Source organism: Dipteris shenzhenensis, chromosome 20 (assembly GCF_047967505.1).
Source record: "Dipteris shenzhenensis isolate YYH24624 ecotype China chromosome 20, Dip_SZ_1.0, whole genome shotgun sequence".
NCBI classification, from domain to species: Eukaryota; Viridiplantae; Streptophyta; class Polypodiopsida; order Gleicheniales; family Dipteridaceae; genus Dipteris; species Dipteris shenzhenensis.
Genome location: NC_141615.1, coordinates 38486237 through 38630415, shown reverse-complemented (window position 1 = coordinate 38630415; position 144179 = coordinate 38486237). Strand labels below are relative to the sequence as shown.

The 144179-nt window shown below is 43.5% G+C and overlaps 2 protein-coding genes and 2 pseudogenes across 6 annotated transcripts; 2 read left to right on the top strand and 2 right to left on the bottom strand.

The window, feature by feature from the left end:
* Positions 1–22184: 22184 nt before the first annotated feature.
* Positions 22185–26824, top strand: LOC147889633 (pentatricopeptide repeat-containing protein At2g03880, mitochondrial-like). 2 transcript variants are annotated; one of them, XM_087391936.1, is made up of 4 exons: positions 22185–22465; positions 22555–22679; positions 22770–25691; positions 25833–26824. In XM_087391936.1, the coding sequence occupies exons 1-3, from the start codon at positions 22207–22209 to the stop codon at positions 25353–25355; spliced, it is 2970 nt and encodes a 989-aa protein (XP_087248062.1). In that variant the 5' UTR covers positions 22185–22206; the 3' UTR covers positions 25356–25691; positions 25833–26824. The 2 variants fall into 2 exon arrangements, with proteins under 2 accessions (XP_087248062.1, XP_087248063.1); XM_087391937.1 differs by having other exon boundaries at positions 25798–26824.
* A 28236-nt stretch (positions 26825–55060) lies between these two features.
* On the top strand, positions 55061–128007 carry LOC147889630 (uncharacterized). Of its 4 annotated transcripts, XM_087391827.1 has the most exons (12): positions 55061–55177; positions 55304–55411; positions 73844–73942; positions 74061–74148; positions 85556–85599; positions 85784–85891; positions 86005–86085; positions 90391–90463; positions 114254–114396; positions 114505–114535; positions 114668–114870; positions 127516–128007. In XM_087391827.1, exons 1-12 carry the CDS (start codon positions 55094–55096, stop codon positions 127573–127575), a joined length of 1122 nt encoding a protein of 373 aa, XP_087247953.1. In that variant the 5' UTR covers positions 55061–55093; the 3' UTR covers positions 127576–128007. The 4 variants fall into 4 exon arrangements, with proteins under 4 accessions (XP_087247953.1, XP_087247954.1, XP_087247955.1 ...); XM_087391828.1 differs by lacking the exon at positions 73844–73942; XM_087391829.1 differs by lacking the exon at positions 127516–128007 and having other exon boundaries at positions 114476–114535; positions 114668–114860.
* On the bottom strand, positions 94730–95623 carry LOC147889632 (uncharacterized; annotated as a pseudogene).
* On the bottom strand, positions 95625–96904 carry LOC147889631 (uncharacterized; annotated as a pseudogene).
* Positions 128008–144179: the final 16172 nt, after the last annotated feature.

Below are 144179 nucleotides of genomic sequence, written 5' to 3'. Positions count from 1 at the left end.
TATTTAGGTGATGATGAAGCATTGAAGGTTGTTGGAAAGGGTAAGATGTGAAGGGGTGTTGATAAAATTATAGAAGGGAAACCAAGGGTTGCTGAAGGAGGTAAGGCATGTTTCTGATTTAAAAAGAAACTTAATTTTAGTTGGACAATTGGATGATGAAGGTTTCACAACCACATTTGCAGGAAATTTGTGGAAGGTCACAAAAGGGTCAATCGTAATAGCATAAGGACCCAAGGTAGGTATGTTGTATTTATGTAAGGGTATGCTTACTCCTCTATAGCTTTAGCTTCTACAAGAGCAACATAGGCTTGCACACATGAGTGAGAAGGGGATGTAGATTCTTCACTCAAGAAAGCTATTGCGAGGTTTGAAGTAGGTTGATTTGGATTTTTGTGAGAGCTGTGTTTATGGAAAACAGAAGAGACTCAGATTTCTCAGAGTTGGGAAAGAAAAGAAGAGAGAAAATCTAGAGCTTGTGCATGTATGGGGTCTTGCTAATGTATCATCTCTTGGTGGTTATGTTACTTTTATTGATGATGCAACTAGAAAAACTTGGGTTTATTGCATTCAAAGAAAATATGATGTCTTTGAAACTTCTAAGGAATGGAAAGCTTTGGCTAGGAATGAGACAAGAAAGAAGTTGAAGGCTCTTAGATATGATAATGAAGGTGAATATTGCAACAAAGGGTTTGATAGTTACTATTCATACAATGGAATTTGTAGAGAGAAGACAACTCCAAGAACGCCACAAGAAAATCCTATGTTAGAGAGGATGAACAAAACAATCATGGAGCGTGCAAGGAGCATGAGACTACACGCAGGGCTGCCCTTACAACTTTGGGCTGAAGCAGTGAATAAAGCTGTTTACTTGATAAATTGATCACCTTCAAGCTCCTTAGATGGTGGCATTCTAGAAGAGGCATGGACATGTAAAAAGGCTAACTATTCTTTTCTAAAGGTTTTCGGTTGTGAAGCATTTGTCCATGTTGATAAGGAATTGAGAACAAAGCTTGAGGCAAAATCAAAGAAGTGCATCTATTTACATATGGTTGAGAGGGAATCAAGGCGGCAGTACTGACTTGTATGGTAATGAGCGATTAGAGGTAGTGGCATTTAAGATTCCCAGCCACGTCTGTGGTGGCAACTAAGACCCACCAGGTTGGTAGTTAACTACAAGCCACCGCAGTGGCCCACAATTACTCAGCTTCCAGTTACCACGACCGGGCCCGCATGCATGATTACTACGAGTGCAGTAAATTACCAGTCACACTGGGCTTGCATGCTCAGGAGAGTACTAGAGTGCATGGTAATGAGGTATTAGAGGTGATTAGGCTTCATGATTTACTTTTGTGGGAATTACTACCCAGTGGTGGTGGCTGCCATCAACCACATCTGTCGTGGCTACAATTCTACCAGGCTAGCAATTAAAATTACTAGCCACCGCTCACCCACCACCGGGCTTAAGCATGCATGATCACTACGAGTGTAGTAAAAATTAGCAGTCACCGAGCTCACGTGCTCAGTAGACTACTAGAGTGCATGGTAATGAGTGATTACAACCAAGTCTGTCATGGCTACGATTCCACTAGGCTGGCAGTTAAAATTGCTAGCCACCGCTCACCCACCACCGGGCTTAATCATGCATGATCACTATAAGTGCAGTAAAAATTACCAATCACCGGGCTCACATGCTCAGTAGAGAACTAGAGTGCATGGTAATGAGTGATTAGAGCTTCATGATCTAGCTTTGTGAGAATTACTGCTCAGTGGTGGTGGCTCTTATCTGCCACATCTGTCGTGGCTAAGATTCCACCGGGCTAGCAGTTAATTACTAGCCATCGGAGTGGCCTGCTCACCTAGCACATGGCATCTACTTCATGATTACCAGCCCATCTGGGGTGGTGCCTAAGATTCCATCGCGAAGGGCCTACAATTAATATGGATGGAACCCCGGGCTCCAGCCCCCACGGTGACTCAAACTTTATAATATGTATAAGATCCGTGGCATTTGGCATTTTACTACGTTGCTCTCATTTGCCCCTACTCTGCTGCCCCTGCTCCGCTACTTTGCTCCACACCACTCCTCTAGCTCTTTTCCGCCCCTCTCTCACCCCTACTCTACTTTGCTCCATGCTCCCTCCTCCAACTCTCATCACTCATCTGCTCCCCTGCTCACCCACTCATCTTCACCATGCCTACTACCATCCCCCCTCGATGCTTGTTATCTGCCTTCTCATATAAGGTGATTGTGTTGCACTCACTTGGAGTAGAAATGCTAGCACTAGTGGATACCCTTTGTTCCCACAGTTGATTCCCCACATATCTGCATGTCACCACCTTGGATGACATGCTCATAGAGGGCCTGGCTGTGCTGTATGGATGTCAATGAAGGCCTTAGTATTTTCAAAGCAGAGTACTCTCAACTTGTTGGGGGGTCCGTAATCTGAGTCCTGGCAATGTTCATGGTGGTCTTCGGCCTCTTCATCATATCCTCCTTTGGCTCCCTAAAACTTTTTAATGCAACAAGCTAGACTGGCGAAAAACTGAGTTGTACAAATTCCCTCTTGCTTAGACGAGGCTCTTAGCAATGGCTAGATGTAATCTTTTGGCCTCTAAGGATATTAATTATCTTTTGGCTCACTTGATGTAATGTTTTAATCTATCTAAATCTAGCTGATAGGGAAACGCACCATTTAAGATAGAAAGAATTATCACAATACGAGTAGGCCGCAACTTGGATGAAAACTTCACAAGGTGAACCAAACATGATCGTAGGCCACTCCAGCTTCTCAAATACAATTATGTTTGCTCACCCAGGATGCATGGGGGTTTAAATGTTCTCAATATTCAGCACTACTGTTAAATTTTATATTTGACTGGTTATGGCCGCTAGCTATAATCTTTTGGCCTTTAAGGCTCTCAGCAATTGCCGAGTTTTTATAAATGTAAGATCCTCTGTTCAATTTTTGCTCGGTGTAGGCTATTAATTTTTATATAATAAATTATTGGACGTAGATGTACATTGTAATCTCTTTTGCTCAATTTTTGCTCGATAAATTGTACTTTTGTCCTCATTTATATTTATTGTAACAAGGACTAAAATACCAAGAAAGAACGACTACAATTTTCTTGGTTTATGACCAAAATAGCGCTAAAATAACTCCAACGACCCATCGTTGTGGTTGCATGGAGATACATCTAGAAAAATACAATTAAACTTTCAGAAAATGCAATTGACAATATAGCCCTTCAAGGGTCCCCTCTAGGGGCAAGGGCCATATCGACATGCATTATACAATATCCAGGATGCCATTGGACAAAAATGGCATGTTGATATCCCCTAAAGGGGACCTCTCAAGGGCCATATCGTCAATTGCATTTTTGTTGGTTGCATAATGAAATACATTTTCCTTGATACACAAATATATAACTCCAAGAACCAGCGCGGTGGCTGTCATAGATATCCTTCTATTTACCAACGCGTTGGTCATCATAGACCTCTTGTAATATGTAAAAATAGGTAATGGAGCTATAACTCCAAGAGCTAGCGCAGTGGTCTCTCTAAGACCCTTGAATTCTGGGCGATGATAGGTGGTCAGGCTAGAGATTGCACTGAGGCGATGCTCATAATGATAGATTGTCTCATTATTATGCCAAAAACTAGCACAGTGGTCTCTCCAAGCCAACCTATGATTTGCATGGGCTGCGGGCAAAGATGTGACAAAAGGCTGCATGATGATAGGTGGTCAGGCTAGAGACTGCATTGCGGCGGTGTTTAGAATGATAGATTGCATCTAATTATTACGCCAAGAACTAGCGCGGTGGTCTCTCCAAGCAGGATAAGTGGTCAAGCGGCTTAGGACAGAGACTGCGTTGCGCGAAGCAGTGCAGAGATGCAGTGTGTTGAGCTATGCAGTGTTCAAAAAAATAGATTGTGTCTCATTATTATGCCAGTGCACCTTCATGATGTCGGGAAAATTTTCAACGAGAGCACGGGTCCGTGCAAATTTCAAATATTCACCTAGAACACATCGCTTCATGGCTTGAAAATGGCCTCAACAATAGTTCCATGATTGGCTACACCCAACCAAACATTGACCCAATAATGCATGTGGATTCGGTGTATTATCTACTTTGTAGTTGACATTCTTCTGACCTTCTAATGGTTTCATCTCTATGAACCATTCCTGATGCTTTGTCATATGAGATGATGCACCACTGTGGATGTACCAAGGATCTTGATCTGCTTGGTCGAATGATAGCTAAAATCCTCTTTTAAATTGCAATTAGTGTCTAGATACACGTCTAGATACACTGTATTAGTCTTCTGCATTTCCTCATTTGTAAGGAACATATTCCCAGGTTCATTTGCATAATGAGTATGACTAGAATGTCCACCACAATGATTTCCTCTTCCACAGAAATTCCCTCGACTATTGTTGGATTGACCGCCTTGGTCATACTGCTTCTTGTGGAAATCTCTTTCATAGTGTCCAAACTTACGACAGTAGTTGCACTGAATGTTTGACACGTTGGTGGATGCCCTCATCGTTGGAATCTTTCTTGGTTGGAATGATTTCCTCTTTGCTGATTCTAATGTTGCTGATGCTGATTTGTTGCTGATGATGACCACTTCATTGGAATGATATACCGCTACCTCTACCTTTGCCTCTACTTCTATCTAAAGCTATGAATGCTTGATCATTGGAGTGACCTTTGCGTGCATGAATGGCCTGAGTTTTGAGTTCTTCACCAAGTAAAACTGACTGAAGTTTTTCCAATGTCAAAATTTGCTATTGGATGGCAATAGTTTGGACTAGATTCTCTCCTAGTCCATCTAAGATGACTTGAACCATTTTTGCTAGATTCTCGTATCCTTCTTCTAGGCCATCCAGGATGAATTGAACCATTTCTGCTAGATTCATGGTCTCTCCTGTTGCTGCGAGTTGATTGTTATAATCTTTAATCTTGAGTATGTAAGCATGACCGGTTTCACTGTTGTTGTTTGCAGAAACTCTGGTTGATCTGGTTTCTTAGTGTGAGAATCCTAGAAGTGTTCTTGGACTTGTAGAGAGCTACAAATGTATCCCATGCTTCTTTTGATGTCTTGATGGTGTTGAGCTGTCCTAGCATGACATCTTGCACATTCTACTTGATCAGATGATATGCATACTTGTCTTTCTTGTCCCATTTTGCCTAGGTTTGGGCAATGGCAAGATCTGCTACAGGTGCAAAAACTATTTGTGTAGCTAGAGATCACACTGTAGATCCCGTTGCTGGTGTTGTGACAACTGGTGGAGTAGAGCTACTGCTGGTTGGATCATCCAATGGTCTAGGTATAGATCCATCAACGTACTCCCATTTGTCCTGAAGTACAAGAATGGTCCCCATTTTTTATTTCCATGTGACGTGATTGGAGTTGTCTAGCTTAGCATATGCCTCCAGATTGAGCTTGCTAGTCGTAGACATGGTGTAAGAAATGAACTCAAACTGTTTGTGAAATCACTGTCTATATCAATTGCAAAACACTGGATGTAGCAAGTGAAATATGAATTGTCAGTGAACATAGAACTACAATATATAATCTAATATGAATTACAAGGCTTGTGGCAAATGATGCCAAAATAGCCAAGAGGCTTTACAAGGCTCAAAATAATGTGTACAAATGCCAGAAAATAGCCTGAGCTTTACAATGGTGGCAATGTGAAGTACAAATGTGCAATAGTATGTAGTCTGCCCACTGATATAATGTGCCAATACCACTGAAGACTGCTCGTCGAAGATGGTAGGGTTTCAGAAGAGTGTGAAACTGCATGTGAGTGTAGGGATTGACTTCGAGTAGGAACTAGTTGGGAATTTTGGGCATAGCTTAGATTAGCAACTTGGAGAAATTTAAATCCTCTCCACTATGGTGATCTAGTCTACTCTGATCTAGATCTAGACCAACCATCGATCAAAGAAAAGAATAGCAAATAATTTCATTTTATTTAGTTCTTTTGATGTGTTGGGTCAGATGCATTGATGTAGAGGCTGATGTGTGTGTAGGAAGTGGATTTGTCTCGATGAGGCTCAAAAGTGAGAGATACTTGCACCAAAATGTGTATGCAATGTGATGAGCATATAGAGCACAAAAAATCAAGCGATTTTTCTTTTTGGAGCACCCTCAAATTCTTCCTAGATCAAGAGATACGACTTGATCTAGGTGGAGGGGCAAAAGGAGTGCAAATGTGATGATGTGGCCACTGTGTTCACATGCAAGGGTGTGCCTGCCAAGGGGTATGCCTCTGGGGCAGTGTGTGATGAGGTGGCATAGGGATTCCCATGCAGTGCCTGACAAGGGGTAACTGGCCATGTGGCAGTGCTGAGGTTGAAGTGTTGATGTGGCAGGTGAGGATAAGGGGTAAGTGGACTACCACATGGCAGTGCTGAGGTGGCAGTGTTGATGTGGTAGGTAACTAGACTGCCACATGGCAGCGCTGATGTGGTAGGTGAGGATAAGGGCGCCACATGTCATAATTTTGACCACATTGATCTATGGTGACCCAACCAAGGTTACCTTGACTCAGGTACCAACCCTATCCACTGTAAGCCATACCTGAGTTAACTTGACCAAAAAATTGGGTGTGGTTTGTGGAGTGCCACGTGTCAAATGCTTTACCACACCTATGTGTGGTTAGATTAAGGATAAGATGAGGATTTCGTCTCGAGACGAGTCGTTGTGGCTCCTCAGTGAGCCGAGGTGGCTGTGTCTCTCAGTGAGCGTAGGCTGGAGGTCGTGCAGTTGTAGAAGGCAGCCCTTGTTGGTATTGGCGTAGTATGGAGTCACTTGAGTCATTCCGTGCTGGTGCTGTCTACTCTGCAAGAGGAGCCGCGTGTGGAGAGGCTACGTTGCACCGGTTGTTGCAAAGCATAAGGGCATTGGGTCATCGTGCATGCAGCTATAGTTGTCGACCGTTACTTCTTGGCTATCTTGCTATGTGCGTTGCATCGATGGAGGCCCATTGCTACCCGAAAGGTGTCTCAGTGTGGCTGGGTGCCATGTGTGGGCAGAAGGTTCTGAAGGCGCTAAGGTAGATGAAGGCGGTGAGGTAGATGGCATCGGAGATGAAAGTGATGTCGTGAGCATTGAATTGACTAGACGGTAGGTTGGAGCTTTACATGCCTATTGAAGTGGTGGCTTGGATTTGAGGTAGTGCTAGGAGCTAAGGCGCTATGAAAGAAAGTTACTATGTGATGCTTCTCTAGTCAACCGTGAGATATGTTTCACAATTTCTCTTGTTGCCACCGAGCACCGTGAGAGTAGAATCAATCTTTCAGTGTGCGTTTCTTCTCAAGATTCGACAGCTAAATCACTCAAGCCGAGAGAGTGCTGCTGCTCTGTTTGCTTTGATGCGCTTACGTTGCTCGTCCGTGAGCATCTCTTGTGTTGCGTAAAGTCGCCCCTAAGATATTGTTATGGGTAGAAGGTGGCCTTTGATGCAGATGGTATCGTGGGTAGCTGTCTGCTTGTATGCAGCTGTTTGGGCCACCTTGGTTGGAGTCGCCTCAGTACGAGGCCGTAGAGAGTCGAGCTGCTCGATAGTTGCTTGCAAAAAGGCGGCTATGTTGGTCAGTAAGGAGGTGGAGGTGGCTATAGCACTATATTGCCCTTAAGCTTGTGAAGCTATACTTTTGAGATAATCCACTCATTGAAGAACCTCTCCTTTCCCAATGAATAGAGAATAGCCTCTATCTCTCTCTCTTTCTCAAGATATGAAAACAATCAGAATCTCTCTCACTCAGAATAGATCTTTCTTCCTCAATGGATTTCTTTCGCATGCACTTATCAAAGTCTCTCATAGATCACAAGCCTCTCAAAGCTAAATGAATGGAAATTTGAATGGAAATATTCTTTCAATGGACAAAATTCTCCCTACGGAATTGAATGGAAGGAACTCATGATCACTCAAGAGAACTCTCAAACTCTCGATCACTGTCATTCTCTCAAGGATCATAATGCCTCAGCAGAAGGCAAAGGAGCTCTGATACCATGACAAAATATGAAGAGGAGAGAGGAGAAGAGTAGAGACGAGGAGAGAGGGCACAGGTAGAGAGCACACTACATTTTCAACTACATTTAGTTGAAAAAGTAGAATATATACAAACCCATTTAGGTTTAGGGTTAGGGTTAGGGCATCTAACCCTTTCCTTTATAGCACTCTATATATGCTAGTGCTATGCACATGTATTGAGTGTGGTCTCTCAACACACATTTTTCCCCAAAAATTAGAAAATTTTGAAGTGCCCAAACTACTATGAAACCCTTCCAACCCTTCCCCCAAACCCTTCTTATGCAACCAAATGACTTTCTAACCCCTAAAACTATCTTGCGGCCACCTTTTCCCCCAAAAGTTTGAATTTTTTCAAAAGTGCCAAAAAAGGCTTGAAAGCCTTCCAAACCTTCCCCCAAACCATTCCCATGTATCCAAATCACTTCCCAACCCCTGAATTCTTCTTCTTCTCTTGGTTGATGCTTGTCGCCATCTTCTAAACTCCTCTTGTTTTTGCTGATGCTATTTCTTATGCTTGTTGGGCAGGCTTGTTTGAGGATAAAACCTTTTCCTATTTATGTCACTAGCAGCTTGCTCCCTTGATTAGTGTAGGTTGGAGGACCTATTGGCTCCTAGAGGGTTTTCTAGCTCATGTTCACGAAAGCATCGTCATTGCTCGAGCTTTGGGAGGATGGCAAGTAGCAACATCTTATTTAGAGCATCGCATATACCTTTTAGGAACTGCTATTTTTTCTAATCGTTAAGTTTTGTTGTGAGAGTAGGGATCGAGTTGCTTTGTCACCTCAGTGGTTATCTATAGTGTCGACATAGAGTGGAGCGAGCTATATATTTTTCCTCCCTATGTTGTATTTTGGTTGTATGCAGAGGTTTGGGATTGAGCCTGCTCTCCCCCTCTATTGTAAGACCATCTTTTTTTTAATGGATTAGGTTACGTTCCAATGTAAGTCCTTATTCTCTCCATATTGTCATTATCTTGCCAATAAGAAGTGAAAAAAGTACCTTACACATTGAAGTTTGCATTGTATGTGTATGTGTACAGGTGCTTTACATATGGGTATGTGTATGGGGGTGTGTGTGTTATGTTAATTAGTTTGGAAAATGATTGTTATATTGTATTGTAGCATCTTTACTACAACTTCAAACAAGATTTATAAACCAATAACAAAGTTTGCACGTGAGTGTGTGTGTGTGTGTGTTTTGTAGTACGTGTCTAGGGGTTATGGATGACAAAGTATGGTATGTGTATGTGCTCGAATGATCATGTCAAAATTGGCCTCTCTCGGGCCCTCGATTTTCATGAAGAGGACCCTAGTTGGCGATTTAAAAAAGGTTTTCTTTTGGGAATTGCCTTCCACAAGCTTTAATGATCGTCGATAATCTACTCCTTCATGTGAATACATCTAGTTAGCTCTTGCTTTAAAAAGAGGATAGTTCTAGCCGGGACCGCATCCTTTTGAAGAACAAATAATGCTCAATGATAATCAAATTTCTTTGAGAGGCATCGGTGCTTGATCTAGAATGAATAAAAGTGGCATCAAATAGTTGACCTACTTGCAATAGTAGATACCCTATGAGCCTCCTAGTAGCTCCAATCGTAATGTGGATTATCAGTTAGTTTGGCATGCCACCAAAAAAAAAAAAATTCCATCTATGAGCTCCAATTGTAAGTGGATCAACAACATGCAAGAAAAAGCATGTCCTTCCCACCTATTGCATTCAATCTCTACAAACAACCGCCTATAACTCGTATGTTTGAGTTCTTATGTTATGATGAAAAATGGATTTTTTTAATATGTTACTTTCCAAATTGGTACATAACAGAGAGATGTGAGTTGTACTTTAACTAGATTTGTTTGTATGAACAAAAGTGTCAAAAAGCTGAACTCATCCAATTTTCCAAAACATCATTCGTTTTTCTTAACTCTAGCAAAATGAAGTGTCTAAAATTTGCATGTTCTTCCAAGCACTAGCCCTCTTCCAGTACCAGTGGTAATTATTTCTACAAGTTGCAGGTATTTTTACACCCCTATTCTTTATATGAAGCTGATAGAAGAAAGGAAACTTCATCAGGGGAATTTTGGACTAAAAAAGTGCCTCATAAGGAGCTGATCAAGAAAATGGGTTAAGGACTAACAAGGCCTAATATGGGTCCCATCATCCCGATGTGAGTCCAAAGAAGTACATCTACCTCGGCTTTGGTGGTCCCCAATTGTGCCTCAAAAAGTCCACCTCCCTCTCCCACATGGAGGAGCCCCCACCTACCCCTCTTTACTCACCCAAGTGGTCCTCATTCCAAAAAAGTATCTCATGCACACCTTTTCTCCCGAAATTTTGAAAAGTGCCCAAAGTGCTATGAAACCCTTCCAAACCTTCTTATGCAAACAAATCACTTTCCAACCCCTAAAACTATCTCGTGGCCATCTTTTCCCCCAAAAGTTTGAAATTTTTCAAAAGTGCCAACAAAAAAGGCTTGAAAGCCTTCCAAACCTTCCCTCAAACCATTCCCATGTATCCAAATCACTTCCCAACCCCTAAATCCTTCTTCTTCTCCTAGTTTATTGCTGGTCATCGCCATCTTCTTTTCCTCCTATTTGTTGATGCCATTTCTTATGCTTGCTAGGTAGGCCTCTTTGAGGATAAAACATTTTCCTATTCGTGTCACTAGCAGCTTTCTTCCTTGATTGGCATAGGTTGGAGGACTGATCGGCTCCCTAAGGGCTTTAGCTCATGTTTGAAAAAGCATCGTCATTGCTTGAGCTTTGGGAGGATGGCAAGTAGCAACACCTTATTGTAGAACCCAGCATATAGCTTTTAGGAACTGCTATTTTTTCTAGTCCTTAGGTTTTTGTTGTGCGGGTAGGGATCGAGTTAGTCTCTCACCTCAGTGTTAATCTATAGTGTCAACATAGAGTGGTTTCTTGAGAGATTTGCGAGTGATCTGCATTTTTCCTCCCTCTGTTGTATTTTGGTTATATGCAGAGCTTTGGGATCAAGCCTATTCTCCCCATTTATTGTAAGATAGGTTTTTTTTCAATGGATTTACGTTTCAATGTAATTCCTTCATCTTCTCACCATATTGTCATTTTAGGGGTATGTGTATGGGGGTGTGTGTGTTAAGTGTTAGCCCGGGGGATTCACTATTAGTACAAGGGGGATGTCACCTACATGCATGAACTTCAAGAAAAACCCCTATATATGGTCCATTTAGCATACTAAAACATCCTTATGTAAGTTTATAAGGATACTGCCAAAAGCGCACACACTATCCCCACTTTCCTCAAATTTACGCTCTTTCTCAATTATTTAGATTAGATCATAAGAAAATTTAGATGATATTGATTAGACCATCTTCAAATATTCACCAATGGTGGGTGATGTCCTTTTGTTTCCCTAGCATGGCCTAGAACTCTAGCCATAGATCGGGCTTAGCTTATGCACACTTGATACATGACCGATTGTCAATTGTCAAATGTGTTTATGTTTAGGGGGTAAAAACTTGTATTCCCTACACCCTGCCTCTCCCACCCCAAAGATGTCAAGGCCCCCTAGCTTAAATTCAAGATTGAGAAAAAGTAAAAAAACCCCCCACCCCTAATGTATAAACTTAAGCCTCATCTCAAAAAACCCCCCTATTGTACACTCACATGATATCATAAGTTTCCCTTTGTAAATCCCTCGGGAGTGTTAATTAATTTGGAAAATGGTTGTAAGATTGTATTGTAGTGTCTTTACTACAACTTCAAACAAGATCTATTAACCAACAACAAAGTTTGAATGCGAGTGCGTGTGTTCTGTAGTACATGGGTAGGGGTTGTGGATGACGGGGAGAATTTGTGGTAAAGGCTAAGAAAAAATAAAATAAAAATCAAAGCACTAACCTAATGCTTAATTGATAATTATTTTTTATTTTTAATATTTCTTGGGAAACATCGCATAAAAAGTTTTTAGAAGAATGGTCATGTCATTGTCCCAAAATTTTCAAATTTGGATTATTGTAATATTAATCAATTTTTTTCCTGTTCATGCTATTTGGCACCAAATGGCTTCCTTTTGCTAAATTCTTTTGGGTAAGTGGTTGTCCATGGCCCCAAGTAGCCATTGCATCAAACACATAACAATTGCACTAAGAAGCTATTTTTTTCTAAACTAACCTCCCATGGTGTTGAAAAGGCAATTACCAAATTGTTATTTTGAAAAAAAGTCCATCTTGGTCCTATATGGTGCCAAAAAGGCCATACCCAAAATAATTTTGAAAAGAAAAGGACCCATCTGGCCCATATGCGCACCCGTGCACACATGGTGGCTCTGGGTCATTTCTTTTCAAAATTGTTTTGGGGAAATGGATCTACTTAGACCCAAGAGCCATCCCCATAAAAGAATTTCAAAGAAATGGCCCAGAGGCCCCATGTGTGCACAGGCATCTCAGTCTGGAGGAAGTTGCGACACAACCTCTCCCAGGTTCCCCCTAGCTGTCGAGAGGAGATAGACAGACAGCCCCTGATCTAGAGTAGCCATGTGATAGATGATACAGGTCGTCAGCTTGGAGAGAGATCCCATATCCCTTGGGCGCTCTGGGCGTGTGGGCCCACGCGATCGCTCTGGGTTTAGAGGGACGTCTACAGCCAAATGAGCCCAGTCGAGCTGGCAGCAGTAGTAGGTATGGCACGTGGGATACAGGCTCAGCAAGCAGAGATTGATGCGGGAGATCATAGGGAGCATTGTAGGCTGGCATATCTAGACTTCCAGATGCGTGCAGACCGTAGGAGATCAGACTTCTTCTGCTACCCAGACCCTAGCAGACATTTGGAGCACGATCATTCACATGCTCAAGGGTCAGTGGGATCAAATTCAGGGGGAGTCCTAGGCAGGGAAGGAAAAGAGACGGTGCTTCCTTCATGACTGGGACCACCGGGAGTTGTTCTTCTAGCACTCTGCTCAGAGCCTTCAGTGGCATTACGCCCCCCCACAGTGGCTGTTTGTCCACTCTCCGATGATTATGCCCTGAGAGGCTTGTAATTAGCATTTTGGCTCCTCGGGCTGTATCCATTTTATGATTGCAACCCGCTGGCATTTAGGCCTTCTTACAAGTACTCTCGCTTTATATAACTAGCACTACTTTTTGCGCAAAAAAAAAAAAAAAAATGTGTGCACAGGCACACAATGGGCCAAACGAAAATGCAGTCTTGCGCATATGCTCGACTGTGCACACATGGGGTCTCTGGGCCATTTTATTTCAAAATGTTTTTGGTGGAATGTCTATCCGTGGATCCAAGAGACGTTTCCCCCAAAAACGTTTAGAAAACATTTGGCCCAAAGGCCCTACATCATCGTCTAGCCCATATGCGGCACGCCCGTGCACACATAGGGCCTTCAAGCCATTTTTTCTTGGAGGAATTAAAATCTTTGGACTCAAGAGACGTTCCCCCAAATGTTTTTGAAAAAAATGGCACGGAGGCCCTATGTACGCATAGGTGTGCATGGGCTAGACGACATTGCCGTATGGCCAGTATGCATGCTCGTGCACACAGGGGGCCTCCAGGCCATTTTTTTGCAACTTTTTTTTTTGGTGGAATATTTCTTCTTTGCCACAAGAGACATTCCATTAGAACAAATTTGAAAAAAAATGGCTCAGAGGCCCTATGTGTGCACGAGCTGCATATGGGTCGGATGATAATGTCGTCTGGCCCATATGCACACCCGTGCACTTCAGGGCCTTTTGTTTTTTAAAATGTTTTGGGGGAATGGATCTCCTTGGCCCCAAGTGACGTTCCCCAAAGAAAAGTTTATGGTCTGGAGGCCCTATGTGTGCATGGGCATGCATATGGGCCAAATGCATATTTGGCCCATATGCACGTCCATGCACACAGTGCCTCCATGCCTTTTTTTTTCAAAATGGTTTTGAGAAAATGTCTCTTTGTGGCCCCAAATAGCCAATTCTCAAAAAAAAATTCAAGAAAATAGGCCATGTGGAAAACCAAACCCCCCCCCAACACAGATCTAATAGGCGGATTTTCAAAAAATAGTGCCATTGTAATTTAGCAAGTTTCGTTTTTTTTGCATTGGAAAAAAAGAGCCCTATTTGGAGTCCCGCATATCCTGAATGGTATGGAATTTGGAAAAAATAAATAGCACGACTTTAACCATCTTTTGATTCGCTACAACTTTGGTCATCATCACTTTCTGTCAATCCATCATCTTAGGCCTCAAATCTGCAATTTAGAATTGAGCACAAAAATCCAAGCAGAAAAAAGTGTCTAAAATGCCGATTCTAATCTTTGGGCCATTATTTTCCCATCCAAATGGTCTAATCATGTAAATTACAAAGTATCAAAGTTATAGCCAGCTAAAAAACTAGAACTCTCTCATACATACTTTTCCCAAAATAAATTCTTCCCATACATATTTTCATTTAAAAAATGGTCACTATCAAAATTTTGATAACATATCAAAAGTGTGAATACAAAACATGGAAGCAAAAATACCGTGTAGTGATCTAAGGACTTACTGTAATGGTTATTCAAACAATGTCTACATATTATACTCTTTAAGGTTGATCTACAAATCCAATTCATAGTTTATGTATATCCCATGTGCATTGCTTTCACTTTTTCATGCATGGCTATTTACAAAATATATACATATTATACTCAAGACTGATCTATTTCAAAAAAATGACCAACTTATTTCTTATATCTATTATGTGCTTTTCTAGTTGCTTTTTAGCATATACATTAAAACCAATAAGAACAAATGTCACTCTTAAGCCCTTACAGGCATTTTTGCATTAGTAGTAGTGTCATCTTTATACAAGAATTATCAATATAATATACATAACATAACCCTTGAGCAAACAACATATGTATGCCCCTAAATATCTCATTGTACCTCAATTTATAAGAACATGGGTATGCATGCACTTGTTCTATCCTTATGGTACAATTAATATGCATATGTTGCTTCTTTAGAATGCTCACATTCAAAGTTATTTAAAAAGATAAACACTCAATATATCCATCTAAACATAAGAATATCTAAGAGTAGAACACTTCCAAAGCATTGATACCAAAATATTAATTGGGGTATTTTATCAAAGCATGTATTACCAATGTATAGGGAGGCTACATTCTCCAAGTTGCCAACTTTGATTCTATGTAAAGAAGAAATAAAAGTAATCACCTGTAGGCTGTGATCAATTATGATTATTTTGAAATGTGATTGTCATTATAACTTTTGAATACCTACACACATATTTCATGTACAAGATTTCATCTACAACATCCCATATACAACTTGATACCTAATAAGTTCTCTCATCCATGCATAAATTGGTATATTTTGGCACCATTTGGATTTATTAAACAAATAAATACTCATATCTAATTGAATCAAAAGTAGTACATTTTCAAAGAATGTATCCATTATTTAAATTTTGATAATTGTTATACTTAGTCAAAGGATGCATAGCTAGTATACATTGAAGCTTCTATCTAAAAAACATTTGCTTCTAGATCCAAGAGACGATAGCCCATCTCTCCACGTTCACTATAAGCCAAAAATATGCATTTCCTAGACTTAGGATCTAGCTTTTTTTGAAGCTCTTTGGAACATGTGCATATGAGTCACACCCAAATATACGCAAATGAGAGTAAGAGGGCTTCTTGCCACTCCATGCCTCTTTAAAAATACCACCATCCAAACTCCTTTTAGGTGGTCTATTGATCACATGCACTATAGTCTTCATTGCCTTAGCCCAAAAACCACTAGAAAGACTTGCATTGGAAAGCATACATTGCAACTTTTTCCGAATGGTGCAATTCATCTTTTCTACAACTAGATTTCTCTCTGGAGGGACATGAGATCCCTCTTGATCCCACATGTATCATAGAAATGCTGAAAGTCATGAGAGAGATACTCTCCACCACCAATGTCAGTCTGTAGGCATTTAAGTCTTCTACCTAATTCATTTTCAACCAAAGCCAGCCATTTCTGAAATACTTGGAATGCATCGCTCTTCTGAGCCATAGTATAAGCCCACACTTTCCTAATTGCATCATCAATGAATGTCACATAGTAATCAGTCGCACCCAATGACCATGTAGGCATGAGACCACATACGTCTGAATGCACCAAGCTCTTTCTTTCCCCTTCTTTTATGGGCTGATTTAGTGTGCTTCCCATAGAGACAATGCTCACAATAATCAAAGTTTGAAAAACTCAAAAGTGGAACATAACCCATACGGCATAAGAGTTTCATTCCATTTTGGCTCAATAGGCCCAACAGGTAATGCCACAAAGAAGTTCTTGGTTGCTCAGTTATTACAACAAAAGAATGTAAGGGATACAGAGCCCCACACTTGGCACCCTTGGCCAAAAGCATAGAGTCCTAAATTTTGCAACTCCCAAAACCAAAGATGATCTAAAACCAAAGATGGTTTGAAAACCAGCATCATCTAGCCGACCCATTGAGATGAGAATCTTTATCAGCTTAGGCACATGTTTCACATTTTTCAAAACAAATGCAGACCCATTTGCAAAAGAAAATTTTATGTCACTTGCTCCCACTATGTCACATGCATAGTTATTTCCAAGATGCACACAACCTATCTTTCCAGTGCCACAAGTGGAGAACCATTCTCTATGGGGAGTAACATGGAATGAAGCACCAAAATCCAAAATCCAATCCTGGGAATATGCATCATCTGAAGTGGTAAGCAACTCTACAAGAAGACTAGACATGAAGAGACTAGACATGAACTGGAGTTCACAGGTCATGAAATAGCATTAGTAGTAGCCAGATTCACAAAAGTGGGCTCCTTCCTTACTCAAGGCTTTCATAGAGCTCACAAAATGAGCAATAGAGTCTACAGCCAGGGAATGCCAGCACCCGCAATATGATTCCAAAAGAAATTGGCTCACTCAGGCTTAAAAATTGTCATAGGCTCCAAAAATGACTTTTGTTTCCAAGAAAACCACCTATAGCTTGCCAAAACCACTCACAGACTTTCAAAAACCACTTGTAGGCTTCTACAAGGTTCTAATACCATGTGGGTAGCTCAAACAAGCAACCATAGGCTTGCTCCATGCTCCCACAGAGCTATAGCAGCAGACTCCAAGCTCTAGGCACACACACGAGCTCAGCTAGACCACCCACAACCATTAGATAGACCAACAGGGCTCTGATACCAGTTGAGAGTGCTCTCAACAGAAGAGGGTGAGAGAGAGAAAGAAAGAAAGAAAGAAATTTTATTAAAGGTCCACGGAAGGCCATACATGGCCTATGGGACACAAAATCATCCGAAAGGAAAATACATCATCAACGATGCGCCAACTAGGTGGCCTCATCGTAATACCGCTAAGATGCCAAAAATGGCTACAAAAATCCTAGATACAAAATGAAATGAAATAGAGTACCAAAATTGCCTAGATACAAAATGTAAAATATGGAATATGAGGAACATCGTCTTCCCTAAGGGGTCTGTGATCCAAAGAAATGATGGAAGTCATGGCCATCGACCATGCCTCCTGCCATGAGTGTGAAGATCTGGGCAAGTGTCAAATGGGCTGCTGGCGGTGCCAAGTCTCCATGGAGCAATCTCCTCCGAAAATCTGCCATCATCCTCCGTCGTCTAGAAATAAAGCGACGGGTACGGCCTAATCTTCTATGTCATTGATGTACATATGCGTTTGAGTATTGTACATAATCGAGGTTAAGGCACAATGCCGTTGGAAAACAACAAAACAGAAAAAAGCTCTCCATCTCCTAAAATTCGAGTTTGTTTGTTCTCAAAAATGCATGGAGGGTTCAATATTTCAAGCATACACTATCATTTGCTTGCTTGAAAAGATACTATGCTACCTACTTTTGTAGCTCAGTAGGAGCCATGGATGCAAGGAATGTGCACTAAGGTTCATACACATGCTTTTGGTAGTTGGGAGACCACTTTCTCGGATTTTATCACATGCTCTTTTCAAGAAAACATCCATGGTAGTTCTTTTTCAAAACGATTGGTTACTGATTGGCAGCTCATCATGTATTACCTTCATTGGTCTGGATGTCCACCAGATGTGGGAAATAGTATGGCATTGGAAAGCATACATTGGAGCATACTCTTTCCTGCACCTCTTTCTATGATAGAACTTGGAAAAGCATATTTTCTTGCATGAAAAGGTGTCAAATATGTACAGGATGTCATTCAAGATGATGCTACTTTCATGTCCTTTCCTTCAGCAAATAGCATTATGATTTGGGCACGCACTCTAGGCTTATATGGCATGAGCTCCAAGAATTAATTCAGCCCTTCCGATTCTGCATCTTCAAGAGAAAGATTGATTCGAGGATTGGAAACTTGAAAGACTAGAGACTGCTTGCCAAACCAATCTGATGACGAAATTGATTATTGCGCGAGCTTATCGGCTTCACATTCCCGCACCATGGATCCAAAAACATGCCAATGAGCTTTAGCGGATGAATAAAAATGGTGGAAAAGATGCTTGCATATTACATGGAAGAATGTGCTTCCTCTAAAGCAGATCTCCATGTGGCAGTGTCTGCTCGGCGTTTCGCCATTGAGAACCACACTAGCCTGATGCCGCAGTGCACCTGCACATTGTTTGCATTACTCTTGTCCTAGAGAAACAATTCTACATTGCTTGTGGACTTGTCCAGCCACCACAGATCAACTTGGGGCCCTATCAGCAGCTGGCCTTTGGATTTGCTTCCCTTCAGTTCTGGATATTTGGACAATAACACTTATTTTTAGACATGGAAGAGGATGCCATGATGCAAATAAAGCAAAATCCCAAATGCTAGTGCTTGCAAGAAAGAATCACACCAAATACTAGGTGCACCCAAATATGTCTACCACAATGGAGGGTAATATCACCAAAAAATTTAAAGCTCAAAGCATGAAAAAATGCAACTCACTCATGTGCATATACTATGCATCCATATGAGCAAATCTAGCCCAAAAGAAAATGTCAACTTGTAATGACAAAACAATGGCAAACCCAATCCCAATAAGAGCCAAATGCCTCAAGCATAAACACCGTTCATGGGCATAAGCATCAATAATGTCTCATCCAAGAGAGCATAGCACTATTAGTGCATCAATTATAAGGTGTCAAAGTTGTCCCTCAGCATTAAATAGCATCTATATGCTAAACATCCATTAATAAAGCATCCCATAAGGAAGTCTATGCCTATCAATGCATCCGACAAGGATTGCAATACATCCAAATGGCTTGGAAAGCTTCCTCTACAACCCAATGCAAACCACAAAGGCTCAAACAGCAACCAGAGTGATCTGCATAAGATATGTCCCAATAATCACGGCCCCATGGCAATGACCACTATTGAAAATAGGACCTGAGATGCCTCAAAACATGGATGCCGTTGCATAATCAAACTCAACAGGACAATATGCAAATATCTCTCTTTTGCTGAAACTCCAAAATCCCAATCAATGAATGGGAAATGGGGAGTCAACCCTTGCAATTGAATAGCAAATAAAACCTTAGGAAACTTAAAAACCTTAGCAAATAAAGCCACGTGGCAACTGTGTGGAGCTTGTGAAGAAAACTAAATAGGGGAGAAAACATTGACATAGAGTTCTGGAATTCCTTGAATACTCCACTGAATCGTGCAAAAATTTACAGCTCTCGGTTTTAGCCCATGCTCGAATCACCAAAACAGACGAATTCACAAATGGTGGTCTTAGCGAGCGGCCCCAATAGATGAGTGCTCGGACGTAAAAAGAGATCAAAGAAGATGAAATGCTTGATTCTGTAGCTTATTGCTGCTCTTTCTCCTTCTCTTGGGCTGGTTGGAAGCTGAATGGAGGCTTGGAAGTGCTTTGGTAGTGGAACTTGAACTGGAGTTCACAGGTCACGAAATAGCATTAGTAGTAGCCAAATTCACAAAAGTGGGCTCTTTCCTTTCTCAAGGCTTTCATAGAGCTCACAAAATGAGCAATAGAGTCTACAACCAGGGAATGCCAGCACCTGCAAGATGATTCCAAAAGAAATTGGCTCACTTAGGCTCAAAAATTGTCATAGGCTCCAAAAATGACTTTTGCTTCCAAGAAAACCACCTATAGCTTGCCAAAACCACTCACAGACTTTCAAAAACCACTTGAAGGCTTCTACAAGGTTCCAATACCATGTGGGTAGCTCAAACAAGCAACCACAGGCATGCTCCGTGCTCCCACAGAGCTGTAGTAGCAGACTCCAAGCTCTAGGCACACACACGAGCTCAGCTAGACCACCCACAACCATTAGATAGACCAACAGGGCTCTGATACCAGTTGAGAGTGCTCTCAATAGAAGAGGGTGAGAGAGAGAGAGAGAGAGAGAGAAGCGAACCACACAATTTTTTGGTGGGTGTAGAACACCCTAATCTTCTATGTCATTGATGTACATATGCGTTTGAGTATTGTACATAACCGAGGTTAAGGCACAATGCCGTTGGAAAACAACAAAAGAGAAAAAAGCTCTCCATCTCCTGAAAGTCGAGTTTGTTTGTTCTCAAAAATGCATGGAGGCTTCAATATTTCAAACATACACTATCATTTGCTTGCTTGCTTGCTTGAAAAGATACTATGCTACCTACTTTTGCAGCTCAATAAGAGCCATGGATGCAAGGATGTGCACTAAGGTTCATACACATGCTTTTGGAAATTGGGAGACCACTTTCTCGGATTTTATTACATGCTCTTTTCAAGGAAACATCCATGGTAGTTCTTTTTCAAAACGATTGGTTACTGATTGGCAGCTCATCATGTATTACCTTCATTGGCCTGGACATCCACCAGATGTGGGAAATAGTACGGCATTGGAAAGCATACATTGGAGCATACTCTTTCCTGCACCTCTTTCTGTGATAGAACTTGGAAAAGCATATTTTCTTGCATGAAAAAGTGTCAAATATGTACAGGATGTCATTCAAGATGATGCTACTTTCATGTCCTTTCCTTCAGTAAATAGCATTATGATTTGGGCACACACTCTAGGCTTATATGGCACAAGCTCCGAGAATTAATTCAGCCCTTCCAATTCTGCATCTTTAAGAGAAAGATTGATTGGAGGATTGGAAACTTGAAAGACTAGAGACTGGTTGCCAAACTAGTCCGATGACAAAATTGATTGTTGCGCGAGCTTATCGGCTTCTCATTCCTGCACCATGGATCCAGAAACATGCCAATGAGCTTTAGCGGATGAATAAAAATGGTGGAAAAGGTGCTTGCATATTATATGGAAGAATGTGCTTCCTCTAAAGCAGAAGATCTCCATGTGGCAGTGTTTGCTCGGGGTTTTGCCATTGGGAACCACACTAGCCTGATGCCGCAGTGCACCTGCACATTGTTTGCGTTGCTCTTGTCCTAGAGAAACAATTCTACATTGCTTGTGGACTTGTCCAGCCACCACGGATCAACTTGGGGCCCTATCAGCAGCTGGCCTTTGGATTTGCTTCCCTTCCCATAGCTTCTTCAAGCAGTTCTGGATATTTGGACGATAACACTTATCCCTTGTTGACTACAACCCATTGTTTTTGTGGATTAGATTTAGGGCATAATGCACCATCTAGCATGATAGAAACCATGGCATGTCCTCTCATGCTTCTTTAGGTACTTAGGCATCCTTCAAGCACTCTTTGCATATCTCCCTATATGATGCTTATAGTATAGGTGACATTTCATTTTATCTTTCAGAAGTGTTTTCCCATTTTTTCTAGTTGCCACACTTGGTGGTAGGATTTGTAAATTGCATTAATTAATTGAATAGTGGTTTCACAAAAAAAAGGTGTGTGAGAGATCTCACAAAAAAAAAGGTATGTGTGCACGTATGTGTATGTGTGAGAACACGCATGTATGTATTTTTGTGTGCATGTATACATGTGCCTGTGTGTGTCACATACGAGTATGCATATGTGCATGTGCATGTGTGTGGTAGTCCAAGTCTCAAGAGCATGTGGTAGGCCATGAGCCGTTAAAAGTCAAAGAGTCTAGGAGTGATAGGCGAAGAGTTCAAGGGTGGGAAGGGGGACCTCCAAAGTGCGACGTGGCAAAATGCAGTAGGTGGTTAATAGCTAGAAGAAGAAGAAGAGGGGACTAGGAAGAGAGGGGTCTATCCAACAATGGCAGGAGTGTATTATTTGTGCATGGGAGCCTTTGTGCCTTTAAACCTTGAGTGCCCTGCGATGGCTGCAGCCTCCACCCCAAGTCCCGCTCCCTATGCCATGCCATTGAGCACTACCGCTACTGCACCCGCAAGTGAAGAATGTATTTGGATTGACAGCAAACCAGGCTCGGTACCATCCAGCAGACTCGATTCTTTGCAGATTCCCCTCGCTGCTCTGCGTCAGGAGACTCCTACCATCCCACCTGCTGTCATCTGTGCTCGTGATCCTTCCCAACATAGTACCGACTCTACCCTTTTTTAAACCTCACATTCAGTTGCTTGTTCCTACCAGTACGACTGTTTTAAGCCGTTGAGCTAATGCTTGTAGGTGTTCCGTTCTTCAATGATCATCTCGTTGTGGGGTCGCCATCCAGTGACCAACGAAGTGCGGACCGCTTGTGGCAGAAGTATTTCGAAGATCCTGCCAAATGGTGGGATGACAGAAGTACCAAAGTAAGTGGCGAGCTGCGGGGATTCTCTAAATAATTTGATCGCGTTTGTCAAGCGTTTAGTGCCTCATAATTTGAATGGTTCCACCCTCAGGATAATCAGGATTGTCCAGATTTTAGGCATAAAACGACCAGGGAGGCTCTCTGGATAGGCCATTGGAAGACTCCGGCATGGGTTAAGGAGACACTAGAAAAGAAGGCCGGTTGGCACAGCGCCAGTCAGTCCTTTACAGCAGGGAGAGCTGGAAATAACGATGTCCAGGGATCTTATGCGTGCTCAGGGAAAAGTTTAGATGAGCTTCCATTGTTTAAGACAAACAATTTGATGCATATGTATGTGAAGCGTGGAAGCATGGTGGATGCTCGTCATGTCTTTGACAACATGCCGAAGAGGGACGTGGTGTCGTGGAACATCATGATCATGGGATATGCCAACCAGGAAAAGGGTGCTCTGGCTTTAGATCTGTATGGACAGATGCACCAGAATGGTGTTCAGCCGAGTGATCGAACCTTTGTTGCTGCATTGAAGGCTTGCAATAGCCTGGCAGCATGGGAAGAGGGGAAGGAAGTTGATGCAAAATCTGCAAAAGCAGTTTGCCTGGCAGAAGGTAGAGCTATCCACTCCGAATCGGTGCAGGGTGGCTTTGAGTTAGATGCGTTTGTGGGAAGCACATTAGTGAACATGTACGTGAAATGTGGTATCATGGAGGATGCACGGAGTGTCTTTGAGGAATTACCTCATCGCAATATGGTTATGTGGACAACCATGATTGTGGGATATAGCAAGCAGGAAGAAGGTGCTTTAGCGTTGGATTTATATGCACGTATGCACCAGGATGGTTGTACACCAAATCAGCGCACATTTGTTGGCATATTGAAGGCTTGCAGTTGCCTGGCAGCTTTGGATGAGTGGAAACAAGATGATGGGAAATTTGTGAAAATAAGATGCCTCGAGAAAGGTAGAGCCATTCACTCTCAAGTAGTGAAAATTGGCTTTGACACGGATGTTTTTGTGGGAAACACCTTGGTGGATATGTACACAAAATGTGAGAGCATGGATGATGCTTGGCATGTTTTTGACAAGTTGCCTTATCGTGATGTTGTTTCGTGGACTACAATGATCTTGGGTTATAGCAAGCATGAAGTAGGCGCATTAGCTTTGAATTTGTTTGCACAGATGCAACTCGAAGGTATCACTCCAAATCATCGAACCTTTGTTAGTGCAATCAAGGCTTGCAGTAGCCTGGCAGCACTGGAAGAGGGAAAGCCAGGTGATGGGGGATTTGTGAAAATGGGATGCTTGGAGAAAGGTAGAACCATCCACTCCCAAATAGTAAAGAGCAGATTTGAGTCGGATGTATTTGTGGGGACTGCCTTGGTAGATATGTATGTAAACTGTGGGAGCATGAAGGATGCACGGCGTGCCTTTGATGAGTTGCCATGTCATGATGTGGTTACGTGGGCTACCATGATCTTGGGTTATGCTGAGCAAGAAGAAAACGAGGAGGCCTTTAGACTCTATGCAGAGATGCAAGAGCAAGGTCTGTCACCAGATAGACCTGCCTTTCTCGCGATTCTGAAAGCATGTGGCAACACAGCAGTCTTGGAAACTGGAAAGAAAGTGCATTATCAAATATGCAGGGTTGGACTTGATACTACTACCATTGTGGCAAATAGTCTTATTGACATGTATGCTAAATGTGGGAGTATGGTTGATGCTCAACAGTTATTTGATGAATTGTTTAAAAGGGATGTCGTAACATGGACGTCATTGCTTGCTGGATATTCCCGCCAGGGAGAGAGTGAACGTGTATTTCATTTGTTTGAGAGAATGAAACGAGACGGCATACAGCCAGATGGGGTTGCATTCCTTAGTGTCCTCACTGCATGCAGTCATGTGGGTCTAGTGGAGAAGGGTCAGCACTACTTTCAGGCTATGAACAAACAATATGGCATTGCTCCAACTATCGAGCACTATACTTGCATTGTTGATCTTCTTGGCCGTGCAGGCCATGTAAAGAAGGCAATGGCAATGGTGGAGAATATGTCGTTTCTACCTGATATAGTTGTATGGTTGACCATCTTGGGTGCTTGTCAAAAGTGGAAAAGAGTAGAAGTTGGAAGGCATGCCTTTGAAAACGCCATTAGGTTAGATGAAAAACATCCTGCATCATATACCTTAATGGCAAAAATATATGCAGAGGCTCACATGCCAGAGGAATCTTATAATGTTCAGCTAAGGAGAATAAATGCCCAAGCATGGAAGAAGCCAGGACAAAGTTGGTGGACCGACCTTGATGGAATGGTTCATACATTTGTGGTGGGGGATAGGAGGCATCCCCAAAGCAAAGATATATATGCAAAGCTGAGAGAACTTTCTTTCAAAATGGAGCGCGATGGAAATGCTCCCGATTCGGACATTATATTAAAGGATTTATGTGAAGATGGAATGGAAGATCCACTGTGTGGGCACAGTGAGAGATTGGCTATTGCTTGCGCAATAATCAACACACCCAGGGGGACAACTATACGTGTTGTGAAAAATTTGCGGGTTTGTGATGATTGTCACAAGGCTACTGCTCTGATATCAAAGATAGAACAGCGGTTTATTATCTGTAGAGACGTAAGCCGTTTCCATAATTTCAAGGATGGAAAGTGCTCTTGTGGGGACTTTTGGTGAAGATTCTGCACCTCTAGCAGTGTCCTTCCTCTGCCCTTGTGTGGCAGCAAAGTTTGCTGTGCTGAGGAAAGATTTTGGCTGGGCCATGGCAGATGGTTTTGAAACCTCAATGTTCCTTTGACCATGGCAGAGTGGTATGTGGTAGTATCCAAGTTAGCGATAGTAGCGAGTTTGCTGCCAGTATCTGTTCGGATTTGAATGCTGGTGTCGTACCTATTACTGGAGAGGATATCTCCCAACCTGAGGACACATGTGGGACTCTGAAGTTTCGTGAAATGACTCCTCGCTGATGTTTAAGCTGGTTCAAGGTGGAGCCAGTGTTAGAAAGTAAACCAGGTACGAGTTAGCCTTGCTGTGACCTACTCATTTTTAGCTTTTGTTTTGCTAACAAAAGTAGTTATTTTTCTTGCTGATATTGATTTGTATTTGTCCTCTTGCACAGACTCTCTTTCTCTGACTTTTTCATTATCTATGCAGCTTGCAGTCAATGGGGATGACAGATGTTGGTATTCACCTGCCACTAATTGATCTTGAGGAATGTCCATTGATTCGTGCGGATTCATGCCCCCCACATATCAGTACCTTGAAATGTACCTACCACACAACACAATCAGGGACGATTTGTGGCAGCTCTATATCCAGCATGCTTGGTTGTCCCCAGGCCTGCTTCACGTCACCAAAATGGTGTTGTATAGAGAATGTCCCTTCCATTTCATTGAGAATGGGTTCATCCAGCTACCTGAATACTTATAGATCCATCTTGGACATGGAGTACGAATAGCCATGGAGCCAGCTGCGGACCTCATTTCAGATTCTATATCAAGATTTGGGCAAAAGGTTGGAGCTACATGACATCCTTGCACCTTAGGTGATATTTGTAGAGACAGGAGAGCATCCACTAATGAAATTCCCTCAATACTATGAGATCCAAAGGAGATACCGCTGCCTCTTTGATCAGGGTTTCTGGTTTGAGGGAGTCATGAACCAGTTGGACCAGTAGATGCAATGTCCTTTTTTGTGTCACGCTAGTGCAGCCAACTCTTTGCTAGGATTATAGGCAACAGAGGAGCACAAAGTTCTTATTCATAGGAGAGGAGCTACTTTGTGATCTATCATATACGTGATCCTGGGCCTGACCTCCATAAACGTCAGACCACTCTGAGGATAGATATCGGGCCAGCAAGTATAGATCTCATTCCAAGCAAGCGTCAGGCCGCTTCATGATGCTCCCAGTTGAGACTCCTAGATGATGGCAGATACAGATCTCGGGCATGCTCCAGAGACACCACGCCCACTTAACAGCTTCAATTTCTCCAGCCGATCCTCTGCCGAGGTTACCCATACCATGGCGCCCAATCACCACATGATGAATTGCTTCATGTGTGCACAATTGAGACCATCGGAGCAACCCAAGGATGACAAATGCAGATTGTAGACATGTTTCAACAACATTAGGGCTTCTTTATGTCCTCCACTCCCGTGACTCACTATCTTTAGTAGTGTTTTACAGCTTCTTTTCTGTACATATTGGAGAGATGCATGAGATTTCTCTAGTTCCTCTATAACATGATGTGTCTCAGATTTCGCTCTCCTAGGCCTTCTGGTTTCTTGCAGTTGTTTATAGATGTTTCTCTTTTCTTGCTCACCACCTTATGTGTGAGATAGTGAGAAAGGTCAATCTGACCTTGGGAGGGGCGGATAAGCCAAAACTATGTGACTCGTGATTATGCTATGCAAATCCTTCAACTTTTTCACATTACAGATGCGACTAATGATTATGCTATACAAGTTCTTCAAATTTTTCATTGAGGGAATAGCAATAGGATGGGTGGGAATCCATTCAATTCCAAGTAGCCGAGAGAGGGTTTGTATTGGATGCATTTTTGTGGGTGGCCTTGGTGGTTATGGTTGCAGAATGTGGGAGCATGAAGGACCCATGGTGCTCCTTACTGAGTTGTCATGTTGTGATCTTGGCATCATGCAAGGATCTCGATGGGTACATGAGAGCTATTGTAATGAAGGGGGAAAAAGCTCTATTCTAGAGGCCCTTTAGAGGCCTTATAGAGGGGAAATGTGGAGGGACTATGTAAGTCCCCATCCACCACTCATTGTACATGTTTTGATGTGACATCTAATCCTATCAACTGTCCGTTCTCCTTCTTGCTACCTGCTGCCTACGCCCTCTCTCTCTCTCTATATATATATATATATCTCATTTCTCTCCATCAGTCTTTTTTATCAGGTGCTAATTACAGCAATGTTTTGCTGTCTTCTTTGAGTCCACTTCATTTCCTTGCCTGCACTCAAGCTTCTCTCTCCTGTGACAGTCACCATGGCACCCAAGCCTGCCCCTCGTGATATATTGTATGAGAGTGATGAGGCTGCTGAGCATGAGCAATTTCCTTCCACAGTGGGTACATCCACTGGTGGTACAGAGATCCCTACAACTTAGCCTCTCTCTCCTGCATCTTGAGAGGTGCAGGCATAGTTTTTGGATGCCCTTGCTTCTATACTTCAAGGTGCTTTGCGCTAGATTGGACAAGAGTTCAGTCAGCAGCTTACCACGGCCATGGCTATGCAAGATACGTCTCTTTCCCAGACAGACAACAGATTGGTCAGCAACTCAGATCTGCCATTGCTATGCAGGATAAGGGTAAGTAGCCCGCACATGGGGATCAGTCAGATAGCCATGATGATTTTTCGAACCCACACAGAGGGTTTATGGCCGATGCACGCAGTCCGTATAAGCACTTCTTTTCTGGACCCTTGCATGTATCCCAGCATGGGGATTATCTTGATTTGGGTGATGCCTTTTTTGAGCCGCAAAGCACTTGACGGATGCTAGGCTACGTGTTGGCTCACAATTTTCTGCTTCTACACAGGTCGAGCCGTTTATATTGGGCCGACCTTCAAGTATGCATCTGTTCAGTACTGCACTAGTGAGTATGCTTGGAGAATTTTGGGTTGCAAGGCAGTTGGGAAAGAGGTCAGTCCTCTTCTTAGGCTGTTACTGCGTCATCTTTTCAAAGGGATGCCTTTGGGAGGCAGACTCAGCTAGGGCTGCATGCTTCTATGGCTCAACAGTGAGCACTTTTAGGGAAACGCAGCCTGCGCGTCAGGCGGTTGGGGTTACTATGCAACAAAATGCTGAAAATGGGCAGCAATTACCACGGATGATATGCTTTCAGATGCCTTACGCTCTTACGAGCTTTGCCTGAGGATGTGCGTGATGAGATGCCTTTTTCTCAGTATGTGAGTCTTGAGCGTGAGGATGCCCGATATTGTCATGGGTACAATAAGCAATATGCAGCCAAGGACGTGAGATAAGCTCTCAGTCCATAAGTTTAAAGGGAACACTTGGCGACGTGTGAAGGAGAAGCGTGGCACATGGTGTGGTGAATCAATATGGACAATTGTGAATCCATGGTACCAGGTATAAAGAATATCAGATGTGAATCAATATGGGCAATTGTGAATCTATGGTACCAAGTATAAAGAACACCAGATGTGGACCGAGGAAAACCGGACTCCACTCCACAAGGGCTGGGTGATGTTCTCATGATGTTGAGGGAACTCAGTTGGAGAAGAAAAATGCCTCCTGTAGATGGGGACCTCTTGAATATGGTCAAACTCTCCTGTATCCAATCACAAACCTAGCTCTGAGTAGGCCTCCGCCCAACAATGTGGTGCACTACTAGTGCGGGCCGAATGGCAATCTTTACATGTTGTTTGTATCCAGGGGAGAGAGCGATCTGACACACAGGTGCGAGAATTGCTTGAGAAGAATTTTCTCTCATAGCAGTTCTTTTTTTGCATCCCCAGTAATCCTGGTAAAGAAAAAAGACGGTTCATACCGCATGTGCATTGTCTATAGAGACTTGAATAAGGCCACTATCAAGAATAGGTTTCCAATCCCCAGGATAGATGACCTATTGGATGAGCTCAAGGGTGCTCAATTTTTCACTAAGATTGATTTGAGGTGAGGCTACTATCAAATCAGAATGAAACAAGGAGATGCGCATAAGACAACCTTTCACACAGACAAACATTCATATGAGTCCAAAGTGATGCCTTTTGGATTGACCAATGCACCAGCTACTTTCTAGGCACTCATGAACAAGATTTTGCAGCCCCTTCTTTACAAATGTGTGCCGGTTTTTTTTATGACATCCTTATTTACAGCAAGGCTAAGCAAGAATACATTAGACATGTCAAGCAGGTGCCGGAACTTCTGAGGTTGCATCAGCTTTATGCTAAAGCCAGCAAGTGAACTTTCATGGCAAAAGAGGTTGAGTATATTAGTCATATTGTGAGCAGGGATGGAATTCAGGCGGATCCAGTAAAGGTCACGTGCGGATCTAGTAAAGGTCACGTGCATAAGGCAGTGGCCACAACCACAAAATCCCACCCAACTAAGAGGCTTTTTGGGTCTTGCTTCTTTTTATAGGAGATTTATTGAATATTTTGCTAAGAGGGCAGCCCCTCTTACTGACTTGTTGAAGAAGGGCACCTTCAAGTGGTCAGAAGAAGCACAACTTAGTTTTGAGGACCTCAAAAATGCCTTGAGTAATGCACCTGTACTTGTATGTCCTGATTTCTCATGGCCCTTCATTGTAGAGAAAGATGGAAGTGGCAAAGGCCTAGGGGTTGTTCTGAGACGAGAGCGTGGAGTTATAGCTTTCGAGAGCAACAAATTTGAGGCCAAGGAATTGAACTATCATGTTTATGATAAGGAAACGTTGGCTATCCTACATGCTTTCGGGAAATGGCACCACTACCTTTACGGTGGCAAGATTAAGGTTAAGATGGATCATAGGACACTCAAGTCCTTTCTTATGCAACCCAATTTGTCCATAAAGTAGAAGAGGTGGTTGGCTGCATTTCAGTCCTATGGTTTTAACATAGAGTACAAGAAGGGGAAAGAAAATGTGGTTGTCGATGTCTTGTCTAGAATGTGGTCTTGCAGTTTGTTTGCCATTTCCACCGTCTATCAAGAGTGGATTCATGGGATTCAGGAAGAATATATCTTGAATATCTGCAGAATTCCAGCTCCCATTTTTTTGGAATTACAAGAGTCTTCAAGCCAAGGGCATGCTGAATTTAAGCTGCATAATGCATTGTACTGCAAGGACATAATCAATCTCGTGCTAGATTCAAAGTATAGGCTGCTGATTTTGCATGAAATGCACTCATCTCCTATGACAAGACCTGCGGGTATTACTGAGACATGAAAAGATGTACCCTCGACTTCATACTCCTAGCCTATGTAAGTAACCGTAATTATGCCTAGTTTCACTACATGCCTCCCTACCTCCCTATTCTCTGTGTACTACCTAGTACCTCTTGCAGACTGTGAGCATGCTAGTGGGCCATAAACCCCCTCCCGTGCAGGTTTCTAGAGGCTTGGATAGTAGTTGGACTCCATGGCCCTTGCATGCTGGCACTACACAGTGGAGTCTACTAGCCTGCACACCTCACTTTGACTACTGGTACGATCGCGTGGATGCTGCGGACCTATAGTACTTCACCTCGACTGCTGGGCTTTGTTTTTCACACGAGAGTGCTCAGTGCAGTCTTGAGCACCATTGCACCTTAAAGACACGAACTCAATGGGACCATACTTCAAAAGGTCATACATGCTCCTTTTTTACAACCTTGTTCGTTTTAGATCTCTGGCAGCCTCCAAGTCGGGCTATGAGTAATATTTCTTCCATGCCATGTACTATGACTCTCATAAACGCCTTATGTATTGAACATAGCTTCATCTGGGATGGCATGTGGTGGGATGTGGTTGAATATGTCATTGAATGCTTGCCTTGCCAATAGAATAAGGTGGACAACCAGCTAGCTACCTGCAAGTCTCTTATAGCCATTACCTATTCCAAAAGGTAAATGGACTCACATAGCTATGGTTTTTGTCACAAGGTTACCTTCTACAGAGAGGGGATAGGATAGCATTTATGTGATGGTGGATAGAATGACAAAACAGGCTCACTTCATACCCACTAAGACCCAATATTCAGCATCACAGGTTGCTTGGCAATTTATTGACCATGTTTGTAAGCATCATGGCTTCCCTTAGGAAATTGTCAGGGACAGAGATGCAAAGTTTATGGGTCACTTTTGGCAGGAGTTATTCACAGTCGTGGGCACTCTCCTCACACTTGGAATTGCTTACCACCTTGAGACGGATGGACAGTAGAAAAGGGTGAACAAATGGGTGGAGGAATACTTAAGGCACTCTTGTCATGATACACAAAAGTCCTGGGATAAATGGTTGGCTCTTGCTGAATTTTGTTACAACAGTACCAGACACCTATCGGCATGAGCCCTTTTGAAGCAATGTATGGATGCAAGGTTGGGATGCTGCCTTTTATTTTAGACATGTTTGTGAAAAATCAACAAGCAAGAAGTGACTTGGAAATAATGGATTCCCTTTTGCAATTGGCTAAGAAGATTATGCAAGATGCCCAAGCCAAGCAAAAGAAGTATGTGAATGAACAAAGGAGGTATCTGTCTTTTGAAGAAGGAGATTATGTGCACTTACGTCTCCATAAGAATTGTTATGCCACGCTAAAAGGTAACACCAACACGAAGCTTACTCACAAGTATTATGGTCCTTACAAGATCATCCGCAAAGTTGGAGAGGCGGCATATGAGTTGGATCTACCCAGTACCTCCAAGATCCATAATGTTTTCTATTATCCTTGATGAAGCCGCATGTAGGACAGCTTGTCCAAGTTCTTCTGGAGCTACCACCTATGGATGAGGAAGGTCATACCCTCTATGTCCCAGAGCGCGTCATGGGTTTCACATACCATGTGCTCCGAAACAAGGTCTACATAGAGTATCTCATCAAGTGGCAAGGTCTCCCTAAGGAAGACAACTCATGGAAGCCAGAAAGCATTGTCTAGGACTACCCCTATCTCCTACCAGGTTGAATTAGTAGTTGCTATTTGTTGCACTTTTTCTCGACAGGCAAGATGTAAAATTTTAAGGGCCTTTTAGATGGGAAATGTGGAGGGACTGTGTAAGTCCCCATCCACCACTCATTGTACATGTTTTGATGTGACATCTAATCCTATTCTCCCCCTTCTCCTTCCTATTACCTGCTGCCTATGCCGTCTCTCTCTCTCTCTCTCTCTCTCTCTCTCTCTCTCTTCACCCCCTATCTCTCTCTCTCCTTTTTGCCCTCCTAGTTTTCCTTTTTTCAGATTTGCCCCTACCCCTTCGTTACAGATATCCCTTGCTTAGTATGCCTAGACATGTTTATGTGCTAGCAGGGTGTTCTAGCTAGTATGATGTTAACATCCACAGTGTACAACCGCCAAATGCAAGGTAATCAATGAGTAAAGGTGACCAAGCCGAATGATCTACTTCAACAGGACAAGCTCAAGGGAGTTAGATACCCAAATACACCAAGGTCAATGATTACAAGCAGTGTGCACACGAAAGGTGTATAGCTCAAACTCAAGGAGTTTGATCCCCAAATATCCTAAGCCCGCCCAAAAGTCCAAAGATTCCAGGCAACGTGCATAGGTTGTATGTTCCAGCTGCCCCCGCAAAGAGGACAAAAATCTATTTTTTCATGTAGGAATGCCATTTGTGAGCTTGGGAAGATTTTTTTGGTTGCATTTTGGTGTTTCAAGTTGATAGGAACTTAGTAGGCTTGATTGCTAAGGGGTGTGTGTAGTCTAATCACCTAAAAATACAACAAAACTAAGGATTTTTGTCAAGTTTTGAAGTAGTCTCATGTTCTAGAACTTTCCTTTTCTGAGTTTTTGCATTTTAACTTTCAAAAAGTGTTTGTTTTCAAGTTTTTTTTCATTGAGTAGGTAGATTAGGTAGTGTAGCATCCCCCATCACAAAAAATCATGAACAGAAATTGTAAAATCCTCAGAAATCACCCAATCTCAATCGGTGCAACTGTATCTGACTATCCTATCGAGTCGACGCTGTAGTCGTATTGCACCAACCAAATTCTCTGTCAATCGACGCGTTAGTCGGATCCCATCGGTCAAACGTCGTTGACCCGATGCCGTAACACTTCCCCGTCGACCTAATCCCTAACCACGGTTCACCCCGTCGCTCAGAGTTAATGCTTATCAGAGTTACTTTCGTACCAATCTGACAAGTTGTTGATTGGTGTTGTAGTGGTTTCCCGTCGATCGTTGTTATTTTACTATCCCGCCATCGGCGCAGTGAACCTACCCCTCCGTTTGTAGTTGTAATCGTTTCCCCCCGCCGTCACGTTACTCCATCGCATCGCCCGTCGTCGTGAAATCCCGCCGTTTAATGTTATTCGCGTACTATGTTGTCGTTGCTATCCCGTCCCTCCGATCGCACCAACCACGTGGCAACTATTTTTCCACCGATCGTCGCCATACATCCATCACACTGATCGGTGCTATTTCCTTATACTGTTGATCGTCGCTAAAAGGTTATGTCGTCGCCCGTCGCCAAAATCATACTACACCGCCTGTTGCTATACCCGTAGCCCACCGACCGGTGCTGTAGAGTTACCCCATCAATCAGTGCTACAGAGTTACCCCGTCGATTGGTGCTATACCTCTGGGGTAGCTAAGGAATTCACAGAAAATTCAAGAACCTCAGTTCAGCTTGGGTGTCCCCAGCCAAAGGCACCCCACATGCACCTGAGGTCTAGAAGGATTTTGCCAAAGGGTCCAATGCCAGAGGAAAGCGCTTCGAGCTATGCTCAGCCCACCCTCGGTCCTAGTTGGGAGTCTGACAGCTCGATTCGGAGCCTCCACTCGTTCGTAGGACCCCGTCCAAAAGCTCCATCTAGTTTAGACAAACAAAAGAGTCTTAAAGGAGTGATGCAGGACCCCACGAGTCCAAGGGCATCAGAAGCCCCCTTCACAAGTGTAGCCTCTCCCAACTCTCTTGCACCTTTGGTTGCATCCAGGCTTAGAGGTACGTTCTCTAATATGTTTGGCTGCTTAGGACGAACAGAGTCGGTAAACATGGAGAACCCCTTTGCCGGCATGTCCGCAGGAAGGGAAGGCCAACAACATACAGTTTTTGAGCCACAGACCAGGACAGAAACTACTTTCACCAATCCAGGTTCCTTCGCCTACACTAGACCCCCCAATGGGATAACATGGATGATGAAGATCCATGGATGAGGGACCTCTGTAGACAAGACCTGAGTCGAGGGGATACCAGGAACTTCCAAGGTGGAATGCCTTACAACCCTCTAACTGCCCCGGTTCCACCAGCCTTCATCAACTTTGGGGCACCGTAGTTCCCACCCGACCGTCTGCAGCATGGGACCAATGTTACCATGCCCCAAGACCCCCTACCTCCGGGAGTCCGTTCCTTCCTATCTATACCTATTGCGCCAATGAACGCAGGCATGGGTACTTCTGTCCCAATGCCGACACTAGCAACTACATGGACACCACCACCTGGGCAAGGCCTAAGGCCAGCCCTGCAACTTGTCAAGCCCACAGCAACACCACCTCCGCTAGCTGCTCAAATGGTGTTGACTGACGAGGCTATGCGTATTTTGGTGAACGCCCTAGGAAGGGGGGCAACACCACCACCACCCGCCCTAGTGTTCCCTGCAGAGATGGCAAATCCCTTGAGGAGCCGTCCCATAGCCATTTCCAAGCTAATGACCAAGTTCCTCAGAGAAGGAGACCCGGTCTCTTACGTGGAAAGGTTCGAGCAGATTTGTGAAGCCTTTGGTGCACCAGGTGACCTTGAAATGGCCAATGCATTTGGCCTTAGCTTGGATGGCAAGGCAGGTCAATGGTATAGAGCTCTCACCCCCGCGAGGAAAAGATCAACTGGGAGACATTAAGAAAGGTTTTTATTGTGGGATTCGCTCCCAGCGGCCATAAGTGGAGCCCGATCAGCCAGCTGTATGGGTTGAAACAAAATGACAAAGAATCCCTTAGGGATTACATTGCGAGGATTAAGCACCTCAATGCCCACTGTGAACCCTAAGGCACTAGGCAAGGCCATGAAGAAGCTCACCAAGAAGGGTAAGGTATCCCCGTTGCTCGGTCCCGAGATTCCTCCACAACCTCTAACTCGTTCCAAGAAAGCCGTTCGAGTAGGTGACGGTTCTGATCAGGTGTTCATCCAGGACGGTTCCGATGAGGAGACAGCTACCCTTGCCACCTCCTCTGCGTCCGAATAGTCTTCCATCCAAGGTGACCCTGAGGTACCTCCGATTCCAGAATTAAACACACCAGTGTAGGCTCAGGGGTAGGCTCAGGGCCTGGCACCGGCTCTCACCTATAAAGAGACCTACCCTGACCCGGTCTTAGAAAAGCAATACATAAAGGATGCCCAGGACTTGGTGGGTGAGTGCCAGGATAAGTTCGAGCATCGAATAAAGGCCAGTAGGGAATTAGATACTATCCATCTAGCCCACCTGATGGGGCATCGAGGAGCGAAATCACTCAAGGTCCCAGAAAGAGTGGAGGAAGAAGAACACCTCAGCTTGGAGCAGTCGAAAGCTTCGGATCTGATGCAGAAGATGTTCCAAGAAGACCCAGTGTTGCAGAACCTCCAAGATAAAGGAGACCTGACATGTCCATGGAGGAAGAAGCTTCACTAAAACCCTGCGATAGTGTCGGGTTGGCTGCCTTCCTATCTACAGAAGTGAAAATGCCAATCGCGTCTCTACTAAGAGGAAATCCCATCCTATGGCATGATTTGTCCAATTGGATGAATAGACTATTCCTACCTCCAACCCTATGAGCCCTAAGCCCAACCAATCAAAGCTAGATAAGGGGCAGAACCTACCTAAGATTCCCATCAACAAGTTAGGCCAGTATTTCAAGGGTGATGACACAAATGCCTCAATCCCCATAGTCTACCAGAACCAGAAGGTAGAAGCCATCCTGGATGGGGGAGCAAGAGTGAGCGTTTGCACCAAGGAATGCTGGGAAAAATGGGAAAAACCCGCACTCGAGCAGACCCATTTGGTAAAGTAAAGCTAGCCAATGGAGGAACCAATGAACCTCTTGGAGTAGTGACTGGCTTAAACATTAAGGTTTTTGGATTCACATACCCTGTCAAGTTCATGGTCATGGACTTCACACGACAACCCGGATATGAAGCTATCCTAGGCAGACCCTTCTTATTACAAATGTCCGGACTCATGCATGACTAGCGTAATGATAATATCTACTTCCGGCATGAGGAGAAAACCATGAGAGTGGACCTGCATTCCTACAAGGCCCACCCATTGTCAGTGCCATTGGATGTGTGTTAGCTTAGCCCAGGGAGCATAATTTAGATTACTTGGTATACTTTGCAAGCCATCAACTAAATGAGGCCAAAGTTGACTACACCACCACCGAGAGAGAGGGTCTCACCATGGTCTATGCAGTGAAGAAATTCAGGCACTACTTGTTAGCTAACAAGCTTGTCTTCTTCGTGGACCATCAAGCACTGCTATACTTGGTCAACAAACCTTGTATGATGGGACACATCACTAGGTGGATGCTAATCCTGCTAGAATTCAACTTTATAGTCGATGTACGCAAAGGCAAAACCCACATTCTAGTTAACCACCTATCGAGGATCCCTAACGGCGACGGCGAAGCTCCAACAGGAGTAGAAGATGATCTCCTCGATGCTTCCCTCTTCTTCCTCGATGTCATTCCAGAATAGGCCACCAAAATCGGCCACTACCTAACCAATGGATTACCCCTAAGCCAATACCTTAAGAAGGATAGAGCCTGCAAACTCATTAAGGATGCATCGCCATATCAGCTGTTGATAGCAGCCCAACTCTACCGCATGGGTAAGGATGGCATACTGTGAAGATGCGTATGCGAACACAAATACATCAAGGTGCTTGAAGAAGCCCACTCAGGAATCGCATGGGGTCATTGAGGTTACAGCATGTAAAGTGCTATAAGCTGGTCTTTGGTGACCAATGCTCTTTGGAGATGCAGTCAAATTTGTAAAATGATGTGACCCATGCCAGCGCATTCAAATACCACACAGGGCAGACATGATGCCCTTGACCAGGATCCTGGCTTACCAACCCTTCAAGAACTGGGGCATTGATTTCATTGGTCCCATAAGCCTAGCTGCTAAGGGGACTGGGGCTTGATACATCATCCTAACCACCGACTACTTCACCAAGTGGGTAGAAGGAAGGGCCACAGTAAAGGCTGATGCAAGATCCACCGCCAAGTTCTTATATGAACAAGTCATCAGGCGGTTTGAATGCCCGTTAGAGTTACTCAGCGAGACCAAGGAACTCACTTCCTCAATGAAACCATAGCAATCCTAACAAGTGAGTTTATGATCATTCATAGGAAGTCAACGCCATATTACCTCGGAGCAAATGGCTTGGCCGAAAGCTCCAACAAAACTTGTTGTGTAACATTATCACATGTACGGTAGAAGCCAGTCGTACCGACAGGGCACATATGCTCATAGCAGCGTTATGGGCCTACATGACCTCCTACAAGGTGGCAACACATTGTATCCCCTTCAAAATAGCCTTTGGGGTAGAGGCAGTAATGCCAATGGAGTATGTAGTGCCTAGCCTCCGTCTTGCTGTAAAGGAAAGACTCACGAAAAATGTGCTAGTCGAAAGGCTAGTCGATCTCAAAAAGCTGGAAGAGACAAGGTTGCGAGCAGCCTACGCTCTCCGAGTACAAAAGGCCTGACGTAAACACCAAACGTAAGCTTAAATATCGAGGTATGGGTCCTTACCACGTAGTTAATGGTAACATAGCAGCAGCAGCTCTAGCCACCTCGAGATCGCTTCCCCCACACACATGCACTACTCGGAGGAAGCCGTGTCCAACGCTCACGCCTCATCCACCGCCATGCATTACCAATAGCTCGAGCAACACCGTCCACTCGGGCGACCAAGCCAACAAAGTCACTTGGATCTAAAAGAAGACATTGCAAACCTCGAAGATGACGCAGCACCACAAGAACCTATGTCCTCCCAGGATACAACACCACAAGAACCTGGCTAGCCTCAAGGTACCCAATATGCAATGGTGCCATGGGCAGTCCGACTCAACAAAGCATTGCCACCACCAGTCGAGAGACACCATAGGAACCAAATACAAAGACTTATATAAGAGCCTCGCCTTGGGAATAGACACTCAACGTCGGAGCCCGCAACAACAAAGTCCGACACAAAGGTGTCTCTAGTATCCAAGGTAAAGGACAAGCTAGACATGTACTCTACATGGCTCCTTACTCGCTACATTGTAGTACGACGTCCGCCTCCATCGCATTCATTATAATCATCACATCTAGGTCTAGGGGAGTTAGTATGGTAGGCATCTCACCTGATGCACCAGCAGCACACTAGTCTCTACCAAACACACCGCATGCTCACACACGGTTAGCACTAGGTGACTAGAGTCCGTTCTTGCATTTTTTACAAGTGCTCATGTTCTTGCACGCTGACCTCATTATCATGTTGCACAACACAAGTGCACTCCACTGTGTCCACATTTCTCCCACCCCACTCCTCCTTCCTTCTCTTTTTTCCTATTTTCACACAGTCACTATCCCACCGACCGTTGCTGAAGCGTTCACCACCAACCGTCGCTGAAGCTTTCCCCATCGATCATCGCCGATAGGTTCGTTGTCGACTATCATGATCATGATCCCCGTCGGGTCATCGCCATCCAACATAGCACCGCCCCATTGCCATTTGGGTATTGCGCCAGTCGCAGCCTAAGATACTCCACACTGATCGTTGCCATCAAAGTTCGCCAACGACCATCGCCATCAAATTCAGCACCGACCGTTGCCATACTAGTATCCCGCCAGTCGAGGGGATAGAAATCTATAAAAGTAGGCCTACCTCGTTGGGTCATTGCCATAGCTGTTGCAGCAAAACTCTATTAAAATTTATCTAGAAATCTGACAGTTTCCTGCCCACTTCTTCTCCATCCCACCAGCAAATTGATGTCCTCCTGTTCCTCCTCATCCACTGATTCCCTCGTCATGCAACTTCCACTTCCATCAGCTTCAAACTCACCGAGAAATCTGCCAGCGGTCCCATACAAACCAAATAGGAAGAGACAGAAACAAGGCCCAAGAGAGCAAGGACAATGCCAACTACCACTCCGGTTACCCAGGTGCAACCGGAACCAAGTCACCCACTCAACCAATATGAGGAAAGCTAGTTGCATGAAATAACCGAGGACAAAGAACAAAATGCCATCACCCTCTTTCATACCACATTACTATCTCCACTACATCCCACCCAACAAGCTGCCCTCCTTGGACACACTACCAGAGTACTCATCTGTGTGTTTGTTCCTCTTTTCCTTTTTAGAAACTATGCATTAATTACAATCCATGACCTTTGGTATTCAAGATTAAGTACATTCATCAAACTACCCATGTACTAATAATCCAAGCGTATGGAGACCTCAATCTTCTTCCCTACAAGCGGTTTTTTGAAGAGTGAGGAGTGGGAGAGAGATTTGTTGCATGTTCGTTCAATCAAGTCATGATCAAGTCGGGAGGGGTTTGAAGAGATGCAAATCTATGGTATCACCGACGGGGTGCTTTGAGGACAAGTCAATTAGTAAAGGCTCTGGTGATGCATAGTTAGTTGAGTGCGTGAATAAGGATGAGGCAGTAGAGTAGGTCTGGAGATCAATGTGTCAGAGAGGGTTCAAGCAATGAGGTACTCTTGTATGCCGAGGTGGTGGCGCACAAGTCTTGAGGAGGTTTCTCCCCTTTGTTGGAGGAGGAGCTTAGGATGTTGCTCAAACTGGAGTTGGGATGGCGTACTAGAGAGGCAAAGTGAAAGGGTGGCTTAACAAAGGTAGGGAGCATGCTATGGCCTATGAGATGTCTTTGGATACGATTAAGGAGTTTGAAAATCTGGTTAGAGGGGGACTTTATCTCTATTGTGTAGGTAGAGTGCCTTCACTGGTGGAGCTTTTCCATTTTTTTGCTCTTCAGGCTATTTTTTTGTCATCTTGCTTCTTTGCTAGGTTTATTGGTAGGGTTTTTCCCTTTTGCATTGTGTTTTTAAGGCTATGTGTGATGAGTTGGTTGGAAAGTCCCTAGTGTTTAAGGGTTTGATGGTTCTGGTGGTGCCATGGAGTCCCACCTTTAGTGTGGATGAATTTTGTTCCATGAATGCCCGGTCTGAGTGGAATTCTCAGGACTCCCGATCTAGTTGGGAGATGTTGTGGATAGGATCACTTCTTTGTTGGGCATGGTTTTGCTTTTCCCGTGCTCTCCAAGGAGAGATGTTGGCATACACAAAGCTTGGATTATGTGGGATCGAAGTCAAGAGACCCCTGATTTCATTCAAGTGGCATTTTGTGAAGGGGACATCTTTTGCCAAAGGGTTAGGTGTGGGCCATATTCGGATGCTAGCTACATCAGTAAAAAGACTGGACGCTTCGCTAGAGAATGCACTGAGAGAATGGAGAACACCAAAGTGGCTCGTGGTCCTTCTATTGATCCAGCTCATGATGTTCTGGGTTGGGTGAAAAGCCAATGATCCTTCTACTGATCAGAGGCATCTGAGGAGAAGGGGTGTGCTTATCTTATTCCTAGTTTGGCTCTGTCAATGGAAGATCCATGTTGTGCAGCCTAAGAAAGGCGGGGAACCTTAGGGAGACCCTCTGCATCCAAAATAGACTAAGTTCATTAGTCCTTGGAAGTTTGTCACCAAAAAGGGTAGGGTGGTCAAGATCTATAATGGTCGGCCCTTCTTTGAGGAGAAGACAAATGTTGGGTGTGAAGCCTTTGAGGGCCTGATTCAGCTTAAAGATTCTGCTACTGCGAGATGCGGACAAGAAAGTCATGCAAGGTAAATCCCGGATCCACATAATATAGTTGTTATTTTCCTATTGTTGCAATTGAAAGGGCATGTGAGTGCTAGGCAAATGTTTTGCTTGAATTGAAGGCCACTCACTGAGATCCTATTTCAAGGGAGGAAGAAATGTTGGATGCTTATTTGCATACGAGGGTATTGGAAGAAAAGACCCAAAATGTCATGCCAAAGTCCAAAAAGAAGCAGTCTGTGGTTTCATGTGCTATGGTGAAAAGGATCAAGGAAGTAGCTAGGAACTCTCCAGGGGGTAAAGAAAACCAATTCCATTTAAGGGTTGAAGCCCTCACCAGAAGGGGTTAAAGCCCTCACCAGAAGGGGTTGAAGCCCTCACCAGAAGGGGAGAGAGATAAAAGAAACTTGCACTTGCAAAAGATGTGTATCTTGGAGGAACACAATATCATGCAGCAATGCTAAAAAAATGAAAAGAGGGTGATAGAATGAAAAGAAACTTGCACTTGGTTCCAAAAGCTGTGTATCATGGAGGAATCCCAATATCCTAGCATCAACTCCCATGCAATGCTAAAAAATGAAAAGAGGGTGATACAATGAAATAGGTAAAGGTTAACATCTATCTCCAATGTTCTCTTCCACCCCCATAAATGCCTCCTATGTGCCATATTACGATATCACTCCTATGTGAAGTTACCAAACCCTTACTCCTATGTGCTAACTCCACCAACCACTAACTCTATGCCTAATCATGATCAACACATATCCGTGGTTAGGAGGTGTGGAATTGGAATGACTTCCAGGGTCAGACACGGCTTTGTAGTCGGACCTAAGGCACTATGTGCTAGTGCTTTAGTTTGCCTTGGGGCGCTTCTTTTTTTTATGGTTTGTGGGGCAATTGTTATTTCTAGATGACCATGTTCACTCTATGTCAAGTGATGCAAATAATTGTGCATTGAGTACATAGTGTGGGGGAAAGAGTGAATGAAAAACTCAAAAATTCAATGATGGAGAGAGAGAAAGAGAGAGCGAGCGAGAGAGAGAGAGAGAGAGAGAGAGAGAGAGAGAGAGTTTATTAAAGCCTTCGAAAGATCGATGGGTCTATGAGACTGTGAAAATCCTGGTACAAACGAGCTGTGGTGGTGGAGTTACTAAACGAGCATCCACACCAATGCAAAATGCAAAAAATGCAAAATGGTAATACTAAGTATTAAGTACAACATAGTCATATCGGTGGTCGACTATGTATCAATCATCATCATCAGAACATCACGGTGGATGAGGCAATGGAGGGATGAAATTGGTGATAGAGTGTTATCAGCCACTCATGGGTGTGGCCCATGTCTCCTGGTCATAGCTCTGTGCCTAACAAGGGCTACAATAACCCCTATCGATCGGGCTTTGAATCTAAACAGGGAGGGCATATCCCCAAGTGCAATATGCGTGTCAACCCTCTATCTAAGCTGTCGGGTCACTAGCTCTGGGTCACGGTCATTCGAGGCCTCATCTTGTGGGGATCCATGTGATCTGGGTGAAAAAACTCCATGATAGAGCTTTGAGAGGGATCATCCAAGGAAGAAGTTTGCTTCTGTTTCCATGCTCACCTTCATGGGACGAGAAGGATGGGATACCCATGAGGGAGTCACAATGGAGGAGAACTGAGAGAGGAGATGAGCTTCACATACAAGGAAGGGAAGGGCAGGATAAGAAGTAAGGGAATACAAGAAGAAGGTCGAGAGCGAGGGGGAGTATCTTGAATGTTTGACCTTACATTAATGGCCAATGGAGCAAGGTACTTACCATTAGAGTACATAAAGGGTATCCAAGGGAGGAGAAAGAGCTCATGTACCTTGCTACAGGAGTAGCTTGGTTTATTGCATCACAAATTCAATTCAAAATTGTGTTCATAGCAGCCCCAACCTTGCAAAGGTTGATAATCACAGAGCAGAGGATCTTCCAGTTGTTTGTTGTGTTTTACGATTGCGGTTCTTTGGCCGACAATTTCAGTCACTCAGATGCATCCCAAGGTAAATGAGATTTCCAGATTAACTTGTATGACCGAGTTTGTCAATTTTGACCTCAATCAATTTCATGATCATACTTGCTTAGTGTAAGATGACTCCTCCAAAAATATACATGGCAAGAGTGATGAAGGGAGATGAAGAGAGCAACTTGGTGCTCTGATACCATGTAGAAAATCTAGGAGCACAAGAGGAGGGTGGTGTAAAACATGGTGGATGCTAATAATACAAAAGACGCTCTCAAAGAAACATGGAGAGAGAGACCAAGACTATCCAAATTCTAGATTGGATTTCATTCCACATCCACACGCTTTACCCATGTGTGTTCTTTTAAAAAGAGTAGGATTAGGGTCCTCATCCCCAATCCACAAGTTTGCATCTCATTGGCTTGCTAACACCTGCTCACACATGCACTCTCTTGCTTCCACTAGGAAGTGATTTACAACACCTTGGTGGTGGATTGTGTGGAAGTAGGACCCTATGGATGATCTAAAGGACTTATGTGCTTAAGACAAATAGTTTCAAAAAGGGTTTTCTATGTTTCTCACCCATACAGCAAGACTCACACACATGTGTTTGAAAATGCACCTATGGAAGTCCCAATACCATGGACTTCTTGAGGGATACAAGGCTACTTAAATAAAGGCAACCATAGCTCTTATGTGCTTGTGCCATAGTGTAATCAAATAGGCATCTTGACTATGAAGATGAGTGGTCCAATTCTAGAATTGGTTTTGGTCCTCAACCAATGCTTTGAACTCCTTAAACCAATTGAACACTTCAGATTTTCTTTTCATGAGAAAGAGCCCAAGTGATCCTAGAATAATCATCAATGAATGTGACAAAATATTGATACCTTCTATGGGTTGTGACATTCATTAGTCCACAAACATCACTATGCACAATCTGCAATACCCATTGTGCTCTTACTTAATGTAGACCATCCTTTTCGAATAGTAGGCGATGCAACTTTCCTAGAGCACAAGCTTCACACACCTCTTGAGCGGGCTGCTGTAATTTTGGCAATCCTTCAACCATATTATTATTATGCAAATATGCCAAAGCTCTGTGATGTCATGACCAAACCTAGTATGCCATAAATCACCCGGAGGAGTAGAAGAAATAGCCATAGCATGCTAATTATAGGGATGAGCATCAAGCTTGTAAAGACCTATTTGAGGGGAGAGGTTCTTATCCTTCCAGAGGTGTTACTGGAGGCCAAAGGCTGCTGGCGTGAGAAGCATGAGTGTTGCAATGCTCTAATGCAATGGACCGCATAGAGTGCACCGTGCAGTGGTGTGTGAGTGCCATATGCTATACTATAGTGAACGACGACGTTACAAGTGCACTATGCTAAATGACAATCACCTGAGAACTCCACAACATAATCAGAATAAGAAAATCTCGTTATACACCAGTGAACAATCCCCATATTGGGAAGAGACAAGAAAAATGAGAAAGTGACCAAGATGGCCAAAGTACATATCACTAGACCAGTGTCTCCAGGTCACAAGTCGCAAGTCTATCCCTATAGTAGATAGAGGGTACACACAAGTCTCTCCTTGGTGAGCTTGTAGCTCTAGTCTCTATCTCTCCTCACACTCTCCTTTCTCCCGCTCCAGTGCCGAATGCTGAATGCCCAATGCTCTCTCTCTCCTCCCCTTTCCACCTTAGCCTTCATCCTCATCCCCGCCTTGGAGGGCCCCTTCTTCATTGAGAATCCCCCCCTTCTTCCCATTGGTCATCCTCTTATCTCCTTAGTTGTTGAGGATAGCCATTGAGCCACTAGCTCTCTTGATGGCTATGGCGACTTTCTGACTCCCTGACTCGCCAGCCTCTTCTAGTCAGGATGGTGTAAATTCTCCATGTGCAGGTGATCTGGATCATCACACCATTGAGCCACTGTGTAACTGTAAATACTCTTGACTGCTCCATGTGCTAAGCTCACTCTCCATGTGCGCAGCTCTCGATGTCACCTTGGGCATGATACTCCTGGTTGACATGTGTCGATGCCATGGTTGCCTTGGATAGTACTCCTGGATGAACCCATGTGATCAACTCCTCGTGTCATGTGGTTGACTTGTGTTGACACATGGTCAACACCTATCGTCATGTGGTCAACACCTGTCGACATGTGGTCAACGCCTATCATCATGTGGTCAAGGTTGTTTCTATTGTATTTCTACACAAGGCAATGTACTTCATCACTTTAACACATGACAATTGCAAGAAGACTTTGCTTGCTTCTTGCTTTGCCATGACAACATTGTGGAGCCAAGATTGAAGCTATATCCAATGGTGAATATTCTATCATTTGCACTTCCTACCCAATCGGCATAATTGTATCCATGGAATTGTAAGCTGGATGTTGGCATATTGTACTCCATAATTCCATGTATCGTGAAGGTATCTAAGAACTATCTTTGCAATAGCCCAGTGAGTCTTCTTGAGATTATGCATACATTTATTGAGCACACCAACTTCATATCATATGTCTATCATGGTGATAGTCAACCTGACATTCCATGGGAGTAAGGAGTGGCTTGTTGTCATGTGGATTAAATTGCTTAATTACCCTCTGAGTGTATTGGTCCTATGGTGAAAGTGTAATCCCTATGTCAACCCTATGTGAAACTGTAATCCTTATGTAAGCCCCCCATATTTCTATCCCAAGAAAATCATGGATTTATCCCATGTCCTTCATGTCAAACTCCAAGGTGAGTTGATGCTTAGATCTTGCAACAAGCTGTGCATATGGACCCTAATCAAACATATGAAAACTAGATGCTAAGAAATGATGATATATCCTTTAATTCCATGCACAAGGGGACTCTTCACCAACTAGGAGACTTTGTATTTCATCCTATTGAGAGCTTACCATGGAGACTATGTCATGCAAATCTCCTCATCCAAAAAATGCATGCTTCACATCCATTAAAGTAGGAGGTAAGAGCTATGGATGTCTTAACTATGGTCATCTTTGCAAATGGTGCTTTTAACCGTGACATACTCTTAGGCATATCCCTTCACTACTAACATGCCCTTGTATCTATCAACCTCTCCATCTGAGTTGAGTCTGAATTTGTAGGACCATTTGTATCCTATTGGCTTCTTCTATACAAGAAGATGTGTCAAGGTCTAAGTCTGGTTTTGGAAAAAAAAGTGTACTCCATCCATCACATATTGCCACTTGCAAACTTGCACTACTTCTTGGAAAGAACGTTGGCTCATCAAATTCCATCACTTTGGCCATGAATGCATAGTTTATCTTGTATGTCCACTTTAAAAGTGCCTTTCAGCCATGAGCAGATCTTGTGAGATTGGACGTGGAACTCTTTGGGGTCTTGGTGATGATTGTAGTAGTGGTTGTATCCACTATGTTAAAGACCTTCTTGGTCATTGCAGACTAACTTTTGACAATGCAAGTAAAGAAATCCCTTAGTATTGCTGCTTGCATCATCAACACTCCTGGCTAAGGCATAATAAAAATTATAGTCGGACTATCAAGTATGATGAAGCCTTGTCAATGATAACATCTCTAGACATGATCAGTCTCACTGCTAAATTGGATCATAAAGTCTGTATGACTTTGATTCTCCAACATACCCTACAAAGGTGCACTTGATGAACTTGAAATCAAGTTTATTCCTAAGTGATTGAGAACATGAGCATAAGCAAGAGAGATAAATATTCTCAAGTGGTCAATAGAGGGCTTAGTTCCCGTGAATGCCCTTTGAGTGTCATGTCCTATAATAGAGCAATGGGGTTCCTATTTGTCAAGTAGACAATTGTGTCACATGATTTGGACCAATACTTCTTGGAACGTTCTTCTCATTGGGAATGCATTTGGCTTACTTTGCAATCACACTGTTCTTGCACTTAGAGACTCAATTCTACTATAAAGTTCATTTTGCATGTGAATTGGCATTTGATTCTGAGAGTGCTCTCAACGGCGGAAGCAAGAATGGAAGAAGGAGAGAGAGAGACAGAGAGCCACACAAGTTTTGGTGGGTGCAGAACCACCCTAATCTTCTTTTTCATTCATTTATATATGTGTTTGAGTATTGTACATAACTGGGGTTAAGGCACAGTGACCTTTAACCCCCACAACCTCCCACTTAAAGGACAATGTGCCTTTAAGGGAGAACAACCAGTGAGCATACTATCCAATGCCCATCAATACATGACAATACTCAAACTAGGTAGACTCTTCGTCAGCATATCTACAGGGTTATCATCTGTATGAACCTTGACAAGCTCTATGCGCTTGTCTTCAAGTACCTCCCTGATGAAATGGTACTTGACCTCAATGTGTTTGGTCTTTGCATGAAAGACCGGATTCCGTGCTAGCTGAATAGCACGCATGGAATCACTATGCAATGTCGGTACACCTGTATGAATCCCCAAATCTCCCACTAGCCGATCAAGCCATATAGCCTCCTTGCAACCCTCTGTGGCCGCAACATACTCAGCCTCTGTGGTAGACAAAGCAATGCACTTCTATGCGCGAGACATCCACGACACTGCACCACCTGCAAAGGTGAACACATAACCAGAAGTGGATCTCCTACTATCCACATGCCCTGCATAGTCTGAATCTATGTACCCAAGTACACGCATGTCTCCTTTACCAAAGCAGATGCACATCTCCTTGGTACCCTTCATGTACCTCATGATGCACTTAACTGCCTCCCAATGCCTCTTTCCTGGATTAGCCATATACCGGCTAACAACTCCCACTGCAAATGCAATGTCTGGTCTAGTAGCTATCATAGCATACATAAGACTCCCAACTGCTGATGCATAAGGAACCTTGGCCATCATGGCCCTCTCCTCATCTGATTTGGGACTATCTGTATGACTCAGTTTCACATATGGAGGCAATGGAGTACTCACTGCCTTCCCCCCCTCCATATTGAAACGCTGCAATACTTTTGTAACATACTCTTTTTGTGAAAGCCAAAGGAGTTTCCTACTCCGATCACGCGTGATGCACATACCAAGAATATGACCTGCAAGTCCCAAATCCTTCATATCAAAGGCCTCATGCAACTTGGCCTTTAAAGCATCTAGCTCATAAGTATTCTTGCTAGCCAATAGCATATCATCCACATATAGTGCCAAGATTATCAGGCTATTATCCTTAGCCCTTTTAGTGTAGAGGCAGTGATCAATTTCACTCCTTCTAAAACCCTGGGACCGAATGAAAGCATCAAACTTCTGATACCATTCTCTAGGTGCTTGCTTAAGACCATAGAGACTCTTCTTCAGCTTGCAAACTAAATGCTCTTTGCCCTTTTCTTCAAAGCCTTCCGGCTGAACCATGTAAATTTCCTCATGCAAATCCCCATGCAAGAAAGCTGTCTTGACATCCATCTGCATAAGCTCCATATCCTCTGATGCCACTAGTCCAAGCATGCATCTAAGTGTGGTCATCTTCACAACTGGAGAGAATATCTCATCAAAGTCCACACCCTTCTCTTGCTTGAACCCTTTAGCAACCAAACGGTCCTTGTACCTAGGCACATCATCACCTGTGACCTTCATTTTGTAGACCCATTTACATGGCAATGCTTTCTTTCCATGTGGCAAAGAAACCAAGTCCCAAGTCTTATTCTTCATAAGTGAACTCATCTCTGATTGCATAGCATACTCCCACTTGCGTTGATCCTCACGCATCATAGTCTCTCTATAGCAAGAAGGCTCCCCGCAATCAGTGAGCATCCCATAGTCTACCCCTGGAACAAACCTATCAGGCGGTCTAGACACTCTAGATGATCTTCTCAAGGGCATTTCAGCTTGCTGTCCCACTTGCATATCAGCCACATTTGGCTCATCATTTCCACCAATAGATGATCCATCATCTACCCTTGATTGTATACCTGTGGGAGTACTTGGTGGCACCATTTCTTGCACATTTGGTGCATGGACAGCTTGCTGTCTATCAACATATGCAGGTGGATTCACATCCTAGAAAGTGATTCTCCTCATTTCCACATCCCTCATGGGTGCCTTATGCATCTTCTTCTCATTGAAGACCACATCATGGCTGCGTATGATCTTCTTTGCTTCTGGATCCCAGAGACGATAGCCCATCTCTCCACTTTCACCATAACCTAGAAAGATGCATTTCCTAGACTTAGGATCTAGCTTCTTTCGAAGCTCTTTTGGCACATGTGCATATGCCTCACACCCAAATATACGCAAATGAGAGTAAGAGGGCTTCTTGCCACTCCATGCCTCTTCAGGAATACCACCATCCAAACTCTTACTAGGTGATCTATTGATCACATGCACTGCAGTCTTCATTGCCTCAGCCCAAAAACCACCAGAAAGACTTGCATTGGAAAGCATGCATTGCAACCTTTCTTGAATGGTACGGTTCATCTTTTCTGCAACTGGATTTTGCTCTGGAGTACGAGGGGATGTGAGCTCCCTCTTAATCCCACGTGTATCACAGAAATGCTGAAAGTCATGCGAGAGATACTCTCCACCATTGTCAGTCCGTAGGCATTTAAGCATTCTACCTAACTGATTCTCAACCAAGGCCAGCCATTTCTGAAATACCTGGAACACATCACTCTTCTGAGCTATAGTATAAGCCCACACTTTCCTAGTTGCATCATCAATGAATGTCACATAGTATTCAGCCCCGCCTAATGACCGTGTAGGCATGGGACCGCATACATCTGAATGCACCAAATCAAGCATTTCAAACTCTTTCTTTCCCCTTCTTTTATGAGCTGATTTAGTCTGCTTCCCATAGAGACAGTGCTCACAAAATTCAAAATCAGAGAAACTCAAATGCGGTACATAACCCAAACGGCATAAGAGTTTCATTCCATTCTAGCTCATGTGCCCCAACCTGCAATGCCACAAAGAAGTGCTTGGCTGCTCGGTTATTGCAACAACATGATCAAATACCCCTGATACATGTAAGGGATACAAAGTCCCACACTTGGCACCCCTGGCCAAAAGCATAGAGCCCTTCTGAATTTTCCAACTTTGAAAGCCAAAAGTGGTGTGAAAACCAGCATCATCTAGCTGACCCACTGAAATAAGACTCTTGGTCAGCTTAGGCACATGTCTCACATGTTTCAAAACAAATGCAGGCCCATTTGCAAAAGAAAATTTTATGTCACCTACTCCCACTATGTCACATGCATAGTCATTTCCAAGATGCACACAACCTGTCTTTCCACTGTCATAAGTGGAGAACCATTCCCTATGGGGAGTAACATGGAATGAAGCACCAGAATCCAAAATCCAATCCTGGGAATATGCATCATCTGAAGTGGTAAGCAACTCTGCAGATAAACTAGACATGAAGAGAATGTCATTGTCACCATCATGTGTGACTACATTGATCTCCTCGATCTTCACTTTTCCTTTGTCCTCCCTTGGACTCTCTTCCTTTTGATTTACACCCCAATTTGCATTCTTTTTCTTATCCTTTTGCTCTCTTTTCAGCTTGTAGCAATCCTTTTTCATATGGCCCTTCTTGCCACAATGGTAACACTCAATGTTCCGTGCCCTAGATTTGCTACGAGACTTCCCTCTTTCTTGGGACTTCCCCCTGAACTGTGATCTACCGCTTTGCACATTTAAGGCTGCATCCTGCTTGTTGCTGTCCATAGACTTCCGTTTAATTTCCTCGGCCAACAAGCTACCCACAACATCATCAAATTTCAGTACTCCACCAGGTGCAGAGTTACTGACAGCTGTACGGAAGGTATCCCACTCAACGGAAGCAAGAATGGAAGAAGGAGAGAGAGAGACAGAGAGCCACACAAGTTTTGGTGGGTGCAGAACCACCCTAATCTTCTTTTTCATTCATTTATATATGTGTTTGAGTATATTTCCAATGTTGCAAGTACACAATGAAGACGAAAGTCAAACTTGTTGGCCTTAAATACATGCCACCTTTTGAAGGGAGGGCGAACCCTTGTACTCTCTTGTACCTCTTTCATTCTCATATTACAAACACTTGGCCCATACAGCTCCAAGGCAAATAGCATATGCTAATCTTCACACCCTCTACTACATCTTCGCTTGTTATTACAACATATGAACTGTTAACCGTTGCGGCGGTTAACAGTATCCATCCCCCAGAAGCTCTTCTTTTGACCCCAAAAAGCAAAAATGAATTGCTTTCTTTTTAGAGTATGTTGAGTTTCTAGCTAGCTTAGTTGTTTATTTTTGCTTGTTGGCTCAAGGCTCGAGGTCTTCTTTAACTTGTTGCAGTCCAAATTTAGGATTAAAGCTTCATCTTTGCAAAGTTTGATTCGTGACAAGAACAAGGCTTCCAAGTGTTGAAGTTGGTCGTTGCTTTCATTATTTTTTATTTTCGTATTTTTTAAATTTCTTCTCACATATATTGTAGACACCGTGGAGTCGTCTAATCTACTTGTGTCTACTTCAATAGGTGCTCTGGCAGCCCGTTTGGAGGAGTTTGTGACTATGGAGCCAGTGTCATGCATTAAATTAGTAATATTCTATAGATTTTAGATAATATTCAGCATACTTTACATTTGCAATCGTCGGTCCCATAGTCGTCAATCTCGTTACCTTAGTTGTCAGGTAGGTCGTGTGTCGATCACACCAGCAGGTGGGAAGGAAACTTTGGTGCCACCTACAATGTCCAATGTTGTCTGTCCAACCTCTTTAGGAGTTTGCAGATTCTTGATTTTGCATCTATCCCTAAAGGATTTGAAACCTCCCACTTTTAATGGGGAGGGGAAAATGATAAATAAGATGTGATCAGCACATAACACTGCTAAGATTGGGATGGGCTTGATTACCTAAAGCTATCAGGTCCATCTCATAGGACCCTTGTTGGGTCGGCAAAGACTTATCAACTTGGTTTGGGTAAGGGTTCAAAACCCTTACTTTTCATCCATTTGGTAGTTTTCTCATAACTGCCTTTTCTAAGGTTTCAACTTAAAAGATGATTGAACCTTTCCTAATTTTTCTCCAAGTCCATCCACAAAGCATTGTGTAGAGTATTTCTTTGTGAGCATTTCTAGGTGAAAGATTTATAAGCTCTATGTATTGTCCTAAAATAATACCAAAGTGAAGATCTTGTTTCCTTTTTATGTGTGGTTGATCGTTTCTTGAGAAACTCAAAGTGGTGATTGCTATGGCTCCCACCTTGAAAGTAGTGGATTTGAATATGCCATTTGTGCTTGGGATAGATTCTACTAGTTATCATGCTATAGGTGCTATCTTACTTCAAGGCAATCGTGTGTAACTTTTGAGAAACTGGATAAATGGCAGCATAAATACTTAGAATATGAGAGAGAGTTGTATGCAATAGGACATGCATTAAAAAAGTGGCAGCATTGTTCATATGGTGCCTGCACTGAGATAGTCTTTGATTTGGAGAGTACCAAATGGTTATTGTCCTAAAAAGAGTTGAAAGGTCATAAAGCTTTCTGCGTTGAGTTGCTCTAGGAGTGTAACTTTGAACTCAGGTATCGCAAAGGCCATTACAACATGTTGCCGATCATTGAGTCGCTAGAGGAAAGGGCTTGTGGTATGGGACACATGTCTAGACTTTGAGGCTAGTTGGCTCTTTGCGGTAGTCTAGACATCTAGCTCGCAAGTGGCTCGATGTACTAAGCCTACAGCTGGGAAGTGAGCTACTAACTCAAACTCTTATGGGTGCATCCAATGGATTGATTTGACACTTGTTCCAAGTTGTTTGGGGCTTACCAAACCTAGTTAGGGCCTGTTTCATTTGATTAATGAGTTGAGTTTTACGCGATTAAAGAGTGGTTTCTTAGAATCACTAAAAGGTAAGTGGGAAGTTGATTCACATTATTCTGGGTGTGGCATGCAGTTAAAAAGAGGAAACCCTCATCCTCAAACTCTCTTACAGAGGAGGTTATTGGCCCTAACCATGAGATGGACATGCCCATAGATTTTGGTACTCTCATAATTTGCTAACGAGCGATGAGAAGATTTGGTGGAAGATTTTTTCCATCGAAGATGGTTACTTGCTCTACAAGGGTAGAGAATGTGTACCAGTGGGCTTGACACATGGTGCCAAATTGTTTATGAGTGTCATGATAGTCCGCGACCTATTAGAGAGTGCATATAGTAATTCAAAGCATTCTGCTACAGGGTATATTCCGTTTATGCTGATGTACGGTCTCCAACCTTGAGCCCCCCATGGCCATTGGTCTTGAGAACGATAAACTATAAAAAGTTAAGGATTTTCTTCAAGATCTCAGCGAGATGTTAAAGATAGCCAAAGATAATGTTAGACGGCCCCAGGAATGTGCTAGACATTATGTTGACAAGAATCATTGTTAGGTGACCTTCGAAGAAGGGAAAAAAGTTTATTTAAGGGTTCCTAACTAGTCCAAATCCTTAAAGGCTAGCATAGTTCCTAAACTATCGTTGAGGTATTGGGGTCCATTTGTAATACTTGAAAAAGTTATGGGTAGTGATGATAACATCGTTGACTTATAAGTATTAGTCGACCATATCGAGGCAAGACATGCATGAGGAGGGTTTACTTGGGAGAAGTTTAATACACTTATGTTATGCTTTCCCAAATTTGTTTTCGAGGATGAAAACTCTCTTTAAGGGAGGGATAATGTTATGATGATGGTAATTCTAGGAATGCGGTGAGAGCAAGATCGATAATGGACATGGGATGTTCGTATGTAGAGCCTTCGGTAGTGAAGGTGTGTCCATTAGTTAGGGGTCTGTGGGAGTCACCATGATAGTTCAGCTGGCTTGAGATCACATGGTGACACACATGTGGGGTTATATATAAATGATTGGTAGAAGCTATGTATGGCTAGACCGCCTGGATTAGAGTGTGGTGGCTGAGATTAGTGTGGAGTGCCTATATGGTGGCGTGGCGTGGCTAGGTGGCTACTACTGGCATGCTCTCTCCTATCGGTGTCCTTACATTGGATGCGCAACTATTACCACTATGACTATAGGTCCTTGTTTGTTCACCTTGCAAGGGGTCTATGAAAAGCACACGATTTGTCCATGACAAGGGTCAATCTTTGTATTCCCCTATTTGTACTCAAGTCGATGATGTTGGGAAATAGGATACTCCTTTATGTGTTGTTGCTTAATCGGAATTAAAGAAAAGTCTCTTGGGTGGGTGCTTGCCCACCTGAGCTGATTGCCCGCATTAGATTCCCTTGAGAAGCCCGTTCCTACTTGTGAGCGTAGGCCACAAGTGGATGTTTCCCTTGTAGTTAGTTGGTGGGGGGGGGAGAAGAGTTCACACCGTGTGCCCGGACATGGAGGAAGAAAATGGAGAGGAGGATGGATGTCTAGAGAGGTGGTTCACACCACTAGGTGCAATTGGTAGAGTTTCAACACCCAATCAATGCATTTCCCGCCCTTCTCTTTTCTTTGGCCAAGGAGTTGGGTAGCCTATTGCAGCTGGACATTACTTCTTTTCCTCCACGTTTGGGCTTGCTGTCTTAGCTATTGATTGAAGTAACCTGTCCTCCACTTTTCCTCCATGTCCGGGTGCATGGTGTGAACTCTGCTTAAGGATAGCTTTTCTTAGGACTGTTTTTCCTTACAATAGCCATGGCGCACGAAGTTTTAGATAGATTCCCACATTATAACATTACGAGCTTGATGAGGGAGGCAACTAGGTGCGGCTAAGGGTGTTTACACACTATGGGCACCCAAGATGCAATAAATGGATCTGAACCGTGGGTGAGCTATGAGCGAGTGGGCAATCTTGCCCGTCCATGAGCCTTGGGCATGCCCACGGGCGCGCATGTGTGTAAACACCCTAAGCCTGAGAGCTTGGACAGGGGTCTCCCCTACCCTCTAGAAGCTGATGATTTTGAATACTATATATACTTTCCAAGGCCAAAAAGTCTTGTGATATATATATATATGTCGTCGTTTGAAAATCCGACAGTGATACGCTTTCTGTTGTTTCAACTAGAATGCCGAAGCAGGAAAGTGCCAACGATTCTGCTCCTTCCTTAGCACCCGACGCCAACGAGCTGCCCTCCCTCAACTTCCTTTCCGTTTGCTCCTGCACTTGCACCATTCATACACCTTATTTGGCCATCTTTGAGCGGATGCCTTATATCACCTTCAACACTTATATGACCACCCTAACTTTGTTTGTGCTGTTTTGTGTTGGAATGTAGCCCGATTTTGATGCGTGGACAGCTTTACAAGCTCAGGCATTGCAACCCCCTGACACCACAGTGCAACCATTGCTCAATCTGGACGCGTGCCGAGCAATTTTGCCACAGGTTCAAACTGCCTGTAATACGTAACTTCATCTTTAATTTAGGTTGTAAGGTTGTCCGTACAAGCATACATTCTTTGGATTGAAAATGGTCTCCCCCCCAATCAGTATTTCAAATTCATTTCTAAAAGCGACATCGTCTGAATTGGATATTCGGACTTGATAGATATCAGGTCCTATCTGCTGTCTCCGTCCGTCTGTCTCTTTCCTTTTCTTGCATTCATGCACGCACACACAGAGGCATGGAGTTGTGTTAGTATAAAAAGAAAATTGATGTATGATTAAATTGACCAAAGGGAACTTGAGAACATTGATCAAAATAGCCACTTAAATTTTCAAGTGGGGAATGTAGAGGAGTCGTTTTGCAATTTTCTTCAGGTTCTTGAGGATGCATTTCCAATGCATAAGGAAGAGTCAGCTTTTAGGTCATAGCGCTGGACACCCAGATAGGATTTGCAGGCTCTACAAAGGGTGACGGTAGAATTTGAAACTCATGTGCTGCTATTGCAGCAGTTACGAGGACATTTCCAAGAAAAACATTAGCTACGCATTCAAGCTGTAAAAATTATAGAGAGGAATTTTTGGACTAAAAACAAAAGTTTGTGAGCTTCTTTCGGCTTATGAGGAACGCTAAAGACATCATGACGGTAGGGCATGGAGAAAGGAGCCAATGGAAAGGCATCATGCACATGGTATTCTTGCGGAAATGCTGAATGACACGGCCAAGTAACAAAAAAATTCTTTAGCAGTAGGGCAATAGAAGAAGGCTTCCCATAGGAACGGCCAACAAAATAGCTAGTGTGTACACAATCACAAACACATGAAAGCCACTCGAAGGTTCTGTACCCCAGAATGGTTGGTACAATGATGACTGCAAAGCCCTTAGGCAAGACTGACACTCTTTCTCAATCATCAGAATAGTGTCAGTACTTTTGCAATGGTTTGCGTATGATTCAAGTAATGCTGATTGCAACTCTGCACTAAAACGGCTAGAAATTTGTGCATGACACGAAAACTGCTAAATCACAAACATTTAGCAGAAAGAAACAAAAGGTATCAGCTAGATCCTAGCCTTTCATAGCCACTATTCTTCACGATTGAGAAAGTGTTTGTGCAAGCTTCATAATGAAGCTAGGTCGTTGTGAATTTTGTGGTGAGACAGATTGAGCGTTAAAATTAAATGAGAGAGAATTATCTATGTGTATATAGACACCAACACAATTGGTGCAAAATATAAGATGTGTATGTCGTACATGAAGCAAACCTTTCATAGAATCTATTGTGTCCGATATGGCAGTTTACCTTGAGGACTTACGGTCACCATCCATCTTTCACATACAGTAGTACTGTGTTCTCAATGTGTCGATCTTGGTGTCAAGGTCATTCGGTTCAATAGTCAAAGGTAGGATTGACGATAGGTCTTCGCTAGATAATCCTTTAGTTTACTAAGACCATCCCTATGGTGGACATAAAACATGCAGCAGATATTAAAGAGCACTGAAACATCCCTCAGCCTCAAAGAAAGAGAATCTAGAGATACCTAGCGCCCACACCCAAAGTTGGGCGTGTGCATCTTGATCAGTGAAGCCAAAGAGCACACCTTGGATCGGAGCGAGGGGTACAGCCCATACGAGATCATACAGCATTTTACTGCATCAAATGCACAACAATCGAAAAAAAGTACAGATGTTCTCAAGCACAAACCATTCGTGGAACATTTTAAAGTCAAAATTCTTGAAACCATGATCGATGATGTGACGTGCAGATACATTGAACAATAATCGACAAGAAATGCGGAGGCAAGATAGAATAATCTATGAGGGCATTATCATCCACAAATAAGTACTGCCATCTCAAGAGAAGGCACATGATCTATATCTCATTCTATAGCAGAAAAGCTTGCCTGCTCTTCTCAAGAAGAAATGCTTCATCTTTTTGTATCTTTCTTGTTATTGTAATAAACTGATGTCAAATCCCAGTTCTAAAGCAGCTCATCCTGTGATTGTAATAAAACTAATGTCAACGTCTGATCATCTAAGAAAATATGAGTTGATGTCGGGCACGAAGGGATCTAGGAAGACTGCTGAAAGGTGGTAGTGTTTTTGCAAGGCATGGCCTGTAGGCATTTTTTACTCTCTCACGGATCTACGAATTCACCGCTGGTTGTATAGTCAAGCATCCGGAAGGACTTCTGGGTTGCTATGTGAAGAGAATTGGTGAGTAGGAGGGCTTTGGTGATGATACCTGGCTTTGTCACAGCTGAGTTTATAAAGAAGTTAAAACACCTCGGACCTCCTACAGCACAAGACAACAACTAAATTCCAATGGAAATGCATCTGGTGTTTTGCCTTCTGTACCTCAGCTCAAGCTCAAGGGTAAAAATACCAATGAATCCTTGCAGACTACGAGACTTGTGGTCTCAACTAGTAGACCTCTATCTCCTAGGACTTGGAATGCCTCGTCTTCAAATGCTCAGACTCTTGCAGAAAATTCTAGAATTAGCATTACATGGGCTGCTGTGACGGCAAGCCGTACTTTATTTCCAGAAGAAGAAATTACTGGTTTGATGCGTGGCTATCAGGCTGCACCTCCTCGTCAGGATCTCATCACGGATCCAGAGGAGACTATGTAGGCCTGATTTTCTTGTTTGTTGGATGATATGACATGTACATAAACTGTAAATATGCTGTCACAAATCAAATGCTTGACACTTAATGAATAGGGTTTATGTTGATGCAAAGAAATGGAAACTTATATGGGTGTATCTCAATCAAATGCAGCCAGATATAGTGGCTTTGCAAGAACATAATCAGCATATGTATGCGGGACGCCAAGGTCATTTTGCTCGGTATGATATTGTTTATGCGGGAGAGCACTCTTTCTCGGGTGTAGTCTTTTTGGTTAAGCATGATCTTCAGCCAGCTGTTGCTCTTAATGATAACCAAGGCAGATGGATTGTTAGAAAAACCCAATGGAGGGTACACACAACGGAAGACTGATAGAATAGCCCAGGAGCTCACACAGTGTGGTGTGGTGTGTGGAATCACAAACTTCTTAACTTATGTGCATAAAATAGATGTGCAGACTCATCAATAGACAATGAACCAGCCAGATAGAGAAACCACCGTCCAAAGCTATGGACACAATACAAAAGAGAGAGATCCAGAGTCCCACCAATGGTGTGGTCCTCTGATCTTACCACAAGGTACTTCTCCTATCTGCTGGCTATCTCTAGACTCGAGCCTGCATGCTCCACCTCGAGCGTTTGTAGACTTTCCATCTAGAACGATCCTCTCCACGTTGCTGTCTGGAAACCAGCCTAGGTGGGCTGCCACTCAAGCTTAGTCTGCAGCTCCTTGAGGGTCACCTTCACCTCCTGTGTATAGGCCCAAGGCTTGCCTTCTTGCTGCTCCTGTCTGCTGTGAGAGGGCTGCTCCATAGAATGATTTATGAGGGCTGGAGGCCCTCCTTTTATAGGCCCTGGAGCCTGTCATAAAAACCGACCAGTCAGCTTCATAGTGGCCGACCAGTCTGCTGCTGGTCCAGCCTTTTAAGGGTTCTAAAACCGGGGCCCTTTGGCCCAAACTTCTAGGGCCTTTGGCCCTCCAATTAAGGCAAGGGCCCAGCCCTATATAAGGCATGCCACTGCCTACTAGCAGCCCCATTTGCTGCTCCACCTGGCCTCCATGTGGCCGACCCAATCTGCTGGTCGGCCCCGCCCTTCTGCGCCATCTCCTCTGCCAGACAGCCCGCCACGCAGGTGCTTCCAGCCTGCCTATGTCGCCACCTATGCGCCTCTTTTGCAGGCCCATGGATTCCTGTTTTGACAGCTGCCCACATGGCAGACTGTGTGCTGCCCATGTGGCAGCCTCTGCCCTTCCTGTGTGCTGCCCCAATATACCCTGGTCTACCTCCCTCATGCTCTCATATGGGGGCTTACAGATGGGGAGGTGACCATTCCAACACCCCCTCTCACTGACACATCTCGGCCCAATGCCAGCACGTCGATGACGATGCTCTAGTAATTCCCTGGTCGTAGTCCTCTGGAACATTTCGGTGTCAAAGTCTTTTCCTGGCTTTTCATCCAGTGGCTCCTGCTCCACCAGGTCTGGTTCCGCTTCTGCACACCATCCTAGTACACAGGTCCATCTATTGTAGCACCTTCTGGCACCACCATCTTCTGTCACATTCCTGCCTTCGAACTCGAGCAATCCAGCCGTCACGATCTTCCAGTTGTCCCCCTCGTAATGAGTGAACAACCTGGAGTCTTCCAGGCACCATGCTTTGAGGGCCTGTTTCAACCCGTCCTTTTGGCAAGGTCTGCAACCAATGAATATTTCCAAATTACCTGGACCATGAACTCTTGCTGAGTTCTCAAGGAGGTACTCTTTTGGCTTCAGTACTCTTTGTCCATCACCTTCTAGCAATCTGTGTCCGAGATTTGAAGAAGCACCAATACTTCCCCTTGTGCCTTTGAAGAAGGCCAATTCCTTCCAATCTCGTAACACCTGAGACAATTAAAAAGCAGAGTCTCTCCATAGCATGCTATAAAGGCTCAAATGCAAAATATCAAGTACATACTAGACTGTTGTACTACCTGTGAAAGCAAACCCCGTACCTCATTGAGGCCCCCACCAAGAGCATGTGTAATCCTGTACTGTCCCCTTCTGAAGTACAACATCCATCTAACCATGAGACCTCAAGGCCCTCCATAGAATCCACCCTCGTGTTAGTGTTGTCCTTCACCTTCACAAAGGCATCTGACTCCTTGTCGACCCACATCTCTACATGAGACATCGTCACTGTGATTTCTTGGTCAACATATCTGACTTTGGTAACACTCGGTGATGTCACTAGGAGCAACTCTTTGATTACCACATTTGCTTTGGCCTCTCCCTCTAAATCTGAGTTGGACTCCTTTTTGTTTTTCCGATCCACCTTTTTCTTTTTGCAGTCCTTTGCAAAATGTCCTGGTGTATCACAATAGAAGCACTTCTTCTTCTGCTTCCTCTTCGAAGGCTCCTCGTCGTCAGTCTTTCTTGGACTTGCCACCGTTAGGCTTGCCCTTTCCTTTGCCAGTGTAATCCTGTTGGGATAAGTATGATCAAGGGCTTGCTCTATGGTGCATGTGTGCATCTAGGGGAGTCACATGTGTGTTTGTGTGTGTTGTAAAGGCACATCAAGTGCTATGATGTGTCTAGTGTGTGACCTAAGTGATGATGTAAGACAAAGGCAATCCCACTGATGTAGGGGTTGATTGCCACTTATGTAGGGAAGGTATTACCTTCTCCCCCTTTCTATAAGAGAGAGTCCTCTCTCTCACAATCTATAATAGAGAACAACATATTTCTTTCATTGTGCTCTCACACCTTTTGCAAGATGCATCTATTCTATCCTACGGGATCCTACACTTGGTATCAGAGCTTTAGGTTTTAGATCTAGCCTAGCCAAGCCTAGCATTAGATGCTCTCTCTAGCCTAAGCCCTAGTTAGGTGCCACACAATCATCTTCTTCCTCACCTCCATCTTCCACCTTCCCTCACCAAAGTCGATTTTTGGAAGTGAGATTTCTCTTCAAGCTTGCATTCTCAGCTTCTCATCTTTCAGGTGAGTCTTCCCAAGGTCAGGGCGAATCTGCAGAACAAGCCATACACGCTATCTCGCCATTTTCGGGGCGGCATTGCCTCAGGAAGCTGCATCGACCTTCTTCCTAGTTCTCACTGTGGAGAGCAACATTGTCAAATTCCTTCCAAAAGGAGCTGGGCGACATCAGTACCTTGTTGCTCATCAAGTCTGAGCTCATTTGGAGCAAGATTCGGGTCGATTTCGTCCAAAAAATAGTCCACGGTTCTTCTACAATGCTGGCCGACGTGCTTATCTTTTGCGCGATTCCTCTCTGAGGGTGAAGCTCTACAGTTTTTCCTTCCTCTCCACTGCAAAATCCCTCTGAGTTTCGGCCTCTACATGACGAATTGGAGCAGATTTTCGAGCTGCCTCTTTGGCCATGAAAGCTTGACTATGCTAGTCTAAGTTTGACTTTGGGTAGTCAAAATTTGACTAGTAGTTTGACCAAGATTTATTTTCAGTCTACTATGCTCATTTTCTAGCATCTTCTTGGTCATCTTTGCTTAGACATCTTGCATAAATGTTGCTCTGACTAATTGCCTTATGCTTTGACATTTACTTAAGTCACATAGAGAAATCCAAGTCAAAGTATTCAAGTTGTTACTCTTTGAAGGATTATTTTTTATTGCTCATATTTCACTTGTAAGGCACTAGACACTGCCCTCGGGTAAGATCTTGCCATGGAAGCTAAGACCTTTTTTGAGAAGTTGGATGGAACTAGTTTCCATACTTGGCAAACAAAAGCTGAGTTTATGCTTATGAAAAAGAAGATATGGAATGTTGTGAATGGAAAGAAGTCTACAAAAGAAAAAGCTAATTGGTTGATCAAAGACAAGAAGGACTACTTCAACAACAAAGCAAATTTGGTTGAAGGAAGAACTCCATCAACAAATGAAGAAAATGAAGACTATGCTTTTTAGGCACTTTGTCTTTTGAATTTTTTGTTTACCATCACTTGGTCAAATTTTTGAGGTTCTCTGCCTGGAGTAGTACTCCAAAAAGAATATGTTATGTAAATCACCTCTGGTCACCATATGATGTAGACCATGTGATATGTGTTTTGTCTATCCCATTTTTGTGAACCTCACACCCTTGGGAACCCTTGCTAGCATGAGATCCTAGCCATAGATTTATCCTTGACCACCATGAGATGGCATGAGAAATTATGAGACTAGATGTATCCTTGACACTGCAAGAGGCAACCCCTTGAGGGGGGGTATGTTGGGATAAGTATGATTAAGGGCTTGCTCTATGGTGCATGTGTGCATCTAGGGGAGTCACATGTGTGTTTGTGTGTGTTGTAAAGGCACATCAAGTGCTATGATGTGTCTAGTGTGTGACCTAAGTGATGATGTAAGACAAAGGCAATCCCACTGATGTAGGGATTGATTCCCACTGATGTAGGGGCTGATTGTCACTTATGTAGGGAAGGTATTACCTTCTCCTCCTTTCTATAAGAGAGAGTCCTCTCTCTCACAATCCATAATAGAGAACAACATATTTCTTTCATTGTGCTCTCACACCTTTTGCAAGATGCATCTATTCTATCGGGATCCTACAAATCCTTTGCCAGCATCACCTTGTCGTCTTTGTCCTCGTTGTAGAGCTTCTCCTGAGCTTTCTCCTGTAGCAGTAATGGACCCAACTCCTCAAACGTTAGAGGTTTGGTCCTCTGTCCTGCCGTCACAGTCGTAACAAAACTCTTGAAACTCCGAGGTAGTCTCCTCAGTACCATCAAGGCCAAATGGCATGAGTCTGTCTTCTAACCAACTGCCGCCGGTTGATCCCTCACCACCTTGACCTTCGTCAAGTGGCTATGTACCGTATCTCCTTCTTCCATATCAAGATTATAGAGTTGATGCTAAAGAAGCAAAATCCAGGAGGTGTTGTCCGTCTCGTACAGATCCTTCATAGTGACCCACGCCTCTACTGACGTCTTGGTCATATGGATATGTGGAAGAACAGAGTCTGCCGTAGTCCCTATGATTAATGCCAGGGCATGGGCATCTCTGTCTTCCCAGCTTCAAGCTCCTCTCTGTCTACTACCATGACTATCTCCCCTTGCCTGTCCACCATGTCCTCCGGCTTCGCCTCCTCCCGTGGTCAGCTTCCACAACTTCCGAGCCACTAAATGACTCCGGATCTTCACTTTCCAGATCGGGAAGTTGGTCCTGTCCAGTTTTCCAGATTCTCCAAAGTTAGGGATAGTGAATGAGAGAAAACTGGGGGAGGAGGAAGGGAGAGCAGGGGCTGAAGAGGCTGTTGAGGTATACCACACAACAAAGTCAACGAAACTCAATTTCAGTAGACCAGTACTTTGAACGCACCTGACTAAGCCTGAGTCACCCTCCCTCTCGCAAGGGCACAATCCTCTAGTCGTGGAAGTTGATTCCCAAGAGCGTCTGAATTAGGGTCGTCCTTTAGCAAGGTCCCTGCCTTTAGGCTCCCACACCTGTGAGCCTCCTATTTGGGCTCTGATACCATGTTAGAAAAGACCCAACAGAGGGTATGCACAGCGGAAGACTGTTAGAATAGCCCAGGAGCTCACACAGTTTCTCGGGTGTAGTCTTTTTGGTTAAGCATGATCTTTAGCCAGCTGTTGCTCTTAATGATAACCAAGGTAGATGGATTATTTGTTAGAAAAGACCCAACCGAGGGTACGCATAGCGGAAGACTGATAGAATAGCCCAGGAGCTCACACAGTGTGGTGTGGTGTGTGGAATCACAAACTTCTTAACTTATGTGCATAAAATAGATGCGCAGACTCATCAATAGACAATGAGCCAGCCAGGTAGAGAAACCACCCAAATAATATATTTCCGTCCAAAGCTATGGACACAATACAAAAGAGAGAGCCAGAGTCCCACCAATGGTGTGGTCCTCTGATCTTACCACAAGGTACTTCTCCTATCTGGTGGCTATCTTACCACAAGGTACTTCTCCTATCTGCTGGCTATCTCTAGACTCGAGCCCGCGTGCTCCACCTCGAGCGTCTGTAGACTTTCCGTCCAGAACGATCCTCTCCACCTTGCTGTCTGGAAACCAGCCTAGGTGGGCTGTACACACTCGGATCATGCTCCTTTATGGTTGAGGATATCTCTTCATGAAATGCTAGTTGACAGTGTAAGAAAATAATACAACGTCTGTGCTCAACAGATAACAGGATCTCGTACGCAAGAGAGAAAACAAGATAGTATGGAGAATAAAAAATTTGATTACTGTAGAACTGATACAATAGATGGCGCTACCTCCCAACCGTGCGCTCCTGTGAAAGAAGCTTCGATGGCGTGCTGGAAACAGTAGAAGACGGAGGCTGAATGCTAAGGAATCAGGGTTGCTGTAGCCAGTGATGAAATGGGCTTCACGGGCTTGCTCTTATATAGCCACCAGTCGTAGTCGGTTAGGCTCAATTGGGTGACCGACCCACTCCGTCCAAAACGGTCTTCTGGGGGTCGGTCCCGAAATAGGCCACCGACCATACGATAGAATCGGTGCGCAAAACAGAGCCATCCGGGATCATCTGAGGCCCAAACGGGCCCCGCAACCCGACAGTGGTGGGCTGCCCCGAGAAATGCTCCGTCTACCCTCAGTGCGGTCAGTCAAGGGATGCCTTCCCGCACTTGCATGTAGCCTAGTTGGCGTTGTGCCAACTCTATCTGAAGCCGTCCAACCATCAAGCCACACATGGTCCCCATTTGGTGTCCAAACCAAGACCTACCGGATAACCGAGCTACTCAAATGCCTTCTCCTCATATGGGGGGCTTACAAGTAGAGTTAGCTGGTTCCCGCGTAGTTACACGAGAGTGGAGCATTGATATCTAACACCTCCCCTCAATGTCCACCCGCAAGTGAACTTACTTTTTCGGCCCAATGCCAAGTCGATGAAGATGCCTCTCCAGCAAGTCTCTTCCAAGAGCCTTCGTGAAGATGTCCGCAGCATTCTCGGTAGTCGAACAGTACACCAAGTCGACCTCTCCATCCATGATGAGCTCGCGTACAAAGTGATATTGAATCTCAATGTGTTTTGTGCGAGCGTGGAACACCGGGTTCTTTGCCTCGCAAGAAGCAAAGCATGCAGATTTGTACTCGGCCTCGGTAGAAGAAAGAGCAACTGTGGGTTGCTTCTTGCTGACCCATGACACAACTCCAGATCCAAGTGAGAAACAGTACCCTGTCACTGATCTCCTGCTGTCCACGTCTCCTGCCCAATCCGAGTCACAGAATCCGGTCAAGATGTTGCCCTTGGTATAGGTGATGCCATAATCAAGTGTGCCTTTGATGTATTTCAGCACCCGCATCCCTGTCCTCCAATGGTTCTCCCGGGGTTTATTGGAAAACCTGCTTAGTACACCAGTCGCAAAGCTGATGTCCGGCCGTGTGTTGCACAAGTAGATCAAGCTGCCCACAAGCCTTCTGTACTTCGCTTCGTCCACCAGTGGTGATGAATCCTTGTTTGAGAGCTTCGCGTCAACCTTCATAGGGATACCAACTGTCTTGCACTCAGCCATGCCAAATGCCTTCAGTATCTCTCCAGCATACTTCAGCTGTGAAATGAAGATATGTTTCGGCTCTTGCCAAACTTCAATCCCCAAACAGAAATGCATCAGTCCGAGGTCTGTCATTTCAAACTCTCTTCCTAGCAAATGCTTCGTCTGCGAGATCTTCTCTTCATGGTTCCCTGTTATGATAAGGTCGTCCACATAAAGGACCACGATCATACACCTGCCTCCTTCTCTGAAGATATACAAATTTGCATCAGATGGGCTCCTCCTGAACCCGTTTTACAGAAAGTAGGCATCAATTCGTTGGTACCACGCTCGTGGGACTTGTTTCAGTCCGTAAAGTGCCTTCTTCAGTTTGCAGACTTCACCTTCTGAACCGGGGATCTCAAAACCTGGTGGTTGTTCCATGTATACCTCCTCCTTGAGTGAAACACGGGCCAACTTCCCTGGGCAGCTAAAGCCAAAACACTGCGAATTGTGGTTAGTCGAGCTGTGGGAGCAAAAGTATCTTGATAATCAAAACCATATACCTGTGCAAATCCTTTTGCCACGAGCCGAGCCTTGTACTTATCCAACGTGCCGTCGGACTTGTACTTGGTCTTGTATACCCACTTGGTTCCGATTACCTTGCGTTTTGGTGGTCGATCCACAAGGTCTCAAGTGTTGTTCTTCATTATGGAGCCATACTCCGACTGCATAGCCTCCATCCACCTATCATTGCCATGTGCCTCTTTAAGACACTTGGGTTCATCAGCACGGATCACTTCTGTCATCAAAGCATAGTTGACCAAGTGTTCCTACGCCCTTCTTTGCTCCTCTAATCTCTTGGACCGGCGGTGTTCGGATGGTTCCTCCTCAATGGCTGGAGGTTCTCTGCCGTCCAAAAGCTGCTTTACCCACTTCGGGAATGGCCGTTGTTGTTGTGGTTGTGCAGGCTCTTCTTCATCTTCTTTGTCTTGAATCCTCCCAAGCACCGTTGGGGGAGTTCGGTCTACTGTTGGTGGCGGTACTGGATGGATATCTTGGTCCTGGTTGTCTGGGAAGGAAGCGTCCTCCTCCAATTGATGTGGCTGTTCTGAGAAGACCACATCGCGACTTACAATTACCTTCTTGGTAACAGGGTTATAGAGACGATAACCCTTTGCCTCTTCACTGTAGTCCAAGAAAATACACTTTCGGCTCTTCGGTTCCCATTTGGTCCTGGTAGCATCAGGGACATGCACAAAACAGTCCCATCCAAAAACTCTGAAATGTGTAGCTGAAGGCTTCTTACCAGAAAAGGCTTGCAGTGGAGTCATCCTGTTCACAGCCTTCGTGTAGCTACGATTCAGGATGTAAACTGCAGTGTTACATGCTTCAGCCCAGAAAGTCTTTGGCAAATCTTTCCCTTTCATCATACTCCGGTCCATTTCGCAGATGACGCGCATCTTGCGTTCTGCTACTCCATTTTGCTGTGATGTATGTGGCGAGGGTTTCTGCCTCTTGATCCCGTGACTTTTGCAGTAACTTTCGAATTCAGTCGATGTGAACTCTCCACCTCTGTCTGATCTCAACGTCTTCACCTTCCTCCCCGATTCTTTCTCGACCATTACATGCCATTCCTTGAACCTACTAAAAGCCTCGTCTTTAGTCTTTAGGAAGTATATCCATATCCTTCTACTGTAGTTGTCGATCAGCGTCATGAAGTAGTAGGAACCACCCAAAGCTTTCCTCTCCATCTTTCCGCGAGGTCCGTGTGAACGAGCTCTAGAGGAGCCTTTGCCTCTAGAGTTTGGGAATGTTCTTGGATTCATCCAGGTATATATATATTTGCCCTGCTGGCCTCTTTAGGAAAGGGTTGCCGATGCTGCTTGCCCATCATGCAAGCTTCACATACATCGGGTAGATCTGAAATTTCTGGTACGTCTGCAATCATTCCACTTTTATGCATCTTATTCAAAGAACTAAGGTTTAGATGACCAAACCTCTCATGCTACAGCTTAGTGTTCTTCACATCCGCTCGAGCCATCCGCTCGAGCACTGAAAGCTGAGAGTTCGTAAATGTTGTTACGCCATGTACCTTTACCAACGACCTTTCCTTGAAGATCCAGGATCTGTGCACCATTCTTATCGAATTGAACTTTGAGGTCCCGATCCGTGATCGCAGAAATGGATAACAAGTTTTTCTTGATATCTGGCACATAAAGAACATCGAACAACTGTTTTACAACTCCATCTGACTTGAGAGCAATGGTACCTTTTCCTTTTGCTGGACATTTTGCATCATTGCCGACTGCTACCAGGATGTCATTCCCTACCGGCTGTAGAGAGGTATACCAATTCTTCCGACTGGTCATGTGGCGCGATGCACCACTGTCAATGATCCACGGTTCATCCGCAGGTACATGAACTGCCTCCGTGCAAATCTCCTCAATTGCTACGAACAGCTCTATTGGTGCTGCTTGCGCGCTGTTGCTGGACTCTTTCTTTACTCCGTTTTTCTCATCTGCAATCTTCTTTCGGCACTCATTCTGCTTGTGCCCTGCCTTGTTGCAATAGAAGCACTTGATCTTCTTCTTTCTCTTTTTATCATCAGAAGAAGATGGGTTACCAGAGTCCTTACCCTTACCTTTCTTTGATCCGGTCTAGAAAGCCGAATCTTCTCCAGTCCTCGTCTTTTGACACATCTCCTCCTCCAGAAGCATCGCGCTGAAATCCTCAAAGTTGAGGGGTGGATTTCTGTTCTGCGTATTCAGCACCGTAACAAGACCGTCGTACTTTGGTGGGAGAATCCGTATGCACCTTCGTGCTAGATTCTCGTTGGTGATGGTGATGCCAATTGCAGTCATCTGATCGCGCAGATTCTTCACCCTGGTGACGAACTTCTCTGCCGCTTCAGACTCAGACAACTTCTCATTTGCGAGTTGAGTCTCCAGATTCTGAATCCGCGTCTGATTCGTGGTCTCGTACTGATTTTTCAAGACCGTCCATGCCTCCTCCGCTGTGGTGACATGATGAATTAACGCCATGACGGAATCACTAACACTGCAGACAATAGAACACAGCGCATCTGCATTTCTTCTTGTCCACGCGAGAATCTCATCCGCAGTTGGTACTATGTGTTGTCCTGCATTGGCTGGATCCGGTCTCGCAACCGGCCTCACGTCCACCCCAGTAGCAGTGTCCCGAAGCTCGTATGCGCTTAGGATGGTCTTCATCTTGAACTTCCAGAGTGGATAGTTAGAGCCATCCAACTTTTCGCTTTCGCCGAATGATGGGATTCGCAGTCTTGTGGGCTGGGCCATCTCTCACAATCTGCTCGCAAATAGAAACACACTACCAAATCTTCTTGCTAGAGTCCAGGCTTTGATACCATGTAAGAAAATAATAATACGTCTGTGCTCAACAAATAACAGGATCTCGTACGCAAGAGAGAAAACAAGATAGTATGGAGAATCAAAAATTTGATTACTGTAGAACTGATACAATAGATGGCGCTGCCTCCCAACCGTGCGCTCCTGTGAAAGAAGCTTTGATGGCGTGCTGGAAACAGTAGAAGACGGAGGCTGAATGCTAAGGAATCAGGGTTGCTGTAGCCAGTGATGAAATGGGCTTCACGGGCTTGCTCTTATATAGCCACCAGTCGTAGTCGGTTAGGCTCAATTGGGTGACCGACCGAGTCCGCCCAAAACGGATGACTGGGGGTCGGTCCCGAAACAGGCCACCGACCATACAATAGAACCGGTGCGCAAATAGAGCAACTGACCTACGGTTGCTGTTCGGCCCAGAGCCATCCGGGATCATCTGAGGCTCCAAACGGGCCCCGCAACCTAAGAGTGGGCTGCCTCGAGAAATGCTCCGCCTACCCTCAGTGCGGTCAGTCAAGGGATGCCTTCCCGCATTTGCATGTAGCCTAGTTGGCGGTGTGCCAACTTTATCGGAAGCCGTCCAACCATCAGGCCACACATGGCCCCCATCTGGTGTCCAAACTAGGACCTACCAGATAACCGAGCTACTCAAATGCCTTCTCCTCATATGGGGGGCTTACAAGTAGAGTTAGCTGGTTCCCGCGTAGTTACACGAGAGTGGAGCATTGATATCTAACAGACAGGTTGCCGCAAAGAAGGCTTCTTATTGTTAATAATAGCTACTTGGAGCATGATGCATACAAGGCAATGGTTTGTGATGGCATTAAGCCTCTTTCACATCAGAGCCATATTAATATTGATTATGCATGGGATGCTTTTGTTGCTAGAATGCAAGCAATCATTCGTGATTATGGCAAGAATTACATGAAAACTTTGAGGAACACTGTTGCTCAGGCAAAAAACACTTGCCAAACATTGACTAAGCTTAGTCATTTTCGGTCTTTGTCTTTGGAAGAAAACATGTCTTAATGCTAGGTTAAACACTGTCTGCAATGCAATGATCATAGAAAGATTACTAAATGGGAGACACAAGGAAGACTGAGGGGTTTTTTGGATAAAGGTGGTTCGTCAAAACAGTTTTTCAAAAGCCTACATTACAAGAGGCAGTCTGCAAGTATTTGGCGAGTCCTTATGTCTGGTGGTTGTGAGACTTCCTTTCAATCACAACTTGCTACAGCTTGTCTCACTTACTTTGCTTGACAGTTTGGGCATGCAATGTCACGATCTGTGACGTATTCCTTTCTCTATGTCTAGACTTATGGATGGTTTGATGAATGGACACTTGTGGAAGGGTATGCCCTTTCGACGGGACACTTGCCCTTTCGACGGGACACTTCCTATGAGGCACAACCCTTCACAAGAGACATTCTATTGAAGAGACATTTCTATTGTTATGTACCCTCTCATCAAGGGTCACACCCTTCACAAGGGGTACACACCTCTTCATGCACATACCCTTTGGAGTACACACCTTTTCATGTGTGACTCTTCACTCTCTATATAAGAGAGGCCCAATTGTATGGATGACACACTACATCCACCCTACAGACATTCAAGCAATACAATTATTCCTTGTTCTCTGCTATCTCAGTCTCATTTCTGTTCCTTAGCACATTTCTAAATATAGTAAATCTAGGATTTCTTACAGTGGTATCAGAGCAAAATTCGCTCCTGCCTGAAGGAAATGCCCCCCACCTTCTAGCGCCGATCTGATACATCTTTTCCGCTAGAAGGATATCCGTGCACATTGTGCATGGAGAGATGGAGAGGATGAGCGTAAAAAATTTTAGCGCCAACCCTGCCTAAAGTCATCTATGGGCTCTCCATCTCCCACACATCACGAGTTGATGTGAATGGACACGACAAAAATCGTGTCTTTTCAGGTGCTTGGGCTGTCCCAAAACCAAGGGACGCACCTTTTCCACCATCGGACACACCTTTTGATGAAGAGTTTCGACTCCTCACTCAAGGGACGCACCCCATCGTGGACAAAAGGACACACCTATTCATGTAGGGACACCCCTTTTAAAAACAGGGACACACCCCTTCATGAAAAGGTGCACCTATTCCAAGGGTCACACCCCTTCGAATAGGCACACCTTTTAGGCACCAAGCACCTATAAAAGGGTACCTTTTGCATTTCGGAGCTTTTGCATCGTGGGTCTTTTGTGTCACGTGCCCTCCTAGTGATTTGGACCACATCCTATATCTTCTGCGTGAGGCACCTCAGTTACATTACTTCCTCAACACAGTATAGGTTGTGTTCCACGAGACACGAAGATACCCAGAACCCGATATACCTCAAGAGTCTGCTGTCCATTTTTGGAGAGAATTTTACCCTTCACCTTCGGCATCTTCAGGGTACTCTCCACCTCCTTCAGCTCCCAGATATCCTCCTCTACAGGTTGTACCTTCTCCAAGACAGTATTCACACTCCGAAGGCACTCCTTCTCCTGGATGTCCTCCACTTCCGACAGCAGCTCCTTATCCTTTCTCATATCCGTGGACTCTGCAACCTACTCCTGTCCTCTCACGAGCAGTAACACCACTTTCGGCATCACCACTGTTACCTCAGACAGGACCTCCTTTACCAGACTCCCACGGGTGGTTCCATCTTGCCTCGCCTGCCCCCTCCAACATGAGCAACCTCAGGGAGCAGCCCGAATCCTCTTCCAGGAATGGTACAAACTAGAGCGCAAGTTCGCGCTTTTCTCACAGGGATCTCCGATATGTCGCAATGCTCGCGTGAAGCCTCTCCAGAGATCAAAGACTCAAGTCCAAAAAAGACCCCTGAAGTCAACTTTCAAGGCGAATCACTACTGCAACTTCAAATTTCCCAGCTTCAGGACAACATCTCCGACTTGGTTCAGAAAGTTCAACAACTTCAAGATTCTCGAAGTACCACACATACAGAGGATGACGTGATGCAACTAGACGACTATGCGGATTCATTCCCACCAGAGGTAGAAAACACTGAACTATGTGCCCTCTACCGTTTACTTCAATCTTCCAAAACTAAAAGACTTGACATCAAACTTCCGGAAGCCTACACTGGTCAACGCAATCGCCGAACAGTTGACCAATGGCTCGCAAAAATGCACATGTATTTTGATACTGTTGACCTCACTGAAGGCAAAAAGATCGCCTTGGCAGCCTCCCTCCTTAAGGATACAGCTTTTCTATGGTGGCAAAGACGCTTAAAGGACGGCAAAAGTGTGTTAACATGGGAATGTTTTGAACACGTGCTCTGTAAGCAGTTCATACCTGCCAATGCGGACTTCCAAGCACGTTCAAAACTCCGGTAGTTGGAGCAAACGGGCTCCTTGTCTTCCTACATCTCTTAGTTCACCACATTGGTGCTGGAGATTGATGGTTTAACTGAGGATGATCGCCTTCATGCTTTCATCTCAGGCCTAAATCCCTCGTTACGCATTGATGTCCTTAAAGCAAACATCACTACCACAGATGGCGCTATTGCTTACGCAGAGCGCATTACAGATTTCCAAAACACAGGGAAGCAGAGTGCTAATCGCACACAGAACTCTCCTATGGCCAAAGGTGCTCGCCCTCAAGATGACACCAGGTTTCGAAAAAACTCCGGTAATCAAGGTCAGCGACAGTTTCAAGATCCCCAGAAGACTCATAAATCATATGCTGGATTCCAACAGAAGCACTCCTCCAAGGATCGCACCTCTTCTTCTTAACAAAGTCATTACCGACATCCCCAACATAGGTGCGGCCACTGACAAGAAGAACAACTCCAGCACAAAAGGACTTTGTACCATCTGTACAGGCGACCATAGATGGTTCGATTGTCCCAAGCGACCAAAGCAAAATTCCAATATGGAATCTAGCACTTCCCAAAGAGAAGATGCTACCCCAGCACAAGACAAGAAAGGCAAAGCTGTTCGAATGGCGAATACCATCCACCTGAGCCTTGCCAGCAACCTCGAACCTTCCCTGGCCACTCAAGTACTTTGTGTTCAAGGATCGATTCGTGGAACAACGGTCACTATCCTCATCGACAGTGGCTGTTCTCATAATTTCCTAGCTAGTTCTATGGTCGACAAACTTCGGTTGACCACCAGTCCTAGTCTCATGGACTATCAGATTGAACTCGCAAATGGAACGACCTTCTTGTGCAACACCAGGATCAAAAACTTGTCTTTTCGCATCCAACATTATATGGACAAGTTGAACTTCGACATCATGTCTTTTTCTCGGTACGATGTCATACTCGGACAAGAGTGGCTCTACGACTATGTTTTATCAATCAGTTTTCGCAGCCATACTATCCAGTTTGTCCATCAGGGTACTTGGGAGTCTTACATATGCTATGATAGCTACTAGACTGGACAAAGCTTGGAGCTGAAGGAACGTTTTAATGAAACATAGTTATCTGATGCAATAAAATCATGTGGTAGATGGAAATCTCCAGGATAGGACGGTCTCACGATTGAATTTTTCCTCGCATATTGGGATATCCTCAAGTCTACTTTACTGCATATGATCAATAGTGCTTGGCAAAACCAACAAATACCGGATTCATGGAAGAAAGGGCTTGTCAAGCTTTTCCAAAGAAGCAAATATGTGAATCATTGGCTGATTGGAGACCTATCACCCTCATGCTAGTTATTTATAAGATCATAACAAAAATGGTGGTTGATTGCATCAAAGGATACTTACATAATGGCCTCCATCTTGCTCAGTATGGTTTTGTTCCTGGTAGGCATATCACTGATAATATTGCAAATGCCTATGTTGGGATAGAATATGCAAAATACAAGGAGCAGGATGTGCGCCTGTGTAGTTTTGCAATTGAAACTGAAAGATCAAGTTTTCGTCAGTCCACTTTTGGAATGCATCGATTTTGAAGTATAATATCAATCTCTGCTGGATGAAGGAAAATTTTGCTTCTGTGCAAGAGCTCAAGGGCTCTGAATTGCCCTCCCGTTCGCAGCATTTTCATAGCATCAATGAATGCGAAGAAAATTCATCACAGGTCTGAATCGGCCCTTTTCAGATGGTTGCAAAAGGAATTTTCTTGTTTTTGAGTATGCTTAGTTTAATGTGATTTTATATGGGCTTCAAAGCTAATCCATCATTGATGTGACTTTCAGGATTCGTTTTCTTCTTCTGCGAGATGTCTCCTGGCAAAGGGTTTAATTGATTTTCAGGCAGCTGGTGCTGTAGATTTGCAGGAACAAGGTAGGGTTGAGAGCTGGTAAGGTTATTGGGGATATAAGTATAAGAAAAGTGTATGTTGTCTCAACAAATGGAAGGAGGGATTGGAATGGATGTGTATATGTCATGGGTTAAAACGGAAGCTGTTTTCTTTACCTTTGCCTCCCTGCTGCTCCATCCTCCCGCCTCCTTGCTCCACCCTATGCCTAGGCCTCTCCCACCTCTTGTCACCCCTCCGTCTTGGCCTCCCGCTCCGCCCGTACTGGCCTCCCATCGCCCCTCCTCCACTCCCGCTGCCCTCTCCACCTTGGCTGCCTCCTGCCCTCTAGTCCTCCACCTGGATGGCTGCCCGCTTGGCTGCCTCCTGCCCTCTAGTCCTCCACCTGGCTGCCTGCCCACTGGCTACCTCCCACTTACACACTACATCATCCCGTCCTTCAGCCTCTTGCAGCCACTAGCCGCTTTCAGTCTCCCCCTCAACCCTCCCTCTCCACTCCTCACTCTTAGAGTCTCCGAAATGCTTAGCTCTGGATTCCCTTGTGCGTAAATGAAATCAAAGGAAAACAATTGTGGATAGGTCAAAGTACACAAAGGGAGTACGTAGCACACAGAGTTTTGATCTACACAATGAAACTGCAGTTGAAGAAGAAGAATGGCACAAAGTATGGCCTTCAATGGGGATTATGAGTGGGTAGCTATTTTGGATCCTACAAAAAGCGATGAGAAGGGGGAATGAATGTTAGTCATCTCTTGGCTGTCAGTTAGGGAGAGAGGGCTTCTATGTGGGTGTGCCCGCCTAGAGGGAGGTGTAGTGTTTTTATTCTTTCTCAGTGTATTTTTGCAGGTTAGGAGGGGGTTTATGCCAAGGTTAGAGGCTCAATTAGCAGGGCCTGGCTGAGGCCACAGTTGAGGCCTGGTTTGACGCCTGTTATGGGCTGGTTTGGGATCCTGACCACGCTCGGTGTGCGTTGCTTGTGAACTGTTAACCCAACCCATGTAGTGCTCGGATGAAGATGCTCGCTCTTGCCATCCTTGGTGAGTTGTGTGCATGTTTGGGTGTGATGAAAGCAGATGCCAACAAAACAACTGGGAGGTTGGGGTTGCTATTGAAAGGGGAAAGGGTATGATGATCGGGGATCGAGTTCTTAACAGTTAAAACAGACATAACAAAACCATATGGACAAGTGGAAAGCAAGCCACAATTGTATTCAATAAGTCTGTTTACAACCAAGCCACCTTGGCTTGAATGTGGAGCTTACCATTATAGTTCTGTAATTTGTGACTGAATTTTTGTCTCCTCCCTTATATAAAGGCTGAACCCAATTCTCTTGCCATTCCTGAGGGAAACCATGGTGTAAAGCATGCGTTAAGATGTGCGAGAGCCATGTTCTTGCTCGGTCTCCTGTCCATTTCACAAATTCAGCATGTATCTTCATGTGATCTGAAGCTTTGCCATTAGCCATCTTTTTAAACCTGGCTTCAATGTCTTCAAAGGTGAAAGGATTGGTATATGTGGCCAACAAATCTTCCTTCCCCATTCCTATGGCATGCGGGTGATTGTACAGCCTGGTAACATATTCAAGCATGGTTGCATCTGATATATCCCCTATGACCTGTTTCCTTCTGCCTTTTACTTGTTTCCATCCTTTCCTCGGGCTCTTGATGAAAGTAATCAGATCAGATTTTTTCCCTTTCTAGAATATATTGCCTTTTCTTTTTCCTTGCGAGGGCATTGTATGTATTTTCCAATTGCCTATACTTGGCTGCGTCTACTATGTTTTTCAGTTCTTTACGCAGTTGTTTGCATTCTTCATCATACCATTTCTTGTGTGGTAACCCTTTGGCCTGCTTCTTTCCCCTTGTAGATACTATTCCAAATGTTTGTGTGGCTGAGTCAAGAATTGCTTCCTGAAGGCCTGCCCATGTAATATTTGTCATTGTTTCCAGCTTGGTGTCTAAAGTGTCAGCATACTCTTGATGTTTGTCTGGGTTTACCTTGAAACCACCTGGATTTGCTGGAAATTTCTGCTCCCCATATTGAATGTGGATGTTAAGATTTAGCCATATTGGAAGGTGATCCGATTTGGGATGTTTCACCCCTAGGTTGAAACTTTTAATATCAGGTAGAGTGTCCGCATGTGCAAGAGCATAATCCAACACACTTTGCCCTCTAGCTGAAATACATGTCATCTTGTGTGTGTTGGGGAATAGTTGCATTCCATTTAAGACTGGTATGTGCAGCCCATTAACCATACATCTAAGTGCTCTGCCTTGTGTGTTAATGGTGCCATCTTCTGACGTCCTCTGCCACATGGTATCCACTTCCATGATTGAGTCTTTATCCATTTCATCATGCATGATGGGCTGGAACTGTAGTTGGCCAATTCTTGCATTGAGGTCTCCCATCACTATGACTTTACCCTTCTCTCTTAATTCAGCCACATCAAGACATGATGTCTCAAATGCATCACTAGGGTCCACTCCGTGTCTGCGTAAAAGGGTGACTCATGATGTGGTATGTAGCAGCCTGCAAGAAAGATAGGACATTGGCTAAGCTCTATTTTCAGCCACATGTATCTTTTGTATTTGTTAGCTTTATGAAGGCTGATTTTATATGCTAGGTGTTCTTTTATCATGCATGCAACACCTCCTTGTCCTCTTTTCCCTACTTGCTTTTGGTATATTGACTGCACCACATATCCAGGTATCTCTGGAATCCTGCATACGTCACTTTCCCAAGTTTCTCCCATAATAATCATGTCTGCATCCTGTATGAAGGCATTTATGCTAATTCCTTTATGCCTGTGTCTAGTCTAGCTCTGTCCCAAGTGTCACAGTCACCTCTTGTTGTCTGATTTGTCGCAATAGAATCTCTCTGTGTTGTCACATATTGGGCTCATCTCGAGCAAGTAGAGGCTGATGCAGACCTCATCACGAAAATGGACGAGCCAAGAAAGTGATCCAAATGTGTGCCCCCTTGGAAAAGAGGCATTGAGATAGGAGTGTGATCACTTGTTATGAGTGTCATGCAAAGGGTCATTATTGGATAGAGTGTCCTATGCTAAAGAAAAAAGAATTGAAGATATTAGCTTTTTTTTTTTTTTGGAAGGGGGGGGGGAGAGAAGGACATCATGATAGGAAAAAGGTAAAAGCAAAGAAAATGGAAAAAGAGGAGAGTTTAGAAGTTTAGGTCTCAAATTTAGAGCAACAAATAGTAAATTTGTGCCTTCTACTTTTAGAGAGCAAGATCTCGAAAAGAGAATGGAAGGTTGCGATATAGTCTCTAAATCTCATAATAGATTGGGCATGTACATATTTTGTGTTCCTTTATCTGCACCTTCTCCAATTGCAATGCCTACACATCCATAGCTCTCTAGGTGTGCATGTGGCTTTCCCTATCTCAATCCTTAGCTGGTCGGACGAGACATGCAATTGTCCAATGGGAATCCTCAATACATGTGAGACTTGTCTGTCCTCCAAGTACTGGGGTTTGATAATCAATCCATCCTCCAATGCTCTTAGGACGTGTTCATGATAGATCATAGAACTGGAGCTTGATGGGGAACTCCTATTTTCCCTCGAGCCCGTGGTGTATAGAGTTGAAGTATCCAATCGTATAATATATCTGATGAGGGAATGAGGGCTTACTCCAAATCATCCGGGACTCCATAATCATCTCAAATCTCCTCCATTCAGTCCACCGAGAGATCACTTTCCAATAATGGTGCTGCATACATGGGTGTCGGCCACACTAGGGTATCAAACAACCATCCCTTCGTCCAAAGATCTTGAAAATGTGCCTGAAAGTATTATTGATCTAGTCAAGCCAGCGCTTTGTGACCACTCGTAAACTGTGCATTAGCTGAATGAATTATCATGAATATTGGTCTTGTGAAAGTTGAGTGTAGGACTACATGATCTCCACCAGCTCTCCCTTGTTAAGTGAAACTGTGTTGATGCAATACTGCGCGTAAGGTGTTGAAAATAATAACCTTGGGCTTACCAAGATTGACTATCAAGTCTCTCTTTGTGCAAAACACCTCTAGGGACTCTAGATGTCTCTGTAAGCCTGTTGTTGAGGATGATATCAATGTGTGTATAACAATATTTGTATCATCAGGTCGGCAAGGATTGACCCCTCACCTCCAAGGTGGTCAATCAAGGTTGGGATCTCATCAATGTAGAGCCCAAAACGTGTCGGTGAGAGGGGGCATCCTTGGTTTATTCTAATCATGCTTTTAAGCAATCTGATAGGCCACATGGGACATACTCTCCCTCTAACTAACTCATATGGACTCATCACCCCCTAGATTATGACTCTTGGGATCGACATCTCTTGCATTCTCCTCATCATACAAGATCGTGGTACTGTGTCAAAAGCCTTCCAAAAGTCTACAAAGCAAGCATAGACTTTTTGGGATCTTGATCTCGCCTCCTCGATGATTACCCAAGAGCACTGTCTCGAGAACCTAGCTTGCCCAAAGCTCGCTTCCCTTATGCCTATGTGGAAGTGCTCTCTTTAGTACATGCCTGTAAAGCCAGTGTGTGGCCAATCATGAGAGTATAATATCTTCTAGTATTCATGAGGGCATGCTGTGGTTTGAGTCGTGCATGGGGATGATCTAGTTGTAGCATCTTGAACCACTAATACAAGAGTGTCTGTGGCATGGACGAGGTTTGCATCATCTCCAAGGGAGATCAATAGCTTACGAGATAGGTGGCTCACATAGCCCCCATCGAGGGCATGGTCAAAGTGTATCTGTATATGGGTGGGGGCTGGAGGAGGGGGACGTGTGTTTGGTGTGGGAGCCGAGATGAGGAATGCCAAGTAGGAATGGTTAGCGTGAGTGGTGGGAGGGGGGGAGGGCTGCAAAGTCGTGTACACATGACACAAAGGTTGGGAGCCCCATCAAGCAGTCCATTGTACTTGCCCCCCCACCATGTGGGAAACAAAAGAACCCTCTGGATAATGGCCGTCTCTTGTGGGTAACAAGTGAACCCTCTGGATAATGGCCATCTTCTGATTTGGCAAAATATGGAGTCATTTCTTCCCAATTTCATAGATTTTCCCGCCTTTGTACAACTAAGGAGTCTTTTATCACTCAATGTAGTAATTTGATCACTTTACTATTACACAAGAGGTATAATCCAAGGAAAATAATGAAAAAAGTTCGCACATTCTTAGATATGAAGTCTTTTATCTATGGTGTTTCGGCCTTAGGTTTGTTTAGAATGATTGAACATAAGCTGAAAACAAAAAGCGGGGAGCTGAATAGCCCGTTTTTCTTTTAGTTTCAAAAGAGAGTTTATTTGAGTATACTTGTGCTTTCTAAGTTAGAAATGTATTTTTGCCTCTTTGCAGAAACGAGAGATAAGTGTAAAGTGCCATTTAACTTTTTATGTTTTAAGTAAGAGAGAGAGAGAGAGAGAGAGAGAGAGAGAGAAAGAAAGAAAGAAAGAAATTTTATTGAAGGTCCACGGAAGGCCATACATGGCCTATGGGACACAAAATCATCCAAAAGGAAAAAACATCATCAACGATGCGCCAACTAGGTGGCCTCATCGTAATACAGCTAAGATGCCAAAAATGGCTACAAAAATCCTAGATACAAAATGAAATGAAATAGAGTACCAAAAATGCCTAGATACAAAATGTAAAATATGAAATATGAGGAACATCGTCTTCCCTAAGGGGTCTGTGATCCAAAGAAATGATGGAAGTCATGGCCATCGACCATGCCTCCTGCCATGAGTGTGAAGATCTGGGCAAGTGTCAAGTGGGCTGCTGGCGGTGCCAAGTCTCGATGGAGCAATCTCCTCCGAAAATCTGCCATCATCCTCCATCGTCTAGAAATAAAGCGACGGGTACGGCCTCCGTGTAAGATCATCCTACGGTGCTGCCGGATCATGTCATATGTACATCCTCGGGGTGGAACCATCGGTGCTCTCTGGCAAGATGGGCTATCTCTGGCGAGAGAGAGAGAGAGAGAGAGAGAGAGAGAGAGAGAGAGAGAGAGAGAGAGTTTCTAGTTTTTTGGAAGTTTTTGTTTCTTGACTTGCTTGTTTATTTTTGCTTAAGTCACCTGCTCCGTTTCTTCTTTATTTCTTGTTTTCATTCTCTTTTGTTTATTTGACGTATTTTAGTAAGCACTGGGTTTGCCCAAGAGACTCCGCGGGTCTTTAGAAACCTAGTATAGCTGCTTATGCTTGGGCACTGATGACGACATAAGTGTTGCTTTGCTTGCTAAGTATGTCTTCCTTTTGCTTTTCATAAAAGTTTTTGTTTACCTCTTTTTTCTTCTCTTTCATTTTCTCTTTTATTTTCTTTGTAGATTTTTGATCTTTAGAACAACAAATTTTCTAAATTCGTATGATTGGACTTATTCTAGTCTTACAAAGGTATATCTTTGAAGGCCGTTATATATGGTCAAGTCATGTTTTGCCCCCATCTCCAATAGATGACGTCCATGCTGTCACCTATGGTGCGTCATCTGAGTGCCTCACTATCCCAAGCTTTGGTGGGTCCATTGTTGATACTCCGAGGGGGTCTTATCCAAAATCCAGTAGGCCCCCTTGTTAGCTCCCCGTGCATGCATCGAAGTCCGCTAGGAGGAGGGCCTTCCCCTATCTAGAGAACTCTAGGATCTCATCGTATATAATCTCATGTGGGTTGTGGCCCTCCGTGGTGACCTCATGTGCATAAGACAAGTTTTGGGGGAAAGTAACATACTTCAAGGAGGATCGGCCGTCTGAACGTGTACCCACATGTGTTGTACATGCTCCTCCTTTAGCATAATTATACGAGATCTTAGCTGCGATCTGAAGAGAATTGCTACACCCGTAGAGCCTTGTACTGTGCTCTCCCTACTCATCTCCTTCTTGTGGGCTGTCTCCCATGTGTATCTTGTCACTATGGGTAGCCATCTCTAAGGATCTCGTATGTCTTTGTATAAAAGACTACGAAAGTGGACATAGCTTGTTTAAATGCCTGCTTCCCCCACACGTCTTTTACGCAGCCCCTTGTTGTGATGGTGGCACATAGTCTTGGGCACACAGTCCTGCACTTAGTCCTGGCACTTAGTCCTGACACTTCCTGCTCTTCTCAAAGACCCTATTCTTGCAGATTTCTTACATGGAAGATTGTTTACTGGATTCTTACATGTTTGTGTGACCGTAGTGGCATACACAAAGCAGGGCTTTAGTGACCAGTAGAGACTCCTCACCAACTTGGTGGAGAGAGAGAGAGAAACGTTTGCAAGAGGCCTTGCGGGCCTAGCACTCCTAGTACATGCTCAAGTTTCATATATCCAAGTAACTTGGTGGCACTCTAATGAGATGTGAGAAGCTTTCGTATCAGTGTCTGTCAAGTTGTCTCGCGACGTGGGGGAGGGCGTGGTCTCCTCGATCTGTGGATCCGGTGGGCTATGTCAAGGGTGATGCCTCGTCTCTAGCGGTCGCCTCTAAGAAGGGATAAGATAGACCGACCTCGATCATGCGTGCTTTGGGCTCTCTCCATGTCGCATGTTGAGTGTGTGTCCCTCGTCTGGCTGCATCGTGGTGGACACTCTTGTTGCTGATCCATGATGCTCTCATCTCATCAAGCTCCTCTCCGTCAGCTACACTGGCAGCTGGCTCAAATGCATAGAAGTCTTTGGAAGACCGATGGGTCTATGAGACTGAGAGAATCTTGATAAAAAAAATTGTGAGGGGGGAGCTACTAAATGAGCATCCACACCAATGCAGAATGCAAAAAGCTAGTGCTAAGTACTACATAGTCATATGAGAGTGATTGACTACACATCAGTATCATCATCATCATCATCATCATCATCACTTCATCCAGGTGGATGAGACGGTGGGAGCATGAAGGGGAGAGAGAGAGAGAGAGAGAGAAAGAAGGTTTATTAAAGTCTTCGGAAGATCGATGGGTCTATGAGACTGTGAAAATCTTGATACGAGTTGTGGTAGTGGAGCTACTAAACGAGCGTCCATACCAATGCAAAATGCAAAAAATGCAAAAATGCAGAATGGCAGTACTAAGTCCTAAGTACAACATAGTCATGTCGATGGTCGACTATATATCAATCTCAGCATCATCATCAATATCATCATCATCCCCAACAACAGCAAGATATCAGGATGGATGAGGCAGTGGAGGCATGAAGTCGGCAATAGAGTGCTGTCGGCCACTCAGAGGTGCGGTCCTGGCACGTCTCCTGGTCGTAGCTTTGCGTCTAACCAGGGCTACTGTGACCCCCGTCAGTCGAGCTCCGACTCTAAACAAGGAGGGGATGTCTCCAAGTGTGATCTGTGTGTCGACCCTCTGTCTGAGCTGTTGGGTCACGGGCTCCGGGTCATGGTCATGTCGAGGCCTCGTCTCGTTGGGGTCCATGCGATCTAGCTGAAAGAACTCCGTGATAGAGCTCTGAGAGGGATCAACCGAGGAAGAAGTCTGCTCCTGTCTCCGTGCTCAGAGTATCCTCTCACGGTGTCTAAGTGCCTCATGAATGAAACCTGCCAAACACCGCTGGTTTGGGTAGGAGAGGAAATGGGCTAAAATCCCATAACTATCTCTGAAGAGGCAGTGGAAACGTCCTCGGATCTCATAGTACACAGGACACCTGAAGATGAAATGCTCCTCTGTCTCAACCTCCTGTATGTCACATAGTGTGCATATGCGCCGCTCCTTGGGTAGTCGCTCTGCTCTGCCGCTCTCGATGCAAAGTCTGTGTGAAGAGACCCGGAACTGCCCAAGAGAGATCCTCATCAGGTGGGGTAGGTGAATGTGTGGGTATCCTGGTGGGTCAATGAAACCCTCCGTTGTGATATGTAAGAAGTGATCTCTGTAGAAGCTAAGCTTCACTGGGAGTTCACTCGGTTCCAACCAGGTCCGAAAAGTGTGTAGCTGTAGTAGATCCTCACGGATAACCTGGTTGACCTTGTGTGATAAGAGGGGGGAGAACGGAGCATCCATGCTATACTGGAAGGGAGGTAGTCTATCCATGTGGAGCCCCAGTCGCTCAAACCATCTCTCTGTACGTGCATACCAGCACCTCTGATCTCCTCCTGCTGCAAGTGCCATAGAAGAGGATAGAGCTATCCATGGTAGCCTGCTATGCCCCGAGCTATAATCCCCATATTCCCTAACTCGGTATAGATATGTGATGACCTGAAATGCAGCATCTAGCTGTAAAGGGGGTGACCCAAACTCAGCCTGAATGATCTGGTGAGGAACGGATGACTTACCGCGAATCATCCATGATAGCATGAGAACCTGTAGCCGCTCCACACGGGCCCACTCTGTATCCGACAAGTCTGGCCCCCAACAAGGGCTGCTGTACATCCCCGCTGGGCGAGCCAAGGAGTCAAAAAGCAACCCCTTGGTGCGTGGATCCTCAAAGTCTGAGCGGAAGCACTGCCTCTCTAGCCTGGCCAATGAGGCATACCCTCTACTCAAGTGTGCATGCATCGCGGATCTCATAGTGAAGCGCGGTCCGAAGAAGATAACCCCAAGCTGAGTGTATGATGAAACTATCTCAACAGATGACCCCGCAAATGTGAACTGCTTTTGACGCATGATGGCTCGAGATGTATTGAAGATCATGACCTTGGTTTTACCCACGTTGATCTTCAAATCATGAGACTCACAAAAGGACTGTAGTGCATATAGGTGTCTCTGAAGCCCCTCTGTTGGGGAAGACAAGAGAGCCACGTCATCTGCATAGAGCAAACTCTGGATCAGCATGCCCGCAAGAGAGCAACCGACACCCCCTGTGTCTGCATCACTGTCTCAAGCTCGTCAATGTAGAGGCCAAACAAGGTAGGCGACAAAGGACACCCTTGTTTGACCCCGATGGTACTCATGATCTCGTGTGTCCACCCGGATCCTGCCCGAACTCTGCCAGAAACTCTCTCGTAAAGTGCCATGACAGCCCAAATGATCTCTTGATCATAACCCAAGTCCTGTAGGCACCGTATGAGGCGGGCTCTCGGGACCGTGTTAAATGCCTTGCGAAATTCCACAAAGCAATAATAAACCCTCTGCTTTCGTGACCTCACCTCCTCGATGATACATCTAAGCGTCAGAATGTGGTCCATGGTTCCATGATCACGCCGGAATCCGGCTTGTCCTGTTGCTCTGAGTCCTCGACACTCTGCAAGTCTGCTAATCTCGGAGTCAAGTACTGGTGCATAAATCTTGGACATGACATGGCATGTCCAATCATAATGGTCCTGTAGTTCTCCGGGCTCATGGGATCCCCTGCCTTGTGGATGGGTGAGATAGTGTTAATGGTCCAAGTGTGTGGAAATCCCAAACAAACCGCTTCATTGAAAAGCTTTGCTAAGATCGGGGCTAGGAGGTTAATCCATATGCAATGAACTCAGTGCATAGTCTCTCATGATCCTTCGCTCGGCCATTATGAAGTTTCATCATAGCATCCTTTACCCCTCTGCTAGTGAAGAGGGTGCAGGATGTGGGACGAGGCATGTGTGAGAGGCTAGGGGCTGGCTGATTTGGGATGTCATAAAGTGTGTGTGCATAATCAAACCAGATTTGGGTATAAGTTAGTGGCGGAGGGGACCGTCCTTCTAGAAATCTCCGCCAGAAGTCCTTAGAGTTGTTACTAAACAAAATGTTCAGTAGCTCCTTCTTGTTTCGACGAATGAAATCTAGTTTCTTCCTCCGTACCAGTCTACAGTATTCATGTAGCGTATCTGGTGTGCTCGGAAGACTGTTTTTGGTTTCGAATCTGAGTTGACGGCATAAGGCCTTACACTCATCATTGTACCAACTATTACAGGGTACGGTTCCAGGGGGTGGTGGGCGGGTGGAGCGGGTGGTGTGGGGAAAAGCGTGAATGGCAGCCTCGTGTAGTGAGCGGGTGACAAGGGCAGCACGATCCTCTAAAAGGGGTATGAAGTCAATATAAGCAAGAAGTATGTACAGACGGCCAGAGTAAGAAGGTGAGTGATCCCGATCAAAGCGTATATCGTGGTAGGTGGAGTAAGCACTGAGTGGGGTGGAAGGTGCTGTGCGAAGGGAGGTGGAGATGCGAAAGAAAAGGTATGTATGAGCAGCCCCTAGGGTATTAACGTCTTTGGAGCCTCACTGGCCTATGAGACAAAGTACAAAAAAAAAAGGAACTCATACAAGCCACTATTGGCTGAGGCAAATGGCTTGCTAGGGCCATTGCTGGGTGCTAAATTATGAACATGAAAACTATTGGCTGAGGCAAAATGCTTGCTAGGGCCATTGCTGAGTGCTAAACTGCGAACATGAAAACTAGCACTTAAAAACGAAAAAACTCAGACATCCTGAGATGAGATTGAGTGTCATTTCTGATCGAGAGAGAGAGAGAGAGAGAGAGAGAGAGAGAGAGACTCCCATGAAGCTTGCAAGTAAAATTGTAGTGGCTTGTACTTCTTGCAGATGGCAAGATTCAATCATCACGTGCTTCCCTTGATTTTTTCTCAGTGAGTAGTGTTTTTTTATAGTACCATTTTAATTCCTTAGGTTGTTTGGGCTGCTTGCATGCGGAATGCTTGCTCAATTTTAGTAAATGGTTTGAAAATAAGGGATTTTGGGACAAAATGTTTGTGATATTTGGTGATCTTGTGAGTGCTAGATAATTTGCCTAATTATTTTTCTCTTTGACAGCAAGAATTCGATGCTTTTGAAGCATTGCATACAAAGGATTTAGTTCCTCCTAATCCAAGAGTTCGCCCTTTGGACAACTTGAATAGATGTCGTCGGATCCTACCAGAGGTCTTTTAAAATCTAGCTTAGGACAAAGCTTAGATGATTTACTGATATTTTGGGGTCCCATCCCATTTTTGAAGGGATTTTGTACTTATATCTTCTTGATTTGCTTTTTGTAGGAAATTCCACAATCTATTGTCCATGTTCCACCTAGAGCTCCTCGATCTTTGGAGTCCATCTCAGCACAAGAAAGAGCTAAGGTTATGCTTGGTCTTTAGTTTGTGATGTGTGAGTATTTTTAATACTTGAAATTTTGACTAGACCATGAAGAGTGCAGTGTCTATTGCTAGCATGAAGAGATGAGAGTTTAGGAGTTTTTAATAATTGGATCTTTGAGTATTTTATTAGGCGTTAGTGTATGTAAGTGCTCTCTCTCTCTCTCTCTCTCTCTCTCTCTCTCTCTCGCTTCCTGCAAGGCGGTGGGTCTAGTACAGTGGACTATCTACTAGGCCCACTAGACTTTGTCTCATGGATAACGACTTCGCCATATACCCCTCCCCCCCCTCGGAGCTGACCACTCATACTTGGCCTTTCATATCTCTACCACCATGCTTGCCCACAGGGAGAGCTCCCCCCACGCCCCCACGCATCCAGGTCCACTTTGATTGTGTCCTTAACTATGCATTGGCAGGCAGTGAAGCGCATCTTCCGTTATTTGTAGGGCACAAAGTCTTTTGGCTTGCTATTTCCCAGGGGGGGTGACTTGCAGATGCATGCCTACAGTGATTCAGATTGGGCTGGTGATTATGACACTAGGCAGTCCACTAGTGACAATTGTTTCTTTTTGGGTAAATCTTGCATTTCCTGCCTCTCTAGCTTGTGCTCTTTTACCAAGTGCCTCCACCTCCGCCAAGTAATGAGCAGCCGAGCTCATCCACATCAACTCCCGAGCCTCAAATAAAAGAAGCTCCATACCCGAATGCAGAGGTGGAGAAGGCTCATTTTCAGGTACTTCAACAATGGGTCCAAAATGAACAAGCTCAATTTGAGGCTGAGAAACAAGCTCAAGATCCAATCCATGACTTGGCCCCACAAAGTATTGATACTGTACTCGAGCCTTTGTTCCAACAACAGACTCCACAACAAAATGTACCGCCACGTCAACTTGAAGGAGCCGCACTCTCTAGCATCCTGAGTTGCCCTGTGTCAATTCCCATCGGAATCCTCCTACGGAACTGTCCCAATCTCTAGGAGAGTTTCAAAGGATGGATTGAACTTGCAAATCCCCCTCCACCTATGAACGACATTGAAGATATTTCTGTGCGGATGGGTGAGAGAGATGACATACGCAACATTACTGTGCCTTTGATCCACAAGGCATATAATGAAGTCCAAGCCATAGTGGATGGTGGAGCAGGTGTAGACGTGTTGTTTGAGTATCCCAAAGTGTTTGCAAACGAACTTCCAATGGGTCTACCTCCATAAAGGAACGTTGACCATTGGATTGACTTGGTACCTAGTGCTCAACCTGTGTTTAGACAACCGTATTGGACAAGGTTGAAGGAGGAGGATGAAATTGCTAGGGAAATTTAGGAATACCTTCCGCTGGGTCAGATTAGACCTAGCAAATCCCCTTGGGTGCACCAGTGCTTCTCGTGAAGAAAAAGGGCTCAGGGATGCGTCTGTGCATGGACTATAAAGGTTTGAATCACTTGACCATCAAGAATAAATATCCATTACCTCGGATAGAAGATCTCATCGATCGGCTCTGCAGAGCAAAGTACTTTACAAAGATCGATCTGAGAATGGGCTATCACCAGAATCTCATAGTCACATGAAAATGCGTTTCGTCCTGTTGAAACGCTACGAAACGTTTCGTCACGAAACATTTCGAAACAGGATGAAACGCTCTGCACGAAACATTGTTTCGCCCAAAAAGTCTTCGGGAGACTGTGAAGGTCTATGAGACTAAAGATAACTGATACAATGAGCATAACGGTGGCGGTCTCAAAATGGGCCAGACATGCGTCCTTTGAATGCATGCAACACTAAAGGAGATTATTATCCCCTCCCATTTCAGGATCGGATTTTGAATCAGGTAGTAGGTCACGAGAGGTACGCTGTGTGTGATGGTTATTTGAGGTACTTTCAGATTGGGATTGTGGGGGAGGACCAAAAGAACACTACCATCGTGACATCTTGGGGAACTTATGCATTCAGAGTCTTGATATTTGGATTGGTGACCTCCGTTGCCTTCCAAAAGTTTATGAATGAAGCCTTTGAGCCCTTCCTGGGCAAGTTTACAGGAGTCTTCATAGATGATTTCTGTATTTATAGCTCTAAAATGGATCGTTTGAAAATACCCATTTGGCGCTTCAGAGGATAGATGATGCCCAGGGTAATCTAACTCCTCTTGAATGTCCCATTGCAGAGGATAAGGTAAAACTTTTGGGGCATGTTGTGTCTCGAGATGGGATTGAGATGGATCCCGAGAAGGTGTCTGCTATAGATGATATGCCTGTGCCAAAGACAGCATGCCAGTTGAAAACTTTTGTTTAGAAGGTTACATATTATGGTTCTTGCAGAAGTCGGCACATGGCCTTCATCCCTTGCATCAATCTGACAAAGAAACAGGCTGTGTTCATGTGGACTGCTAAGGCCTAGGAAGCCTTTGAAAAGGTTATACAAATGTTATGGGAAGAGCCGGTACTTATCCCTTCTGACTAGGAGAAAGATTTAATATGTAAGTATGAGTGTGACAAAAGATGTGGTGATGAGTTCAAAAGGTTTTGCAGATGGGATCTAGTTCTGAATATGATATTACCCTTGATCGTTGTTTAGACGAGATTTTAATAAATGGGAAGGTCCTTTTGTTATCTTGAAAGCTTATGCAAATGCAACTTATCATCTGCGGGAGCTTTTTATCGAACGGGTCAATGGATTTCGTTTGAAAAAGTTGATGTGTGATGATATTGCAAGACAAGATGTATGATGATATTGCATTATGTACAGCCAGCTCTCCGGAGTCTACTGGGATGTGTGGGTCTTGTTGTTTTTCCTTTTTGTTTGCCAAGCATATGCTCATGCTTGGCAGTTGGGGGGGGGATGTCATTTGTAAAAATTAGCAAAAGTATGTAAAAATGTCGAGCCGCCACTTGCTATGGAGTCCAGAGGAAGATGGAGAATCTCGAGAGCTCCGGGATAACTCCAAAATCACAGAAATCAGAATCACGAGGAGAGAGTTATGGGATCAAAGTATTAAGCAAGCACTTGTTCTTGCACTGCCTGATCTTACCCGGCCTTATGTTTTAGAGGCCGATGCAAGTGACTTTGCCATTGGGGCTGCTTTATTCCAAGAGGGAAGACTTGTAGGTTTTGAAAGTAAAAAGCTAGATGACACTCAATATCGTTGGCCCACACTAGAAAAAGAACTCTATGTAGTAGTGTATGCTCTCAAGGTTTGGAGACACTACCTGTATGGCTCAAAATTTCTTGTATTGACTGATCATCGGTCAATAAAGTATGTGTGTGATGGGTCAGAATTAAGGGAAAGAAAGGCTAGATGGGCAGAGACTTTGATTTTGAAATACGTCATCGAAAAGGTTCCTTGAATGGTGTGGCGGAAAGTCTCTTTCATCCTTAATAAAAGTCTATTTTTTGGAGGAAAAAGAAAAGTCCGTTAGACACCAGAATCTGGATAACATTAATTTTTCAAATCTAGCATATGAGATCAATGAAATGAAATGGTGTATATATTAATTTGGGGTCCATATATATTGATTTGGGGTCCATATTAATGTTCCCTTCAAAAAGACATTTTTGAACTGCTAAGGTTACTATATAGTTAGGGAAATAATGTCACAACCCATTTCTAGGAATCTGAGAGAAATGATACTATGATCCAAAATTACCTATTTGGCGGGCAGTATTTGAGACAGCCCAAAGAAAATGGGAAGAAACTGAGCACTTACTATAGTCATATTATCTTGTTTCTGTTAAAAGAGATCGTTGGATTTTAGAGGTCCTAGATTCTCTCTTCTCAAGCATGAAAAGTGATCGCCTCAATTTTGCTGCTTGCCAAGCTCACTTCATTCAATGCTTGTTTCTTACTTCCTTGACTGCATTTGTTGAAAGTACCATTCATTGCCTTATACATCTTTAATGCAACTTTTAATGTATTGGCTTGGCCATTTTCTTTCATTAGTAGTCTTCTCTTTAGGGTTTTCTGTGGGCTGCTATTGCAGTTTCATGGCATATTCAAAGAGATGCTGGGTAACGGCTTGAAGTTTGAGCAGGGATTAACTATATATAAAAGTATTAAGGATAGGGATGCCCACGCCCTATGATGTAGTATATCTAAATATTGAAGGTCATGGATTGAGTGTGGAGGAGTTATGATTGGTTCATGTAAACCATAGCATGAAATGCATTGTGAATACATACAGTGTAAGCAACAAATACGAACTCCCTTCAAAGTGTTGGTGTGTGCAAATAGTTTATGCTTTTGTTGTTGGCACAAGGTCTATTGATACACATCAAATTGTGATATGTCTTGCTGTTTGTAGGCTCACAAGTCCTTAAAGTTACAGAAGGCAGCAGAACGTGCTCGCGAAGTAAAGATTTTTGACAAGATTGCAGGTATGGTATTTTTGTGAAGCCTGTTATTCTGAATGTCTTTATATTATGTATATTTAACCTATGCCAGCAGGAAACATGTTTTTTGTGCCCGATACGAAATGTAATAGGTGCTTACTGAGTGCTTTGATGCATTTTCTATGTCTAGCGTAGTTGTGTACTTCTTCTAGCTAGGAGTTGAAATTTAAGAGCTGGTCTAGTGACTACGAGAACTACGTCTTACCTTTTTCCTCTCTACTTGTACATATGGCATGAATTTATTAATGTCCACTGCCCAATAGGACTATTTTGTACATATGGCATGAATCTGTGAATGTCCACTTCCAAATAGGACTATTGGGCATAAGCATAGTCTATTATTTTATATGATATGACTTCATCAATGTCCACTCAAGACTCGATGCGATTTATGAGACATATTGGTTATCCATCATGATCATTATAGCTTGCACTGCTACAGTGCTACAATAGGTGTCAGATATTACATTTATATATCTATAAATAGAGAGATGTGCAGGGCCATGTGTTTGTGCCTAAGGCAAGTTCAGTTAGATTGTGTGTTTGTCCAATGATGGTCGAACAAGATTTCCTAGTAAGCACCCACTTGTTTGGCTGTCTATGTGATGCTTCTCCTTGATGTTCTCATGTGCTTACCAATGGTGGATGACATCTTCTTCTTCTTCGTCTCTTTGGCCTATTAAGGGTTTTTTGTAAGGGTTCTCCTTACCCTTATTAATAAAATATGAGGTGTTGTCTCCCTCTCTTTCCAAAACGGAAAAATAAATTAAGATTGTCTATGTCTTACGTGCACTTGGGCATTTCATTCAATAGGATCTCAATGTCCTTAATCTTGATTGAAATTGCAAAAGCATTTGTGTCCTTTTCCCAAGCCTCAATGTTTGCAAGGTTTGCCCATCTTACTCATGGGCCTCTTTATGTCTTATTGCTTTTTTGTCAGTTATATCTATGGTTGACACGTCCGATCACGTCCGATACGTACCGTTTGATATTAGTGTGGTACTAAAAGAACTTAAAAATATTAAGCGTACATTCGATACAAAAAAAAAGACTTTAGAGTTTTAGAGTAAGTACAAGCTTTTCTTGAATTGACATTCAATGCTTAGAAGATGTACATGACTTTATTCTTGAGAGTCGAAACACAAACATTCTTGTATTTCGTGATAGTCCTATTACGAATCTGTCTTTCATGAAATTCAAGAATACTCTCAGGTTCGTGTGGAATAAAAGTCAAATCTGTAACTTCTATTATTCCTTGAGGAGAAACAAGTTGATCATCCGCACCTAGTAACTCTTTTAGTCTACTGACATGAAATACTGGATGTACTTTAACATCAGGAGGCAATTCTAGTTTATATGCAACTGGTCCAATTCTTTTAATAACCTTGAACGGACCACAATATCTGGGGGATAACTTCAGAACCAAACCAGTACTTAGGCTCTTGGACTCCTTGGGAATACGCAAATATACCATCGTTCCTTCAGAGAACTCTCTAGGTGAACGATGTCTATTAGCATAAAATCTGTCCCGATCTTGGGCAGTTCTAATAGACTCCTTGACAAACTGCAACATTTCTTGCATGTCTTGCAAGAATGTCTTTGCAGCATCATTTTGGATTCCCTTTAACCCAACCATAAATGGTGACTTTGGTTGAAACCCGTACATAAGCATAAAAGGACTTTAACCAGTACTTGAATGCTTTGCATTGTTGTAAGCAAATTCGATCATGGGGAGAAATCTTCCCATGAAGACTGTCTCTTAGAAACATATGCCCGAAGCATATCTTCAACCAATTGGTTGACCTTCTCTGTACTGCCATCAGATTGTGCATGATCTGAGGAACTCGTACTTAGAGTAGTTTCCAACTTCTCAAAAACAAGTGTCTAGAAGTTACTTATAAACTTCAAGTCCCTGTCGTCGCTGACTATGTCAGACGGCAACCCATACAACTTAAACAAATGGTCCATAAACTCGTGAGACTTGTGAGCCAGCTGAAGAGCTGAGATGGTTGTTTTAGTAGGTAAGAATCTAGCCATTTTTGTTAGACGGTCCACTATGACCCAAATGGAGTCATGACCCTTGCGCGTTCTAGGCAACCCCGTAATAAAATCCATGGAAATACTAACCCATTTATTACCTGAGATTTGCAACGGCTGTAATAAACCCGCGCTTCTAAGACGTTCTGCCTTAGTAACTTGACAAACCTGGCAACCTACCACATAGTTTTCAATAAATGCACGCATCTTAGGCCAATAAAAGGTATGCTTCACAAGAGACAGTCCTATGTATACCTAGATGTCCAGCACTAGGAGCATCATGACACTCCCAGAGAATCTTGGATCGAAGATTTGAAACATGTGGCACACATATCTTTCCATTCAAGAATAGCAAGCCGTTCCTAATCATCCATTGGCCTCCCGCCGCTTGTACCGTAGGTGGCACAATCCTTGAGTCTTGGTCAATCATGGAGCTCCCATCTTGGACTTTCTGCCAATAAGAATTAAAATGACTATCAGTTGCGCAAAGCCCTCTCAAGGATTGAAATAGGGCTGAGGATATTTCCGTAAATGACATAGCATTTACAAACTTGACTCGACTTAAGGCATCCGCCACACTATTCAGCGAACCCTTTCGATAACGTATTTCAAAATCAAAATCTTGCATTAGCTCTGCCCATCTAGCCTTCCGTCCCCTCAATTCAAACCCGTCACACACATACTTGATTGACTGGTGATCGGTCAATACAAGAAACTTCGAACCATACAAGTAATGTCTCCAAACCTTCAAAGCATACACAACCGCATAGAGTTCTTTTTTTAGTGTGGGCCAATGATGTTGGGTGTCGTCTAGCTTCTTACTCTCAAAAGCTACAGGCATGCCCTCTTGGAATAAAGCTGCCCCAATCGCAAAATCACTCGCATTGGCCTCTAAAACATAAGGCCGGTTAGGATCGGGTAATGCAAGAACGGGTGCTTCCTTGATAGTTAACTTCAAGGTTTCAAAAGCCTTGCTCAATGCATCATTCCAAGAGATTGGCTGAGTAGACTTGTGTCGACGACCTTTCAATATGTTTGTCAGGGGTGCCTTGATGTGTGAATAATCACGTACAGACTTCTGTAGAAAAATGTGAATCCTAGGAAAGAACGAAATTGTTTCACAGTCTGAGGGATAGGCCATATTAAAACCTTCTGGATATGATCCATATCAATGCTAATACCTTCAGAAGAAATCTTGTGTCCTAAGTAAATGATCTCCTTCATAAAGAAGTCACATTTACTCATCTTGGCATAAAGCTTATGCTGTCTTAGTATAAGTAAGACAATCCGGAGGTGTCCAATGTGATCCTCTAGCGTTCGGCTATATACTAAGATGTCATCTAAGAACACGATAACGAATTTGCTCAGAAAATCTTGGAATAAATCGTTCGTCATTTGCTAGAAGGTGGTAGGAGCATTGGTCAAACCAAAAGGTAATACGAGAAACTCGTAGTGGCCATACCTAGTTCGGAATGCGGTTCTATCTATGTGTTTAGCATAGATACGGATTTGGTGATAACCCATATGCAAATCAATCTTAGTGAAATACTTCGCTCCGGCCAAACGGTCTATCAAATCATCGGAACGAGGAAGAGGGTATCGATTCTTAATTGTCACTTTATTCAGTCGTTTATAATCTTGTAACATAGGTGCAAAACTTAAAAGGACCAAAGATATATCATGATTCATGATTCATGTCAAAAGGGCTGAAGAATATCATCACAAATAGTAGTGAGTCTTTACTTGTGACATAAAGTAGTCGGTGCAAAAAGGGGGACGAAGGTCCAATATAGATGTAAAGAGTTTTACAAAAAGCTTTACTAGAGGCAAGAGCCTAGGGCCTAGGTCCTAGCCTCTAGGTACTCCCATCACTGTGAAATCCAGAACTAGGATCATTACAAATAGTAGCGAGTCCTGACTCGTGACATAAAGTATTCAGTGCAAAAAGAGGGACCAAGGTCTAATATAGATGTAAAGAGTTTTACAAAAAGCTTTACTAGAGGCAAGAGCCTAGGGCCTAGGTCCTAGCCTCTAGGTACTCCCATCACTGTCAAATCCAGAACTATGATCATTCTCAGTAGAGGATGATGAGGATCCATGAGACCCCTCACCATAGTCATCCTCTCTAAGAACATTGCCCTCCTCATCATACTCCGGCTTGTCCTCAGTAATGGATGTGGTTGATGTGCTCTCGGAGCCACACCTCACATAGGTTCAGGGGGCCGGTGGCACAGATGTCCTAATACAGGATGTGGATGCTCCGCCACCACGAGTGCTACCAACTAAAACGGTGACCCTTCTCCCAATGCGAGTATGAAACACTCGTCGATCTATCTCCTTCAGCTCCAAGTAGAGGTCCCTGAAAATATGGTCCTGCTTTGGATTGCGCTCTCTAGTGACACTTCTAAGCTTATTCGCCGATAGTCCACATTTATTTGAAATTTGAGGTGTGTACTATAGTTAGAACTTAAGACCTACAACTTACAAGTGTCAACTGACAAGTACCATTGTGTATAACTTACAAGTATGGAGAGCAAATATGAGTTTACAATATAGGAAGTTGAAAAGTCTACCTGTCTACCCAAAGGCATCTCATGCATGTTGCGCAACATACGTAAGTTAGAACAACAATAAATAAGCCGCTCTAGTTGTTTCGTGCTAAGCTTGTTGCGTATCTTTGTGTGTATGAGGGAGTAAGCAGACCAATTCCTCTCACCCGAGCAATCCTAATGTACATTAAGTATTAATGTTAAGTAAACGAGTTACGAGAGCCTAGAGATATGAATTTAAATATTAGAGTTTAGTCTCGTAGCTTTAGATTTCTAATTACCTGTGCAAGAACCCTCATAGTACTTTTTGTAGATGGGACAGTTGGTAGCCAAAAGACTCTCACAAAAAAAGAGGTTTGACCAAGGAGTTCCTCTTCGAACACACGTTGGAAGCAAATGCGGTTCCCCTTTGGTCATTGTAGTTTATGAGTTCTTGAAGAAATGCGCCGTGCTTATTCTCATGCAATGCTTTTGGAAGATATGCATCTCTATCGTAGGCCAAGCCCTTATCTGTAAAGAGAGAGGGGGCCTTGAAAGCAGGATGCATGAGGGCACTTGTACAAGGGCGTGATGGCAATGGTAATGGCAATGGCCTTCACCCCTTGCCAAAAAGACTCTCTCAAGCAAAGCCGTTTAATATCTTTAGCTTCTTGTTGAGTTGCACTTGACTCTCCTTCAAACCATTCTTTATACTCATCAGACACGACCGTCTTTTGAAGCTTGTTTTGTACATCATTGAGCTGCTCAAGAAGTAGCCACATAGCAGCAAATCGTGTCTTTGATGGCTTCTTCAACTCCAAGTCGGAGTAGATGCGAAAGATGGCAAGAAGCTTGTTTTGGAGTTGATGAAGCTCACAATGGAGCAAGCGTCGCTCACAATGGTCTTTACCCTTTCAAGCATACGACCCATGGACCTACACATTTGTGGGACGGACCTACATGAAAAGTGTTAGCTTGCAAGATTCAAGAAGAAGTAGATTGCTTTTGGAGATTAAAGAATCCAAAGAAGTCACATGACTCTTAACTTACCTCGAGTATAGCTTTCTGAATATGGCAATAGATAAAGGAGGCGGTGGTTTTTCATCTCTTCTCTTCCGCATCCACAGCCTGCAAGAAGTATGTTCTAAAAGAACAAGAGACAATAATGTTAATGATGTCTCTTTTCTTTATGTCACACCATCTGTTGAAGAGAATGAGCATCCATACTTGGCCCACCCGGCACGCACGGGCTATCAAGCTTCTTGGTATGCATGCCATTGTAGCTAACTCCATCTCACCCTTCACATGGACCAATCGAGGCTATGGCTTTCACCATTCTTCGCCACTGTTCATATCTAAGCACATGGAAAGAGAAATTGCACTCAATGACGGTGTTTCTTTGCCCCTCCTTGAGGAATGACAATTGACCGGAGAGGCCACCCGTGGCTTGGGCAAGAGTGGCTTGCCTCCTTCTTGGTACGTCACTTGTCTTTGTTCTCTTTGATGCCGTGCCGGAGGACATAGCAGCCATGAAGGAGGCAATGGTTGGAGACTGATTGAGAGGCCTCATCCTCCGCTTCGGATGAAGATATGTCTGGGCACACCATCTCCTCTCATGCCATAGAGGTCTTCTTCCGTCGCTTCAAGGGTAGGTACTTTCAACAACATTCTTGAAAATGTCCTTGGTACATGGTTCGGATCTCCCACCCAACTTACACAAATGGATAAGAAGGTGGGTCACACTACTAGTTTGGACCTTAGGGCAATACTTGCAGTGCCACTTGCAAATATTGGACTTCTCTTTCACTCTCTCAAAGTAAGTATAATGCAAGGAAAAGGCTTCATGAATAGCCGGTGGCATTGCGAGAGAGAGAGAGAGAAAGAAAGAAAGAAAGAAAGAAAGTTTATTAAAGTCTTCGGGAGACCGTGAAGGTCTATGAGACTAAAGAACTGATACAATGAGCATAACGGTGGTGGTCTCAAAACTGGCCAACCAACCGTTTCTACAAAAAAGAGGTTATGAAGGACTGTGTGTCTAGTCCTGATACAAAAAATATGTGTCTACCTCCAGATGATACAAAGAAGAAGAAGGGGGGGGGCACCAAAAATGGGGCAGAGGGGGGAGATACAGTATACATGTGCAGGTGGTGAGAGAGAGAGAGAGAGAGAGAGAGGGTTTATTAAAGTCTACTAAAGCCCCCGATGGGTCTATGAGACTTATAGAAAGCCTGATACAATGAGGAAAAGGATGGAGCTACTAACCGAGCATCCTAACCCATGCTAGAAAACAGTGTAGACATAGTCATGCTAGAGAGAGAGAGAGAGAAAGAAAGAAAGAAAGTTTATTAAAGTCTTCGGGAGACCGTGAAGGTCTATGAGACTAAAGATAACTGATACAATGAGCATAATGGTGGCGGTCTCAAAACGGGCCAGCCAACCGTTTCTACAAGAAAGAGGTTATGAAGGACGGTGTGTCTAGTCCTGATACAAAAAATATGTGTCTACCTCCAGATGATACAAAAAAGAACGGGAGGGCACCAAAAATGGGGCAGAGGGGGGAGATACAATATATATGTGCAAGTGGTGATCGTCAGAGACCAATTATAGAGGGGCCGTCAAATGGGAGGCCGGAAAAAACCCTGCGATAGATGATTGGCCTCTGACGTCACGCGAGAGAGAGAGAGAGAGAGAGAGAGAGAGAGAGGCTTGAATCTTGATGCTTGGAGGAAGGGAGAGAGATGAAGATGGAGAAGGAGAGAGAATCAAATGGGCCTCCAAGCAGACCTCCTAATACATGGGTGGGAAATACTTGCTCAATTCCTACCCAAACTGTTTAAAGAATTCTTCTGCAGTGGCGCTGGACCACAAACACTATCATACCTGTTCCCAAGGCAGGAGATCCCATGAATGCAAACAACCGTTGGACTATTATGGTCGGCCATTTGATGGCTAAGGTTTATGAGTAGATTCTTGAGATACACATTAATGAGAACATTGCGAGCATGTGCACGTGAGCGGCTGGTCAGGCAGGTTTAAGACAAGACTGATCCGCACTAGATCACATCTTCAACCATAAAGCCTCATAGAGGAGGCCCACCTATCACTTCTCTTCACAAAAGACATATTCACTTACTTGCTAATTCATTTATTGCATATCTTTACTTGCTGAAAATTACAAGTTCTTTAAAATAGGATGTTTGCCAAATGCATATGTTTTCCTACTGTTCAGTTAGGTACTAGTTGGCTAGGGTCTAGCATTTGAGGGTGGACCTCCATTGAAGTGGTTACGGGCATTAGTGTCCCACAAGTTGAGACGTATCTCTTTAGGAGAAACATAAAGAACACACCCACACCCCACCCGAGTACCCAAAGATGGGACCAATCAAATGCATAGAATGAAGACTGAACCAACAACTATTAAAGAGAATGTTCGCAGTAGCCTTGGGTGTGGGCTTCTTAACATGAAAGAGTCTAGGGGATGCAAGACAAGACAGCAAGCTAATAGGACTAATAGGTTATGTGAGAAGGCCAACCAAACTCAAACTAACCCTAAAGTAGCCCTTTGAATAGAGCTAGCTGCAAGAAAACCTAAGGGTGAAAACAGAAGTCAAATGGGAGTAGCATTGGTCACCTAAATGGAATTTTTAGTCAGACAAATAAAGAGTGGTTAGAATAATCTTAGTCCACAATTTCAGCATGACACGTTGATAAGAAAAAAAAGGAAAGACAACCAGGAATTATGTACTTCACCACGTCATATAGCTGAGACTTCATAGGGATCAGCTGCAATGTGGGCTTGTAAATGATGAGCTTATGAACCAGATTCTAGAGTATGTGTCTTTGTAATAGGCACCGAGACCACAAAAACTGACTGAACATAGATCACACAGACTCAGAGAGAACCAAAAGACTACACAGCCCGACTTAGAACTGAACTTGCCCCCAAAACTCAGAAAACAGTCAGCCTCAGAATACTATGAACCCACAGCCCACACTCCTAAGCTTCCATCAAGAACAACAGCTCATAATTCCTGCAAAGCTGCAACAGCGCCTCCTCCTCTCCCTCTCTATCAGTATTTAGAAATCTCCCGCGATCAAATCAACATAAGATCACAACCATGTCAAAGAGGCTTTCGATTCCTTTAGGATAACTTCTCTTCCCTCACAAAGCAGAAGATCAGTGATTGATGAACATCTGCAGCAAGCATCAATTGCCTAACTCCTTTAGGACAACGATCATCGATGCAAGTCACGATCCATTGCGCCTTAGCCTGCAATTCCTTGGTCCCTCTATCTCTTTGCATATGGAGTTCATGGACTCTCTGTCGCCCAAAATCCTTCAGTTAGCAGACAACGATACACAGCTATGCCTTAAGCTGTGTTAATCCATAGATCATCACCAACTATGCACAAACCCAACGGAAGACACTTCCAGCAATAGCCCTGCTGCCTTCCTTTCTCACGGAGAGACTAGCTCACATTTATAGCGTCACCCGCACAGCCACGTAGCTTCCTCAATCAGAAGAAAGCAGAGCCCTTCCATATGATCTCAGCCAGACCACGATTCTTTGCATCAGCTCACGTGCAAACAACGACTGTCCTACCTACGTAGTAGCTATGCTCAGCCAACGAACAACAGCTCGCAATCTCTGGAGATCCCCAGCGCCAAGGTCTTCTCAGTGTGCACACCCTCTTTCATCTACGATAGCCCCCTTCATTTTTCGTCGTTCAGCCTCCTCTTCTCGGAGCCCCCCTTGCATCGCAGATCCTTCCAGCGTAAAACTGAATCAGCTCCCAGCCGCCATCTCCACGTAGCTCCAGCTCACAGCTTGGAAGCTCCCCTTCATCCATCACGTAGCCACCTTTGCATGAGTAGGATGCCTTCCCAATCAGTCCAGCCACTTGAGCCTAATTTGCCACCTCATAAGTGACATTTTACCACTCTCAAGACATTTCCCCCAAATCACATTAAATGCACATTTTGGACGTATAGTCACACAATTCCCACACACATTAGCATGCACATTAAAGCTTGCATGCAACCCCGTACACACACATGAAAAGCCCCTTGACGTGGGCACCAAAACATGTCAAATTCCCGTAACATGCAAGTGCACATTGACTTAGGAAATATTAAAAAACCCTTCATGACTTGACTTTACATGACCCCAAAAACATTTCGCTTGATCACACACTGGACACCCTTGCTCTGAAGTCTGGTACAACCACATTGCATTTCATCATTTCCCATGAAGTCCCTGCAAAACATACTTTATTGTCTCAAAAAACTATACAGCAGTTCATCATGCTTGTCAAAGAAAAATCCACAAATGCTAAAAGCCCACACCTACCCTAGATGTGTACAGCTATGTGCATACCCACAGGTATATATAGTGCTGAAAAAGTTGATACAGGTTTTGTCCTATCATTTTGCCCATCCCCAAGTCTGCAGACATTCATGTCTTGCAGATAGAGGTATATAAGATTTGCATTTCTTCAGAGATCCTCATCCATGAGGTCTTTTGGCTTGTTTGGTTTCATCACAGTAGGTCGACAGCTGCCTATACTCATGATCCTCTGAAAGTATTTCTTTAGTCTGAAGCCATTGACTCTATTCTTATGCTGCTGACCATCCAAATCCTCAAGTTGATATGATCCATTTTTGAATTTCTTCGTCACACGAAAAGGTCCATCCCAGTTGGTCACAAATTTCTTCTTGAAGGTAGAATCCAGACTACTGTTGTATCTCAAAACTAGATCACCGTCCTTGATTTTCTTATCCCTGAATTTCCTGTTTGCTCTCTTTTGATTCTCCTCTTGAATTAAAGCATAATGTTCCATTGCCTTTTGTCTGTCTAGTTGTGCTTCCTGCAAATCCAATAACCGGTTCTGGAAAGTAGAATTTGAATCCTCGTTTATCTTCATTAACATCTGTAATGCAGGAATTTCTACTTCCAAGGGTAATAGAGCTTCTTTCCTGTAAACAAGATGAAATGGTGAAAACTGGGTGCCTTCTTTTATTGCAACTTTGTAAGCCCATAAGGCCCAGTGCAAAGCAAGATCCCACTCCTTCTCATAGGTTCTCATGATTTTTCCCATGATATTAGTAGACACACCATTAAAATTTTCATTCATCCCATTACATTGAGGGTAATAGGGACTTGCATATCTGTGTTTAATCTTCAGCTTACCACATAATAAATCCATCAGTCCACTCCTGAAACCTGGACCTCTATCAGAAAGCAACGCCAGTGGTACACCAAATCTACAGCAGATATCCTTATACACAAATTTACATACAGATTTCGCATTGACAGCCCGTACTGCTCGTGCTTCAGCCCATCTCGTCAAATAATCCACAGTTGTCAGCATATAACATTTTCCCCTGGCTGTCATGGGTAGAGGACCGATGGCATCTATTCCCTATTTCTTGAAAGTATTATAAGCAAGCATGATATTTCTGAGTTCTGGATGTAAGATCCTCTTACTCATTTGCTGACACTGTAGGCATGACCTGCACCAATGTCTTATGTCTCTCTGGAGGGATGGCCACACACTTCTGTAAGTATTTTCCTCAGCATGATTTTGAAAGCAAAATGTCCTCCACATACTCCCTCCTGATTAGCTTGTAGAATATGAAAAACTTCCTCATGCTAGGGAATTCTTCTGAGCACCAGATCAGCCCCTTTCATGTAAAGAACATCATCTATCAGACAATAATAAGTACAGCTTTTAATTAATCTGTATTTTCTTTGTTTCGGAACTTCTTCAGGCACTTTATCAGTTAACAGGAAGCTTTCCTCACAAGCTAATGTCTCCCTCCCTTTGTATAAGGGCTCCTGCACTCCTACTGCATCAACATAAGCTGCTGTAATTTCCTGCGCAGCATCATGTGCATTTACATTCTTACCTCTTTCAATATGCTGGAGTGTCCAGGCATCCAATTGATTTAACAGTTTCTTCACCGTGCTTATCCATCTCTTCAAATGAACATGCTTAACCTTCCAGACACCTAAAATTTGCTTCACAACCAACAGAGCATCTCCTTTAATCACGAGTCTCTTAATACCCAGACTAATGCATACTTTCAAACCTTCGAAGAGGGCTGCATATTCAGCTTCATTATTATTGCTGGCTTCAAGCTGAATTCCCATTTTCCGAATCTCATTTCCTCCAGGATCATAAATTACAATTCTTCTTGTACTTTTATTTAAACTTTTTTTGTAAGATCCATCAAAGTGTAAAACAAATGCATCCTCTAGTACTTTCACGTCAGTGTTCTTCTCCACATCTTCAACTAAAATAGGTCCTTCCTTATAGGTGAGGAGATCAGCCAAGGAAGCTCTGGTAGAGTTCTCAACCAAGAAGGTAAAAGAGTACTCCTGTAACTCTACTATCCATTTAATCATGCTCCTGGAGATGTTTGTACTATTCAACATATGAGGCAGTAGTGAACATGAGGTGAGAACCACAAAAGGCTTGGACAATAATCTCCTACAGGCATACAAGAGGCTAGCCAGAACCAATTCAGCCGCTGAATACTTCCTTTCTACTTCACTCTTCACCCTATTGGCATAATAGATTGGCCTCATGTATCTAGAACCCTCTCCCTGCTGCAAAAGAATAGCACCAATAGCATCTGGTCCTACATACGGATTCACATAAAAAGTCATGGAATAATCTGGTGGCTTTACACTTGAAATATGAGTCAAGGATTCCTTAACTGCGTCAAACACCTCTTCACTCTTTGTCGTCCATTTCAGAGGCTCAGATTTTACCACCTGCTGAAGAGGATACAAAATCTGAGATAACATATGAATAAATCTTGACAGATACTTCACCTTCTGGAGAAAGGTATGCAACTGCTTGGTATTCTCAAGAGAGGACAGCATAACTAAAGCTTTTACTTTACCTGGATAATCCCATTCTCAGATACAATATGCCCCAATTTTTTAATGCTGGTCTGAGCTAACTGAGTCTTCTTAGGATTTAATTGACCACCATTATTATTAATCTCATAGAATACCTGATCCAGCTTTCCACAGTGCTCCCTTCTTCCTCTGTACACACAGATGTCATCAATAAACACTTTACAAAATTTATCCAGGAAAGGTGATAAAATCAGATCTGAATTCTTTTGATAGTGCGAGGGGCCGTTGGTAACTCCAAAAGGCATTTTCCTGTAACAAAAACAGCCCTAGGGGGTAATGAAAGTAGTCTTGATTTGATTTTCTTGGGCTATGGCTATCTGGAAGTACCCTGAATATCCGTCACACAAGCTGTACATTTCATGACCCGCCACTTTATCAAGAATATTATCGAGAAAAGGCAGAGGATAGTGGTTTCTCTTTGTCACTGCATTCAAAGGCTTGTAATCGACACAGACTCTCCATTTGTCCACACCTTTTGGCACTATGACCATAGGACTTATCCAATCAGAGTGAACTACATGATAAATTATTCCTGCCTTGAGAAGCTTATCTACCTCTTCCTTCAGCACATCTCTCTGTTTCGGGCTTAATCTTCTTATTTTCTGAAAAACAGGTTTGGCACCTTCCTTCAGCTCAATCCTCAGAGGCTTCCCTTTAAATCCCTTGATCTCCTCATAAGAGGTGATAAACAAATTGGGGTATTTTTGCAACATCTTGAAATATTGTTATTTCTCCTCAACATTGAGATTAGGATTCAATGATTGCTCAATCAACACCTGGGTTGATTCTTGAGAACATTTGGGCTGCATTAAATCCTCGATAACCTCAAACCTATCCACCTCTTCCTCACCGAACCCTATTGCCCCCACAAAATCTACCTGTGAATCCTCATCTACCAAATCCACCAATGCTATTGTTCCTTCATCACTTTCTGAAGTCACCGAACTCTCATCCTTACTGCTGGTTTCACTTCTCTCTTCCTCTTCACTTGCTGAATCTGAAACTTCAGCCCTGCTTACCATATCGAAATTCGATTTCTTCCCATTCGTATGTACAGAAAAGATTCCTTTTTGCCAATTCTGAATTGCACCTACCTTCCTCAACCACGGCCTTGCAAGAATCAAAGGATAGGCTCCCAACCCCGCAGGCATCACATGACAATCCACTCCACATGAAACACTGAATGCCTCAACCTCCAGGCTAGGTACTATCCCAAAAGTCTTCACCTTGGAGTGGTTTGCCATTCTGATGCGATAACTAGAGGAGCGGGATATCTTCAATCCTAATCTCTCCACACAAGCCTGAGTAATCACACAAATCTGTGCACCCCTATCTATACAGGCCTCTCCAAAACCCTTTCCTTTATGCCAAGCTGCTACAGCAGGTAAAAGATCTGGCAACTCTGAGACAGACATCAGCTTAATTGTACCTTTATGAGAGTTCCTCTTTGTTGGATTTACAACTTGCCTCGACTCTTTTGTAAGCTTTGGGCATAGACAATCATTTGAGCAAATGTAATGTCCGGTTTCCTCGCTGAAAGGTCTTCCACCAAATCATAATCTCCCTGCTCCTTCCCCATGGGATAATCTGCAGTTCTGTACTTCCTTCTGGGCTTCGTGCTCTTCTTCTTTTGGTAGGTCATCATCTCCTCAGACTGCTTCCCCTTCTTTGCACTCGGACCAACCTCCTCTTCTCTCTCTCTCTCTTCCCTAATGGCATGACATCTTTAACTTCCTCCAACTCCAACAAGCCAAATGTAACTGCCTTACCTTTCCCTTTCTCTTCTGCAGTGGCTTTACAGATTCCAGACGTACTAGGCTGACTTGCATCTTTTACTTCTACACTATGATCATTCACCCTATTATTTACCTTGTTGGCAATGGATAAACATCACCTCCAGCACGAGGACGCTTATCACGGTGTGTGCTGTAATGTCCTAACTCTCCACAATTAAAGCACTGGACACAAGGTCCAAATGACCCTTGACCTCGTCCTGCCTGCCACGGGCCTGAATTATTTGAAGAAGGCATGTTGCCTTTGCCATAACCACCCGATGATCTATCCCCTACCGTTCATCAAATTCAAACTCAAACTCTTCATAAGCTCCGACATTTCATGAATTTCTTCTTCTATATTCTCCTCCTTCTTGACTTTAGGCTTCTGTATTTCTGGCTTCACATGAGAGATAATTTCAGGCACATGCTGAACCATTGGCAATCTTATCTGCTTCCTCTCCTTCTCTTTTGTCACCCTGAGAGCATCCTCATAAGTGACCAGCTCTTTACATTCAATCTTTATCCTAATCTCCGGCTTCAGACCAGCAACAAACCTATCCTTTTTTATGACTATGGGAGGAACTTCAGGTAATAAGGCCACCTGCCATTTATTCCACAACACAGTGAACTTACCGACATACTCATCCACTAGCTGAGTCGGCTGTTGCTGCAATAAACATAGCTCTCTCCAAATGCCATCAGGATCTCTAACACACATAAACCTGTCCAGGAAAGCTATCCTCACCTCTGGATAAGTTGGGTTTCTGTGAGCACCCTGATCATCACGCATCCTTGTTGAGAAAGTCTGCAGCCAAGTTCTCGCTTCTCCCAACAGATAAAAGGATAGAATCTGAAGGACTTTTGAAGCATTCTTGTCTTTAATAAGATCTTTGAACTCCAAGCACTCCGAAAACCTCTCTGGGTCCTCATTGGGCAACCCGTGAAATCGAGGAAATTCATGAACCATCTCTCCTCTTGACTAACTTATCTCAAACACACTTCCAACCAGAAATACCACCCAACCTCTTCTGGAAAGAAAACAAAAATAATCACTCTACTGAAGAAAACTTACCCTGCATTTGACTAGCATTCTTCTTCCTAAGACCAATCACTTTCAAAGCCTTTTGAACCTTCGCACAGAGACGTATCACCCGAAGTTCAACATCAAGGCATCTATCTCTCATGTGTCCACACTCCCCACATAACTCACAATGAATCACTCTCATGCGAGGCTTTGTCTTCATAGTTTCAATCCCTAACCCCACAGAAATTCAAGCAACATTCCCCAGCCAATCTTCTGGGCCGTTTTGTCTTGAGTACCCAATCTCAATTGAAAACTCCTCCTCTGTCCCTAGCAGGATCGCCAAAAAAGATGATAAGGAAAAAAAGGAAAGACAACCAGGAATTATGTACTTCACCACGTCAGATAGCTGAGACTTCATAGGGATCAGCTGCAATGTGGGCTCGTAAATGATGAGTTTATGAACCAGATTCCAGAGTATGTGTCTTTGTAATAGGCACCGAGACAAACCCCCCACAAAAACTGACTGAACATAGATCACACAGACTCAGAGAGAACCAAAAGACTGCACAACTCGAAACAGACTGAACCTAGAACTGAACTTCCCCTCAAAACTCAGAAAACAGTCAGCCTCAAAACACTATGAACCCACAGCCCACACTCCTAAGCTTCCATCAAGAACAACAGCTCATAATTCCTGCAAAGCTGCAGCAGCACCTTCTCCTCTCCCTCTCTATCAGTATTCAGAAATCTCCCGCGATCAAATCAACATAAGATCACAACCATGTCAAAGAGGCTTTCGATTCCTTTAGGATAAGTTCTCTTCCCTCACAAAGCAGAAGATCAGTGATTGACGAACATCTGCAGCAAGCATCAATTGCCTAACTCCTTTAGGACAATCATTATCGATGCAGGTCACGATCCATTGCGCCTTAGCCTGCAATTCCTTGGTCCCTCTATCTCTTTGCATACGGAGTTCATGGAGTCTCTGTCGCCCAAAATCCTTCAGCTAGCAGACAACGATACACAGCTATGCCTTAAGCTGTGTTAATCCATAGATCATCACCAACTATGCACAAACCCAACGGAAGACACTTCCAGCAATAGCCCTATTGCCTTCATTTCTCACGGAGAGACTAGCTCACATTTATAGCGTCACCCGCACAGCCACGTAGCTTCCTCAATCAGAAAAAAAACAGAACCCTTCCATATGATCTCAGCCAGACCAGGATTCTCTGCATCAGCTCACATGCAAACAACGACTGTCTTACCTACATAGTAGCTATGCTCAGCCAACGAACAACAGCTCGTAATCTCTGGAGATCCCCAGCGCCAAGGTCTTCTCAGTACACACACCCTCTTTCATCTACGATAGCCCCCTTCATTTTTCGTCGTTCAGCCTCCTCTTCTCGGAGCCCCCTTTGCATCGTAGATCCTTCCAGCGTAAAACTGAATCAGCTCCCAGCCGCCATCTCCACGTAGCTCCAGCTCACAGCCTAGAAGCTCCCCTTCATCCATCACGTAGCCACCTTTGCATGAGTAGGATGCCTTCCCAATCAGTCCAGCCACCTCAGCCTAATTTGCCACCTCATTAGTGACATTTTACCACTCTCAAGACATTTCCCCCAAATCACATTAAATGCACATTTTGGACCTTTAGTCACACAATTCCCACACACATTAGCATGCACATTAAAGCTTGCATGCAACCCCGTACACACACATGAAAAGCCCCTTGACGTGGGCACCAAAACATGTCAAATTCCCGTAACATGCAAGTGCATATTGACTCAGGAAAATATAAAAAAACCCTTCATGACTTGACTTTACATGACCCCAAAAACATTTCGCTTGATCACACACTGGACACCCTTGCTCTGGAAGTCTGGTACAACCACATTGCATTTCATCATTTCCCATGAAGTCCCTGCAAAACATACTTTATTGTCTCAAAAAACTATACATCAGTCCATCATGCTTGTGAAAGAAAAATCCACAAATGCCAAAAGCCCACACCTACCCTAGATGTGTACAGCTATGTGCCTACCCACAGCTATATACAGTGCTCAAAAACTTGAGACAGGTTTTGTCCTATCAACGTGGCATGTTGATGTGGCATGATGATGTTGCAAGTTGAGGTGGCATCTTGAGGTGGCAACCCTGACATGTGGCATGACACGTCAGCCTGTGGGGACATGTGGAGGGCCATGCATGAACCGCTACGCATTACTGATGTGTGGAAACAGTGATATTTGTGCAAGCATCTTCCCTCCAGATTGGAGAGCCCTTGGAGCCTTGAGCACCTAGCTAGGCTATCTTTTGAGAACTGTCTATGTATATAGGCTTACTCCTCAGCCTTCTTGTACATAGCTCCAGCTATAGTTTGTTTGGTCTCAAGTTTGGAAGGTGGTGATAAGATTTACTTCAACACCTTGATCTTGTATCTCATTGAGATCTCATTGTTATAAAGTCCCTGGATAAGGGAGGGCCTTGTCTTGGCGTGTTAATCATGTGTTAATCTTTTCTCGGGCAATATTGTACATTTCAGTTTTTGTCTAGCAAATCTATGAGTAAGGCAATATTCCACAGTGTTATGCAAAGCAATCGTTCCCTTCCCCTTTAAGAGAGCACTGAGAGGTTTTACCGCCACTAGGGAGACAAGAGGGTTTAATGCTGCTTTGTGGTCTTCCGGATGGCCTTGGATTCTGTACCATGGGCTTGACTTATTGTGACTTTGAGTTTTGGATATTGCACATGATGTTATGTGGGTAGTCGTGGCTTTGTATGAGAGAGTTACATACTGAGTGCGCACTACATAGGTGTTGTTTTTATGAGGTGATTGGCACCATTGGGATGAAGCAGGGGTGCCCTCTCCCACCCACTCTCTATGGCCTCTACATGAGCTAGCCTCTTTCGTGGACACACTAGGAGATTGAGGATTGACCCGGGCATAGTCTATCATATTTATCTTGCTATATGTGGCTTGTGAATGATGTGGTGCTTATCAGAAAAACAGCAGAGGGATCACAGATGCATTTGACAGCCTTGCAAGTTTTTTGTGAGAGCAAAGACATGAAGGTCAACCTGGGTAAAAACAAAGGTTATGATCTTCAACACTAATGACATTCAGCTTTAGCGTGATACTTCCACACTTATAGAGGAGATGGTTGAAATAGTTGAATTCTGTGTGTACTTGGGGTGCCTTTTATTAGGCCCCAAGTTTACTATGAAATTGGTAGCACTTGCACGCTTGTCCAAGGGGCATGCCTCTTTATCACGACTCGTGAGACATTGTTTTTAGCTACAGTTCTAGCATGTGACTACATAGTTTTGTCTCTTCAGTTCTCTAGTTTGACCAGTGACCTTATATGTAGGTGCCTTTTGGGAAGTAGAACTCAAAGAGGATGAGTGGAATGATTTTGCGTGAGTACAGGTCATGATGCTATCTCGTATGATCTAGGGAAAGAGATCTACTCCACACGATATCATTCTGGTAGAGTTTGTTGAGAGGCCACTCTACACAGATGTCTCTTTTCAAATCATGTTCTATTTGGAACGAATCATGCATTTGGGGTGGACGAAGGTAGACCACTAGAGGCTACCATGGAGGGCCCTCTCATCATCCATGCATCTTGCAATTGAGGGTGACCGGCAGTGTTAGTATGTAAGAGTCTTCAAATGATTCGATTCTAAGGCATGTCTATTAACAATTTACCGCCTTATCAATACTCTCTAGATGTCCCTTTCCTACATTTGACACACCAAGAGACTTATCGGATTAGAAGGGATAACCTATGGCAAGTGTATACCCATAGGACATGGATATCTCCCGTACAATCTCATGGGACCAAGATGGATCAAGATGGCGTTCTACAAAGAGTATTTCCTGCATTTGATTGAGGACCACTTCATCCAGGCACTGGAATACTTACAGATCCATATTTCCAATGTAGTATGGATCACCATGGGCCAGCTCGGGATCTCATCTCATAGATAGGCAAAGCAGTTGAATGGGCCAAGTGAAAGGAAACAAGGGGGTCTCATTAGGCTGTGATGGATGCCTGACCACAATCATGTAGGTAGAATCAAAGTACACATTCACAATGAATTGCTGAAATGGAAAATGCCAAACAAAAGCATATAACTGGAAATGTAGCAATCGATGCAAAATGAGCAGTAGATCCTATACATAGCAAACCTTACTCGAGGAGATGAGCATTTGTGAGGGAGAAGCCTCTTGGTGGCTTCTCTAAGAAGCCAGGGCTTTAGTCCCATCCTACGTGGCACATTGACATAGTGTGCCTTAGAATGCATCAAACACATATACTTGATGCAATACTTGCATCTGATTGGCTGCCCAAGAGTGCATGACATAGTGAGGCTTTGCCACATCATGTGGCCCCTTACAGATCTCTATCCACTGACCATGATATAACATCATCTGTGGCCTACTTGACCTAAGGTCTACCTACCACTCTTTTTGGCCTGCCCTCTTGGGTAGACTTAGCAATTGTTCTCATTTTGTAAAGCAGAAATTCAGAATTTTTAGGATTAATTTACTTCTAAAATAGGTGTGATGCTTTGATTGGCTGCCGTCAAGTGGGAGATAAGTGCACTACTCGGTTTGAGATGAGTTTGGCAGTGAGCGTTCAAGACTTAGGCCCCCTCGTTTTTCTTGTCATTCCATCTCTCTCTCCATTCACTACCTCCTTTGTTTTACATTTTGGGCAGGCCTTATGAATGACAAAAGTCATTCATTTCTTTCACTTGTTAACCTTTAATTTATCCTTACCCAAAATCATCCCAATGGCGATTTGATGAACTAAATCAATAGTCCATCAACTAACTTTTCCAATACTAGAATTTACGCCCATCAAGGTGGACAACTCCTCTCGGTTAATCTTGTGCAAGAGGTTTGGTTAGGATATTAAGTCCAATAGATGTTTAGTTGGACAATATACAACTTGATTTCATTGCTCAATCTATTGTCACGTATAAAGTGATGTTCAGTTCACTGTGCTTTGTCTGAGCATAAAATACAGGAATCTTGATCAAATTAATAGAGCTTTGATTATTAGTCAATAACTACGTTGGATCCTTTGAGTAAGTCTTCCATGGAGGATAAATCAATAGTGCTTTGTTTCTTATTGCTTCACGATGTCAAGCCAGATCCGATAGTGGATCAATATCCATAAGTATGTCCTCTATCATCTAGGTAACTTGCCCAATTATTATCAATAAACCTTGATAGTTTTAGATATTCCATGAGTCAAGGTTTTCTTGACATATCCTAGAATTCTCTTGGCTGCCTTCAATTCTTTTGGTTTAGCTTGTCCTTGGCATTGATCTAGCCCAGTTATTTCTTTAATATTGGAAATTAAAACATAAATCATATTGAGCCTATGAGGTATCCTTCGGACCCTAGTAGGTCTCCTGAATCCTTCTTCACATGCTAAGGGTTGATCAATAGCTTAACCTACTTTGATGGTTTCATGAAACCATCTTGGTGCATTTCTTGACGCAAGTTCAACCCCAATAGTATCTGATGAAGATTCTTCAGCAATGGATGATTCAATCTCTCTCTATGACTTGCTCAGTGATAGAATAGAATAATATAGCCTATTGTGAAGTATGACTAGCTCTCTTGCATCATAGATTACATGTTTGCTTCAAGATTCCAAATCCTATAAGCTTTGTGATCGTTACTATATCCAAGTTTTCTCACCTAAGTATGGGTCATGCGCTCAACAACACCGTTTTGTTGGGGATACCTTCTTTATCTCCTCTAGATATGAATTTGAAATCATTAGCATACACGTCTATTTAACATATATTACCAATATTCCGAATTTCATGAACTCTGGAGTCTCCCAATTTAATGTGGTCATGTTTACTTTTCCCAAGATAGGAAAACCATTCCTTGGCTCTCAATGACGAGAGTCAAATGAGTAAAACAAGGAAATTTAAAAATTGCCCTTTTCTACAAAAACAGAGGGTAAACGAAACAACAAAAGGTGGGGATCTAGATCATGTTTCCTCACAAGCCCTCATTGCCAGGCGTTTGTGGATTACACAAAAGTGTAAAAGAGTCTTCGAGGCAGCAATTCATGTGTGTGCGCATCTATTCCTACTTGTATGTGGAGGGCATTGCAATCTAGTAGGCCTCTTTTATTTTCTTTCAAGGTCCGCTATTCATAGGTGAAGGGATGCAGAGGGAAGGGAAGCCTCGTTAGCCACCTACTTGTTGGTAGCCTTCAATTTGGCCTCAATAGGCCACATGTAAAATTGGCCACATGGCAGGGTGGTCGACAACTGTGTCTAACCCTGGCCTAACCAATGTGGCTAGGCATTGATGAAAGAAAAGTGGTAGGGAACCTAGTGAAGAGCCCATGCAACTGAAGACAGGACGGGTGTGAAGCAACTCTTTTTCATTCCATGGAAATGTTTACCAGTTCAGCATGCATAGTCATGCCTCAGACAGCCAAGAAAAACGTTCATGAAAGCAAAAGGAGAGAAAAAACAAACCAGCAAATCACTATAATTCAATAAGCTCTGTAGATGAGGTCGGTTTCCCTATGGGATCAGACTAGCAATATGGGCTCCAATAGAAATAGAGCAAATGCACAACGCCCAGAGCATGTACCTGGACCACAATGACTTGAGATGATACCCTCAATAGGCCACAAACAAGCACAAAGATGACACCAGGAAGACTCTCAACCGAGATGGCACAAGTGACACGATGAACAAGACTTAGTTAGACAAGAATAACGCACATATGTGGTACCACAAGTGATAGGAATGAGGCACAACTCTTGCAGATCATCCAAGATCGTCCAGACTTCAGTCGAACAGGTTTTCACCCTTCCTTGTCCACACGCATGGGCAGCTTCCCTATCAGCGTTGTCTTCACATACGTAGCAACCTCTCCTCAATGTATGAGTAGTCTCCTGTGCAATCCTTTGGCATCTACTCCTCAAATTCTCGTTCACCTCAAGAACAAGCGATCAGCAGCTCTTCAAATACCAATGACGGAAATCCATCGAAGGGGGGGGCAAGCTTTGTATGTGCGCCTCAAGCAAGCAAAGCTCTCTCTCACAATCAGCGTAGATCACCAGCGACGTGCAATTAGCGCACACCTCCTTCTCTTCTTAAAAAAAACCAGAGTCGTCACCTTCTCTCTTGCTTTTTGGAAAGCCTCTCTCCCCCTCTACAATCTGTGCTCCTCCTCTATAACGTAGCATCAATTCCTTTTGGAAAATCCTTCATGCCACCCACGTAATGAGCCAAGTCCCCACGTATTGCAGCATTGGCTCCATATAAAGTTGTAGCTTCCTCATGCAAGCCGCCTCTCTACGTAAATTTTCCACGTCATTGCGTCCTTTTACCACTCTTCTACTTTGCCTCAAAAAACATTGCACCAAGACCATTGCTCACACAATTGGGGTCACATTTCACTAGCACACAACCATCCTTCAAAACAAGGTATTTTGATGCATGCCCACAAATTTACCACATTGGATGTAACACAGATATTGACTCGACAACATTCCATGCACAGAAGATCATTTATCGCGCACATAAAAAAAAGCTTTTACATTTGACATTCAACCACCGACCCCGTCACACATGGGTACATTGCTCTGGAGTGCATCCATATTGCGTTTTCATCACTTCCCATAGGAAGTTCCTACAAACATTTTATTTCATAGTCAAATATTTACATCATATCATCTTGAAAAGATGTCTTTGGAGCCATTAAAAAACCCATCACTAGCTAACTATGTGCACCTATGTGTCTCCCTACATTATTTATAGTGCTAGTATTTTATTGCTTTTTTTGGTCTTATCAGTGTATGGTAGGTTCTCTGTATAATGCCTCACGTTGTGGTAAGGTGGGATCTAGTGTTCTCCCCCTAACCATCTGCCGGTAGTCACATGGGCTGAATCATACTTTTCAACAATACAATTTACGTCTTGCTGCAAGGGAGACACTTCCTGAGGTTGGAACCGTGACCTCAACACACACACATTACCCAACCAGCGCCCCCCCCCCCCCGGTGCTCCGTTCTTTATTTTTTATATAAAAAACACCACCCCTCAATATCTACACTCATCACCCTTGATCCCCATCTTATTTTTAATTTCATTTTTTGGTAAGCTTTTAATCTTATTCGATCCTCTTCCGATTGTCCTTGGCCTTATGTACATTCATGTGTATCATGTATTAGGGGGAACATATGGATTTTATTGACCTTAAGGGTTTGTATCTTCTTCTTCAAGGGGTAACATAATACTAAGCTCTCAGTGCCACTTGATTCTAGCTGCGTATAATTTAATAATTGAGCCTTAATGGTTTATAACTTATTCTTGAAGGGGTAACACTAAACTTTATGCTAGCCCTACTAAGTTGTCAGTGCCACTTCATTCTAGCTGTGCATTAATGTATTTTGTATCTTTTTGTTTTTATTTTTTTCCTACAGAAAAGTTACAACATGGCCCCCTAGGCCTCTTAACAGAATGCTACCGTCAACAGATGCGAGTGAAGGTTTGGACAAGACATTCTCATGGTGTTCGAGGCTCACTCACTGGTTTTGTATTGGCTTTTGATAAGCACCTCAATATGGTATGTTCACACTCTATTTGCGAATGATTCAGTGAATTAAAAACTATTGGACTACTTTTGGCATGGTGCATTTTAAAAGGGTGATTCTAAGCCAATCTCACAATGTAGGTTTTGCATGATATTGATGAGGAATATTCAGGTGAGAATGTTTTCTCCCGAACCACGTGCTTTTTGCTTCATGTATCATCTTTGTACCCACTCTATTTTTGATATACAAATGACTGATATGATATGCAGATGTTGTGACCATATGATTTTGTGGAACTGGCAGTGCGACGCTGGGTTCCACGCCTTGTACGGCAATGTGGACGATCCCGTCGGCTGCAAATAGATGGGGCTCTTGAGCATGAAGAGCGAGAGCAATTATCGTGCCCGTCTACAGACTCTAGTGTGGTGCGTGAGGAAATCGTAGCTGAATTGAGAGAATTGCGTCTATTTCCAAAGCTGGAGCACAGGCGACGGCACCTAAATCAGGTTACATGTTTTGTCTTTGTTTGTGTTTTGCATGGCTGTATACAATATGTTAGTCTATCAACAATAGAAAGAAGAAGTGTACTACATGAAATATGTGTGGTTATACAGAGCAAGAGAGGTCCACGGACCCATCTGTCCTAAAGATCTGAAATTCTTAGATGGCTGATTGTGGCAGATCTCGATTGCAGCTCCCTCAATGTTGGAATGTTTATGCCAATTAGTTGCCAAGATGGTAGACTTTTGCTTCTAAATGCTCATTTTTGCATAGTCTTGTCATTCATGTGCATATATGTATCTAGAAGTACTAACATTTCCAACTCAGCCCAAAAAAACAATCGTGGAAGAATAGGCTTTCTTCGTAAGAACACCGGATTTAAATGCTCAAATTGTATAAGATGAGAAGCAAAAGCTGACTACTTAGAAAGAAAGAAAAAGGAAAGCGGTCCTTAAGGAAGAGGCGACAAAACGCTCGGTATTGAGGACCCATATATTACACTGTAATCTACTCACCATGTGGAGAGTGGGGATGACGTGATTCAACATTACAAGAGCTAAAATAACGACAAGATACACATCAGCTCAAAGTAGTGTATATCTTGAGATCCCACAGTCAACCACGCAAATCTCTAGCCAAGGGGTGGGAGAACAAAGGACTAGCGCTTATAAATTAACTCCAAGGGATCATCAATGCAAAAAAGATGAACAGGAGCTTGATTTGCATGCAAAAGAGATTAGAGGAAGGGGAACCTAAGTAGCAAACCGCATTTTTGGAGCCCAAGGTGGAGGTGAAGCCCTTGTTCACCCAAAAGAGAGGACATTGCAATGACCTCTACAGTCAAAGGCAGGAAAATAGAAGTAAGCCAATGACAAAATCCGAGTTGAGGCCACCAGTATACCAAAATCTGCAAAGAGAAGAAAAAAGGGTGCTGCTATTGTCTGAAAGTTGTGCAACCTCACAAGTGTTGCTATGGTAGCATTGACACTTGGGCAGCTCAAATAAGAATCATTGACAGGCAAAAGACCAGTTAAGATAGAAATAATTCATCACAATATCAGCAGTCAGAAAATGGATGAAAACTTCACATATATACATGTGCATATATATGTACACACTTTATTTTTTTGGGGTGAAAATTTGGAATGATTTATATTACCAGAGAGCTGGCCCATGAAAATGGGAAGCTTAAAATATACATCAGGAAAAGATTTCTAAGTATGCAAAATATACATCATGCTCTATGCAACCAGTCTGCTAGCAATCAAAAAACGATTGCTGCAAAAAATGTCGGAAGAAAACCCAAACCAAGAGAGCAGAATCACCACCGACTCTGTGGTTGCGAGCTTTCCAAAGAGCCCATAGTGCCCAGAGTAGCGAACCTAGGTGAAGATGAGGTCAAACTCCGGTCGTGGCAAATAAATACCAAAAATCCAAAAGTATCTTCCAAAAGTTGCTCGAGGAAATCTCTCATCTGTAAGCATCGACGAAGAAAGCTGAGGAAGTCTCGGGTCTGAGTGCACCCACAAAAAAGATGTGATATAGACTCCCTTAGAACCAAGCAGCAACTGAATATAGGCCACCAAGATAGACTGAACAATGCAACGGCCAAGTAGCCAACGTCCAATATTGCAAATTTTTCTTCAATTTAGCAAGAACCCAATCAATCTGTTGACGCCGAGTAATGCTCCAACCCAGAGGATATCCAAGATGACGTTGACGCGGTGTAGTGCTCCAACCCAGAGGATATCCAAGATGACGGATCAACTGAGTTGGTGGAACAATTTCCTCGGCCAGAGGAGACTGTGCCAATCCTTCGGATGCAATGGCAGAAGATGGGATTTCTGAAAGTTAATGTGAAGGCCAACAGCCAGTCCATACAAAGAGAGAGCGTGCATAAGTGAATAAAGGTCCCTTTGAGTGTTTTTTGGCATGAAGAATGAATCATTTGCATAAGCATGAGCAACCAAAGGGCGACTTGGAGGAATTTCCAGCCCATGTAGTATATCTGTTGCCACCAAATGATCAATATATTGGCTATAGCAGGATTGAACATCGAAGCGTCCAGGGTTCTGATATGTCTCCACTGATATGTCTCCAGACAAAATGCATGCAGCTTTACTATCCTGATAAAGTCAGAAGATGACATGCTGCAATTTCTGACCAAACCCCAAAACTTGCATAGTGTGAGCTATAAAATCCCATTGAATGGTGTCAAATGCCTTTGCAATATCCACCTGCAAAATAAGAACATCTGTACTCGGCATAGTCAATCCCAACATAAGCATTAGCAATATTATCATTAATATGCCGCTGTGGAATAAACCCATACTGAGCTGGATGCGCCTCCATCATGTAAATATTCCTTAATCCGATCAACAACCATTTTGGTGACGATCTTGTATATCACTGGCATCAAAGTAATAGGCTGCCAATCAAAGATTCACAAATGGGCTTCTTGGAAAGAAGTTTGACCAAACCTTTCTTCCAAGAATCTAGCATATATTGATTTTGCCATGAACATTTGCAGCAACGGCATTTTTCAGCAGATCCCAAAAAGCCAAGACAAATTCTACCGTTAGGCCATCCCAGCCAGGAGATTTCCATCTACCACATGATTTAACAGCATCACTTAACTCTCTTTCAGTGAAAGGAGCTTCCAAGTCCAAGGCCTGTGCCGGTGAGACAATTGGAGTGACTGACATAAAATTTGATTTTCGTGAGAAGAAAGATCCCTGACGTGACATCTCTGTTAAAGACTGACATTGGAATTTTACTTGAGCAACATTGTCCCACAAGGTCTTCATGTAGCTTTTGCCATAATTACGAATAACTGCTTGCATTTGTGCAACAAAAGCTTCCCAAGCAAAATCAATGCCAATGGCAGCCTGTTGAGACAGTGGCTGAACCGCATCTTTAACCAGAGCCTTGTATGCTTCATGCTCCAAATAACTATTGTTGACAATGAGCAATCTTCTGTGCACAAGCCTGTCATCAGGCATCTCATGAAGGCCAATCCTCAACCACAAAGGGGCATGATCAGCATGTGTGAAAGTGTAATCATGGGACGTCATGTTTCCACACATAGCTGCTAACATAATAGCCCATGGCTGTTTTTGCTGAAAAAAATCAGCAATCATAGTGCTCTTTCTTGCCAACATATGAACCTGAAGATTGAGAATATTCAGCCCCCCATGAGTCTTGGGTGAACAAATAGACTGCATAGGTAAGTAGTCGCAAAGCCTTTTTATAAGATTTGCTTTTCCAAAATATCTCCATAGCCTGGGACATATAGGAAGCCAAATGCTTAAAAGACCAGGGAAGAAGAGGCAAATAAAATTGCACATATGCCATAATGATGGACTGCACTATCCGAAGTCGAACATGTAGAGGCCAAGTGGACAAATGCCAGTATTCCAGCTTCTTGATCTTTTGAAGCACCCATTTAAGTTGTTGTTGCGGAGTAATATTCCAGCCAATGGGGTAGCGTAGATGCCTCACAATAGTATGGGAAGAGATAATGTGGCCTGGCCAGAGAAGTGCATGCCAATCAGCTTCTTTCAATGCTAGAAGTTTTGATTTCTGAAAGTTGATATGCAGTCCAGCAGCTATGCCAAAGTCATTCAGAATATGCATCAAATGAGAAAGGTCACTTTGAGAATTCCTGGGCATAAAGTATGAATCATCAGCATATGCCTGTGCAAGAAATGACTGTGCCCCTGGAATTTGCAAGCCATGAAGCTGTCCTGTATCTGCAAGATGGTCCATATGCAACAGTAACGGATGGGTAGCAATGGCATACAGTAAGGAACTAAGAGGGCAACCCTGTCTCACTAAGCGAGTCATAGTCCAGGTTCTTGACAACCCACCACCAAGCAAACACTGCGCCGTGGCATGAGAATAGAGCCAGTAGATAATATGGACCAGCCGAGGGCCAAATCCCAATTTATGCATAGTCTGAGAAATAAAATCCCAATGGACAGTATCAAATGCTTTTGCAATGTCTACTTGCAGAATGAGAACATCTTGTTTGGAATATTTGGCATACTCAATCGCAAGCAAAGCATTGGAGATATTGTCAGTGATCTACCTTCTGGGGACAAACCCATACTGCCTAGGATGAAGTCCTGCTTGCAAAAAGAAGCGAACCCTGAGGACAATCATTTTGGCAATGAGTTTGTAAATAACAGGCATAAGAGATATAGGCCGCCAATCAGCCATCGTCTCACACAACCTTTTTTTGGGAATCAATTTGACAAGGCCATGTTTCCAAGATGGAGGAAGAGATTGTTCTGCCCAAGCATGATTGATCATTAGAAGAAGAGTGTTCTTGAGATCACCCCAAAATGCACGGAAAAATTCGACAGTCAATCCATCCCAACTAGGAGAGCTGCTTTTGCGTAGATGACTCAAAGCATCATCCAGTTCACTAAGCATAAAAGGCTGCTCCAATGCATGAGCCTGTTCCCGAGACAATATGGGCTGGACATGCATAAGAAATTGAGACCTGGCTGCATTCACTTGCATCAAATGATCAGGCTGAAGAGAAAAGAGATGCTGGAAATGACTAGAACATTGCGATTCCAATTCTGATTTGGAGGTGGTCGAGGTGCCATCATCTTTTTTGATCCTGCAAATATCCTCCTTTCGCCTATCCGCATGGAGACTTTTAAAAAAGGCTTTGGAGGAGCAGCCCTTATCCAAAAGGGGTTTCATGCGAGCTCGGATTTGCCACTTCTTTAATTTGCGAAGATCATTTTGATGGATGATATGAACCGCATAAGCACAAGAATCCTGTTCAGAAGAGGTAAGCTGCCTATGATAACTGATTACATCCATTTGTTGCTTGTGAGATTGAGCCCATTTCAGCTTGAGCCTGAGGTTTCCCATGTAACTCCGTCCATAATCTTGAATAACAGCCTGCAAGCGATGAGCAAGACTGATCCAAGCAAAATCCATGTCCTCCTGAGCATGTAAGAGGAGGGGGCGGACAGCCACTCTCACCATGTTCTGAAATTGTTGGTGAAGCAGATAAGCACTATTAACATGAAGTTGGCGACGACCAAAAAAAGGCATATCATGTGTCAAACGTGCTATAGATAATGTCAAGCATACTGGAAAGTGATCAGATAGCAAGAGGGAATGATCGACCCATAGTGCACATGTAAAATCAGCATACTGCTGAGCATGCAGCAAATACCATTTGTCAAGTCGAGCCCAGTAGTGAGTAAAGGCATTGTGATGATATGTATAACCCATATCTCTGTCCCTTGTTGAGAGCCATAGATCTTCTGCATGCAGGAATGAGAGCATATCTTCCCAATGTCGAAGCTCAGTGGGGATCATGTGAGAACGATGAGTGGTATTGTCTTGAATGGCAGGCGAGTTGTTAAAGTCTCCACACAAAAAGGCATTGGACAGCCATGGATATTGTTTGAGGGAGGCCCACATTTGAGCTCTAGTCGCATAATTTTGAGAGGCATAAACAGATGCTATTTCATAGAGATCAGCCTGCCAGATGCACCTGATCACCATCCATCGACCCTGAGGGTCATTGTAAGCAACCGTGGGCTGCATATCATGTTTTACCAGCATGCAGACCTCTGAAAAGTGCATTGTATCAGCATAAAAGATATCATAACCAGCATAGTGGCCTTGCTGGCCAGCCAAGAAGTGTTGGTTGTGTTCCTGTAAAGAGATCACATCGGGGTGCATTCTATGTACATAATGCCAGAAAAGTCTCCACTTATTGACATTGCAAAGACCCTGAACATTGTATGTAATGCAAGTAATAGAAGTAGACATAGAAGATATGTACAGTCAAACCAAAAAGCAGAGTAAGGTATAAGCTATCAGGCCTCAGCCATGACATCAACATCCACCTGGCCTCCTGGATCATTAGCTCTATGATCCTCATCATTGTCACATACAGGGATGCCCCTTTTTAACACATCAACCCACAGTTGAGAAGTGAGGTTGTCAGTGGGGGTAGAGGTCTAACCAGGGGTAGAAGTTGAAGCATCCCAATGGCGAGATTGTAACGGAGGTGGTTTGAGTGCGAATACCTTTTTGGGTTGCTGCCAGGCACCCTGGGGAGAGGCATGAGATTCTGAAATTATGCCCTTCCCCTTATCCTTTTGCTTGGCTGAAACCTGAACCACATTTTCTTTGGGAGGGACAGATTTAGATGCCACATCACCCAGTTTGGTAGGCATAGCCTTGGGCCCGGGGCCATAAGTTGGGGGGGGAGTATTTTTTGGAGCAATAGCTGTAGGTGGGAGCTGATGCAGGACTGCAGGACACTGTGAGGCTAATTGGCCAAACTTATGACATGTGAAACAAGCACCTGCAAAAACTCCCCATTTCAAATCAAAATATTTTTCACCGAGGGGAACATCCTCCACTTCTACCGCAATGGAAGGAGGGGTTGGGTGATCTCTATCCCAAAGAACACAAAACCGATTGCGATTACCCGAAGGACGGGGTGGGCATACAACTTGCCCCAAAGTAGCTGCCAAACTTGGTAACTCAGTCCTCATATAGTCCGGAAAATCCACTACCTCAATCCATACGGGGTAGTGATGTCGAATGAGACTGTGGTAATCCTTGTTTGGCGACCATGGCATGACATGCACCATTTGTCTGCCATAGAATAGAGGTGACATCTCCAATATCTGCTGACGATATGAGGCATCCAAAAAATGCACTTCATAAAAACCTCTAGAAGCAAAGTATACTCCCTTCAACAAGGCAACCTCCCAACAAAGCCTGAACCCAATGAGCCACATCATTTGCTGAAGGTAGCTTTCCTGGGAAGAAAATGATAACTGCTTGCTGAGAGAACTTTCGAAGAGGAGCGACCAATGAAGGCAGCTTCAACTTATATTTGATGGCCGGGGGAGGTTTGGCCCACTCCTTCCAGCTGTGATGAAATTCATCTTTAAGCATGTCAAAAACATAGTGAGCGTCTACAGAATTTGCAGCAGAGAAATCAACCTGTTGTCTTTTGGAGTCCCGAGTCGATTCCTTGCGGGAGTAACTTTTAAACTGGTCCTCCATGGAGGTAAGCAGGGCGGGATTGATGAAATTGCAGAAAAGGAACGGAACTGTACGGCGGGATTGCTACAGGCAAAGAATACGGACGAGGTACAGGGTGGGACGACAAACTGTACGGATTGTACAGAATGTACGAACCGTACAGGTGTACGGAAGAGGATCTACGAGGGAAGCCGAGTCGTACGGGAAGCTGTCAGAGTGCGCAGGAGCTGTACAGAAAGCAAAGGTAAGCGGGGATGCTGACGCAATACGGTGAATCAGGCTGTACGGAAAGGGACGGGGAGTACGGATATACAGCAGGGGTGATGATTAAAGGACGAGCAGATACGGCCGGGGCTGCACAGGGAGGAAACGGGCTGCTTGTACGGCGTCCGTACAGTTGTACGGGCAGGGCGCGGGCCTATACGGGAGCCTGACGTGGACCTGTACGGGAGCTTGGGGAGGCTGAGCAGCAACCCTCACCGACCTCTCTCCACACACACACACACACACACACACACACACACACACACACATTTTCTTTTGGGGGTGAAATCCATGTATATTTATATTCAAAGAAGCTGTCTCGAAAGTGGAGATCAGCAAATACAAGCTCAGAAACTTCATTGTAAGACAAGCGCACACACTCTCGTGCAACACACATTTTCTTTTGTTGTAAAAGAAATATTTCATTTAAAAAGATGTACATTTATAGCCGTCCAAAGTGGAACAGCTACTACTCAAAACTAGAAACAATAATAGAAGACTTCCAATTGGGCTTGAGGAAGGTCTCCATGGGAAGGAGCATCATGAAGAGACGAAACAAAGAGGCTCAAAAATAGGAAAAGACATCCACTAAAGAGTGCGCATACAGACGAGTACGATACAATGAGAAGAAAACCCAATAGAAGAAGTGATCATAGTTTGGCATAGCAACATGTCTACCAAACAACCAAAACTACTTTCCAAACGACATCTTGAGAAAACGAGCTCGAAGTCTTGTCATCCATCTGAAAAGAAAAGCACGAGCCACAGCATAGGTCCAAAATAGATGTAAGACCGTCTCTTGTGGATGAGAGCAAGTGGGGCAAGCCGAAGTGGTGGAGTAGATTTGGTCAATAGAATGAGGCCCGGAGGTAATTAGCAAGATATGTGGGGGGTGCACTTTGACCATGTGCATTGGGTGACTAGTTGGTCTACCATGGCTGCTTATGTTTATGATCCTTTTCAAGAGTTGCTCACAATTACCATTTGTGAGCTCAAAGTTGAGGATCGATATGCTTAGAAAGAAATTTGGATAATGTGGAATGATATTGTACAAAAAGAATGGATATAAGAAACCCGAGTTTAGAGCTTGATGAGGCAAGTGCAAATTGGATTGTTGTACGCTCTGTGTACTTTGGTGGACAACCTCATCCACAGAAGGAATGATCTTGCACCTTTCATTGGGAGCAAAGCATGGTGACCCACACAAAACGTTGTATGAATCCTGCTTTTCAAGAGGAGCACAAAATGTTGCATAGAAAACGGAAAAATCCAAGCTCAAATGTTGCGGCAGCAAATTGCAAGCAAGCTTTACAATAGTGGTGATCTCGGAGGAACTCGACAAGCTTTATGGCGTGATTATGGCACGGAGTGCAAAAATTCCAAACTTGCTCTTAAGTTACAATTTTATGATTTGAATGTGAGAGGGAGAAGATCCTAGTGCCCATATAGCGAAATTGGCATCCATCAATTCAAAGGTGGACATAGAAGATGCTATAGCGATCCTCCCCAAGTCCCTGCTGCCTACACATGATAGCCTTATAACGAAATATGATATTCAAAATGATAAAGTTCATAGCATGAGAGAGAGAGAGAGAGAGAGAGAGAGAGAGAGAGAGAGAGAGAGAGAGAGAGAATTCGCTGATGTATATCCATCTGAGTTACCACTTAGCTTACCACTCGTTAGGACGATAGACCACCCAATAGAGGTAGTTCTAGGAACTCAGCCTGTAAGTATGGAGATATCTTGATAGTTGTTAGAATATCTATGCTTAGGACAATTAGGAGAAGTAAATCTCCATGGGGTGTAGTGGTAACCCCACATTTTAGGGATGTATTTCTCTCTTTTAGAGGAAGAGAAGAAAGTTTGGGACAAGGCCTCTTCATTGGCATCCACCTCCTCAACAACCACTTGCTATGGAAAATGAATTGCTATCTCTTGAAACATGGTTGGCCTGGTGGGAGATTCGAGCAATGCATTGGAGTTCATGGTTATTAACTCAAGAACAAGGTGGTCCATTCATGCCAACAACAAATCTTGCGAAAACCAAACACTCAAGCATGAGAGCACACTTGTCTTTGTATGAGGCTGCTTCAATTGACCTTACAATGGTTGTGCTACAAAGTGCCCATACAAATGCACAATTGGTGGGTGGAGACTCTAGAACTGGACTGGGTCTACAAGAGATTAGGGAGCGCTTCCTATCAAAACAAGGGGGAACTACTCTACCAAAAGGCTCATTGACTTGGCCCGTCATGCAATCGACGAAGCTGGTATTTCTCGTCAAGAAGCACAACAAGAACAATGATCTGTGTGACGTAAACAGCCTATCCTCTCCTCAACTAGTGTTGTACTTGAGAATGATAGTCATAGGCTATGTAACCACCATAGTGAACAAGGGGAAGACCACTAGTGTGAATGTGCCAAGAGTCTCAATGCCCGTTGTGACAGAGAGAAACATAAAGCATTATGGGGCATTTGAAGAACAGAGGCCAAATCAAACGTGACATGTTTTGGTCTGTTAGCAAAAACAAAGCAACGGTGTGGTGCACTCATTAGTCGAGTAGGTGTTTGTCTTGAAAATGGAGTGCTAACACCATGTTTCTGGGAACATTGATGCACCAAGTGGTGTGCGTGAGGACTATGTATGGTTTTTGTGGATTTGTGAACACACACTGCTGGAATGTGGACACCAGGTTGGTGATTGCACCTCTTGGACCAGCTCTAGGTGTGTGGCCGGTTGCGGAAGGAACAAAGCTTTGATTCGAAGAAGCAGTGAGTCTTGGAAGGTCGGGCTTCTACCACCACAATGAACCCAAGGGTTGCAGCAGGCCTGGGTGCCTCACAAATAGTAACAGGCTCTTTTAGGCCTAAGTATCGGAATGGAAAAGGTGTTCGTTTGCGATCAAAGCTCACCAAAACTTTCAAGAAAGCATACAAAAAGGATGCTTCCTTGTTTCTTCCATTGTGAGAGAAGATATTGTCATTTGTAATGAGTCTCACATGGTTCATGTCAACACTGAGGGGTCCCGTGCAGCTGAAGTGCCTTATGTGGTGATAGTGTCCGAGTTTCCAAGCTGCTCCTATCCTGATTTCCAGAAAAGGGAAGCAAAGCACGAGACATCTCTTCCTTGCAAACACGTATATTATGTTTTCTTGCAGGTCGTGAACCTGGATGCGACTGTGCACGAGGTTATGCACCAAGTAGGATTAACAAAGGTGAACTTTTGCAAGCACTTTCAGGAAGTCGTTTCTATGCAAACTTAGGAATGCCCTGATGAATTGTATACAAGTTTGGATGCAAGGAAACGAGCAAAGAAGTATTTCGGAGTTATGTTGGGATCACTTAACATGGCTACTTCAATTCCTTTTATAAACATTAGATATAGTAAGAGCTTTCTTTTAGTGGAATAGTTTTTGCAAATCGTTACCACTGATTCTGTACCTAATGTATCCTTCCCTAAAGGCAACGCATAGTAAGCACCTTTTAATGCTTTTGCGTGAATGTTTTTTTGTTTTTCAACTTGGAGCTTTCTTTCAGTGTAATAACATCTTTTGTTATTGGTAAGCATGAAACAATAGACATTTCTCGTTGCCTAGTCGCTTGGTTTAGACTTTGGCTCGTTCCTGGTTGCTCGTGAAATGGCCATCTTCCATATCACATAAAGTACAGATCTATCTATCACGTGGGATGCCCTCTGCGTATGCTGCCTCAACCCATAGCCTATGAGAGAAACACGAACTGACCGATCACACGAACTGACCGATCAAGATCCTAAGTGCCATGTGGGAGATGGATTTGAGTGTAGCCTGGGCGTGCAGTAAACCCCTCCTTTGAGATCTGCAAGCAATGAACGCTGGACAAGCTGACTGTTACCAAAAGCTCAGGAGGCGCTCGCTAGGTCCTATGCATGTGGAGCTGTAATAAAAGCCTCTCATACCCTGATTCACCTTGTGATAGGTGAGTGAAATGGATGGAGCCTCGAGGCTATATTGGGATGCAGGCAGTCTGTCTATATGTAGTTCCAAGCCTGCAAACCATTTTGTGTGTCTGGCCATACCAGCTCCACTGATCCCCTCTGCCTCTAGTGTGATGGATGAAGTCAAAGTCAAAAAGTTGATGAGACACAAAAGTACATGATGTACAGTTGAGAACTATGGGAGAGCCGCCGAATTGCTTCTCCATAATAAGGATACATGGTGGTACACCCTACATGAGATGCATACAGAATACCTATCTCCCTCCAATACGTCAACTGAATAGCATATAAGCTGAGGGGGTTCAAGCCTCTCATGGTGAGAAGGAAAAGTTTGAAAGAAAGATAGAGAAGAGAAAGAGGCCTTTTAGAAGACATGAAATATAGGGAAAGAAATCACTTGGTAGACATGCTACTTTCATGTGGTGAAGACATGCCCAAAGACATTTGTCTCAAGAGAGAAGCTCCAGCTAGTTTTACTTTGCTCATAGTTGTACCGGTTATTAGAGGTGTTCATTAGGTGTGAGGTATGGTATAGCTTTTGTTTGTTTGTTTGTTTGGTTTTGGGGGGGGGAGCGGGGGGTTTGTGATGTAAGAGATATGAGAATGACATGACATGGATGCAAGGGAACATGGTCAATGAAAATAGAAATGCAGACAAAATTTGCCTCCTAGATTCAGGTGGTGGTTTCCCTGAAGGGATGCCTCAAGTGGCTCTTGAGTTGGTTAGGAATCTTAGTCTGTTCTTGAGTTGATGGAGAGCATGTGACATTAAAGTGAAAGAAAGCTACAAATTTACAGCTCCGAAAACCATCCATGATTTGGAAAGTTTGAACATATATAATGTATTATATATGTTCAAACTTATACCATGGATTATATAATGCATGTGATGAAATCAAATATCAGTATTCAAAAATTACAGGAACTTAAGAGACAAAATGTGAACAGCCGGCTATTTGTGCTATGACTTAAACTAGATATTCATAAAACTCATAATGAGAGGCTAGACATCCAATTTATAAAAGTATGACAGTTTTTTTGGGAGGTCTCCTTTGTTTAAAAAAAACGGAAAGGTCGAGGAAAAGGGCAATGCAAGGGTCGAGAAAGTAATAAAATAATTAAGAAAAGGATGTCACATGGAGCGAGGAAGATATGTATAGATAAATGCTGTAAGTGAAATGACCTTCCTTACCCAAGTCCGGCTTTTGAATCTGTTCGTTCAGATTTATAAGTGAAAATATTTAGTTTGTTCTTTATTTGGCATTGTTGTTGCACATGACTCTCCTTTGTTTTTATCTTTAAGCGAACTGGTAACATTATGATCTTCACTACGAAGAAAACGATGTTCACAATCGTAGCATTTTTGGCAGGTTTTTTTAAGAGGAAATAGTGTTGTGATGGTGCAAAAGCTTGACATGAATCTCTTGTAAGAGGTCAATACCTTTCTTATAATGCGTCAATTCCTTGAGCACTTTGAAGCGCAACATCATGGAAATAATTGAAATTTCCGGCTGTGTTGCATGTATACGTCCTTACATACACACCTAAGCGTGCATAATGCAGAAAACGTTTAGTGATACACAGTTCAGCAATCTCAGTGGCCTGCTCATGTTAGGCAATTATCAAGGAGTTTGTATGCTTTTTGAGGTAGGTCAGATCTCTCTGTGTACAATCTACATATCAATTAAAATAAAAGTATGCTAATCAAAACTCTGAATCCGACTAAAAGATTTAAAAACATCAATAGTGCACTTTATATGAGCTGAAAATCTGCTGGACAAGTGCTATTTTCATTTTTAAATCTGTGTCTCCTGAAAAATGTACAGTACAGGCCAACAAAAGTAAGGTGTGTTCTTTTTGATGTTTTGCTGCTTTTCGATGAGGATTGTAAGGATAACACCAATTTTTCCATTTATGCAAAATGACAGACATTTGTACTCATTTGACACATGGCATGTTATCAAAATTTGTTGAGTAGGATAAGTGGGAGGGGGGTCAAACAATGCATGATAGATAAAGTCTTCAGGTTGGCACATCTTTCTCTAATAGTGTAGCATGTAAAGATTAAACAGGCATAGATGTATTTGATGTTGCATTCATCTTACACTTTATAAAATTTTCATCTTACACTTCATGAAATTTTCAAACACTTCATCAAAGGCTAGGAGGACAGACTTCTTTTCGAAACTTAGTGTTTAGCTTCAAAGCAGTAGACCTCTTTCTCTCTAATACAGATGCAATCTATACTAAAGAGTCAGTATGAGACCGACGATTCTATGAAGATCTTGAATCTACTTATGCATTGAAGTTGGGGTTCTCAACAAGATTAAGGTGGTTCAAGAACTAGTTAACTTGACTCTAAGGAGTTCTAGCCTGTTGGAGAATCCAAATGGTTGGACAATGTAAATTATGAAGTATCAAAGTTTTAGCCTGTTGGAGAATCTACAACTCCTTAGAGTCAAGTTAACTAGTTGGATCAAGGAGTTTCTTGACTCTAATAAGTAGGTTAAGTGCTTCTATTGCAATAAAATGGGACACCACGCCAAGGAATGCATGAAGAAAGCAACTTACAAGGACGAGACAAAGAGCAGTAGTAATGTTGTGATCGACTTACTATTCTTCATTATCAAGGAGACACCACCAATCCATTCATACATTTACGCTTCTTGTGTGATGGGCAAGCAAGCAAGAAAAAAATCCCCCAAGGAATTCACCTCCAGGGAGAATGGTATCCTCCAGTTGGTACATTGAGAAATTGTTGGAGACATGGCTACACTATCACTTGGAGGTGTAGTATGCTTTCTAACCTTCATAGATGATTTTAGTTAAAAAATTGAGGCATGTGACAAATTTAAGTAATGGCTAAATATGGTGGAGAATGCAATTGAAAACTATGAGAAAAGTCTTATCAACAAAGTTTCATTAGTTTGTAGCTCAAGGGGGATCAAGTGTAGCCTACTATAACACACCATCTTGAAATGGGTAGTAGAACACAAGCATAAATGAATAATTGAAATGGTGAGGTCAATGTTGGATGGCAAAAGATTGTTGGGCAAAAGTGGGATATACTAAGCAATACGTGTTGTAGTGTACTCAATAGGAGTATAATAAAGTTGAAGAGACTTGACATGGAGCCTAAAGTTTTTGGTTCTAAATGCTATGTACATGTTCTCGATGAATGACAAAGCTTGATGTGAGAAGTTAAGAATGTACCTTCATTGGATACAATGTGAACTTCGAAAGGATACGGGGTCTACAATCTAACCACCAAGAAGATTGTAGCGAGCAAGGATGTGTCCTCATATGGGGGTTGATTGGTGTGGAGGCATCCCTAATACTAACATGCAGAGTACATAATTTATGGGACATGTTGAGTAATACAGAATATGTTACTATTGCAAATTTACTATATGAACTCATAGTAATTTTCATATGGATTATTCCTTTAATATTTCAAATGGTGATTGGTGTGAGACGCCAGTTAGTGAAATTGAGTTTTCATATAAATCACAAATCGGAATTGGAAAAGAAAGAGTTTCTTTATCCCAATAGGAGTCCTTTACAAGGGAAATACTTCTTGTTAGGAAGAGTTGTCCTGCCTCGCCCTCGTGCTCTACCTCTAGTATCTCATTCTCAATCTCTATCTTTGTCTCAGTGGAGGTAGAAAACAAATCTCAATCTCAGTCACAATCTCAATCTGAATCACAAACTCAATATTTGCTCTTGGAACCTTGGTCTTGATCTTGGTTGTTACTCAAAAGAATTTGAGTCGAAATGGGGTTGTAAAAGGTGATCAACATCGTATTATAGATCATATGTCTTGATTCAAAAAGGTGAAACCACAAAATGAGTTGGGGCCACCTAGATGGCATGTTGCTCCAAAGCATGCAATGGGTTGTGCTTTGGTACTATATGGCAAAAGACCATTTGTAGATGAAAAGAAGGCTTATCAGAAAGTCAACGCGTTGTTAACTTATAGCAAGGTAGACCTAGAAACTGGTATGAGAACCAATCTTGAGAAGGTATGTAATGCCCCATGAAATGAAGCCTATATTGTAGTGAGAGGGGATATTTAACACAAATGCCACATTATGGAACATCTAGGTACATATCCTAAACCAAAATGGCAAGCAATGGATGAGGACACTAGATAACATGACATGTACACATGTGAACTACCAGTTGATAAATGGAAAGCATTTTTGAAAATTAGGTACAATAAGAATGGAAGAATGGATGGACATATAGCAAAGGTTAGTTGCCCAAGACTATTGTTCAACAATATGATCAGGCTATGACAAGACCTAAGCTCTAGCTTCGAAAATGTACTCTCTCATATATAATTCTCTAAACCAACCACACACCATTCGATTTTGCAGTAGTTATTGTTATGACCATTGCCAAAGTCCTTGTTTTTCATTCAAGTCCAAAGCATATTTATGTAAGAGAGAATGTGAAAGCCGATCACAAGATTGAGGGTTGAATTCACATAGTATGTTAATGATATTATTCCTAAGCCACTTGAAATACTTTGAGAAGGGTTGAAACCTACATGAAACAATGCCTAGCATTGAATCTTAGACCAAAATCTACAACAAAGTTCAATGGGAGTTTATTTTTAGATGCTACAATTGATGGGCTTTGATACAAATTTTGTCAAGGTTGCCAAAGCTCTACTTGCAAATGTTATTGTGGCTATTATGATCAATTGCGGAGGGTGCCACAACTGAGAGTTCATTGTGTCTCAAGTCTGTGTGCAGTAATGCTAGGTGCATGATAGATTGGTTGTCTAGCAATGAGCACCTAGTGTGGCTTACATAAGGCTTACAATGGGCCAATTTTTTTATATTTATGGTTCTTTGAGAAAGTACAAAACAGCTTAGGTCGATGGCAAGCATATATTGTTAGGTCTACGTAGGGAGCATATAGTAGTCATATTAGGCTTGTCATGTAAAGGACTTTCAAAGGTTTTTACAGATGGAGTCGAGTAGAAGGAGTTTGCATGTTGTATCATACAAAGGGCTTATGGCTAGAATGGAGAAAAACTCTGAGTTTGTTTCTTGTCTTATGCAAATTTGGAAGAGATTAGGCAATGAAGCTAAATCAGCAAGAGTGGTGGAATGGCCAACATTTAAAGTGTATGCACATCATTAAGGAAGTAAAAAACCATAGGTGGTTACTTCACGGAGCTATCGTATACTCCATGGAGATATTAAATTCTGTTGAATGCTAGAATACTCCATGGAGCTCTTGGGCTTAGTTTCTTTAATGGTAACTTCTACATCAATTGGATTGGTTGGCATGCTTTTCTATCTAGATAACAAAATGTCCATTATGCAAAGTAACTTGTGAGAATGTAATGCATCTCTTTTGGTCATGCCAAATTGTTGAAAATTTATGTGAGAAACGATGTGAAAAGATGAGAGTGAACCTTATTGGGACACCTTTCTTTGCACTAAAAGATCATCATATCACGTTCAAAGAAAGTTGTCTTTGGTTGAAAGCCAAATGCCAATGGGGAGAAATTAGGAGGGAATGAATTTATGGATACGGAATTCAAAAATGTTGAATGAACTCTTTAGATTTTTAGTTAGGATTATGAAGATTGGTGCGTTGGTAGCATATTGGCATTCCATTCTTTGGCTCAGTCAATTTTGCAATTGTGGGGTGTAATCTTGGTTTAGGGATTATTAACCAAGCAATGCATTCTTCCGTCTCAAATGGAAATATACTTGCAAATCCCTACATTTTGAATTTTCAGCTCCATGGTTGAAGACCAATGTACTCATTTTACCACATAATCTCATCCCTTCCTTTCATCGCTTCACCCTCTCCATAGCCATCAATTGCTCCTTGACATATTGACGACTAACAGAACTTGCACGTGTAAGCCATGTATCTAAGCTAAAGCTCAATCTGACCAAATGAGTGTGTGTGTGTATTGTATTTCATCCAAAAAAAAAGTGGTGTATGCATGTGCATGTGTGTGTTCACCATGTAGCAGACCAAACAAGATATGCAACAGACAAATACGATGACTAACAGAGCTTGCCATGTGTTTAGGCTGAAGCTCAATTCAACCATATATGTATATGGTTGAATTGAGAGAGAGAGAGAGAGAGTGAGAGAGAGAGAGAGAGAGAGAGAGAGCTCTAATTTTTGCAACACGCAAGTGTAAGTAAAAGCTCTAATGTTTGCAACATGCAAGTGTGAGAGGAGAGCATGCAAGAGAATTCAGACCATTAGCTTAAGTTATAATGTAATTTTTACCTAGTGACTAGATGCAAAAGTGTGTCACCCATGTAGTAGACCTAGTAAGATATGTAAAAGAGACAAATATGATGAGAGTAAAGTGTGAACTATGTATCTAGGCTCAAGCTCACTCCAACCAAATGAAGAGAGAGGAGAGACAAAGAAAGAAAGATATATTAACGTCCTCGAAAAACCTCGTGTGTCTATGGGACAAAATATGCACACCACAAAACTACAACATCAGTTAGAGACTGAGAGTCTGTGGGGGAGTACAACTCAACCCCATATTATTATAATAGCATAACATAACTACATTCAGGTATTATGTAAGAGTGATATGAATAACATCAGTTTAAGACTAAGAGTCTTTGGGTTTAGGTTTGAAATCTCTTATTAGTGCTTGCCCATCTTGGTAGACTGCCCATTTACCTTCCTTCCTTGCTTCTTTCACTTTGATGAGTTCATTTGCCCGTTGTTTGAGTGGGGTCATAGTGAGCTCTTCAAATATCCAAATCCTAGTACCTTTTAGCTTGTTGGTTTGACTAAGGATCTTGACCCTTGAGATTTTTTCTTTGAAGTAAATTTGTGACTAAGCTTATGTCATTCTCATCCCAATCGACTTGTGGTACTCTGCCTTCTTGAGTTGAATGATCTTGCTGTCGTCAATGTGTTCCTCTTCCGCTTCCATTCCAAAACATCTAAGACAATTGTCTTGTAATACTCCAATGCGTAAAATCTTCTTGTTACTATGTTTTGTTGCTCTCTTGTCTCATCTCTTGTCTCAGTATAGAGATCACATTTGTCAATCTTGTTGTGTATTGCTGCTGTAATTTCCTATCCCATGGATTTGAGTTGAGTGTTGACCATTTCTTGGACCTTGGCTACGAGCTGTGGTGTCGGAGCCGCAATGTTTGCAAAAGACCTCACGGGTCTATGAGACAATACCAGCACGAAAAAGTGACTTACTACATTTGGATAGCCAGAGAATCGAGGGCGTGGACAAGGGCAACTTCTCTCAATTTATTATAGTGTAGCTACATTCTAGCACTATCATAAAGTGGTCTTTATAACATGAATTTAAGATAGTCTTTGGGTTTGGATTTGAAGTCCCTAATCAATGCTTGCCCAACTCGATAAACTACCCATTTGTTTGCCTTGCGTGCTTTCTTTACCTTCGTGAGTTCACTGTTTCTTTGTTTGAGTTGGAGTGGAGTGAGTTCCTCAGATCTCCAAATCTTTGTACCCTTCAACTTATGTGTTTACCAAAGAATTTTGATTCTTGCTACCTCCCCTCTGCAGTAGATATGTGCTAGTTTGCTAGACATTGCGAATATCATTATCATCCCATCGATTTGTGGCACTTCCTTCTTAAGGCATATGATTATGTCTGCAACGCTTTTCTCCTCATCATCATGGAGACATCCTCCTTTCATTCCCCCAATGCGTGAGATCATCTTATTCCATGCTATAGCTTCCTACTTCCACATTAAGGCTTCCACATTTGACCTACACTTGTGTGTATGCCCCTACTCAAGCTTGCCCCCAAGGTTGGGCCAAGGCTTCAGCCCAACCTAGAGACTATGAACTGGAGTGTGAAACTAACTAGTCAAACTAAAATGAATTCACTAAACCAGAGTAACTCGAGTTAAATTGAACTCTCAAAATGGCGGTTGTGAACTTAGGAACTTTGGAGGAGACTTTGTGACGACAAATTGAAGGCGACAACTTGATGGCAATGAAGTAACCTACTAAGGTGGCTCAAGCTATGGGGAGACGAACTATTTCGAGAGACGAGCTGGGAGAGACGGGCTAGGACAGGGTTGAGAGAGACGAGAGGGGAGACGCGCCGAGAGAGAGAGAGAGAGAGAGAGAGAGAGAGAGAGAGAGATGCACCCTCTTGCATACGCACATGCACGATAGAGAGAGACGCACTGACACTTACAGAACAATAGAACTAGCAAGAGTGCAATAGGTGGAAGAATATGGATAGTTGCAACATTCCCAAACTCATCGTCTAAAAACACCACATAGTGCAATTTAAATCTCAGGATAGTCACCCATAAGGTAGAAAACCATAAATTCCATCATGCATAGAAGGAACTAGCTATTACAACATCCCCACTGATGTCATTAACGCCCAATAGCAGGTGTAGACCATAGTATAGAAATATGCTCTCACACATACAAATCCACACACCCACATACTTGAGCATCCATTTATACAAAGTCTTTGTACTGAGTTTCTGTCGGCACTCCGAAGGTGAAGGGCAAACTCTGCCATGGTGAAGGCTAGCACTAAAGGAGAAGGCGAATAAAAAAGTAGTCCAAAATCTCTTCATTAAAGCTGCAACTACTTGAGAAGTCTAAACAATTTCATTTTAAAAGGAATTAGACAAAAAAGAAAGTACTTGTAGCTAATGGCATGCAAGTGTGATACTAGACAATAAGATTAAACAATTCGTAAGTTATAATACCAAAATGCAATCCTTGTTCAAATGAAGCTCATCAAAGCTCAAATCTGTAATGTAAAGCTTTTGATATTCGTTAAAATAAATTTTCATGGTTTTATAGTAAGAGACCATTCATTCGGTACACATCATGCCAATAATATCAAGTTACTTTTCAAAGCAACCATGGATACTCTTGATGTCGGAGATAAAAACAACAAGGAAGCATATATCTTTCCAAATCTCGTTTGCAGTCGCTTTGATGTTTATTTTGCATAAGCTGTGCCTGCCTTGTTGGCCGTGTAGGCCAACCATAAGTCATTTTTTGAAACATATGCAAACGATTAAAAATAAGAAAGGGAAAACCTTGCAATTGCTGTATAATCCTGTAGTCCAAACCACTATCTTATGCATTTTGACAATTGTTGATGCTTCTCAGCAAAAGCTCCTTGACAAAAAGTCACTTCCACGATGATCCATATCAACCCACCAAAATTGATCCTTTTTCTGCCAGTCGCTTTTCTTCTGAAACTATCCTCCTCCCATGTCGCAACGTTTTCCCTTTTAAGCTTACTTACCTTCCTCATGAAGCTGGTACTACTGAAAACCTCCTAAATAATATGCTCATTTCTCAGCTTATCCATACATGTTAAGCTCACATCAGTGGACGCCTCAGGAGTGGACCTGGAAAAATATATCGAGGAGCACCATCGTGGGAGATGTATTAAAGCGATGGTTGGAGCAATCCTCCACTGCCTATTACCAGAAGACTAGCTAATGTTACCACCCTGTACTGCATGCTACCTGAGGATTAACTAATCTTTCATGGATGAAAGATACAACTCCTCACAAAGGCAAGTGTGAAAGATTTGCACCTTATGACATCGAGGAGAAAATCAGCGAGGGAACAAGGGAAACTTAGCCGTGTTGTAGGGTCCCAGGACTCCTTAACATACACACCAAGACCGGATTTGGAGTTTAGACTAATTTCTACTATTGTCCACAAGTTATTGACTGGGTGACGATACGGCTACAGTTCAAGGGAATGTTTGATTGACGATTCTATTAGGATGAGGAAGGTTAACTTTCCCAAACTTGTGCAGGCCAATAATAAAGGCATTTCAAAACCGTCCTGTAGTGGTGCATGCATATACGGAAAACATCTACACGAAGCACTTACATATTGAGACAAGGGAGAGCATCATCATCAAAGGAGAGCAGCTCCAAAGGAAAATGATGCTAGAGGTCACCAGCACAACCGACCCTTACAGAGTCCCCATTTTCCCTTTATTCAATACGAATTTTAGTGATAGAACTTCATCTTGTTGGCAAGATTTCTCTCTGAGACGTGAGGCTCGAATAGTGCCCAGGTTGGTCTCGAAATCATGGACTACATTCAAGTAGATTTTCTTGCCAAAAAACAGGAATGCCGAAGCGAATGAAGCTCAATTTTGCAAGCTGCCACGATTTTGAAAGCAGAACGTTTCAAAAGGATGCAGCAAGCTTGCGAATGGGATGTGGGTGACGTGACTGACCAGAAGCATGAGGAGCTCAGGCTGGTGACGATTCAAGGTCAGAAGCCTGAAACACACGTCCGGCTAATTTGCCACCACCATTTCCTGAAAAATCGACGAAATGCAGCCGATTGCAGAACAGGAAAATGAAGAAGATGATGAAAATGATCCAAAACTGCTTTGCTTTTTGTTGGCTTTCCAAGTTTTAGGGCCCGGCTTAGGGTTTTCACATTTGGTCATAGCACTAATCATGTTAATATGTAATTATTTGAACATGCCAACGTCTTCCTAGCTCCAGCATCGACCTTACACCGTCTCTAGAACATGGAAGTCACACATTGTAGGGTCATGATACTAAAACAAAAATGATACTAAAACAAGATACTCAGTGCAAATTGAAGGGCTTTAGGAGAGCAAATGTTGTACAAGTCCAATGAGCACATATTTGTTATCGATCCTCCAAAATGAAATGTCCCACAAACATCACATGGCATTCTTTCATGAACTTCTCTTTACACAACTAGCGATGCCACATGCTAAACATCTGCTCGTTTTCACTTGTGCACCTCAGGTGCACGCTGTTTCACCTAAATTCATACACATCTCTCTCAAGCTTTGTAGAGGGTTCTTAGATCACACTCCTCTCTATCCCATGCAATGACCTCCTACCTACAACCCCTTCCCTCAGGGAAGGCAAGATGCACAATGTGATTAAATCTCTGAAGGGAAAGAAGGAGTCAATTGGGGAACCAAGAGTGGGAGGGAATTACACACATGTGAAGGGAAAGGTGAAAGTCTTGGAGAGAGATGGAGGGAAAGGAGAGACTCCATGATAGAAGGAAAAGAGCCGTCACAACTTCATTGGAGAGAATGGTGGCATAGAGGAGGGTTTGTGTATATATGTCCTTTCCTTGCTTTGCATAGCTTCAATTTATAGCCAATGTATAATCAATAAAGAGGCCTCCCATGTGCTCAAGGTGGGGGAGGGAATCTTCCATGTCATCATAAGGGCATAAAATTAAGGCTATGTCAGGATTCGATGACTCTTCTCTAATATAAAAGTGCACACATGACACCTATGAGGAAAAGTGGAAGGATGGCACAAAGGTGCTTGCCACCTCATCCTACTTTAACCAAATCTATAATATCATCCCATGGACTAAGCACAACCACCCTACTCAATACACACATGGGACCATCCATATGGAAGTGTTTGCACAAGAAAGCTTGCCACCTATCCAATGAGCCTTGTGCCTTCCTATTCTATGTTATTCTCACCACATCACATTGCATACATTTATACCAAACACAATAACATTTTCCTCCACTCAAATATAGAAGTTCAATATCCCATGCTTAGATTAAGCTCTTGAAGATACTTTCCTGCATTTAGACCATCATACTTGGTGAACACAAGCTCAGCATTTCACACTACTTGTAGAGCTTCTCATGGATTGTTATAGTACTTAATTAAAATCAATACCAAAAAATAATCTCTATTCCACTTTTTTGACTAGCTCTACAACTGGCCATCTCTTCTACCATCCAAACAAACTTAGAATATATGAGTTTATATAATAAATCTCAAACTGATGCTAGCCCCCCAGTTTGGAAAGGCTTGCCTTAGCTAAACACGATGCTTGTTGGCAATGCCATATCCACCAAGTATGGAAGGTGCTACATGTGGCATTCACATGCCTAGGTTAACTTTGAAGATTCTTTCTTGCATCTAGATCATCATGCCTAGTGAAAGCTCAAAAGTTGCCATTTCACACCTACACTAGATCCTTCATTTAGCCCCTATAAGAGTGCATGCCTTGTCAAGCCCCTCATGGACCATCCAAGATAGATGTTTCACACAGACATTTGCAACTCTAAGTATACAACACTCATCTAAAATCAAGACCCAAAAGCACCTCTATTCCACCTACTTGAACAACTCTATGATTGATCATCACCTCTACTATCCACAAAATTTCAAACTGATTTGAAAAGATTGGCTCAGTCAAACATAATGCATGCTGTTAATTCCATATACACAGGTCAAGTAACACTATATTGGTAGTTTCAAAAAAATCCCAATTCCAAAAAATTGAAGGCATTTCCTTTCATTTGGAAGGAAATGAATTGAGGAATTCATATATACAAAGATATATTTATGTCTTAGTTTGTCTTAATGTTATATCATTCTATTCGAATATTGAGAAGGTTGCATGCCAAGCCTGGAAGACTTCTCCATTTGTGCCAATAGCTCAGAGGTTCAAACTTAAGATTGAGCCTCCGAGATATTTCACATGAACCTCCAAGATATTTTGTGAAAAGCCATAACTATTGAGGCCCAGGCTTGCAAGACGTCTTCGTCTCTATCTCCGTCTGTACCAATAGGTGAGAGGCTCACACACTTAAGCTTGAGCTCCAAGCTAGTTCATGAAAAACCATAACATGATTTTGAGACTCAAGAGAAATGATGGATGCAACCAACTACATGAGGAGAAAAGAGTTGCTACAGTAGTCCTTGATATACAACTAAATGTTAGTGCCTCCTTGAGCATGAGAATGTGCACTATTTGGTGCTGACCTAGAGCCAATAAACTCATGCTGATTTACCACTATATTATTAGTTATAATTTTCACATTTTGCATCATTCTCGTGCCTCTTGCATTGGCTCTTAGCCGCCCATACCACGGGGTCATCATTTCTATGGAAAAGATGTGATTTCTTGAATTGGATGCAACCCCTGCATAAGCTCTACATGTGGTCGTCCTTGCAACTCATTTCTATTCATATTTGTATATGTATCATGCATAGTAGCCACCATATTATACCAATTGTTGAGCTCATCAAAGGCTACATCCCTGCTGATTCGTATCTCTTGTTTAATCAGATTGTAGTACCTATGGCAACAGCTTCCTGTAATTTTCCATTTTCAAATGTGTGCCATTTGGCATGCATTTCATCATGCATGGAACTAGTCCATGTTAGTTGGTAAGGTTGCTGATGTGAAATCATCACCTTAGCAATGTGGATGCTCACAGACCATGGTCCTAACAATATGCTTTGGTCACCTTAAGTAATATTCTTAGAGTGATTTTATATTGATGTAGTAAAAGAACATCTAAATGAGATTGCCCCCACAGCCAAGGCCGAGCTACTCCCCCTCCATCCCTGCAAAGTAGGTAGAGTCAGTAGGCCAAAGCCCAGCACCCCCTTCGACAAGAGCAGCAAGAGTCTCAGACCCCCTGGGTGACCCCCTCAGAAGGGGACTGGACCCAAGTTAAAAAGAAAAAGAAATCAAGAAAACAGGCCTGAAAGCGCCACAAGAAGAGGGCTAGATGCAGAGAGAGACAGAGACAGAGTTTTTCGAGAGGCACCTGAGGAGGAGCAGCATCAAAAGCCCATACGTGGAGACCCACCCCCTCAGTGGTAGGGGCCACTACCTAGCCAGGTGATCCTCCCATGATGGAGGTTCAACGCTCACATTCACCCTTGCATTAGCAGCGAGCCCCATGAGCTCTTGATGCTGCGATGGTAGAAGCTACGAATGTTAGCAGTGGCTGAGGAGGAGCGGATCCAAATCCCCGACGAGCCTGATCAACAAGAGGGGCATGTGGTCGCCCCTACTCCCCCCCCCCCTCCCCCTCCAGATCCCTCTCCCTTTCCACTCCCCCCCCTCCATCTTGGATTCCCCCCGCCCCCTCACCCCCCCTCACCCCTCCTACTATGGTCATCCTCACCACCCATCCCCCTCCCTCCGCCTCCCCCCCTCCCCCTCTGTCCCCCTCTCCACCTCCTTAGCAGGTTATTCAGCCTCCCTCACCTCCCTTGCATCAACACCCCTGCCAATAGGCAAGGGCAAGATGGCGTCCCCTTTCGCTTCCTCACCGTAGCATCCTATCCCCTTTCTCCTTTCGTGGAGGGAGCCAGAGGGTAGGGGCTTGTCCTCCTGGTTAACAACTCTTAATTTCCAACCTAGGCATCCCTTACCATGGGATTTTTGGAGATTGGGACCCTGTAATTATCTGGAGATTTTGAACTCTTACCCTCTACCCTTGGAGGTAACGCTTGTGATCTTGCAGCCTCGGAAAGAGGGTTCCATCAATGTAGTGGGCTCCTAGATAAACCTAGTTTGGAGATTCTAGTTCGCCTCCATAGGGTTAGAGAAGTGGTCCCTAGTGGTGTTTGATGCTATTATGGGAGATCAGATTTCACGCATGATGGATGAGTGGATGGCGCCACAGGGATTGGACACCCATGGTGCAGAGGTGAATTTTCAGCTGTGCTTTATGTGGGAGAAGCCGATGTGTGGTTTCGCAGTAGGAGTTATTAGATTGCCGCTTGAGGCAAGTTGATCAGACAGGAGGAAGGAGTTGCTAGACTCTGAGTTTGCAGATGACATGGCCTTGTATGTAGAGGGCACCTCAACGAGTTTAGAGAGAGTCAGGGGAGCCTTGGCTATCTATTGAGAGGCCTCGGGTGCGCGAATCAACTCGAAAAAATCCATTGGTTTTTTCACAAGCTTTGAGGAGACATGAGAGATTCGAGAGTGGGGGAGTGACTTTGGCTTCAGATGGATACCGCAGGGCCAGATAGCGAGATACCTCGGATGCTAGGTTGGTATTGATATTACAACAGAGCAACAGATCGCCCCGATCCTCGAGAGTGTTTGGGGCAAGCTTCTCCACTGGAGCTTAGCCAAACTCTCCCTAGTGGGCCGTGCCTTAGTGGCAAAGCAGGTCTTCTTGCCACGGCTTGCTATATCACCTCTTGCTTGTGTTTTCATAGAGGGTGCATTGGGCAGCTCCGACAGTTGGTTCGGAACTTCCTTTGGGCAGGTTCAGAGGGCATGAGGAATACTAGATCCTGGGCACTTGGCAGACGGTGATCATGCACTGGGAGGCTTGGGTATCATTGATTCGGAGATGCAGAGCAGAGCCGTCTTGGGCAAGGTGGTTGTTTGCGGCCTCACCCTAGGTGTAGAGCCTTGGAAGCTCCTCTTATAGAGAGGGCTTTTAAGAGACACCCCACATACTAGGGGGTGATGGCAGCATCCAAATAGGTGGATCTTCTCAAAGGCCCCCCTTACAAGGAAGGATTCCCCCTTGATGAGGAGCCTCCATAGGGTCGCAGAGATTAGCAGGGGGCCTCATTTGTACTTAGCGCAGATGCAGAGAGAAGTTCAAGCGTCATCCCCTTGTTTGGCACCTAGAGATCAAAGATCAGGAGGGGCGTAGGCTCGAGCAACAAACTCACATTGGTTGGGCACAGTGGGATAGTGGACTGCTGGCCGGCTCCTTTAGTAGATGGATCAGATTACCCATGGAGGTAGAGGCGAGGCTTGGTGCCTTAGCACATTTGCGAGGGGTAGGGCAGCGGATGAGAGAGATTGACCTAGCCATCCCTGAAACCTGGTGGGAGGGACTTTGCATGTGGATGGGCATTGGATGGTTGGGCCAATTTTCTTGGACTGGTGTCCCCTTGAGGATGATGATGCAGCAAGACAATACGTAGCCCGATGTTTTCCATGTAGGACCTGGAGGCCTACTCTAGGCACTCACTGAGAGAGACCTAGAGGGAGTCTAGATGGGATTCATTGGCAGATGATTAGAGTGGTGGGACGTTTGGGGAAGGAGTGGCACATTGAGCCTCCCAATATCTCAGAGTAGGGTGCCCCCAGATGTCACCTCTGGCTTTGAAAGGGTAGGCCATTGAGGAGGTCTAGTGGGATCCGAGAGAGTGGTTCTGGCCCTCTACGGGCGGCCTTGCCAAGCAGGTGGATGAGGTGCCCTTCTTTTCCTACACCACATGGATTGGCAGGAGGCTTCATATGGACTCTTTGATGTGGCCTCCTTCGAAGGAGAGGCATTGGTTGGCCCAGAGAGTGCCTTAGGATGTCCGTTCTAGGTCTTGGACATGGTTATGGTCTAGTTTGTGGCTGAGGAAGATGTCCTACTTCTTCTGGCTAGCCGCCCATGAACGCTTGCCCATCGGCCCGTGGTTGGAGCAGATGTGGGTGGAGGGGCAGTGTCATTGTTGCTTTGCTGGTTTTATGGAGACGATCTCTCATTGCCTTTGGAGCTGTCATAGCGTAGCAAGGATTTCGATGGGGGCCCTTAGGATTATGACCCATATGTAGAGCCTTTAGAGGGACTACACTTGGGGGATGGTGGCCTGGTTGACTGAGGGAGAAAATGCGTTCCAGATTGACGAGATCTCCCCAGCTTATCGGATATAGGGTCAGAGCATTCAGAGGATAGAGCTCCATGAGGCAGTCCCTCCTGATAGCCTCACTCTTACTCCTCCAAAGGACAACGTATCGGAGGTAGTGGCCAATATTACTGCGTGGAACATTTGGGTTGCTCAGTGCTACACATACCGTCGCTCATCGCATAAGTGGTGCACACACTGCTACACGCTCATTGCATAAATGGTGCACACACTGCTACACACTCATTGCATAAGAGGTGAACACACTGCTAAACACTCATACAAACAGCGAGCACACATTGCATCAGTTGTGCGACAAAGTGCTAGATCCCACAACTAAATATTGAAAGAATAAAAAATAATCAGATAATCCCAATTCTCGTAACATCCCTCTTGCTTGATATCACAATTGTCCTCAATTGCATGATAGAAAGGTAGTCAAGAAATCAGGATATTGGTGAAAATATCTTGCGGGCATCCACTTGGCATCCTCTACAGTGTGGTTCTTGAATGTAACAAGATAAATGGGATATGAATTTTCATGTCTTGTCTCAATGATTTATGTATCAATGATACGGTCTGGCTCTAATATCTGGGTCTATCCTTAAAGAAAAGGTGCCTCCTTGACAATGGTGCAAATTGGTGGGTTTACACGAAAAGGTTTCAAAAGATGCACATGAAAAGAATTATGAATTTTCCAATGTGGTGGTAATTCTAACCGATAGGCTTTGTCATTGATATACTCTAAAATTTTAAAGGGACCATAGGATTTAGGGGCCAACTTTACAACAGGATGTGTCTCAACACTCTTAAGTTGACACGTTTCAATTTGTAACATCACTAGGTCACATCATTACCACTTGATGATAATGGTTTCATGCATAGCAAAGTTTCCATGCATTAATGCATGAGCAACTCCACATTCTTTGCGAGATGGCTAAAATGTGGATATGTTGCCTCTATAGAAATAATTAGTAATTTTGTTATTTTGCATCCAAAGAACTTTTGCTCAATATTATTTCCTGATTCCTTAGCATCCAGCCTCCATCCTCTACTATTTCCAGCATGCCATCGAAGCTTCTCACACAGGAGCGCACGGCTGGGAGGCAGCGCCATCTATTGTATTAGTTTTATAGTAATCAAATTTTTGATTCTCCATACTATTTGCTTTTCTCTCTTGCATATGAGATCCTGTTATCTATTGAGCACAGGTGTTGAATTGTTTTCTTACATGGTATCAGAGCTTGGGCTCTAGCAAGAAGATTTGGTAGTGTGTTTCTATTTGCGAGCAGATTGTGAGAGATGGCCCAGCCCGCAAGACTGCGAATCCCACTGTTCGGCGAAAGCGAAAAGTTGGACGGCACTAACTATCCACTCTAGAAGTTCAAGATGAAGATGATCCTAAGCGCATACAAGCTTTGGGATACTGCTACTGGGTTGGACTTGAAGCCGGTTGTGAGACTGAATCCAACCAATGCAAGACAACAAATAGTACTAATTGCGGATGAGATTCTCGCGTGGACAAGAAGAAATGCAGATGCGCTGTGTTCTATTGTCTGCTGTGTAAGTGATTCTGTCATGGCATTAATTCAACATGTCACCACAGCGGAGGAGGC

Coding starts and splice junctions, on each gene's coding strand:
- LOC147889633 (XM_087391936.1), top strand. CDS start 22,207: ATGGGAGCCTTTGTGCCTTTAAACCTTGAGTGCCCTGCGATGGCTGCA. Junction 22,466..22,554: donor TCGTGATCCTTCCCAACATA/GTACCGACTCTA, acceptor TAATGCTTGTAG/GTGTTCCGTTCTTCAATGAT. Junction 22,680..22,769: donor GGGATGACAGAAGTACCAAA/GTAAGTGGCGAG, acceptor TTCCACCCTCAG/GATAATCAGGATTGTCCAGA.
- LOC147889630 (XM_087391827.1), top strand. CDS start 55,094: ATGCCGAAGCAGGAAAGTGCCAACGATTCTGCTCCTTCCTTAGCACCC. Junction 74,149..85,555: donor TGTAGATTTGCAGGAACAAG/GTAGGGTTGAGA, acceptor TACTTCTTGCAG/ATGGCAAGATTCAATCATCA. Junction 85,892..86,004: donor GTCGTCGGATCCTACCAGAG/GTCTTTTAAAAT, acceptor TGCTTTTTGTAG/GAAATTCCACAATCTATTGT.